Here is a 144179-nt window from a genome sequence, read left to right on the forward strand (position 1 = left end):
ATTAGTTCATATTTAAAGCTAAAGTATCAATTAGTAAAAACTGGTAATGTACTGATTCACCCCTCCCCTCTCAGTACCGGTTGGATCTAACAATTGGTATTAGAGCTCAGTTCCTCTGAAGTGAAGCTTAACAACTTGAGGATAAATATCATGGAAGAGTACCGGTATCAGAAGCATATTGATGAAACCAATGAGATAATTGCTCAACTGAAAGAGAGACTGAGAAAATATCTTGTAAAAAGGAAGGAATTAGCTCAACAACTAAATGAAAGTCAAGATATCATAGATCAACTCTCCGAATAGAGTGGATCTGAAGAAGCAGTCTCATACTTATGGAAAAGAACAAGAAGCTAACTGAAGAAGTCACACATCTCAAAAGGGAACATGAAGGCCAGGCCTTGAGAATGACTGATATACTGGAAGCCAATAGAAGTACCGATGAAGGAAAAAGGGAGGCAAAAGAAGAACTGTCAAAAGCTGAAAGAGCTAGGAGACTTGCTAAAGATGCTCTGAGAGAAAATGATGCAATCATGATTGAGAAAGATGAAGAAATCCGAGTTCTTACTCAGGAGAATGAATACATACACAAACATTTGAATGACAATGTAGAAGAAAAGGAGAAGATGATGAAAGATATTGAACAACTAAAAAGTGAGTTGAAAACCGAGAATGAGAGAAATGAGAAGCCGAGAAAGTTGAATGAAAGCTCTAAGAAGGTAGATAAACAATTGAAGGCTCAAAGAAGAACAAAGGGTACAATCGGTATTGGTTACCCTGGTTTGGGTCCTATGGAAACTGGATAATCATCTAAATCCAAACAAATGAAGGATGATAAAAGAAATCAATCAGAAGGAAGAGATATGAAGTCTTTCAAATTCTCTTGTAACCATTGTGGAAAATCGGGTCATAAGACCAATGACCGTAGGAATAAACTAGTTAATCAAAAGAAGACTTTTACTTTTGATGGTTACTGCCACAATTGTCATAAGTATGGTCATACTACTTATGAGTGTAGATCTCAATCAAGCAGCCTATCAAGTACAAAAAGATTTAATGGACATTGCTTCACTTGCAATAAGTTTGGACACAGATTAGAAGAGTGCAGGTTCAAGACAAAGGTATCAAGGCCACTGTTCAAACTAGTTAGTCCTAACAAAAGGAGTAATCAGTTGAATGCCACCTGTTCCATGTGTGGTAATTTTGGTCATGTTGCCGAAACATGCAGAATGACTATGGGTCTAGAAAAACAATCTAGGACCATGGAGGACAATTGGCATGGCATGTTTTAACTGCCATAAGATCAGCCATCTAGCCAGAGAATGCAGAAGTTGATCCTACAATTGGTCTACATACAAGAATCATTTTAGCAAGAAAATGGAGCAAAATGACCTGAAAGGAAAGAAGAGAACTAAAGAAATAAGAGATGAAATGAAAAAGACATGGATCAAGAAGGATGAAGGAAAAGAAGGACAAGGACATTCTAAAACCAAGTCATCATCCATCAGTGATGACAGTTCCACTTCCAACTAGACATATCGATGCCCAGGGGGAGCACATATGGTAAGATTACTCTTGAATCCCCTCAACAAATGTAAGGATGTGTTTATCTGCATAGTCGCGATACACAAAATTTGGTCTGAAAGTTCTTAATTGAAGTTTGTCTTGTGAGTTATTTATTTTGAGTATCGGTATCAACAATAAATAACCGGTGAAGTCAAATCGGTGTACTTTAAGTTGTGAGCTTCAAATCTGACCGTTGGATCCTAGCACCGATAAAACTCAATGGATAAATAAGGAAATGATAGCACAATTTCATTTACCTAATGACTTGTGAATTTTATTGAGCTCCCAAGTGTTCCAAGGCGATTTGAAAATTGGTAAGCTTTGTTTGTGCGAAAAATAAATTCAAGCAGAGTGATAGTGGTGTTCGACATTCCCTAAGAAAGGGTTTTCAATTGCATCTGAGAAAATATTGATTGAAGGTCATCATGGCAGCACAGTTATCGAATCCTGTGTTGGTTGAAGCTATCAAGGAACCCCAACTTGACTTCAAGCTGCACCTGATGAAAGCCAATGAAATTGACAAGACATGTGCTTTATCATCTATGCTCTCTGATATATTGTTGGTAGAAGATATTCGCTCCTACATTCATTGCAAGCTCAAAGAACTTGGAGGTAAGTTCATTCGAAATGAGTTTAATGGGTTATGTGACAATGATCAATTGAAGACAAAATTTCCATCTCTGAAGACAAAGGGTCTGACAAATGTGATTGATTTTCCTATTCAGTTTCATGATGACTGGGTTAGATATGTACTAAGCAGGGTTCGTGATCAATTGTTGCAGCTAGAGGCTAATGCACCAATCAACATTTCAAAGGAGGTGATTCGAAGAGTCACTGGGTTCAATGCTACCGATGAAGCATTAACCCTATGAACGATTTCATCAAATGAAGTCATCTGGTTAATTAAATCCCGATGTGATAGTCGAGCAATGACTATCACTCATATTAAGGATGCTGATGTAAGATTTACCTTTGTAGTTTTGGGTTATAGGGTATATCAATCAAGCTAGATGAATAATGTGTCGAGCGGTGCCATCCATGCTGGATACTGGATTATCAAAGAAGATGCAACACATGATATATGCGGGATGATTCAAAGTCACTTCTTGATGAACATGGAAAGAATAAAGAAGGATAAGAAGCAATCCTTCAAATATGTCTCTCTACTGGTATGTATATTCTTCTATGTGCTAAAATATTTTCCCGATAAGGGTAATATAGTATGGTCATAGGAGAAACCTATCATGGTTCAGATAGGTGAAATAATTAGGGATTTGGGAGATAGTTTTGGGGAAGCAATGTGGGGTTATTTCAAAGAATTCCAAACTAGAATGCACAATAGGGAAAGAATTCCAACTGGAATAGTGCAGAATTACAAGAACAACATTTGTTTTCTTGTAGATACAAATTGTTGTATTATCTAAGCAGTTGAACCCAAAAATTTTTGGGTTCCACCTATGGGATGTGAGGTGTCAACAGATCTGGTTAAAATTTATATCAATATGCTTCTATCTAAACTAGTAGATTTGAAGGCAAAGATGTTTGGAACATATGAGGAGGCAAGTTCTAAAATAAAACAAGAACTTTAGGTGCCTATCATTAAAAGAAAAGTAAAGAAAATGATTGATACCCTTGACAAGAAATATGGAGGTGAAGCATCTGGTGCCACTACCTCCACTGGTGCGAGTGAGTAAGCAGGCATCACACCTACCAAAGATGAAGAACTGACTAGTGAAAAGAAGAAAGTGATTAAAAATAAACCAAAGGGCACTGCAACAACTAAATCAGAAACATACACAAAGGAAAAGAATCCAGGTACTCCGGTATCTTCACCAAGCAAAGATAGACTAGTAGGAGTAACTTACACTAGAAAGAGAAAGAGTGATCCAAAACTTAAAGAGGATAAGAAACAAGGTGACATTGGGTCAGATGTGGAAGTAAAAAAGGTTAGAAGAAGTCAAAGGAATAAATCTCCAACAATTGATGAGATGGTGCATGGCATCAAAGAATTTGGAGGTTTGTCTGCTGTGGGAAGGAGATATTCTCTTAGTAATGATGAAGACAAGAGGAAACTTGAGGAAGCTTTGATATGGAACTTTCACACCTTTTGTAGAACTCCCAGTGAATTGTATCGCATTATTCAATCAGATTTGCTAGATAAAATTGAAGGAAGATTGAAGACTGCTCTAGCTATTGGAAAAGACCTCAAAATAAAAGCTCTCATGGAAGCGCAACATGAATTAGATTTTGATCAAGCTTCACTAGTTGTGTAAGCATGCATTCAACAAATCAAGACAAGGAACAAAACTAGAAGAGTGGCAGTAGGTGAAATTAGAGAAGTGCACGTTGAAGATGTTGCCCTTTGGAAGGAAATTATGGACCAACAAAAGAAGGTTGAAGAAGAAATTGAACAAGAAACTAAACAGGACAAAGGGGCAATTGTCCTTGATAAAGGGAAAGCTAAAGACTCCATTGAAGGATTTGATATGATCTTTGTTGAAGACATCATAGGAGATGTTGTGTCAGATATCCTCAATCTGACAACAGGTATTGAACAACCAGTTCATACTTCATTGGTAGAGGAAGCCGATAAAACTAAATTGTCAAGTCAAGATGAATTATTAGTTGAAGATATTCCTTATGAGGATATACCTCACAAAAACTTGTCAACACCAAATCCTAATCTCTCTCAAGAAGGAAATGAGGAAGAGAAGAGAATAGAGAAAATAGAGATAGAAAAGAAGACAAAGGAAGAGGAGAGAACAAAGAAAGAAAAAGAGGAAGAAAAGAAAATAGAAGAAGGAAAAGAGGAAGAAAAGAAGACATAGGAAGAGAAGAGAATAGAGGTAGGAAATGAGAAAGAAAAGAAAATAGAGGAAGGAAAAGAGGAAGGGGAAAAATTAGAGGAAGGAAATGAGGAAGAGAAGAAAGTAGAGGAAGGGAAAAAATCAGAGGAAGGAAAAGAGGAAGAGAATAAAGCAGATGAAGGAAAAGAGGAAGAGAAGATAAAAGATAACATAGTAGTGTTGGATACCCCTTCGGTAAAAAGAAAATTAGACTTAGACAAGGAAAATGTAAAGCAAAAGGTAAGAATTGTCACAACAACTAGCTTAGAAGATGAACCCTCAAAATTTGAAGAAGGAACAGAGGAAGAAGAAGAAGGTGATTCAGTTATAGATATAAAGAAAATGACCCCTAAAATTTTGATGAAAGTCTCAGAAAAACTAAGAATCCAAGCTGAAAAGGTAAAACTGAGAGAAAAGAAAAAAAGGCAAAAATCCTCACCTCAGCCAAAGAAATTCTCTCTGATCTCATCTCGGACATTACAGTTGATGATGCTGCACCCATTATTGATCAGTTGAATACTCTGGTCAAAGCAATTAGTTCAGAGGCAACTGATCTGGAGAAGGTTGCAATAAGACAATATGAAACAAAGAGAGGAGATAACCTAATGGAACATATATCAGTTGGAAAAGTTGCTCTATCAACTAGAACAAAAGATGTTAAGACCACACTACAACAAGTTGTTCAACTCCTGATGAAATCTTCAAACTTTACTGTCTTAATCAAAGATTTGGATGATAACAAAAATCATATTCAAAAGGAGATTTGGGATTTGGTAAGCTCATTTGATCCTCTTAGTAGTTCAACATCAAATTTCATTGGAAAAATCAAAATGCTCAATCATCAACTCAGAAAGTTGAAAGATGAAGAAGACAAAAGAAGTCTTAGCATGTTAGAGCTCTAGTGCTATTTAGCACCAATCATAGACTTCATGTAATTGAACATTAAAGAGGCAGACCACTTAATTCATGCACCTGACTGCAAGATAGTTGATGATATGGAGGTCTTCATTGGAGTATTACATGGCCACTTTACTACCATGAAACAAATTCAATCTTCATGGGAATCTTCTTTAAAAGTTGCTCAAGAAAACTTTAAATAATTTTTTGCTTTATTTTGAAAAATAATTTTTGATAGTCTTTTCCATTGATGGCAAAAGGGGGAATTTTGGCTTTTATGGAGTCTTGTCAGGAATAGGGGCCATGGGACCGACACAGTAGTTTGTAGAATTTGCCACCAATGCCAAAGGAGGAGTTTGTTGGCATTTTGATGCAATTTTGTATGACCAGTAAATGATATGGTTGTCATTGTTGGCAACATCATCTCCTTAGTCTTCCCCATCCTTAGGGAGTAAGCAAATCGGGAAGTGAGTAAACAGGTAGATAGTAAGTATATCGACAAGTAGCAGACTGACAAGTAGTAGACCGACAAGCAGTATGATGATCGAGTAGCGGTGAGTAGATCAGTAAGAAAGATGTCCACCGGCTAAGCAAAGAGTAAATTGGTACACAAGAAGAAATCGGCTAGACAAAGTTGTGAAGGATAGGCACAACCGAAGCAGACCAAGACTGATGCCTAATTGTGATCTTGTTAGGCTAATGTGTAGCTTCATGTATCTGATCATTTATTTGTTGTTTTAAAATGACTGCAATATAAATCTCTTATCTGGGTGGAATTTAACAAGTCCCATTGTATAAATCCCTTAACTGGGTGGACTTTAAAAGGTCCCATTGTATAAATCCCTTAACCAGGTAACATCTTAACTGATGTTCTAAGTCCTCTAACTAGGCTACCTTTAATAGGGTAAAGGCACTAATCGACCTTGATCAAAATCCCTTAACCGGGTGACACCTAACCAGTGTCTTTGTAATCTCCTAACAGGGATGACTCTTCACCGGGTGTACTCCAGAAGAGTACAAATTTTGTGAGTTCCTACTCACACCACGGTTTTCTCCCTATTGGGTTTCCATGAGATAAATCTCTATGTCTTTGTGTATCATTTCATGTATGCTTAATCTTCTGCAGTAAATGTGTACAATGGTGAATGGTTAATTAGTTCATATTTAAAGATATAGTATCAATTAGTAAAAACCAGTAATGTACTGATTCACCCCTCCCCTCTTAGTATCGGTTGGATCTAACAGATACTATAAATACTCCATACACCAGACCATAATCCCAATAAACCAATCTGCAATCACCCGAGAAGGAATATGTTGAAATCAATGAAAACAACATATCCTGGCAACAACAATGTCCAACATGATTACTATGACAAGAGACATGCTGGTTGGTAAACTTGTTGCTTTTGAGTTGAGTGAATTTGGAGAATCACATGGTAAATCTGAGACTACATTTAAATCCTTTGTATCCTAGAAGCAGAAGTATGATCTGGGAGAAAGTTCATCTAGGCTTTCTAGATATGAAAAAGAAATGAGAGAGATGGAAGAACAAGAAAGAGAGTTGGAAGAGCTTGAAGCACTTATTGCTTGGAGATTAGGTGTCCTAAAAGAATCTCAAGGTATGATAAGCATGATAAATTTGATAATAATGGTAAATATGAGAGGCATGATAAGTATGATAAGCCCTATAAGCCTAACTGGAAGTACAAATATAAGAAGAAATGTTATTATTGTTGAAATCAATGAACACTAAGAGGGGGGGGGGTGAATCAGTGTTCCGATATTTATAAATTTATTAATCTGATTCTTAATCAACCAGATGCACAAATAAGTAATTGAAATGTAGAAACACAAAGCAATCAAGCACATAACCATAACACCAATATTTTTACGTGGAAACCCAGAAAGGGAAAAACCACTATGGGATTTGAACCCACAATATTATTCTATGGCTAGTAGCAAAACAATATTACAAAAAGGGGAATGCACTTGCATTCAAGCACACTGCCTAGAGCTCACTGCTTTGTTACAAAAATAGGGCTACAACCCTAGAGGAAGGCTCATTGCCTTACAAATTGTTAGGAAATTATTACAATGAGTAATGAATTGGAAAAAATCATCTAACTCTGCCAAGTATTAGTTCCAGTTAGGCACAAAGTGATCCGCTGCACTGATTTGCTAAATTGCTTTGTTTTGTTATGCTCTACATACTAGATCAACACAACTCAAGGTACGCACATGAAACTACACTCAATCACTCTAAAATAATCACACACAACATATCCACACCGAAATGCATTAACCCAATCAATCTTATATATTCTCATTAGAAAATTTGATCTCCTACAAGTCGGCTTCACAAAATATCAAAATATGACACGCGTAGCTTCAAGTCGGCTCAGATCTTCACTAAAATATATTTTGGATCCAAGACACATGGTCACACACTTCCCATAAGTCGGTCCAATCAGCTCAAACATTTTAATAACCACCAGAATCAACTCAAGAAATCCGGTCCACACGTTACACCACTTAAAATGAAGATAACCCAAAGGATACTGAACCTACTAACATGCCAAAGAATCATCACCAGAGGATAATATTACATGATAATCTTATTCTCATGCTCAATCAACTTAACTCAAGTCACTGGAACCAAAAGAACATCACCGGAAATAAGAAATGCTCATCAAAATTATACACAAAGTATTACTAACAAACTTGCACCAAAACTTCATACCGAATGTCCCAAACTCTGTACTAGATAAGATCAACAAGCTGAGTTGCCATCATTGACAACTCCTAAGAAATATCTTGCATGAAACATCACCAATATTCACTGTAGTATCATTTGAATAACACCAAATGCCAACAATCTCTCCCTTTGCCATTGATGGCAACACTATGAAAAATGATAAGTATTCTAAAAGCTGCAAGCAATCTGACAAACTAAAATCTATACACTCAAATGGCTTCAACTAACTCCCCCTAAGAATAATAATCATTTTTCACCACCCTCTCCAACTCTCTCCCCCTTTGACATCAATGGAAAAGGGCAAGAATCTACCAAAACTTATGTACAAAAGAGTGCAATAATTTACATGAATTTGAAAATGTCTGCATATGTAACCTTCAAGGATTGAAAGTACCTATTCCATCCTCTCATAAACAATATAATACATTAATCAGAGCACTGAACATATATGCATGCACTTCAACTCCTTTGAGATCACATGTTGCCGGTTTACCTAGTGCACCAACTACATCCTCCTGAGCTCCGAGCAAGGTGTCCATCCGGGGAGTAATCAGAATTCTCAGTTCTCCCACTCTACTCACCATGTGCTCCTTTTCTTTATTTAATCCTTTTATTTTGTCAAAAAAATCCATTATTTGGGCTTCAAGGGAACTAGGAAAAAATGAATGAGGTGCAAATTAATGACCTATACTAGTTATCTTCCCTTCTAAATCTCTTATTTGCTTATCAATGTCAGTTGCAAACTTAGGGAAAAATAAACATGATTTAAATATTTTACCACCTTCACTTAATTCATCCTCTACACTCTTCACGACTGTCATCAAAACTTCTCTATCAGCTTCAGTTGCCTTCAAATAAGCCTCATCTCATTGAATTTATTCAAAAACTTTGTGTTAGTCGCTTTCTCTAATGACACAAAATCAGATTCTACCTTACTCAACATATCCTTAAGCTTACCAGATTGTGAATAATTTGAAATCTTCTTAAGGTCTAGCAATTGTTTTTCCAAAACTACAATAGCCAAGGATATCACCTCTTTCTCCTCAGATGCGGACTTGAGTAAGTCCTCACTGGCCTTGATTTGCACAAGAGTGGCCAACTTCAATGCTTGAAGAGGGGATAAAGTGCTTAGGTCTACTAGACCATGAAAAAGATCATCATCAACTGCAATTTGTTTTCCCTTATCAGGAACAGTAGCCTTGGTCATGGTTGCCAGAGCATTATTTGTTTTCTCTTCACCCTTTTCCTTCATCGGATCTTAAATCTTATCTTTTTCACCTGCTTGGCCATCATCTTTGGTCTTTTCCACTTCTCCTAACTCCTCTGCTATCATCTCTATAATAATTTCTATCTCAGGAGGATCCTGAGTAGCATCATTGGAGTTATCCATTGCTTGATTTTCAATGACATCAGCTGGAGTTACTTTTTCAACTAGATCAATTTGTACAGTTAATGGTTGATCCTATGGAAATTCTGTTTGTACAGAGATCTCTGGAGTAGAAGTATCTTTGCTTGAATGCTCTTCTGGATTCTTCGGAATAAATTGATAGCCATTTTCTTTCAAATTTTTCTCAAAATACCTTCAGTATCATTCACTACCTCATCTACTCTTCCAGTCATTATTTTATTCACTTTATGCTTGCTTCAGAAGTTTTCCTTTGCAATTCACAAAATATTAGGTATCTCCTCTCTATTTATTTTTGGACATATCCTTACTAATGTAAATTTTGGAATCCAAGAACACTGAGAGGGTGGGGGGGGGGGGGTGAATCAATGTTATACCGAAATGGATAAATTTAACCTTATTAATACAACAACTCAACAACCGGTAAACACAAAATGATATAACAATAAGCAACAATGCAACCACAAAGATGAACAACATAACACCATATATTTATATGTGGAAAACCTCAAGGAGGAAAAACCACAGTGGAATTGGAGACCCACAATATCTATCCATTGATTAGATGAATAAATATTACAATAAGGGGCTTGCACATGCAGGAAGGCACACTACCTAGAGCGCACTGCTCATAACAATTGAGCCTCATTGACTACAAAAGAGGTTAACCACCTCAAAATATTTGGACAACAATCCATAAAGAAGAATTGCCTAAGATAGCATCAAACATGCCAGATTACAGTTCCGGTTAAGCTCAATACCGAAGGTCTAAAACCTCTTACATAAACCCAACTCGATCACCTATGATTGACCAAATCTTCTGCACAAATGATTATTACATAATTCGCTCCTTCCCCATGATCTACAATGAGATCTTACAAAAATTTATACAAGCCCTGGACCTAAACAATTAGGTCGGCCGCCCAAATGATAATTCAATAGATCCATTACCTAATCCTAAAATAAAATCATAAAGCATGTTGGCCTAAGGCCAAACAAACATCATCCAACCAATAAAACATCCTAGAAGCGCATCAGAAGGATCCACCAGCACGTTTCATGAAACTAGTCCATAACCTAGATAGCACTAGAACTAAATTAGATCCACACACACCAAAGCAATGATTCCAATCAGTCGAGGCACGAACACAATCACCATCATCATCCTGAATCCCTTCTAGAAGTTGCACCAACACCACTTAGCATTACATCAAAGATCTTCAATAAAGCTCTGTTAGTGAAACCCTTACCAAACCTACAAAGAAGGTTTACTAGAACATGAGATAGCATCTGATCATCAAGTCAATACCAACTAACTAAAACATACTTCAGAAGCATATGAACCATTCATACAAACTTATTCCATCATTTAGATCATATCGATGATAATCCTCCCAATCCAATCCTTCTATTGGAAGATGATAAACAACCATAGCAACTAGTGTTGACATCAATGACAAAACATCAATGCAACATACAATCAATTCCTTCATATTGCCAATAGTAAATTCTTTCAATCTTTCATCTTCTATGCTTGCGGTGTGTCATCAGGAATTTAGGATACCATACAAGCTCTTTGGGATCATAGATGATAAATCTATAAGAGCTTTATTGAATTTATCCATATATTCTACATTTGCTTCTTCTTCTACCTGATGATCCTTATCCTCAAAATTTTCATAATATATAGAAACATTTTTCAAATTACCATCCTTAATCAATCAATTGTTGCAAGGTTAGTGGGATTTCTATCTTACCGGATTTAAGTGCTTCATCCATCTCAGAATTCTTCTTCTTGCCTGCTCTTAACTTTTCGGATGGCTCTGTTGGAGATTTAGTCTTCTTAGCAAGAGGAGCATCACTAGATGTAGGCTTCTGGACTACCCTTGCATAAGTGGTAGTCTTCTTCACTTGCCTTTGCCTCTTCATCCAAATTTGTCTCTCCATATGCTATAGTATATTTTCTTGTAGACTTCTCCTTCTTCCTTTTCTTTGCTCCACCCGTAGATATTGTTGGTTTGGGCTTAGGTGGAGGTATTGGTTTCTGTACACTGGAGGTAGGTGGCAAGGTGTTGATTTGCTTGGATTGGCTTGTGTCTTCTTGGGAGGAGCCAACTTAACTTGTGGCTTCACCACATCTTCCTCCTTAATAATTTTCTTCTCTCTAGCCTTCTACACAACTTCCCAGTTAATACCCATTTTCTCTGTAAGTTCCTCTACCTTCTTTCTCACCTTTCTCTTCCTACTGGCATCAATGAACTTTTTGTGCAAGTTTAAGTCCTTTTCCTTGAATGTTCCAAATATTTCTTTCTTTGGGTCTACCGTCTTTCTCAATAGATGTTGATCATATGCTTCAAGTGTAATAGAATCAACTTCATACACCATGGGCATGATCCAAACTATCCTCGACTCAACCGCCTCCATATGACATTGATCTTTATCAACAATAAAACACATTGTTTTCTCATACTTATCAAATATCTTCTTAGGAATTCTTTCCCAGGCTTTCATATAAGCTTGGAAGGTCTTCAAATAGCCCCATAAGGTGGATATTCTCATTTTAGCATTACCTATGCTCCACAACCCTTCCTTGATTTGCATTGCCACCAGTTTGTCATATGCCCATTGGAATTTTCCATTTATATTGGGGAACTCATTCAAGAAGTATAATACCAAACAAATAACAAGGGACCCATACTTGAAAGTGTGTTTCTTGTCCTGCTTAAGTTTCTTCAAGTTACTTATCAATTCATTCAGGAGAACTGTATATAAATCATACCTTTTATCTTCCTTAAGCATTTGATATGCCGAAAATATTATAGTACTAGAGACCGAATTCTACTTGGTTGATTCATAAACTTTGTAGCCCACCAACATTGAAACAAATCTCAAATCATGATCCAAGATATCATTGATAGTCATTGCCCTATTGTCAAATTTGGAACCGGTAGCAGCTATCACAGTGTTATTGTGTACTTCTCTTAGTCCAGGCACTTCACCAGTTGCATTTAAGCACATGATAGCTTGAATAGCTTGCTTGGTGATTTTGTGTGGTCTATCCAACCAGATGAATTCATCATGAACTTTATTGAGGACAACTAGGCCCATTCTATTTCATCAAATACGGGAAAATGAACAAACTGCGCGAAACCCTTGTCATGAATAATCTTATGTTTCAGTTTCAAATTTCCCAAACTATCTGCCAAATGCTTGTTGTAAAGGGTAAGCATGTCAAAATTGCCAAGCTCCTCAATATCAGAGTGATCCCTAATGTCTTCATTATGAAGCACTTTGTATGACACTAAGGAAAATGCCCCTTCTAGATCATCTTCAATCGATTTCAATGCATGTCTCTTGAAAATGGGCCTTGCCCTTTCAGAGATCTCAACCACTAGAGGAGTAGAAATACTAGATGTAGATGTCATAATGATCCTATGATTTTAAATTATAGCTCACGAATAGATAAATACCTTTTAATTTGCATATGGGCACAATAATTTATTGGATGATCGCTTCAAGCTTGATTTCGCCATCAAATCTCTTTCACTCAGATGCTCTGCTCTTTTCTCTTGATCACATTGTGAAGAACAAGCTTTTAGAATACCTTTTTAACCTAATTTATAGTTGTAATAAATTCTCAACCATAAAGCTTCCGGTTACATTATTTTTCATCAATGCTTTCACCGAATTACCAAACTACTACAGAATCTTCCAGATATCAACTACATGCTCGATTTGAATCTTTTGCAACCTTCCAGAATTAGTTATAAATCTCCGCAAAGGGGGTTTTAAGAATTGGCATGAAAAACTCCCCCTAAGGCTAAAAGCCCTAGGTACCAGTTGAGGTTCCATCACTGGATTTAGGTGTGGATCCATTCTACACATTCTGATCTTCTTTCTTTACCCACATCTTCTTATACTGATCTCTGATTTCATCAGCTTTTGCTTTGCCTTACTCATCAAATTTGTTCTTATTCATTGGTGCATTCTTACTTCTACAATACCTTTGCAATATGACCTTGTTTGTTACAAGCATGATAGACAACATTCCTCTACATAGACCTAAAGTTCATATTATTTTGTCTCATCCTACATTGGTTAGATATATGTCCAAACATCCCATAAGCATAACATCTCTTGTTCTAAAAACTATTCATTGCTACTCTGCACATGTTTGACTTGTGACCAAAATTGTTGTATATGATATTAGCAATTGGCACTCATCCAGTGGCTGCTAATGCTTGATTGATGGTTTAGGGTTGTCATTGATGACAACTCTTCTTGAGATTCCTATCCGGTAATCACAGATCCTTATATCCAGAAGCAGATGTCAACCGATAGCTAGTTAACAGGTATTCCAAGTTGAACATAGCACTTTTGGTCTGGAAGCTTTTCAATAATTGTGGTGGTGAAAATCGTGTAGAGGATGATTGGGTTGACATAGAGACGTCATTTTATCACCATTTTTGGTGATCTGATCAAGCCGACATATGATTGCATGTTACATTAGCAGACTGACTTGGTGAATGATCTATTTTGTCATTGCAGATATATAAGACTGGTGTAGAAGATCCTTTTGGAGTATGGTATTATTGATATGCAAGCAAGTGGTGATCAATAATCCTTTGTAGCGCAGTTTCACATGCACATTCTTGATCCGCTAGCTGACTGAGACATAAAATAGAGAAAAACAATAGAGGTGATATAATCAGAGTATTTAGCACTTGACCAGAACTCATCTAGGCATTGTAGATGCTATTTTATATTTCATTCATTGTAATCCATCTCTATAGTTGATCCTAAAGGCAAAGAGCCTTTTGGGGTTGTAGCCCTTATTGTAACTGAGTTGTAAGTTCTAGGAAGTGTGCCTGTATGCAAGTGCATTCCACATATTGTAATATTGTTTTGCTACTGGCCATAGTGGAATAATATTGTGGGTTCAAATCCCACCGTGGTTTTTCCCATTTGGGTTTCCACGTAAAAAATCTGACCTATTATGGTTTTATGGTTGGTTATTTTGTGTTTCTTCATTTCTGTTTCACACTTATACTTCTAATGGCTTAAACTTAAGTCAAAAAGTTCAAAAACTGTTAGATCACTGATTCACCCCCCCCTCTCGGTGATCCCTGATTTCAACAATTGGTATTAGAGTCTAGTTCCTTTAAGGAAGCCTAACCGCTTGAGGAAGGTCCGAGAGATTGAATTAATGGATTTTGGTTTTCAGATATAGCTTAGTGTGGCACTTGAGGATCTTAATGCAACAAGAAATGAGACCAGTTCCTTGAAGAGAAACTTAAATGTTGTTGATGACTTCATTAATGATTTGAAGGATCAAGTGAACACTTCAAGATACAAGAGGAAGGAATTAATGGACAAGCTGAAGGAGAAAGAAGATCAAATCATGGAAAATCAAGGTAAAGTTGATGAATGTGACAAACTTGCAAGAGAGAGTGTTTCCTTGAGGAATGAAATGCAATCCATTGTGATGAATTTGACTAAGGAGATTGAGGACCAAAAGAAGAATGAAGAGAATTTGACACAATCATTGAAGGACAAATCAGATGAATGCTTCAGGCTTACCTATGAGAATGATTTGTTGAAGCTTGAGTTAACACAATCAAGAAATAATGGTCAAGAACTTGAAAGATAGATTGTTTCCCTAAGAGATGAAATTGCTACTACAAATGAATATAAAGACAAATTCAATGTTACCTCAACAAGGCTTGATGAGATGCTAGAAAGTCAGAGACATGGAAAGGACATGCAAGGACTTTGGATTTGAGAAAGGTGAATCCTTTGGATCTGGACAAAGCAACACAAAAACTAATCAAAAGAAGAATAAGAATCCTCTTGTAAGACAACCTAATACTCATAAATTCAATGGTAGATGCTTTACTTGCAATAAATTTGGTCATATGGTGAATCAATGCATAAGTAGGATGAATAATGGAATGAGTAATATAAAAAATAGTCCCACCTTTACCGGTTTAGTGTTTCATATGCAATCATTTTGGTCACAAGTCAAACATGTGCATAGCAGTAGTGAATAATTTTCAAAACAAGAGATCCTATGCCTGTGGGATGTTTCAACATATTTCTAACCAATGCAGGATGAGACCAAATCAAATGAACTTCAAACTTATGCAAAATGTTGTTTGTTGTGCATGCAATAAAACCGATCACATTGCAAAATACTGTAGAAGCAAAAAGAGTGTCGTGGTAGACAAAAACAAATCAGATTGAAGAGGAAGGCAAAGGTAGAGGAGATCAGAGACAAGCATGAGAACATGTGAAAAGATGAATACAAAGCAGACAATGGATCTGCACCCGAATCCGATGTAGGATCTTCATTTGGTAACTAGGGATTTTTGCCTTAGGGGGAACTTTTCATGCAAAATTCTAAGAACCCCCTCTTTAGTGATCTGCAATCAATTTTCAGAAGGTTGCAAAAGGCTTAAATTATATATGCAGATGTTATCCGTAAGATTTAGTGAAGATTTGATGCTCTAGTAAGCGACTCCATGAAAAATCAAGGGAATCGGTTGCAACATTTATTACAATGGAGAATAAGGTTTTTGAAGGATAAAAGGACATTTGAAAGCTTTATTTTTCACAATTCGATCAAGAGATATGAGTAGATCAGAAGAGAGAAGTAATTTGATGATCTAGACAATGATTTTAGTGATCCTAAAGCGAATATCTATTCTCAGTTGTGATTTGAGGTATTTATCTATTTCAAGCTATCAATTTTTGAAAACCCTAAGTTCGAAATAGCTTCAGCATCTGGAATTTCTACCCCGCTAGTTATGGAAATCAAGGATAGGGTTCGACCCGTTTTCAAGAAACATCCTTTCAAATCTATTGAGGATGATCTTAAAGGAGCATTTTCCTTTGTACCCTATGACATTCTTCACAATGAGCACATAAGGGCATATATCCACTATGATCTTGATGAGCTTGGGATCGCTGACATGCTGACCCTATACAATGAGCATTTGACAGATAGCTTGGAGAATCTCAAGTCAAAATTTTAGCACTTGCAGGCCAAGGGTTTCTCCCGGTTCGTACACTTTCTAACGTTTGATGAAAAATAATGGATTTGGTTTGTACTTAGCAGAATTCATGATGAATTTATGTGGTTGGATAAGTCTCACAAGATTACTATGCAAGAAATCCAGGTTGTGCCTTGTTTGAGTGCATCCAGTGAAGTTCCTAGATTGAAGAAAATATAAAACAACACTATGATTGTTGTCACTGGTTATCAATTTGACAACAGATCTATGACAATCAATGACATTATGGAGCATGATGTCAAGTTTGCATCAATGGTGGTTGGATATAAAGCTTACTAGTCAAGCAGAGAAAACTCCGTCTCCGGTACAACAATATACTCTGCCTATCTGATGTTGAAGGAAGATAAGAGGTACCACTTGTGTATGGTTCTCTTGAATGAGTTGCTAAGAAATTTGAAGAAAATTAAGCAAGACAAGAAGCACACCTCTAAGTTTGGCACCCTTATTATCTGTTTGGCTCTATACTTCATGAATGAAATCCCCGGTGTTCAAGGAAAGGTCTGATGGGCCTATGACAAGCTAGTTGCTATACAAATCGAGGAAGGGATTATGGGAATCGGTGATGCCACAATGAGGATATCCACTCTATGGGGTTATTTCAAAACTTTTTAGGCCACAATGAAGAGCAGAGAAAGAATCACAAAAGAGATAATGGAGAAGTATGAGGAAAAAATTGCTTCATGGTTGATAAGGACCAATTCCTTATGGAAGTCATCGAACCGAGATCTATGTGGATCCTTTCTATGGGTTATGAAGTTTATGTTGCTAACCTAGATGCATATTCTCAACACATGTTGAGTCAACCGGTTGATAAAAAAGAAGGAAGGTTTGGAACATTAAAGGAGAAGGACCTCAAGTTGCACAAACAGTTCACAACACTTGAAAGGAAGAGAAAAGTTTCCAAGATGGCTGAGGAAGTAGTTGTTTAGATGTGATTTACCAAGGAGAAGGTGAAGCGGGCTAGAGAGAAACATGCATAGATGGAGGCTAGGGAGGAAACCAAAAAGCCTAAGGCCAAATTGGTTCCCTCTAAAGCCAAGCCAAAAGAGACCAAGTTTGCCCTTGTTTTGGTAGTACTATCTTCAAGATAGAGCTCATCTGGAAAATGAATTCTGAAGAAAAATGAGAAGCCTAAGAGAACTTATGTTGTTGTATCTCTGGTGGCCTTTGAGACCGAATCTAATGAAGAAGTAGATAAGGCTAAGAAGAAAGGAGAGTTTGTCAGAATTGTGAGGAAGCTGCAATCTAGTGAAGCACCATAGAGTAAGAAAGAAAAATTTGAACCCGCCCTTACCAGAAGACCCAAGAGGGGAAGAAAGACTAAAACTCAACTTAATAAAGATCTTGAGTCTAGTGATCAACAAGGTAATTACACATTTGTTCTTCCATTGACAACAAATCAATTAATTGATGAGATAGTTGTTGTTGGTAATTTGAAGAATATTGGAGTATATTATGAGAATCTGGATGAGACAGATTAGAGAAAGGTTGAAGAAGTTGTTGTTTTGTATTTGCATAACTTTAGCAAAACATTGATTGAGCTAGAGTATAATATCCCTAAATATTTATACAATATTATTGATGTGAGGAGACTGACTGCTAGTAAAATTGATAAGGAAATGAAAGAAAGAGAATTGATTAATGTTTGCACCTGTGTCTCCAAAGATGAAGCCAAAAGGCTCATTGAGGAAGCTAATAAGAAATAATTTAGGAGTAGAAATAGGGTGAATAGGTTGATGATTGGAAGGGTTGAAAAGGTGAGGAAGGAGGCTAAGGACATCTAGGGAAGAATCATGAAGAACAATCCTTTGTACAATGATGCATTTCCGACGTCCCATTTGGAAGTAAAGGAAGGTGTCTCTGATGACCAAAAGGATGAAACTCAGGCCAAGGAGCATTTGGAAGACCAAGGAAATGTAACCACTAACGTCGAGACTAGTATAAATCCTTCAGTGGTTAAGAGTACTGAAGTAATCCCTGAGACTTAAAAGGATGACACTGCACCAAGTGGAAACACCAGTGCATTGGATATAGGGGATGGTGTTGAGGTGAAGGAACCTGAGAAGACAAAGGTGAAGGATGTAGAGGTAGATAAAGGGAAGGGAGTTATTGATCCAACAATTAACATTCCTCTAGTCACAAGGACCCTACCCCAAATTTCTGTTAAACTTGATGGTCCTTTAGATCTTGGACAAATGTCTCCAACAAAGAAGCCGATGCTTGCAACAACTATATAAGCTCAGGCTAGTCAAGATTTGGTCAAGTCTAAAAATGAGGACAAAAAGCTTATTTTGATGACAATTGATGTTTTGCAGAAGGTGGCTCTGGGTGTGCAGCTTGGCCCTAATTCCAGCCCCTCTGGTAAATTACTTCAATTGATTAATAATGTAAATACAAATTTTGATTCTTTGGAGAAGACTACTACTAAGTGAGTTTTGGATGGATTTAAGGAGGTAAGAATGCAAACATTCTAGAAAATGGTAGAAGATGATAGAGTAAGATTGGATAAAGGTATGTAGACTATTTCAGAAGCATTATTAGAAGGTGGTATAATATATAAGTCTTGTCTAATTTTACCCAAGTTCATAGTAGACATAGACAAACAAATAAGTGTTTGCCAGGGTAAACTTGCTGGTATTTCATAGTCTCTTGATCCTAATGTATCCTTGACCAGTAGTGTAGAAGGACAAGTTTTTGCTCTAAATGATCAGATCTTGAGCCTTAATGAAGATAAGGACATAATTTTGAGGAGAGTTCGTGAACTTCATAATTTTATTGCCCTCCCAATTGGACACCATGTTGAGCAATAAGGTAGACTGTCCGGAGGCTATGGGACAACCGGTTCCATTTGAACTGAAGGATGTGGAAATTCATGCTTATGTATTCAATACATTCATCACGGTCTTGGATAACCTGAAGAGTGGGTGGGACACTCACTTAGGATTTTTGAAGAACATTTTTGCTGACATCTTCAAGTACTTGTAAAGTCTCTGGTAAATATCTTTGTATATAAGTTTTGGATAGCACCCCATCTTTGGCATTACTGTCAAAGGGGGAGAGTAAAGGTGAAAAATATATAGTAGATGAGTGTAATTACATATTTCAGAATTCTTTGTCAAAGGGGGAGCCTTAGAAACTCTTTTGATCCGGTGTACAAGTTGCAACACATCCATTTTTTCATGAGTGTTTCCATCAATGCCAAAGGGGGAGATTATTAGCAATTGACACTCATCTGGTGGTTGTTTATGCTTGATTAATGGTTCAGGGTTGTCATTGATGGCAAATCTTCTTGAGATTTCTATCTGGTAATAACAAATCATGATATCCAGAAGCGGATGTCAACCGGTAGCCAGTTAACCGGTATTCTAGGTTGAACAGAGCAGTTTTTGTCTGAAAGCTTTTCGGTGATTGCGGTGGTGAGAATCGTGTATATGATGATTGGGCCGACATGAAGACATCATTTTATCACCATTTTTGGTGATCCACATTTATCTTTGGTGATCCTGTCAAGCCAACATATGACTACACATTACATTAGCAGGCCGACTTGGTGAATGATCTATTTTGTGGTTGCGGATATATAAGACCGGTGTAAAAGATCCTTTTGGAGTATGATATGATTGATATGTGAGAGAGTGGTGATTGATAATCCTTTGTAGCTTAGTCTCACATGCACATTCTTGATCTGGAAGTTGACTGAGACAGAAAATAGAGTAGAACAGTAGAGGTGATACAATCAGAGTATTTAGCACTTAACTAGAACTCATCTAGGCATTGTAGATGCTATTTTATATTTCATTAATTGTAATCCATATCTATAGTTGATCAGTAAGGCAGTGAGCCTTCTAAGGTTATAGCCCTTATTTTAATTGAGCTGTAATCTCTAGGCAGTGTGCCTGAATGCAAGTGCATTCCACATATTGTAATATTGTTTTGCTACTATCCATAGTGGAATAATATTGTGGGTCCAAATCCCATCGTGGTTTTTCCCATTTGGGTTTCCAAATAAAAATTCTGGTGTTATGATTTTGTGGTTGGTTATTTTGTGTTTCTTCATTAAAGTTTCATGCTTATGCTTCTGGTGGTTTAAAGTTAAGTCAGAAAGTTCAAAAACTGGTAGATCATTGATTCACCCCAAGCTCTCAGTGATCCCTAATTTCAACATATGAAACATTGATTGGTAAAGGTAGGACCATTGTTCACATTATTCATCATTCCATTATTCATCCTACTTCTACATTGATTTTCCATATAACCAAATTTATTGCAATTAAAGCATCTACCATTGAATTTACAGGCATTAGCTTGTCTTACCAGAGGTTTCTTGCTCTGTTGATGATTTGATTTTGCATTGCTCTGTCCAGAATTAAAGGATTATCCTTTCTCATATCCAAGTCCTCACATGTATTTCCCATGTCTCTGACTATCCAACATCTCATCCAACTGGGCTGAACTAGCTTTGAAGTTTTCTTTGTACTCATTAGCAGTAGTCAACTCATCTCTCAGAATTATGATTTGTCTCTCAAGTTCTTTTCCATCATTCTTTGTCTTCACCAATTCAAGCTTCAACTGATCATTCTCATATGTTAATCTACAACACTCATCAGATTTGTCCTTCAAGGATTGAGTCAAGCTTTCTTCATTCTTCTTCTGGTCTTCAATCTCCTTAGTCAAATTCATCACAATAGATTGCATTTCATTCTTCAAAACTGCATTCTCTCTGGCTAACTTCTCACATTCATTAGTCTTGTCTTGTAGAATTTGATTGTCAACACTTGATTCTTCTTTTTACTTCATCTTGTCCATCAATTCCTTTCTCTTTTCCAAAGAATAGGGATAACTTTAAGAAACCACTCCCTGGGAAAAAGTGTAAAATCCCGATGAATCATACATTATTTTTTGGGGGAATATTTCATATTGATGGCGATTTTTTTTTCAAATTTGGAAAAAACATTAATTGTATTGGCGATTTTTTTTAGGGCATGAAAATTCCATAAAATCCTGGCGAATAATTCATTATTGTGTGAGGAAAATATATAATGTAGGAGGTAAATGTTTTTTTTCATTTAAAGGAAAAAATATAAAAGTGTATGGGCAAAAAGTTATACTCCAAAGGAAAAACTATTTAAGTGTATTGGCGATTTTTATATACATTTGAAAATTATTTAATTTTATTGGCTAATATTTCGTTATTTATAGAAAAATAAATATTTTATTGGTGATTTCATAAATTCATTGCCATTTTTGTTATCTATTAATAGCCGTTTTCATTATCTAATTAATGCAACAACACGTTGTGTATGAACTCTGCACGATGTATCGATAAGCATGACCTCATCAAAATGTCACATGTACCTAAAATCCATCAATGATTTAAAACCATTCGATGATCGTATATCAATGGATGAAGTTTTATTTCAGCCCAAATTTCTGAGGAGAACGTAGTTTTCCAGAAAGTCCCCAGAATGAAATTGGAGACAATAGAAACCTATCAAATCTTATCCTAATCGAGTAGTCACTAATTAGGCTAGACTATATGATTCATTAGCTAGAAGTAATAATAGACTAGAATATATGATTCATTGGACCAACAACCTACAATCTACATGTCTGAGGTCTCCCGAGTGACCACTAACGGGTCCCTACTGAATAAGAATGAACTCAATAGTGCAAACAGATAGAGATGAATTCATAATAATATTATAACACTTCAAAAATATGATCACTCACTTTTAGGTCACTAGCAGTCACCAATGCAGTCAACAACAATGGTTGTTCCTGGTTTGAAACTTTTCTATTGATTCAAATTGAGAGCCCATAACTGACCAAATTGTGTAGAGATAGATCTGAGCTTTGAATGTATTTATACCAATCCTTATTTGGCAAATTCGGTGGGAATTTTATATGGTATACAAATATTTGGTTAATTTCGCTTAACTATAACACGTCTTATATAATTTCCAAGGTGATTATGGGTCATCCAATTAATTGGCAAATGTATTAGAGTTGGCAAAAATTGGGGTGAATCGAGACACGCATCTGCAAAATGCCAGGCGAATTGGGTCCTCCTGGCGAATAAATATTTATATGGTCATTGGCGAATTATGACTATCTATTAAGGCAACCTCAGAGAGTGTAGGTGAAAAAATTGAATTTACCATGTGGAAAACATGGATTCTATTAGCGAAATCTTCACATAGATACAATTAATTACATAAAACAATGGGTGATTGGGTCATGCATTTGATGAATATTTATAAATTCTTGGCGACATGGCCACCCCCAGTCTATACAATATATTCATCATTTTCTAGGTTGCCGACGTGAAATATTCACCACTAAAGTAAAATTTTCCCAAGAAGTGTTTACTTGATCTTTTAGGGTTTCAATGAAGTCTTCGGTCGCACTTAGATTTCTTTTCAACTTACCTTTTTCCTTCATCACTGCATCAAGATCTTCAAGTGCCACAATAAGTTGTCTTTGCAAACTAGAGTCCATTGATTCAATCTTTCAGTTCTTCCTCAAGTTGTTAGGCTTCCTCAGAGGAACTAGGCTCTGATACCAATTGTTGGAATCAATGAACATTGAGAGGGGGGTGAATTGGTGTTCCAGTATTTATAAATTTATTAATCTGATTCTTAATCTACCAGATGCACAAATAAGAATCTGAAATGCAAAAATACAAAGCAATAAAGCACATAACCATAACACCAATATTTTTACGTGGAAACCTGGAAAGGGAAAAACCACGGTGGGATTTGCACCCACAATATTATTCCACTATGGTCAATAGCAAAACGATATTATAAAAAGAGGAATGCACTTGCATTTAGGCACACTGCATAGAGCTCATTGCTTAGTTACAAAAGCAGGGATACAACCCCGGAGGAAGGCTCACTTCCTTACACACTATTATGAAATGATTACAATGAGTAATGAACTAGAAAGAAAAATCTAATTATGCCAAGTATCAGTTCTGGTTAGGCACAAAGTGATCCGCTGCATTGATATGCTAAACTACTATGTTCTGCTCTACTCTGCTTACCGAATCAACACTACTCAAGGTGCGCACGTGAAACTGCACTCAATCACTCCAAAATAATCACACACAACATATCCACACCAAAATGCATTAACCCAATCAATCTTATATATACGCACTAGCAAATTTGATCTCCTACAAGTCGGCTTCACAAAATATCAAAATATGAAATGTGTAGCTTTAAGTTGGCTCAGATATTCACTAAACCATATTCTGGATCCAAGACACACAATCACATGCTTCCCATAAGTCGGTCCAATCACCTCAAATTTTCCAATAACCACCATAATCAACTCAAGGAATCCAGTCCACACGTTAGACCACTGAAAATGAAGATAACCCTATTTTATTGCACAATCGGATACTAGACCTACTAACACGCCAAAGAATCATCACCAGAGGATAATATTGCATGATAATATGATTCTCATACCAAATTAACTTAACTCAAGTCACTGGAACCAAAAGCACACCATCAGAAATAAGAAATGCTCATCAAAACTATACACAAATTAATACTGATAGACTTGCACCAAAACTTCATACCGGATGTACCAAACTCTGTACTGGATAAGATTAATAGGCTGAGTTGCCATCAATGACAACTCTTAAGAAATATCCTGCATCAAACATCACCAATCTTCACTAGAGAATCATCGAAATAGCATCAAATGCCAACAATTATGCTGCTGATGAAGGTGTGACAGATGAAGAGTCAGTGAAATCGGAAGATGAATTTGTATTTATTGCTATCAAGGAAGATGATCTTGTACCAGTGAATTATACAAGCTGGATTATTGAGGAGAAAGATTTGGCTACTAAGATTGAAGAGAAAGATAAATGGGTAGTTGACAATGGTTGTTCACATCATATGATAGGCAATAAAAGTAAATTTGTGAATACAAAGAAGTATGATGTGGTATAGTAAGATTTGGTGATGATAAAGCTTGTGCAATTCGTGGTAGAGGTTCTATCTCTTTTGATGGTAAGCATAATAGTGATGATGTCTTATATGTTGAAGGTTTGAAGCATAATATTTTGAGTGTTGGATAGATGGTTGATAAGGGATATGATTTGCAATTCAAGAATGGTAAATGCAATATTTTGAATGCCTTTGGTATAGAGATTGCATCAGGAACTAAGAATAAAGGTAATATATTTCACTTGAATTCTGGTGAGAAAAGTTATTTGATTGCTCAGATAGATGAAAGTTGGTTGTGGCATAGAAGGATGTGTCCTGTTAATTTTGACTGCATGATTAAGATAAGTTCTACTCAAGCTGTTAGATATTTACCTAAGATTGTGAAACCTTATAATCCAGTATGTAAAGAATGTCAGTTGGGAAAGCAAACAAGAATTTCATTTAAGAGTAAGCAGTATACATTTAATGGATTATTAGATCTTGTGCATACTGATTTGTGTGGTCCTACAAGAGTGAGAAGTGTGCAAGGTGACAAATATTTAATGTTGTTGATTGATGACTACTCTAGGTTGATGTGGGTTACTTTTCTAAGGGAGAAATCAGAAGCACTAGAGAAATTCAATATATTCAAAGCTAAGGTGGAGACAAAGACATGATTGAAGATGAAATATCTGAGGTCTAATAGAGGAGGACAATTCACATCTGGTGAGTTTGATTCATTTTTTCAACAACATGGAATTAGAAGACAATTATCTGCTCCTAGAACCCCTTAGCAGAATGGAGTTGTTGAAAGGAAGAACATAACTATTTTGGATGTTGCTAGGACTATGTTGATTGAAGGAGATGTTGCGAAGACCTTTTGGAGAGAAGTTGTTAGCATTGATGTATACACATTCAACATGGTGCATATAAAAGGTGATTCCGGTAAGACTCCTTATGAGTTATGGTTTGGTTATGTTCCGACAGAGATATTTTAGAGTTTTTGGAAGCAAATGTTATATTAAAAGAGATGAGGATATAGGAAAGTTTGGTGCAAGATGTGATGAAGGAATCTTTTTGAGTTATGCTACTAAGAGCAAGGCCTACCAATGTTACAAAAAAAGGTTGAAGAAGATAGTAGAAAGTGCAAATGTGAAAGTTAATGAATGTCATGGAAAGCAGATCAGAGCATGCGGATATGAGTTTGATGATCAAGATATCATTTCAAATCAAGTGCAGGCTGAGAGCCTAAAGTAGAATGATCCGGTAGAGATAGTTAATCCGGTAGAGACAGTTAATCCAGATATTGCTGCTGCCAGTGAAGAAGTTTAAGAACCCAAGAATTAGAATAATAAAAAGACATTGAGGTATGTGAGATTAAATCATTTGGAAAATCAGATTATTGGTGATAAAAATAAAGGTGTGATGACTAGGGGAAGGATTGCTGCTGAAGAAATATGCCTGATTTCCAAGATTGAACCTAAAGATGTTGCCGAAGCTTGTAAAGATGAGAATTGGATAAAAGCCATGGAAGAAGAGTTGAATCAGATTGAGAAGAATAACACATGGGAACTAGTTCTAAGGCCAAAAGACAAGAATGTGATCGGTACAAAATGGGTATCCAGAAATAAATTGAATGAAGCTGGTGAAGTGGTTAGAAACAAAGCAAGATTGGTATGCAAAGGATGATATCAAATGGAAGGAATTGATTATGAGAAGACTTTTGCTCCGGTAGCTAGAATTAAAGCTGATAGATTACTTCTTGCATGTGCTTCTTATAACAATTTCAAGGTATATCAGATGAAAGTGAAGTCCGCCTTTTTGAATGGTGATTTGGAAGAGGAAGTCTACATTGAGCAACCAGATGGATTTTCATTATCAGATGAAGGAGACATGGTATGCAGATTGAAGAAAACACTGTATGGACTTAAACAAGCCCCTAGAACCTGGTATGCTAGATTGGACAAGTATTTGACGAAGTTGGGATTTTGTAAAGGTACTTTTGATAGTAATTTATACTTTAAGGTTGAAATCTTGCACAAAGACAAACAACATGCATTATATCTGGTCAAGTCTGAGTCAAATATGATATTCTACCAACCATAAATCTATACAAGGTCTGATTAACTTTCAAAGATTCATTTTTATTAGTCAACTTGCATCCAGTCACCATAGGAGTTCCAACAGGTTTGGAGTCATCATATAAGAATCATAGATTAGTGCATGTAACCCCTGGTTTAGTGCATATGCAAAACACAGTAGTGTTTCTGAGAAACAGTCTAGTGCATTCACAAAAATAGATAGCACATAGGCCAAATACATTAGCGCATATGACAATCTAAGTAGCTCATTTATAGCGAAGGCATAAAATCAAGTTCAGACGCAAAACCAAATAAGTGACTGAGTTCAAATGATATAAAGTCTCATAACGACGCCAATTAAAAGTCCACAAGGTGCCCTTCAAACCAAAACCAAGATACAAAGTGACACAGAATAAGGACTAATAAACTAACAAAAGATTTAAGACTCCTGGCAATACACAGGACTCAACAACTAAATCAAAAACCTCAAAAGAACCTCCAATTCACTCACAACATTACACATGGTGAAGAATAAAACATAGAATGCTCGACAAAGTAAGGGATACCAAAAGTTGAAGAAAAAATCATGATTCCAATAAAGTGACATTCATGACAATGCACAACAATAAGGCCCAATGAACTTCAAAATTAAAACCATAGAAATACAATAGTTCTAGAAACACATATTTAACCACATGGTAATCCCAAATTTCCTTCCCATAGACACAAAGACAATATTTTCAAATAAAAAGGCTAAGAAGGCATAAAATTCCCAATTTGGATTTAGAATTTATGGAAAGCAAACCATTGCAGAGAGACACAACCAAATCCAAATCCTCAAACTACTAACGAAATCAATCCTCAAGAATTCCAAGCCAAAATCCGAAAAGCCAAATCAATCTCAGAAAAATGCTCATTAGCAAAAGAATTCAAAAAATTTCTACAACTAAGCAACCCCTCGAAAATCTCAAATCTCCAAATAAATACAAATTAACTAGAAACTATGCAACCAACCCAACCAATCAAAATAATCTAAAATATAATATTTCCTACCAACCATCTGGAAAATCAATACAATGATAATATAAATAATATTATCTCAATCTCCAAATCTCACAACCAATAATAAAAGAGGGTAAGTAAGATAAATAATAAATAAATAAATAAATGGGTAAAAGATAAAATAACAATAAACAATAAATTAACCCATTAACTAATAAATAAAATAGAAAGGGCTAATAAATAAATCAAAAGCCCAATAAATGTTAAACCACAAAAATAGTATAAATAATAAATAAACAATTAAATAATATTATCTCACAAGCACAACTCCCAAAAAGGCCAATCATAACAAGGGGTAAGTAAATAAATAATAACAATAAATAACCAATAATTAGATAAGCCAACAATAAATAAATAAATAATAAAAAATAATTAAATGTATCGATAAATATTACTGCTCTAGCCAATATAACTTAAACTCAATGCCATTAATATCTCCCACATTCATATAAAATATAATAAATAAATAAATAATCTTTTGTGCATAATTATAAATGCCAAATATTATGATCCACAAAATAACCTTAATAAATAATAACCCTCAATAATTAAATATCAATATCATTCATTAATTTAATTTAATATTAATAAATTATATAAACCAAATAATTAATTAATTAATATATTAATTAATAATCACAACTCCTCAAGGCAGCCCAACATAGGGTAACATGAAATACCACATGACACTAACAAAATAAACTCTAGCCAAGACACCAAAACTGGCGAGATACCAGCTAAACCTAGAGTGTAGAATAGGATCTCATGTCACCTCCGATCAACTTTCCATTGGGATTAAAGACATGCTTAGACATGTGGAACCAGGTGGATTTGATGTCTAGTACTTGCAAACTTGTAACCACCAAACGTCTATGCAACAACATTTACATTTGTATGTATCATAAATAATTAGATAGGTGAAAGAGAGTTGCGACATCAAACCTAGCTCAACAATGAGTAGTATACTATCACCCCTTTCATGACCACAGTAGTAAGACAATCATAGCAACATAACATCATCAATATGTCATTATTTTCAATATAAGCATGAAGTAAGGCTAACACATAGCATGGTAGCATCATAAGCCAATATAATCCACCATGTGTATTAATGAGTGCTCACAAATATACAAACAAGTCCAATCATTATAGTAGTCTTGAATATATCATCACCACAATGTGTCAACTATCAATATGGAATGTCTAATATGAGATAAATCATCATAAGAAGTAAACATGAACCACATGTCCTAAATAGTACAATAATCACAAAGCTCAATATAGTCCTAACTTCAATAATCAAGCTATAGCTCCGAGTCAACATAGCAATCATAGTAAATTCACTAATGTCAAAGAGAATATAAGTATAAAGAATGAAACAAGAGGCATCAAGAGAATGAACAAAACCAAAAGTATTTATCACATCCTCTCATAAAGGATGAATCAGGGAGGGACACTACAAAACATATCCATGCACTAAAGTTTCAAGTTTTCAATATACACAAAAAAAATTGAAGAAAAAAAGGTAAAATTTATTAAATAAAGTTTGGCAGCTTGTGTAACTTCAATTTCAATATTTTATCAACAACTAAATTATAGAGTTTACTTTATACAAAACTATATTCATATAATTTTTAACTATATTCATACAATTTTTAAATTTTTTTTATAAAAATTACAAACATAAAATACACAAAAGAGTATACATTTTATTAGTTTACATCATTTCAAAATTCAAAACGTTATATATTTCACTTTCTATTGATTCGATTTAAAAAGTTGAATCAACAATGGCATTTCCTTTATAAAAGTATGACACAACTTTGTACTTTTACCCATTAACTTGTTGGAGGCATCTAGGCCAACAAGTACCAGATGGCCTAAGTTTCTCTACAAAAGTAACTTTAGGGAAGAAATAGGAGATATGATAACTCTCCTAAGTAGGCTTATAGGCTCGCTTGCATCAAATGTTTTTTAAGATTGGATGTATCAATTCATTCAAATAATCAGGAAAGATAAGGATATGATCTATTGGGGAGAACAAATTAGTGATCCAATTTATGAACAACTTTCCTAGGTGATCACTACCTTTAAGTTATATATGACTTCTTATCTAGCGTATGCTATTGCATCCATAAGACACTTTCCAGGTCTCACAATAGAGGGAGACAAAAATGTTGTCCCTGATTATAGATATTACCCCCAGTTGACCTTCAAGTAGAGCTCGAATCATTTTAGAAGGGTCAATGATGCTTTCTTAGAAGCACCAATGTGCTCACTTGATCAAGGCCTTGAGAAAAGAAGAGTTTCAAAAGATACCTAGAATATAGTGAAGAAATATGGATGTCTTTTCCTACAATTTACCACCTTCACAAACATTAGGATTGGTTGTTATGAACGCGCCCCCTTCATGTTGCCAAGGTACCCTAGTGATAAGATTATCCTCATGGAGTTGAGCCGACATATTATAATTGTTCATGGTCAACAGTCTAAGGCACAAAAAGTTGGCTTCAAATTCCCTCTCTTGATTGGTCATTACATAGTGTTCACATCATACATAGACAAGAAAATGGAGACCAAGATGCAATAGGTCACCATTAAGAGATTCAAGAGGAAGGAAGATTTTGATTACCATGGCATGAAGGCAAAAATCAAGAAGAGTTATACTCATGTACATAGGATTAAGGATATCTGGGCAGAGTACAAGACTGATAAGGATGTGAGGAGATTGGATTGTAGTTGACTCACACTTGAGAAGATTGAAAATATTGACTTGGTGGATATTTTTGATACAATGGAGGATAAAGATGATGTAGTGGATACTATGTATGTGCCAGGTAAGGTTGTCAAGACCCCTCTTCTCAGGACCCAATGGTCTCAAAAGGAATCCACCTTTATCAGGGAAAGATTCCAAAGTATTCTAGCAAATACCAATATTTGGTTGCAAAAGAAAAGAATCAAATTGAAGCCCTTCAAAATAGGATCCGAAGAAGATACTGCAGGACCTCTAAGAAAGAGGTTTGAGCTTAGGACCAAGAATAGAGAAGATCCCTCTACCCCAAAGAATAAACCTAAACTCAAGTTCATAGTAGGAAAGGAGAAAAAAAAAAGCAAAGATGAAGCACCTATTCAAGCACAAGAATATTCATAATGAAGAACACTAACATGAAAAGGGCTTATAAGAATAAAATCTCTCAGAACCTCCCATAGTAACAAATCAAAAACCCACTTTGGAGGTAGCCCCAGAGGTTTTAACTCCTCTCACTACTGTGGGTGTGCAATATTCTTCCTCCACCCCTATTGTTTCCTCTAAGTTGACTTTTGTTTCTACTATGGTGTTTACACCTATTGTTTCTACCGTTCCTAGTTCTGTTCCTGTGATGCCAATCCATTCATCCACCTTAAGTGAGTTTATCTTGGATACTCCCCAAGATAATAATGCATGGAAAATGTTTTTGGTTCTGTTTCTTCTTTTCCTAGTCTCTTAGATGTTACCACCTCAATGCTTGATGTTGACTTTGACAAGTTCATGCCTGATGTCCTTCCAAGCACTTCAGCTAAGGAAGTTCCATCCTTAGTCATGACACATATAGAGCCCATTATAATTTCTACCATTCCACAACAAAATATTCCCATCCAGACTATGGTCACTACTGTAGGAACAATTTCTACTCTTCCTCCTTGGATGCAATAAAAAACTCCTAAGAAAAGGAATCAAGCCATCTATCCAGATGCCTTTGACTTTAGACATTTGGTTCCCCCAAAACTAAAGGGTGTTAAGAAAGCAAAAACGCTATCAAGGATAAGGCTAGATGAATCAAGGGACGAATATTTAGAGGTGGCAATCCCTCCTCAAGGTAAAACAATGGATAAAATTCAAGGATCAGATTATGAAACTTGAGAAGGATTGACCTTAGTAAACAAACTCATGAGAGCACCAAAAAAGATGTTCTATCATGATAGAGATAAATAAATCAAGGACAAGATCAAACTTCAAGTGGATAATCTTACCTTTGTGTTGTTCAAAATTACCCAGTCCTCACAAATGGTTGAACCAGTTGGTTCTTCCATTGATGAATAGTTGTCAAGAAGGATGAAATAACTATGATACATGGGAGATCTATTTCAACATGGGCAAATTGGATCCTATCACAAGGAACACACCTTACAGTGAGTTCTTCAGTCATGTATTTAACAACTTAGAAAGTGTGAGGTCTCAACTAGATCAAACACTTGATCTACTATCACAAGAATTACAAGTATAGGAAAATGACCTCGATGCTTGGCTCCAACTAGAGGATTTTGAGTTGGATGTTCTTGTGGATAACGAAGTCATTCATACCTGTCAGATGTACATTGAGCAATATGAAGCCCTATAATACAAAATGGATACTTTTGAATAGTTGATCAAAGATCTCCGAAAATATTTGAAAGAATTCAATGATAAAAGACTTGACATTATCAATAAAATTTATGATTTTTCGTGCAAGTTATTGGATTAGGACTAGAAGCGCCTACCCCTTGACTCTATTATCCAATAATTCGGCCTACTGGTTAATACAAAAATGGATAAGAAAGAATTTGTAGTTTCTTCTATGATGAATTAGTATATTTTCAATTGATCTTAGATAATGTAGAATCTCTTCTGAAGAAGCATAAGAAAGGGTATGTCAACATAGGAGATTCAGTCACTTCGGTTCACACTATTGCCAGCCACATTAATGGACCTGATGAACCACTAATGAAAGAAGCCCTTAACAATTTTGAACAATTTCTAAAGAAGAATTCCGATGAAGAAGAAGAAGCGTCCCTTGACACTTAGTAGTTTTTATCATGTTTTGTAGTTTGTAATTTGCTTTTTGTTTTTGACATTTTACATGTGTACTTGTACATATGTAATTTGCATGTAAAGAAAGTACAAGTCCTAAACCAAATCAGACTGTACTTTGAATAAGTCAAAATTAGCTGTAGAATTCCTAGATTTTCTCAAGGCTCTTCTCTATATAAAGGAGATATCTAATTGTAAATATTTATCTTTTGGCTAATGCATCGAAACTCAACTGAATTGTAGAGCTATCAAAGACTTTGTGCTTTAAGTGAAAATCTGAAAATTCTACCAATAAAGAAGTAGAGTTGTTTTCCAATCTTTGTCTTGGATGCACTTTATGATATGTTGAGTGTTCTTATGTCATTCTTAACTTATTATCTTTAAAGATAAAATTGTGCTATGTGAGAAGTTGTTGGATTAAAAGGCATAAAGAGAATATTTTAGACTTTGTGTTGTAGTATTTTATTGTGAATCATTTATCTATGATTGATAACAAGGTGTAAACTTTTTGCTACATTAAGTTAATTATTTAGAGTAGAGAATATTATGATATATGTGAAAGACTTTGAGCTATCCAAATATTACAATTTAGTTTAAAAAATTAGTAAGAGGGATCATATAATACTTTGGGGTTGCAAAGCTTTCTTGGTTAGTATAGATTCATTGCTACATCTTTAAGTTAATCTTTTGTTTGGCTGAAAGTTATATCGGTTATTATTGCTTAAGTTAGTATCTTGCAATTCATGTTTTGTTGTTAAGGAAGGAAATCCAATATGAAGAAAGAGGGTTAGTTGAACACTTATTCTGAAAAAAGAGAATTAAGTGATTGTAACACCCTTGAAAATAGTGTTGAAGATAGAAGTTAAATAGGTACTATTTATTAGATTGCAATAAGAAGACAACCTCCCCTTTGCGAGGAGAGATTCAATCTCATCACATTGTGGTTGAAAAACACATTTTGTAATTGTTATCTATTGAAATGCACCCTTATCAAGCTATGAAACTTAACATCTCAGAGATACATGGGGACATTCCAAGGTTGTGGATCACCTATATTTGGAATGAACCTCCGGATGAGGCTGACTTCCTAGTTAGCTATCACCTAATCTAACAATTGAAACTTTTGAGGAAAAGAGTAAGAGAGAAACATAAAACAAAACCTACTCCTAAATGTGATGCACCAATATTAAGAAGATTACAAAAATAGAAAATGAAACACTTGATTCCAAATGACTGAAACTAGGCTTGCACAACTTATTACAACATGTTTCTACATAAATATTTCACAAGGAGGCTAAAACACATGCACTTAAAAAGGACGTTCACAATTTAAGAGCCATATGCATTTTAAAAATAGCTAGCAACCTACACAAACAAATTATTTGCAGAAAATGCAAAAGAATGAGACAAAGCTATAAGGAGATAACTATTACCTCACAGGTAGCTTGATGAATTACTTTATAATGTACAATACCACAAGAATAAGTAGGCAAAATGTTTCAAAAAACTGATACCCAAGGCTTCTTTGTATTCATATATCAAAAGAGTTACAACAATATACTCAGAAATTCTGTTTAGGACTCAAAAAGTCACTAAGTACAAGACTGCATAAGAATAACTAACTAAAAAATGAGTTACAATTAGGAATATATCCCTTTATGTCTCCCTCCCAAGATCTATGATAATAGGGATCTACAACAGACTGGGGTCAGATGAACTAATAAACCCCAAAGACTTCTAAGCAACAAGATTTCTTCCAAAAGAGTCCAAAAGTGATGAAAAAGTCAACCTTGACCTAGTCTAGCATCACGACTCCTCAAAATTACATTGACTCTCTCAAACTGGTTCCTAAATATCGTCCACATGCTTTCAAACAACTTCAACCACCCTTAAATCCTTGGCACACATGCCCTATATGCTTGGAATCTCTCATTGATTGAGTCTTCATCATCATTTGACTTAAACACTTGGCAAAAAACTTCTAGCCACCTCTATTTGCATTGAATGATAACAAAATAACTTAAAGATTTATAATTACATCTTTAAAGTCATTTGTTTCACAATGGATCTATGCAAATAAATCTCCACTCATCGCATGGATAACACGTACAAGTGTTGAAGCATGACTCAAAAGCATGATGTGTCACTTATGTATCAAAGGCATATATCGAAGTTATCTCCTAGGAAAACATAACTCCATCAAAGGTCACAGGTATATTTGTTTTATTTGTATTTCCATTAAAATACCATCAAATTCTAAAAATGCAGCACATTTTAGGGTTAAGAGAACAAAACAAATGCAAAAAAGATGAAACATATTTTATTTCTCATGAAGCTTCTCGAAGAAGCTTGCTCTGCCAAGGTTTTGAAACCCTAGGTAAACACTATGCACACAGCTGCCATGAGGTTTCTGAGAGATCGAGGGAGATTTTGGTAGACCTTTGAGCATAATATTTGATATATCTTCTCTGCTGCTGTGAGGGCTCCACCATGAGGGTTTTTTGAAAATTTTGAGGATTCTTTGAGAATTTCCTTACATAAATCAGGAACGCCAAAAGGCATTCACTTGTCATGACATCGCTTCCACTTAGTATTACTTGTGATTTGAGCTTTATCTCTATTTGTTGTCATAACTTTTATCTTCTGAAGAGAGGTCTTTGCTTTGATGCCTGTTTATTTTGAGGGTTTTTTGGGAAACATCAATTGTAATAGTGAAAATATTGTTGAATGAAATGCTACTCATTCATTTATGATATGCTACTCATTCATCTATGCTATGCTCTTTATTTTAATATTGTGCATGCTCTTTCCATTTTTCTGAGTTCAACAGTGAGAAGCTTGTTGGAATTCACGCCTACAATGATTTTTCATATCCTTATATTTTGTTTCCTTTTGGTGTGAAAGCTTGTTGAAGGTCACTATTTCACTACTTCATGAAACCTCAACTACTCTATATGTTGTTGCTATGGATATATTGCTTTTATGTATGACATTCATGCATATGACAGTGAGCATGATGCTATTGTTTTTGAACCATTATTCATAAAACACTACCAATGCTCCATCTTCACCTTAAGTGCCTTGTCACACTATTCTTAGCAATTATGAATGACTAACTCAATTGTTCTTTTTTTGGATTTGACTTCTTATGACTGAAAAATGTTGCTTGAAATGTCACAAGACTCACTGTCCTTGACTGGAGTCTTGGAGCTACTGAGGGTATATGTTTGTATTTCCTTGTCAAAATGACTATAAAAAGTCTTTTGTTGCTTTTAGAAACATTGTACTTCAGTTATTTGGTACTAGGTTATCTAATAAAAACATACCATTATGTGTTGATGAAGATTGCCTTTAATCCATTGACTACTCATAATCACATGCATTTGTATTATGATTAATGTCGTGGACTTGTAAACCCTCAAATGTTGATCAGTTCTCTTTCACTGAAGAATAGATGACTATTACAACTGCACATTTCTACTCTTGAACTTAGACTTGAATACTCTGTATTTCGCATTGTTGTATCTACCCCGAGAACCTATAACATGCTCTAGTTGCCAACCAACAAAGACATTGTCATTATTTTTGTAAATTTGCACCATGATATTGCAATTAGGCATTGTTTAGAAGTCTTTCATTTTGCGTATAAAAATTTCTCCCTGTATCCTAACAGTTGTGACTGGCTTTTGTGTTTGTGATTTGAACCTTGGGCTTTGATTATGATAGTGGACTCTTGTAGCTGCATCAAACTTTTCATTTGACCAAGACACCCTTTTTGCTCTATATTTGATGATTTTCACGCTTGAGAGACATACACACACATTTATATAACATATAGAGCTTTGACTGTGCACATATTTGTGGCTGAATTTTCATTGTCTTTTATCCAAGAATGACTTCAATGTGACTGTCTTTCAGAGTTCCTGACTTTAAACTAAAAGGTTTCATGATAACGACATCATGTGTTAGGTCCCGGAGACAATTGAGAGGGGGGGGGGTGAATTTGTTGTCCAATAAATTCAACCAAAATTAACTTAATCAAAACTTAATGCTTAATACTTGTAAACCAAACTTTATGCCGGTAGACAGTCTTAACAATTAATTGCAATACCGGTAAAGATTAATGCATGAAACAGAAAGACAATAATATCCACAACACATAACACAAATGTTTGTACGTGGAAACCTTGTAAGGGGAAAAACCATGGTGGGAAGCCTTACCCACAATCAAACGATACTACCGCAGATAATATGTGTTTACAATATGGATTCTGCACATGCAAAAAAGCCAGCTGCCTAGAGCTCACTGCTCAATCACAAAATGAGAGTCACACTGACTACAATTGGATGGTTAAATCCAATGATAATGTACTGCATAAAATAGCATCTTCATATACTGGATTCAGTACCGGTGTAGTTCTGATTGCCTTCACAAAATCCTTCCTTTAACCTTCAAATGATGTCTGCGTGCATAGCTCTGCTTATCTTCACAAAAACCTTATTGCAATCCTTTTCGCATTCACAATCCCATCTATATTCGATCTTACAAATAAGATCTTACATATATACCATACCCTAAGAATAATTCAGCTTACTAAAAGATATTACAATAAAATCAATATCCGATGCATGATGTCGGCTGAATGCATTTACAATAATAATAAATCATCTCCATAATATGCTGTGCTGATCTGGAATAGATTTGACTGCCGGTGCTTATCCTGGACCTATTTGCTAGTAACAACAAATATGCAAACCCGAATAAACAGTTAATCAAGCCGCGAAAACCAAGTGATCGAATAATGTCTTCGACATAACCAAGTAGTTTCCAAGTCATTCCATGTGCTGGTGAACAATATAATCTACTGGCGAACCAAATACTAGTGACTTGCATAAGTCTCTGTCTTGCCGGTGAACATAACCAAAGTCTCCAAGTGCTGATAAGTGTTTGAAAAGTGTTGACATCAATGAAAAAACCATATCAACATATCCAAAATACCAACAATCTCCCCCTTTGGCATTGATGGCAACACAAGATGGAAAAACAATCAAAGTGCCAAAAACCAAAAACCAACAATCTCCCAAAGAGATCATTAATCTAGAAATAAAAAATACATAATATCTCTCCCCAAAGGATAAAGTCTCTCCCCCTAAGAATAATATGTGTTATCCATGTGTTTTTCCATATCAATCTCTCCCCCATTGACATCAAATGCCAAAGCAATACAAAACCAAATACAATTAGTTCAAAGAAAATACCAACTCATTCAATATACCAATTACTCCTCCTAAGAAGTAGCTCTCCTCATCAAAGCCAGAATAAAATATTTCTCTGTTAATTCTGCTGGTTGATGACAAACATCAACTCTCTAAGTTTCTATTGGTGGGGATAGGACTCCAAGTTGCTCTCTGAGATACTCAAATGTTTCCTTAGGCAAAGGCTTTGTAAAAATATCTGCAATCTGCTTTTTAGTATTCACATAAACCAATTTCACTTCTTTTGCTTCAACATTCTCTTTTAGAAAGTTCAGTTTGATATAAATATGTTTAGTTTTAGAGTGAAGTACCGGGTTCTTTTATATATCAATTGTTGTTGTATTGTCACAGTAAATAGTTATAGGTTCTTTGCAATTTACCTTTATGTCCTTCAACATTTGTTTGATCCATAATACCTGTGTACAGTTGGTTGCTGCTGCAACATTTTCTGATTCTGTTGTTGATAGTCTTATACAACTTTGTTTCTTGCTCAACCATGAAATTAGTTTGCTGCCAAGAAAAAATGCTCCGTCGGTGGTGCTTTTTCTGTCATCCACATTTCCTGCCCAATTAGCATCTGTGTATGCACATAAGTCAAAATTTTCATCTCTAGGATACCATAAACCAAGATTTGTAGTGCCTTGTAGGTACTAGAAAATCCTTTTCACTGCTGATTCATGATTTTCTTTAGGATTACTCTGAAATCTTGAAACAATACATACTACATTCATAATATCAGGTCTTGTTTGTGTCAAATACAGTAAACCTCATATCATAGATTTGTATCTAGTCAGATTAACAGGTGTAGATTCATCCTTCAAAGATAATTTATCATTTGTAGTCATAGGTGTGCTTATCGGTTTACAATTTTCCATGCCAAATTTCTTTAGTAATTCCTTCAAGTACTTAGATTGACATAGGAATATATCTTTATCAGTCCGTGAGATCTGCAATCCTAAGAAGAATTTTATCTCTCTAATCATAGACATTTCAAATTCTTGCTGCATTTTGTTAGAAAAGTCTTTACACTAACCATCTTCTCCTCCAAAGATTATATCATCAACAAAAACTTCAATAACCGAGATATCATCATTAGTCACTTTGTAGTATAGATTGTTGTTAGCATTACTTTTTGTGTAACCAAGCTTCAAAAGATATTTGTCCAATCTTGCATACCAAGCTCTAGGAGCTTGTTTCAATCCATATAAAGCTTTCCTTAACCTGCAAACCATGTCTTTGTTATCTGTCAAATAAAATCCATCAAGTTGCTCAATATAAACTTCTTCTTCAAGATCTCCATTCAAAAATGCACATTTAACATCCATTTGATATACTTTATATTCTTGTGTGCTGCAAAAGCCAATAAAAGTCCTATTGCCTCAATTCTAGCTATTGGTGCAAAGGTGTCATTGTAATCAATTCCTTCTTTCTGTGAATATCCCTTACACACCAATCTTGCTTTGTTTCTGATTACCATGCCATCTTCATTAAGTTTATTTCTAAAAACCCATTTAGTTCCAATTACATTTTTGTCTTTAGGCCGGGGAGCTAATGACCAAGTGTTATTCCTTTCAATTTGTTCCAATTCATCTTCCATTTCTTTAATCCAATATTTATCTTCGTATGCCTCATTAATTGATGTAGGTTCAATTTGAGAAATAAGACATACCTCCTCATTTGCCAATCTTCCCATAGTCATTACTCCTTGAAATTTGTTTCCAATTATATGATCTTCAGAATGATTCAATCTTACATATCGGGGTGTTTTTACTTGCTGATGTTCTTTAGTGACTGTTGAATCTCTAGATGATGCCAGTGTCACTGGATCATCATTATGCATCGGTGTATTCATAATAGGTTCATTTGTGATTATCTCTATTGTCGGTTCAAAGTCTGTGTACCTTGAATTTCCTCTAAACTGTTCATCAATTTTCACATTTGCACTCTCAACAATTTTCTGCACTCTTGTTAAAACATCTATATGCCTTTCTCTTAGATGAATAACCAAGAAATATTACTTCATCACTTCTAGGATCAAATTTTCCAATATACTCATCTCTTCTAATATAACATTTACTTCCAAATATTCTGAAATATTTAAGAGTAGGAGTATTACCAAACCATAGTTCATGTGGGATCTTACCAATTTCTCCTCTGATGTGAACTCTGTTGAATGTATAAACAACTGTATTGATCGCTTCTCTCCAGTATATATGAGGTAGATTTGCTGCTAATATCATACTTTTGGCTGCATCCAAGATAGTTATGTTTTTCCTTTCCACAACTCCATTCTGCTGGGGTGTCCGGGGTGCTGACAACTGTCTTCTAATCCCATTCACTTCATAGAATGCATTAAATTCCTTAGATGTGAACTCACCTCCTTGATCTAATCTCAAACATTTGATTTTCTTGCCGGTTTCATTTTCTACCATCACCTTGAATAGTTTGAATTTCCCAAATGCTTCAGATTTTTCTTTGAGAAAAGTAACCCAACACATTCTAGAATAGTCATTAATGATTAGCATAAAATATCTATATCCTTGTATACTTCTAGTTCTTGCTGGACCACATAAATCGGTATGAATTAAATCAAGAACATTGTTGGACTTCTCTGGAATACTTTTGAAAGATGCTCTAACTTGCTTTCCAAATTGACATTCCTTACATACCGGATTGTGAGGTTTAACAATCTTAGGTAAATCTCTAACTGCCTTGGTAGTACTGATTTTCACAATGCAATCAAAATTTACATGACAAAGTCTTTTATGCCATAGCCAACTTTCATCAATATGTGCAATCAAACATGCTTTCTCATTGTTGTTCAAATGAAAGATATTACCCCTAGTCTAATTATCGATTGCAATTTCCAAACCAGTTTTGTTTAAGATTTTGTATTTACCATTCTTGAATTCTAATTGAAATCCTTTCTCAACTAATTGACCAACACTCAAAAGATTATGCTTCAAACCTTAAACATAGTAAACATTATCAGTATTGTGCTTACCATCAAAATATATCGTGCCTTTTCCTTTGATCAAACAAGCTTTATCATCTCCAAATCTTACTAGACCTCCATTGTAATCCTAAAAGGTTAAGAATTTACTCTTATCACCAGTCATATGATGTGAACATCTTGAATCAATAATCCATTCATCCTTATCTTCAACTTTAGCTGCCAGGGCCTGCTCTACTAGTTGAAAAGTAGGTGCTGGTTGATCTTCTGTTATAGCAACAAAAGCCCATCCATTGTCTGCCAGATCCTCATCAGAATCATCAGTAACTCCTTCATCAGCATAATAACAAGATTTGTCTCCATTCTTCTTAAATTTGTATTTCTGATAGTCAGGTTTAGGCTTATATGTTCTTTTAGCTTCTTCTCTTAATCCTGCATGTCTATCAGGACATCTAGATGCCATATGACCAATCTTATTACAGTTAAAACATTTAAAGGGTGGTTTAACTTCATACTTACTTCCAATTGGACCTTTAGGCATTTTCCTTGCAAATAGTGCTTCAAGTTCTTCAAGTTCTTCATTTTCTCTCCTGCTTTCTTCAAGTTCTCTTGCATAGAAGGCTTTCCAATCAGATTTATCATGTGATGATGATGCCTTAAAAGCTAGATATGTCTTGATAGTAGTAATAGGACCAAATTCCTCAAGCTCAAAAGCTGAAAGTTTTCCAACCAAAGTGTCTCTAGATACCGATGCATTAGGCATTGTTCTTAATTCATTTATAGCAGTAACTTTCATTTTATATGCCGGTGGCAGAGTTCTTAAAACTTTAGAAACAATCTCATCTTCACTTAGGGTTCCTCCACAAGATTGTATACCTAGAACAATTTTATTTACTCTTTCCATAAAAGCATAAATTCTTTCATCTTCTTCCATTTTCAGACTTTCATACCTGACCCAGAAGCATTCAAGTTTTGCAATTTTGACTGTGGAATCTCCTTCATTCAATGTTTCCAGTTTGTCCCAAATGGCTTTAGCAGTAGATCTATCTAACAATCCCATGACTTGCTGATCTAACAATGCGCTCAAAAGTGCTTCTGTTGCTTTGCAATCATTTTCCTCATCTTTTCCCAAGGTTGGTGGATTAGGCTGACCGGGAGTAGGAGCATTATAACCATTCTTTGTAACCTCCCTTATATCCTTTCCAATGCAATTCAAGTGTGTCTCCATCCTGATCTTCCATATGCCATAGTTAGTTTCATCAAGTTTCGGATTGTCCTTCCTGAAATAGTTAGAAGACATTGGATCTCCTCAAGCTGTTAAACTTTTGTAAAAAGAGGACTAGGCTCTGATACCAATTGTTAGGTCTCAGAGACAACTGAGAGGGGGGGTGAATTAGTTGTCCAATAAATTCAACCAAAATTAACTTAACCAAAACTTAATGCTTAATACTGGTAAACCAAACTTTATGCCGGGAGATAGTCTTAACAGTTAATTGCAATGCTGGTAAAGATTAATGCATGAAACAGAAAGACAATAATATCCACAACACATAACACAAATGTTTGTACGTGGAAACCTTGTAAGGGGAAAAACCACGGTGGGAAGCCTTACCCACAATCAAACGATACTACCGCAGATAATATGTGTTTACAATATGGATTCTGCACATGCAGAAAAGCCAGCTGCCTAGAGCTCACTGCTCAATCACAAAATGAGAGTCACACTGACTACAATTGGATGGTTAAATCCAATGATAATGTACTACATAAAATATCATCTTCATATGCTAGATTCAGTACCGGTGTAGTTCTGATTGCCTTCGCAAAATCTTTCCTTTAACCTTCAAATGATGTCTGCGTGTATAGCTCTGCTTATCTTCGCAAAAACCTTATTGCAATCCTTTTCACATTCACAATCCCATCTATATTTGATCTTACAAATAAGATCTTACATATATACCATACCCTAAGAATAGGTCGTCTTACTAAAAGATATTACAATAAAATCAATTACAAACAAATCAATATCTGATGCATGATGTCGGCTCAATGCATTTACAATAATAATAAATCATCTCCATAACATGCTGTGCTGATCTGGAATAGATTTGACTGCTGATGCTTATCTTGGACCTATTTGCCGGTAATAGCAAATATGCAAACCCGAATAAACAGTTAATCAAGTCACCAAAACCAAGTGATCGAATAATGTCTTCGACATAACCAAGTAATTTCCAAGTCATTGCAAGTGCCGATGAACAGTATAATCTGTCGGTGAACCAAATACCAGTGACTTGCATAAGTCTCTATCTTGCTGGTGAACATAACCAAAGTCTCCAAGTGTTGATAAGTGTTTGACAAGTGTTGACATCAATGAAAAAACCATATCAACATATCCAAAATACCAACATCATGTCCCTTTAAATAATTTTATTTATCTATTTTCATGCTCACATCACACACTGATTCCACATTTCAAATCATCTGTACCTACACTCTTTCTTGTCACTATAACCACAAACATGTAATATGCATAGTGTTTTATAACTTAAGATCTTGACGATGATTGACTTTGGAATCATACTAAAAGGTATCAGAACACAAAGTCATGTCCCTTTAATAGTTTCATTCTTATTTCTATAGCATGAAAACTTTGAGACTCTTTAAGTCCAGAGTTTCTATTGAATAAATCTTTTGGTGACAAATACAAAGATCAACACCAGCATTTTTTCATCTGATTATTCATTCAATAGGACTCTGGGCTTAAATGTCTTTAGGGGAAGATGCAGCAACTGTACATTTCACTTGTATGCTGGGCTCAACCCTTGTGGGAGCCACATTTTATCCCACATGCATATACTGATCATGATCATTTGCATCTGCACATGACACAAATATGTTAGCAATAAAATGCCCCCCCCCCCCACCCCCCTTTTAGTTATGATGATCTTGAGTTTGGTTTTGATACTGATGCATCTAGGAGCTAGCATATGTATGCATGTGTAGGATGTAATCATTCATTGCTTAGAAAAATTGTTCTAATTCATTGTTCTCACCTATGCAGGAAACCAAAAGACACCAACACCTAGAAGCAAGAAGCAGATCAAGAAGCAAAGCAGAGCAACCAAGAGCAAAAACAAACCAACAGTACCAGTCATTTAGGCAATGACTGGTCACCTCTTATACATGCTTCCTTTCTTTTACATTCACTCATTTATGCATTATTTAACTTCTATTTGTATCATATGAGAAAAGTTAGTCTCACGGCTTTTTGTGTGAGACACATGTATTTATCACATTCAATAAAGATTACATTTTTTTTTTTAAAAGATTTGAACAATCTTTATGTTTCATTTTCTGAGTTTGATTGCAATGTTGTTATGCTTTCTGTAATCTGGTAGAATTGTCTCATTTGAATGACTAAAAGCTACCTAGGAGTTTGAATAAAATGCACCATGAAAGCTTTAAAACTTAGATGGCTCTACTTGATTGAGCCTGTAGGTAAAAATCTGGTAACACTAATCATCCAAAATTTTCAACCAACACATTAAAGTATATATAATAAAACACTTTTGGATGACAAAAATCAATAGAACTCTTTATCCAAAAAGTCTAAATTAAATGATCTAAAGCATTTATAAATTTAACTCATCCTAACACTATAAATTCAATTTCTATATACACATCCTTTCTTGAATATTTTCTCCAAATCTCTTTTTGAGTGACATTCCCTAGTCATGTACATCTAGTACCTTGTACCACTATATCCTATAATTTGAAAATCAATTGTCTCCTCTTAACACTATTTTCTATGATCATGTTTAAATTCATCACATCCAAAGTTGCATCAAATATAATATGAACAAGATATGTCATTACCCAACAACAATAATCATTATCCTATCCTTAGATACCTTCAATCATCAAAGCATAATGTATAAGAATCACCCAAACATTAACCCAAATTTAGTCCACAATACTCATCTACACTTAAGCCTTTCCAATTTCTTGTCAAGTTCCCCCAATTGTTCAATATTCACTTGAGTTGAAGAGTCATCCTCATTATGAAAGTTATGATGGGAATGAATCTCCACAATGTTACGTATGTCTTGTGTAGGAATAGAGGATTCACCCAAGTTCCAATGGGATATGTTTGTCAACTCAAGTTCAATTTTCCAATATTATTTTAGATCATACTAAGGCTATGGTCCCATAGAATGGGCCTTCCTAAATTTTTTCAAGAGATTCTCTTTAAAAAAGTTAGGATCATTTCACAAGCAAGTGGTCTTATACATTTATAATAATGAGCAAGCTTAAAATTTTAAATTTATAAATGTTAAGAAGTTGGTGATTTCATAGTTTTATTAGCAATAACTAGTGCTAAATAAATAGCTGAATAATAATTAATATTAAAAATTGGAAATGTATGACATATAACAAAAAAAAAATCTTCTTTACATTAATGAAGAAAATTTCTAAATCTATCCTAAAACACCCACTAGAAATTGAGAACTAAAAACAAGAGGCTCCAATTTTAAAAAACAAGATTCTAATATATCTTATAATAGATTCCTTTTCATATCATAAAATTTTCCACCCAATAAAATAGATCCTAAAATGCCTTCATAAAACCGCATTATAATACCCCATGGTTTTGATATAAAATCTAAATATAATAACAATCCAAGGAAATCAAGGATGGTTTATTGGATTTTTCATCCTTGAAATTGCCATCTAATCTTAAAACCATTTGGGAAATCATACTCGTTTAAATCAGATCTGTTTACCTGAAAATCTGGGTCATCTTATTCTAATGATACATTTGATTATAATGAAAGGCCTACCGTGTCAAACAAAGTCAAAAATTGCTGAATAACTCAATATGGGGCCAAGATTTTTTTGAATTACCTGTGTCTTGTTCATATTGTGCTTCTTCCAAATTACTCTGACTTCTTCACTCAATAGGACTCCATTTTTTTTGTTTGCAACGTAGAAAATTAAGAGGTTCCCATGGAACTAAGTTTTATCATTGTTTTAATCACTGCATTGCTATACTTCTACTAGACTGTTGTCTGGAGCAGGCCAAATTATTGCCAGCCTGCATCCAATATATAAAAATATCATATATACATAAAAAATATCAAACAATATCATCTCATTTAATATTTGAAATATCATTTATAGAAGCAGTAGCTGCATAATACTATGATTTGAGAGAACTGTGTCTCAGAAAAGATCTGATTTACCAATGAATTACAAGAAGACATTGACAAAATCGATTCCATAATTTGAGAGTTATTTAACACAGAGAACAACTCTCTATAATGGGTTTTGTTTTAAAAAAAATTCTCAGAATACAAAATAGAAGTGGGACAAACTTGGGTATAATCAACACAGAAGAATATACACCAGAAGACTACTAACAAATTTGAAATAGTGTCTATGTGGGCCAAATTGGCCGACATAAACTAAAGTCCTCTCGGAGCCTCCGTCTTAAAAACAGAAACCACCTTCGTTACTGCCCCCAAATTTTAAATGAGTTGCCATGCAACAACCACAACTTGCATGCAAAACTGACAACTTATAGTATAAAAAGAGAGAGTCTTCAGCCTTAGTTTCAAAAAAAAGAGTTCAGCAGTTCTTCTTATAAAGAGCAAGAGACTCTATAGTGTTTGTATGAGGTGCACCTTAGATAACCTCCTTGAATCTTTTAAAAGTTGGTTTGTGGTGAACTCAAACATACAAAAAGTTGTTTTTGAGTTGTAGGTTTTGAAACATTTCATTTGATTTTTGAGCTGCCACCATGGCCGGTCTTATCGTCACAAGTAACAATATTTGTAAATGCTCTCTCAGGGGTGAGGGCTTGATTCCTGCTGCTGTTCAGAAACCAGATAAAACTGTCCTAAAGTTGAGCTTCTCTAAAATAGAGGCATCTAGGCCAAAAATAGCTGTGAATGCATCCAAGACAGACAACGGTGCAGTCAGAGTCTCAACTTTGGAGACCATAACTGTGAATAATAGTCCTGTAAAAGAGAAGGAGAAGGGAAGCTTAATACCTGTTACTAAGCAGATGGTGGATCCTTTCAGACAAGGGAGGCTCATTGAAAATGGAGTGGCTTATAGGCAGACAGTAGTCGTTCGGTCATATGAAGTTGGGCCTGATAAGACCACTACTATAGAAACCTTCCTCAATCTTTTTCAGGTAAAAATGGATTGTTGTAGAAGAAAGCTATTGTATGAGAGTAATTGCATGTGGGTTGAGCTAATACTTTGGGTTACAATCAGAAGAAACATGGATGCATTTGAATCGTTGCTATAAAAACTTATATTTATTCAGACTATATCTTGTAGTGAAGAGCTAATTAGTATACATATTGTTTGTGTGCAGGAAACTGCTTTGAACCATGTCTGGATGTCTGGGCTGTTGGGTGATGGAATGGGCGCCACCCATGGCATGATTAGCAATGATCTCATTTGGGTTGTCTCTCGAATGCAAGTTCAAATAGAGAGCTATCCTATGTGGTGTGTAATAAATTCTTAAAGCTATTATTTCTACTACTGTTTTCTTTCTTTTGAGAATTTTTGGTCTGGTGATATATTCTTAATACAAACAATCTGTCATCACACGAACCCAACTGAAGTTTGGAGCAGCAAGTCATTTCGTATGAGCACCAAAACATTAATGTGAAGGTTAAACTTGCCAGCACAATAGATCAACAAAAATATGATGACTTAGAGATTAAGGATCAAGGATTAGAACTTTGATGATTATAACTACAATACCACGATTTCACCATCACACCATGTCATCAACGATTTCCTTTTCTTTCATTTTAATGATAGATTGTGATTGTAATTAGAAATGTTGATTTAACTATAATTATTTGTAAAAGTAATTATATTTATTAGTAATGAAAATCTTACGTTTACCATTAATCCTTTGTGTTTAACTGTGATGTCAAGGAATCTGATGAACACGATGATAAAAATTGCAGGGGTGAGATAGCTGAAATTGATACATGGGTGGGAGCATCTGGGAAAAACGGGATGAGAAGAGACTGGCTTATCAGGAGTAATAGCACTGGTCAAATATTTGCTCGGGGCACAAGGTAAATGTTAATTTTGATACAGATTTAACTGTATACTTTGTGCATAACGATACATAGAACGAAGATTTCAAATTAGTCAAGGAAAAGCAGAAGAAAATGAACACAGCGATTATATCGAGAGTTATCTCAATTAGAAAAAGTATTGGCAAATTGGATTGCTTTTCTTTGAAAACAATGCTTAAATGACTGAATTTGTTGTGACGTGGGACAGCACTTGGGTGATGATGAATAAGCTGACAAGACGCCTATCGAAGATGCCAGATGTGGTGAGAGGCGAAGTTGAACCATGGTTTTTGACGAGAAGGGCCATTTCTGACGAATCAAACGAGAAAATTGCCAAGCTGGATGACAATAATGCAGATTATATTCGTTCTGATCTGAGGCCTCGAAGGAGTGATCTTGACATGAATCAGCACGTCAATAACGTCAAATACGTTGGCTGGATGCTCGAGGTATTTTAACTCAAATTATCTTAAAATACCCACCCAATGATTAACCAAGTGCATAGACCTTGATGTTTCAGTTTTTTTTCTTCATTTTTAAAAGATTTTTTTATGGATCTAGCTGGCCAAGTTTTGATTGTAAATCTTCTTAAATATATGTTTTTGAAATATTGTTTGATTAATATGATATATTAAATATTTTTAATTATTATTTGATAATTTAAATTTTTAGCTAGTATAAAATTTTTATCATTCATGTAGTATTTAATAGATTGTTTGTAAAATCAATTGTGTATGTTTTTGTATGGACAATTCTGATCACACCCAGTGATCTATCAGTAAGATTCCAAAACATATCTAGTTGATTCGAAAAGCAATCTTTTGAAAATTTAGATTCTTAATATCGGAAAGCTTGCTTCTAGAATCAATTGTGTATGTTTTTTATCAACAATTTAGATGACACTCAATGATCCATTGTAGAAAGAGATAAGTGATAAAAATGTCTATACAAAAACATATTGATTCCAAAAACAATCTTTCAAAAATTGAGATCCTTGTTTAAACTTTTCTTATTGTAAATCAGACACATTAATATATTTTTTAATATTCTATGATTAATATGATATATTAAATGTTTTGATCTTTAGTTGGCATAAGTTTTTCACAATTTATGTAGCATTCAAAGGATTGTTTCTAGAATCAATCGTGTATCGATGTTTCTGATCAGACTCAATGATCCATCACAGAATGATTCTAAAACATTGATACAAGAACATATACAATTTGATTTGAGAAGTAACCTTCCAGAATCAAATGTGTATATTTTTGTATTGACATTTTAGATCACACTCAATAATCCATCATAAGAAAAAGAAAGCAATTCAAAATATCCATAATTGATTGTCAAACAATCTTTTGATTATTTAAACCTTGTTATACTAAATCAGATTATGTGATTGGATGTAATAAGTTGTTCCACAGTTTTCTCTTAGGAAAGTAGGAAATGTCTGTAAAAAATTGTTACTTTTTGGTTCCAAAATGTCTATGTAGCAACTTGTTACGTGGGTTTTTCCCCAAACGTTCCAAAATTGTTAAGAGAGTTTTCTGTAATGGACTCTACTACCAAGGTACTAAGTTATTTTTCTTTTTGTTTTGACAGACGGTTCCAGAATGTGTACAGGAGGGAAATGAGTTAGCAGGCATAACATTAGAATACAGAAGAGAATGTGGGCGGGCAGATATTGTGCAGTCATTGTGCCAGCATGTTGTTCATGAGAGGGAAAGCATTGAATCTCCCACCTTTCCATACTTGCCAAGCAATGATAACAAAGATAATTCTCCTCTGATGAGCTTGGCATCTGGTCTTTTGGGTGTTGAGCCATTTCAAGAGTTTACTCATCTTCTTCGATTGCAGGGAGGAGAAGGGCGTGATGCCAATGCAGAGATTGTGAGGGCCTCTACACAGTGGAGGCGCAAATCACACCACCATAGTAGTTAATAAAAATCCTGCAAAACCATTTCATGTATAGGTCTCTCTAGAATCTACACTCCACGTCTCTACATCAAGATGAAGCCCTAAGTATCATCAAATTATATATGCTTGTAATTAAGCTTTTGCAATGGACAAATTGCCCTTGTTTACAGCTTAACTCAATAGTTATATATTTATGTCAAATCACCTCTAACGTATTGAAAGTAATTGTAATCAATAAGGCGTTCTTTTCTGAAATTCTTTTCAGAAATTGCTAGAAACTCACTGAAAAGATTGGGTACATGAGTTGTAGAAACTATCAATTTTCTCAGAGCGGATAAGCGGAACTTGCCCTTATGTACAAATTGGGAATGTTTGTAATAGCAGTGGAATGTATATCAAATCTACGCTTTCTCTGTATTTCAGCTCGCTTCATCTTTAGCAAGATAAAAGATTTCAATTTTTTCTAGTGAGAGTCAACTATTTATACATACTGCTTCTCTTCCTGGATTTCAAGAGCCTTTCAAACTTGTGGGAGACAAGTGCATTTTTCACTTGTTTTACATTCACTTTGGTTTTGCTTCTAGAGATGGTTTCATCTCTAATGTATGATTTATTTTCACATGTAAGTTTTGAGTAAACTTTTTAACGGAATTAATGATGTTATGCGACACGTCTTCTGGTATCACATAAGTTGAGGGGAGACTGAAACTCATGACTTCATGTCTATCACATAAAGCTTCCCAAATCAGACCCCAACCCCCTATTTTAATATGTAAGTTAATAAGATAAAAATAAAAATCATTTGTTCTTTAACTTTTATTCAATCATATATACTTCATCTTCTATTTATTTTCATGTAATAAACACAATTACATATGTGATTCTATACCCAAGATAAAATTGCTAGTACAATAGGTTTGCCTAAGTTCAAAATTTATTTCTTGCATATTTTAAACTTGTTTATTAAAAAAATAGATTGTTTCTTATTGGCTTGCACACCAAAACATTTAAATTGAGGTCTAGGTTATCATTTTTAAAGACTAGTGTTGCACATAGGATGAGTAATTATTTAATCAAGATAAGTAAATTGCGAGTTGTCCATCATAATGCATGAATATATATTATATAAATATTTAATCTTAGGCATGTTACATTATTATCTTAATCATGTGAAAATAATAATAGTGATCTAACTTTTAAGCACGAGCAAATGTATAACAATAAGCCTTGAAAAATAGACTCTTAAAGGTGTTCCTTAACACTATATTGTGTATTAGTGTATCAAGTGAAAATGAACTATATTTTTCATGGTTTTGTCGTTACCTAATAGGCCTTGAAAAATAGACTCTTAAAGGTGTTCCTTAACACTACATTGTGTATTAGTGTATCAAGTAAAAATGAACTATATTTTTTATGGTTTTGTCGTTACCTAATAGGCCTTGAAAAATAGACTCTTAAAGGTGTTCCTTAACACTACATTGTGTATTAGTGTTGATGCTCTGCAAAAAGGATTAGAAAACCTGTTTGATGGAAACACACACAAGAGCACAAGAAACAAACGTTAGTGTTAGCAACAAAAGATTATCCTAAATAGGCATATCAAGAGAGATATTAAGCATGAAATAGAAAGCATATAAACATAGAATGAAATAGCTAATCAAGATGCTCATAGTTGCTCCTCCCTTGTTCCTCTCCTCTCCAAGTCCCAAATGAGTGTAGCTCTCAGCTTTTAGCACTAGCCATGGATGCCATATGGAGATTCAAGATAGTTGAATATGATAAGCAAATACTATGCTAGAGTAGATAGTGATGCTATGAAAAAGCTCTATGCTAATGCCAGTATAACAACAATACTCTAAAATGCTTCTCTTTGCTTGAGGAGAAGGGTTCTATTTATAGAAGAAATGGGGAAATGAAGGGTTAAGATTGAATGGTTTAATCAAGGGCCAAGTTTGAAAGTTGGGGATCCATGTGCACAATTGGCACCAATAAAATGGTGACAAGTGTCAACATAGGATTGGGTTGAGAGAAGAGGTTGGAGGCATTAAAGGCCTGAGAAGACCTCATGGTTATCTAGAAGGTAAGGGTCAAGTCTAAATTAAGATTACCCACTGGATTAGGAGTTAATGCAAGGATAAACCTTTGTGCAAATGTTTAAGAGATAATCATGGTCAAAGCATTAATGGCCTGATGAGACCTTTGGGTTGGGTAGAGGTTGAGTCAAAACAAATGTTTTAACCATGTGGGAGGGTTGAATTAACCATTAATGGTTATTGGAGACTTTGGGGATTAAGTGGTTGAAGGTTGAAAGCTTTCAAAGGTTATCCAAGACTTTGAGGGTTAATTTGTTGAACACACAAAGCATTAATTGCTTTTCAAAGACTTTGGAGTCTTTGAGAAGTGACTCCAATTTGCTTAGGAATGTGACAATATTTAGGGGATGGATTAGGCTAATTAGGAAGGGTTTAGAAGAATCTAGAAGGGGTTTAGGCATACAAGTGGATTTTGTAGGAAAATGCAAGTGGGAGAAATTTTGGTATTTTCAATTAAAATAAAATCATTTATTTCAATTAAATGGTGTAATTTGCATTTGGATAAATATTTAAATAAATATTAATTTATTTAAATGAGAAAAATGAAGATAAAGCATTAAAATGCTTGAAGACTTTGAGGGAAACCATTAAAGGCTTGAAGACTTTAAGGAAAACCATTAAAGTCTTAAGAAGATTATAGAAGGAAGCCATCAAGTTTGAAGACTTTAAAGCCATCAAGTTTGAATACTTTAAGGGAAACCATTAAAGGTTTCAAGTGGGTGAGGATAAATAGGATTTTAAATAAATAATTTATTTAAAATAGTTGTGCAACTTGCTTTTGTAGGAAAATACAAGTGGGTGGAGGATAAAGGTGATTTAAATAAATTATTTATTTAAAATAATTGTGCAACTTGCTTTTGTAGGAAAATACAAGTGGGTGGAGGATAAAGGTGATTTAAATAAATTATTTATTTAAAATAATTGTGCAACTTGCATTTGTAGGAAAATGCAAGTGGGTGGAGGATAAAGGTGATTTAAATAAATGATTTATTTATTTATAATTGTGCAACTTGCATTTGTAGAAAAATGCAAGTGGGTGGAGGATAAAGGTGATTTAAATAAATGATTTATTTATTTAATTAATGGTCTGAATTTGGTTAAGTGAATTAAATCAAATAAATTGAATAATTTATTTAATTAATAGGAGAAGAGGGTTAAGATGAATTAATTAAATATATTAATTTAATTAATTATTAATTGATGGTTAAATAATCAAATAAATATTAAATATTCATTTAATTAAGTGGACAGATTTATGTGACTACATTTGCCCCTCTTTGAGACGGTGCGGTTTATCGCGTCGTTTCAAAGAAAGAAAAATAGGTGTGAAGAAATGCCCCATAAAATGTAAATTTAATGGGTGGTATGCCCCCTCGAGAGATGGGCCGAATTTTTTTTGAAAAATCGGGCGATCTCTCGAAAAAGAATGAAAAGTGGAGGGGAGGTAGAATAGAAGAAATTAGAACTAATGATGAAAGAATGGGAGAAAATGGAGTGAATATGAAGAAACAACAAGCCAGCGAGTACCCTGAGGTCATGCAAGAGATACATAGTAGATGTAGTGTGGGGTTTTGATTGATGCTATACAATTGATCAAAATTGGTTGGACAATCTGGTGCAATCGGTTGAATTGCCCCGGTCAAGTCAAAGCGTGACAGTTGATGTCAGTTGGTCGCTTGGACATGATAAAGTCTGAGTAAGTGAATCAAAGTGACCTGATGGTGACTTAGACAATTGATGTAATTGCCCGATGAAGTCAAGGTATATGAAGCAAAATACTCGTTGAGACGTAGACAATTGATGTAATTGTCCGTTGGATTGTGTTTGATTGGTTGATCAATTGATAGTGTGTGCATGTGATGGATGGTTGTGGGGAATCATGGCAGCCCCGTTGAGACTATGGCCATTATGATAAATGCCTGATGTAGTCTAGGATTACCATGATCGATTACCTGTTGAGACCTGAAGATACTTGATCAGAGTATCTGTTGATAGTCTAGGTGTGTGGGAGTCGATGTATCTGTGTAGACAGAGCAACTTGCTGGATTGTGTGGATGAATGAGGATGGGAAGCGATGAAGGGATTAGGATGATGTTGATGATCAAGATAGGGAGGGTGAGGGGGGATTTGATGTTAGATAGAAGATATGGAGGACTAGGATCGAGTCCTATGGAAGAAGATGAGTAAAATAGAGTATGCATTATTATGACTACGTATGCATGATATGCAGCTATTATGAATGTATGGATGGATGGAATGCAACGGAATGCAATATATACAAATGAGATGGAATGATGATCCATGGTGCATTATTTTTCATCATTGAGCTTTAAAATGTTGTAAGAAAATACAAGCAACTTGACATAAAGATTCAAGATGACCAGAGTATTTCTTACATGGATTTTGATATAGCAAGTTAATACAAGCAACTTGATATAATGGATCAAGTTGACCTGAGTATTGCTTGCGGAACAGACAAGGATTATCTCCTTTCGTGCATGACTTGGATCGTCCTCCTTGATCTTAGGCTGATCATATCCTGAGACAAGTGCATACCGTACTAAGAAATAAAACCTTTATCCAGTTTGGATGAGGTAGGAGGAACCAAAGAAAGAGAATTGTACCTGCAAACAAACAATATATACATAAAGAATAAAGAATATGGATCCTTGGTAATGGTTCATGCTCATATGGTCGAGGTATACGCTGTAGTCAGCAAGCCGTAGTGATCTATGACTGCATTTTGCATAAGATCACGTAGCTTGGTGAACTTCCCACGTAGACACCATTAGTACATGTCCCAGAACTTCATCGGAAATAATGCGCAAACGATACAAAACAATGCTGAAAGATCCTGATATAGATAAACAAATGAATTACTCACGAATCAACCAAGCATTTGATAGCTTAACAGAATTTTCTTGTCAAAGAAAACATCATCTTGTCTTTGTTTTGGTAAGGAAGGATGCATCCTTGTTTTAAAGACAGTTTTGGATTGTTGATGTGGATTGTGTGGTTGTTTGGTAAATGGTCATTGTGTGAGTAGTTTGTCAATGTTTATTTTGGTATCTGCATGGATGGGTATGTACAAGGTGTTGCCATGTTTTTGTGTGATTTTTCAATGGTTTTGTCGATATTTTTGGATTTTGAATTGTTTTGAATGTTTTTGGTATTTTTGCGAGATATTTTTGAATGTTTTTGGATTTTGCGAGACATTTTTGAATGTTTTTGTATTTTGCGAGACATTTTTGAATGTTTTTGCCAATGAATCACCAGTAATGTAGAATCCACTTCCATCATCTAGATTGTAAGGGCATTGCCCCCAAGTTGGACATGATTTATGAAAAAGCGGGATGCTAGACGCATGAAGTACTTTCTTGGATTACAGATAAAATAACAAGCCATGGTTAGATGGATGGATGTGTGTATGTATGAATGTGATCGCAATGAGCCTGAAAGATACTGGAGCCATTGCCTTTACGAGTGGCGCCTGTTTGCCAGGTTTTCGCCATCGTACTTACCCAAGGTGCCACTGGAGTGGTTGTTCACCGTTTGGATGCATGATTTTTCTTTACTTTTTTTTTGTTTTGAATGGTTTTGTATTTTCTTTAGGACATTTTCTGAATGTTTTTGATATTTTCTGATATGTATACCTTAGGTATAAAACCGTTTGAGGTGCATGCTATTGATTGGATCTGCGAGCGGTTCTCCTTCTGAAGTAGCCAACTGATATGCCCCGGACCCGAATACAGCAGTGACAACATATGGGCCCAGCCAGTTTGATTCAAACTTGCCTTGATGTTCTCTATTTGGTTGGTTGCGAGGATTTTCTCGAAGAACAAGATCACCTACCTCAAATGTACGAGATCTAACTCGGTGATTGTAACTTCTACTCATGCGCTGCTGATAGGCTTTGAGGTGATTGTATGCAGCTTGTCGCTTCTCATCAAGTAACTCCAAGTCCTGAAGGCGTGAGACTCTGTATGCGTCATCATCAATGAGATTGTGCAAGGAAACCCTTAATGATGGTATCTCGACCTCAATAGGCAAGATAGCTTCTGCACCATAGACCAATGAATAAGGAGTTGCACCTGTAGGGGTTCGAATGCTAGTTCGATATGCCCATAGCGCTGGATTCAATTGAACATGCCAATCACGACCGGCATCATTGACTGTCTTCTTTAGGATCCTCAATATGTTTTTATTGGATGCTTCGGCCTGACCATTGCCTTGTGGGTAATAGGGAGTGGAAAAGCGGTGTTGGATATAAAATTTCTCACAAAGCTCACGGACATCCTGATTTTTGAAAGGAAGACCGTTATCTGTGACAATGGACATGGGCACACCATACCGGCAGATGATGTAATTGAGGATGAATGAGGCGATCTGCTTGCCGGTGACTTGGGTAAGTGGAACAGCTTCGATCCACTTGGTGAAATATTCGGTGGCGGTAATAATGAATTTATGGCCATTGGATGAAGATGGATGGATTTTACCCACAAGATCAAGACCCCATTGACAAAAAGGCCATGGTGTTGTGATTGGTTGCAGTTCTTGAGCTGGTGCATGTATTAGGTCGCCATGAACTTGACATTTTTTGCACTTCCTAACAAAGTAGTAGGAATCCTTTTCCATAGATGGCCAATAGTATCCAGCTCGCATGATCTTCTTGGCTAGTGATGGACCACTTGAGTGAGTCCCGCAAATTCCTTCATGTACCTCTTCCAAAGCCTTTGTTATCTCACCTTGTTCTAGACATCGAAGGAGAGTACCATCAAGACTGCGTCGGTATAGGGTTTCGGCAATAATGGTATATCGAGCAGTTTGGCGAATGAAGGTTTTACGTTGGTTATTTGATTGGTTGGGAGGAAGGGTGTGATCGCGGAGATAGGTGTAGAACTCACCGTACCATGGGGATTCAGAACCAACAAGGCAACATATCATTTCAGATTCGGGGATATCATAAGCGGGGATCCAAAGTTGTTCTACCAAGAACTCGTAGCGTGTTGAATTCTGTGGAAGATCTAGTAGAGATGCGATGGTAGCCATGGCGTCAGCAGCTCGATTCTGATCTCTTGGTATCTGCTCAAAAGTGATAGTAGTAAATGATGTTTTTAGATTGTCCACCATTTGCTTGTATGGCATGAGTTTATCATCTTTGGTCTGATATTCATTAGTTGCTTGTCGAATGACCAGTTGTGAGTCGCCATATACTTGTAGTTCTTGTAATTTCCATTGTACGGCTAACCTGAGTCCTGTGATCAAGGCCTCATACTCTGCTATGTTGTTTGTGCATGGAAATGTGAGCCTGTAAGACTTCGGGATGCTATCACCTTGAGGTGTGATAAACAGAATGCCTGCCCCCGAGCCGTGCCTAGTGTATGAACCATCAAAATATAGTTTCCATGGTTGTGCTTCTGTGATCATGAATATCTCTTCATCTGGAAAATTGGAAATGAGAGGATGATCGCCTATGAGTGGTGCATCGGCCAATTGATCTGCAATGACCTGACCTTTGATAGCTTTACGGTCCACATACTCGATGTCGAATTCACTTAGAATCATTACCCATTTAGCTAAGCGACCTGTCAATGCTGCTTTGTTAAGTAAATACTTGAGTGGATCAATCTTTGCAATGAGTTGCACCTTGTGTGTTAACAGATAGTGCCTCAGTTTAGTGGCTGCCAAGATTACTGCTAGGCAAGCTCGCTCAATAGGTGTGTAATTGAGTTCATAGCCCACAAGTGTGCGAGAGATGTAGTAAATAGCACACTCTTTTCCTTCTGCATTATGTTGTGCCAGTAGTACACCCAATGCTGTACTTGTTGCTGAGATATAGAGCAATAATGGTCTACTTGGATCTGGTGGCATCAGTAATGGTGGATTCATGAGATAGTCTTTAAGCGCCTGAAATGCTTGCTGGCATCTGTCATCCCACTGAAAGCGGATGTTCTTGTGTAGCAGGTGTGTGAATGGGTGACACTTATCAGCCAATTGTGCAATGAATCTGCGGATAGATTGAAGCCGTCCTTGTAGTGTTCTTAGCTGACTGATATTCTTTGGAGGTGGCATGTCCATTATTGCCTTAACCTTTGCTGGATCGACCTCAATACCTTTGCTTGAGACAATGTATCCTAGAAGCTTCCCGGAGGTCACGCCGAAGACACATTTCTTTGGGTTGAGTCGAACATGGTACTGTTCCAGTCTATCAAAGATTTTATCTAAGATGTGAAGATGTCCTTCTCTAGTAAGTGATTTTGCTAGTAAATCATCCACATAATCTTCCATCATAGTATGCATCATGTCATGGAAGATGGTGGTCATTGCTCTTTGATAGGTCGCTCCTGCATTCTTTAGACCAAAAGGCATTACATTCCAGCAGTATGTGCCCCATGGACATGTGAAGGCTGTCTTATGTTGGTCCTCTGGTGCGATCTTTATTTGATTGTATCCCGAAAAGCCATCCATGAGTGAAAGCATGGCATGTCCTGCTGTCAAATCTACTATGATGTCGATATTTGGTAGAGGGAAGTCATCCTTAGGACATGCCTTATTCAGATCTCTGAAGTCTGTACAAATGCGGATGCCCCCTTTTGGTTTGCCAACTGGCACAATATTGGAGATCCATTCCGCATAATCAATTGGTCTAATGAAACCAACATCCAGGAGTTTCTTGAGTTCTGTTTTGACTAGCACGACAATTTGAGGATGCATCTTACGAAGCTTTTGCTTGATAGGTTTGGCTCCTTTTGCTACTGTGAGATGATGCATGACTAAATCAGGATCAAGCCCAGACATGTCTGCATATGACCATGCAAAGTTGATCTGACGCTGTTGGAAGAACTCTATAAATTGAGGTTGTTCCTCTGGAGTGAGAAGAGATGCCAGATGTATGATATGAGGGTTTTCAGGAGTCCCCACATTGTATTCTTTAGTCTCCTCAATGAGAATCGTTGATCGTTCTTGTTGTGTATTAGCAGGGAGAATGTCAAACCCTTCATCCTCAGGCGCCTTAGAGAGGTTTTCACCGTTGGATACGCTCTTTCTTTTTACTTTTGTTGGATCAAACAGTGCCACAGTGTGGTTTTCACTGGAAGATCCATGTTTTAATGTTATATTTTTGCAGCTGAAGGGTTTGGCATCCGCCCCGAAGTATGCTGCGCTATTAAGTTCAATGGCGAATCCAGCTTTGTGATCCCCGCTTGGTAGATTATCCCTTAATTCCAAAAATTCAATGATAGCCTCATCGTTTTGGAAGAGGTCAAGACATGGGGGATTTGGTTGATTCCATTCGATGAGTTCAGGGTGGATAATGGGCATTACGTCATCAATTAGGTTAAGTGCGGGAGATGTATCAGTGAGGGTTAAGACAGTGTGGTGAAGGTCGTTGATGGTACTCTCCCTGTCAGAATCAGGCGTAGGATGAGATGTAGGGTCTGTGGAAGATGTTTCCAGCTCAGGTACCCAAGTGGTCTTTATCTGTGCTTCTCCGTAAACAGGAATGTCTTTGCGTGGCGGAGGTGGTGATGTGTCTTCCTCATCTGAAGTGTTAAGTTGCACTGAATCGAATTCCCACTCATGTGAGTCGGTCTCTGAATCACTTTCCAGCATCTGATTGCTATACCATACTGGGATGTCTTTGGAGTTAAATACTGCAGGCGTGATTGGTTTATGTACTTTTGTGGTGATCAATGCTGCAGGAACCGTGATGGGGTTTAAAGGATTTGTTACTGGAAGTATTGGTAATGGTGACTCAGTGGCTTCTGCTAGAACTACTGGCGCCATAGATGTTGCTGCGGGTTCTGATACAGTTGCTGCTGCTATTGGTGTTATTGACGGGATTACTGGTTCGATTGGTGGTATGTTTGGCACTGGTGATGGTTGCGGTGGGGTTGTGAGCCTCGATGGGGCAATGGCAATATTGCTTGATGGTGCTTTGATTATGAAAGGTGTCCTCTTTACAGTAGGTGGGCAAAATGGTTTGCTAGGTTTTCCTTTAAATCTGAGTTTAGGAAGGATCTCTTTTTCAAAGCCTAGGCCTGTATTACCTTTGGGCTTGAATTCTGGTAGTAGAGGTTCGTGTCGTCCTTGTTTGCAGTATCCCAAAGCACTCTGACCATCATATCCCATTCTTTGCATAATGAGGAGGCCTTTGCCATATTGTTCCGTAGGAAGTGTAACTTGCGGTTTGTCAGTGGTGATGGGATCTTTATAGATCCAGTCCGCCAGGTCCTCATCTTGTGTCTCTTCCTCTTGACTCTTTCCAAGGATGAAAGGCATTAAGGCACATGCTGGCGTGATTAGTGGTTGCTGGAGCAACTGCTGTGGTTTACCATGTGTTCTAGGAGAAGTGGGCATTTGTCCCACACAAAAGAGCTGACTCAAGTTATATTCTCCAGGACCTTCCTCTGCTACTTTCATCTTTAGCTTTTCTTGCTTGGGCATAGGGGTGTTTGAACTGGCAAGAGAGGCGGGATTTATATATGATGTGGAGGAAATGGCTTCTCTATTATTAGGAATGGTAATCTCTGGTTGATGGCTGATATTATGGCAAAATGCAAAGGGATTTGCATCTCCCAGGATTGTGATCTCGACCCCGTTATGTGGGAACTTGATACATTGATGGTAGGTAGATGGAACAGCTTGCATGGCATGTATCCAAGGTCTCCCTAATAATAGATTATATGGCAGAGGAAGGTCCAGAACCTGACAAATGATATGCTTTACCACAGGGCCCACTCGGATTGGTAGTACCACAGCTCCTTTGGATGAACGCTCTGCATCATCATAGGCTTTGATGGTGATCTTCTTACGAGGATCCACTGATTCTATTGCATATCCCAATGCTATGACCAACTGAAGTGTGCAAATGTTTAGGCCTGCTCCATTATCGATCAAGACTCGCTTGATCCTGTGTTGGTTGACAAAGCCTTCAATGTGGAGTGAGGCGTTATGAGGTTGTTGGAAAGAAGAGTTGTCGCTTTCAGAAAAAGTGAGACAAGGTGATGACTTTAGATTTCCAACCATGGCTTGAAATTGGTCTGTATTCAAGTTTGCAGGGACTGACGCCTCTTGGAGTGCTTGATCCAAGATTGTTTTATGAGATGGCGATAGGCGTAACAGCTCTAAAATGGATATAAGCGCAGGCGTTTTGTCTAATTGTTCCACAAGATTGTACTGCTTCGGGACAGAGGTGGTGCCCTGTGGAGCTGCCTTTATGGTAACTTTGCCGCGACGCGTAACAACATTGCAATTTGAGGTGGGATTTTTGAAGGTGATAGTTGCAATTTGTTCACTGGCATCATACAGGTGATTGACAGTGTAATTATACGCAGCTTGCGTATAATCAGTGGTATCAGGACCTCGTCTGGACGTGGAAGGACCCCTTTGATCTTGTGATGGAAGTGGATTTTTGAATATCAGGTGATCATTATTGGTCGTTTTTGGGTCATGTCCTTCAATTCCAATTTCTCGTTGCCTTGACCGTGATCGAGTTTGAGCCATTTTGTTTGCAAGTTTGTGTTGAAGTTGATTGAAGATGATGATGAGTTGTTTGATGAAGGATTGATGATTTTAGTGGATTGGTGGTATGTAGATCTCTAGCACTTTAAGGTAGATGCAACCGAAATTCCTTCTTTGAATTGCTTGTTTGTTTTGATAAGATTTGATGTGATAAGGTGTAGAGAAATCTGAGATGTGTTACAGATTTAACTACCTAGTAATGAGAGGATTCACTCATGAACTAGTTTTAACCTGCGTAGACGTGTCTCTTAGGATGAGCTTATCCTAGATGTAGAAACACTCTAAAAGTGATGCGATGTGTTTTTGATTTCAAGCAATATCTAAAAAGGAATCTTGGGACAAGAACCTCTTAATGTTTTGAGAGTTGGGATGGATTGATGATGAAGTGATGATGTATGAGTGGGATGATGGATGAAAATGTTTTCAACTTTCAATAAAAACTTTGTGTCACAAATGGGACAAACTCTTCTTCTTCCCTTTCAGACGTTGGTGGCACTTCTCGAGCTGTGTTGTAGGTGATACAGATGTTTGGGAAGAAATTGGGATTAATCTTTCCTCCTTGATTTTTGTGATAACTCAGAGCTCTATATTGCATAAAAGCTCTGTGGTTCAATGATTCTGAATCAAACTCGTTTGTTTTACCTTGAAGGTATAGACGCATGCGATGTAGAAAGACTCTATGGGAGACAAAGATTTGTCGATTGATATAGAAGAATTTCCTCCTTTTGATTAAAGCCTTTGAGCTTAGTGGTCTCCTTTTCAAGGTGATACTCTGATGACACTTCTTCTTTCGCAAGATGTGAAGAATGGTCATAAATTTTTGACTCTTTGTTTGTTTGCACTTTGTTTTTGGTATTTTTGGTTGTGTTGACAGATGTTGGATGAATACTTTGTTTTTGGGATTGATTTTCTGATTTTTCTTTGACAAGAAAACAAAGCAAGCACACAAACACAAGATTGTAGCCTCAAAGGCACAAATGAGTATGGGTCTAGATCAACCCAATTCTTGGACTTGTTTTTGACCCTTCCTTTAGATGTATTTTAAGGTGTATTTCCAAAGCCTGAAGTCGGCTCAATTTGCTCTAGGTCTGTAAAACGAACACACTTCAAACACTCTTTATCCCTATGGTCAAATGGCCAGTTGTGATAAATTTAGCCCACATCTTGATATTTCTTCGACTTTGGTACTACATACCTTATGAATCCCGCCGTGGCAGGTAAGGATGTGATATACTAAGTCTTGCACGAGCATAACAAATAGATGATCCCTATGATGGGGGAGTCACCACTTTTATCAAGCCACAAGTGACTTTTCAAAAAGCTATGTTTCTACTCAAGGAAATATGTATGGTGAGTATCTTGGGAGCAAAACCATCTATGCTCTTGCACTAAATTATACCTCAAATATCCTCAATCAATAGAACAGGTGGGCTACTACTTAAAGGTGTTTAGTCATGTTCGATGGCTTTGGACATATGTTCATTCTGCAGTGACTCACTTAAGAGCCTTGTAACTGGTGGTGGGGCCCATTTGTCCTTTCGGCCAGTTACACTGTAGGAACAGCTATACCCAAGGCTACAGCTTTCGCTCTCACCTGATTTCTATAGCGGCTCGAAGGATTTACCGCTCGAGGTCGTTCCCAAGAGTATCGATCCCTTGGCAGGCCTCTCTTAAAAAGATAAAATGTGAGTGTTACTAACACTTTTCTCTTGCACCTAGGACCACGAAAGCCAAGGGAGAGGATAGTGTGTGTTAGAAGTAGGACCACTCGACCAACTCTTTGCACAAGTGTGCCAAGCACGAAAAACACTTGTTCTTTTTAATCTATCATTGCAATGTGATCTAACTATTTGGAGATGTTGCTCCAACAATCATGGTGTTCTTTTTAATTTTCAAAGGCAATTGTTTGAGTAAACTAGAATTTGAAAATCCTGGTCAACTTAATGAAAAACACGTTTGCATGAAGTAAAATTGCTTTGAAAATGAGACAAGTTGATTGTGAATTTTATTTGCACCAAAAATGGAAGTGTGGATTGTGAGTTTTATCTTGATGCAAGAAATAAAATTTGCCTTATTGATTTTAAGCACCAAAACGAAGTTTGTTTTCTAACTTGCAAAAAAAATAAAGTTGTTTTTGTATAAGTTTGTGGTTCTTTTTACCTTTGAACAATGAAATTCTTTTTAATAGCCCCAAACAAATGTGTGATTCTTTTTCAAAAGCCCAAATTTGAAATGTGAAGTTAATTTTAAACCAAAATAAAAAGTGAATTCATTTTTAAAACCAACTTCAAAAACAAGCTAGTAAAAAAATATAAATCTACTCTTTAATCTAATTTAAATCTGCACAAAAGAGAAAAATAGTTAGTAAAATCCGCCTATTTGGTGGGCTTCTACAAGCCTAAATTTTTTATTTTTTTTTGGTTTTTTATTTATTTTTGGTTACAAAGTGATTTGTACAACGTTTTGTTACAATAGCGCTAGTCTGCGTTTGAACAGAGGCACTATTTAACACAAACGTATTAAAAGAAAGGGAAAGACAGAGAAGGGAAAAGCACTGAAACAGAGGGAATAGCGCCAAAATAATGCCAAACGCACCAAAACAGTGTCAAAATCGCAACCTGTGTGACATTTTCAACATTCAAACATGTTATTGGTTAAAAAAAAATAAAAAATGATCTTTTTGGTGTTTGGATTCACGTCGGGTTCACCAAATGATGCTCTGCAAAAAGGATTAGAAAACCTGTTTGATGGAAACACACACAAGAGCACAAGAAACAAACGTTAGTGTTAGCAACAAAAGATTATCCTAAACAGGCATATCAAGAGAGATATTAAGCATGAAATAGAAAGCATATAAACATAGAATGAAATAGCTAATCAAGATGCTCATAGTTGCTCCTCCCTTGTTCCTCTCCTCTCCAAGTCCCAAATGAGTGTAGCTCTCAGCTTTTAGCACTAGCCATGGATGCCATATGGAGATTCAAGATAGTTGAATATGATAAGCAAATACTATGCTAGAGTAGATAGTGATGCTATGAAAAAGCTCTATGCTAATGCCAGTATAACAACAATACTCTAAAATGCTTCTCTTTGCTTGAGGAGAAGGGTTCTATTTATAGAAGAAATGGGGAAATGAAGGGTTAAGATTGAATGGTTTAATCAAGGGCCAAGTTTGAAAGTTGGGGATCCATGTGCACAATTGGCACCAATAAAATGGTGACAAGTGTCAACATAGGATTGGGTTGAGAGAAGAGGTTGGAGGCATTAAAGGCCTGAGAAGACCTCATGGTTATCTAGAAGGTAAGGGTCAAGTCTAAATTAAGATTACCCACTGGATTAGGAGTTAATGCAAGGATAAACCTTTGTGCAAATGTTTAAGAGATAATCATGGTCAAAGCATTAATGGCCTGATGAGACCTTTGGGTTGGGTAGAGGTTGAGTCAAAACAAATGTTTTAACCATGTGGGAGGGTTGAATTAACCATTAATGGTTATTGGAGACTTTGGGGATTAAGTGGTTGAAGGTTGAAAGCTTTCAAAGGTTATCCAAGACTTTGAGGGTTAATTTGTTGAACACACAAAGCATTAATTGCTTTTCAAAGACTTTGGAGTCTTTGAGAAGTGACTCCAATTTGCTTAGGAATGTGACAATATTTAGGGGATGGATTAGGCTAATTAGGAAGGGTTTAGAAGAATCTAGAAGGGGTTTAGGCATACAAGTGGATTTTGTAGGAAAATGCAAGTGGGAGAAATTTTGGTATTTTCAATTAAAATAAAATCATTTATTTCAATTAAATGGTGTAATTTGCATTTGGATAAATATTTAAATAAATATTAATTTATTTAAATGAGAAAAATGAAGATAAAGCATTAAAATGCTTGAAGACTTTGAGGGAAACCATTAAAGGCTTGAAGACTTTAAGGAAAACCATTAAAGTCTTAAGAAGATTATAGAAGGAAGCCATCAAGTTTGAAGACTTTAAAGCCATCAAGTTTGAATACTTTAAGGGAAACCATTAAAGGTTTCAAGTGGGTGAGGATAAATAGGATTTTAAATAAATAATTTATTTAAAATAGTTGTGCAACTTGCTTTTGTAGGAAAATACAAGTGGGTGGAGGATAAAGGTGATTTAAATAAATTATTTATTTAAAATAATTGTGCAACTTGCTTTTGTAGGAAAATACAAGTGGGTGGAGGATAAAGGTGATTTAAATAAATTATTTATTTAAAATAATTGTGCAACTTGCATTTGTAGGAAAATGCAAGTGGGTGGAGGATAAAGGTGATTTAAATAAATGATTTATTTATTTATAATTGTGCAACTTGCATTTGTAGGAAAATGCAAGTGGGTGGAGGATAAAGGTGATTTAAATAAATGATTTATTTATTTAAATGTGAGAGGTGGGATTTTGGGGGATTTAAATAAATATTAATTTATTTAAATGTGAGAGAAAATTTAATTAAATAAATATGATTTATTTATTTAATTAATGGTCTGAATTTGGTTAAGTGAATTAAATCAAATAAATTGAATAATTTATTTAATTAATAGGAGAAGAGGGTTAAGATGAATTAATTAAATATATTAATTTAATTAATTATTAATTGATGGTTAAATAATCAAATAAATATTAAATATTCATTTAATTAAGTGGACAGATTTATGTGACTACAAGTGTATCAAGTGAAAATGAACTATATTTTTCATGGTTTTGTCGTTACCTAATAGGTATTAGTGTTAGGTAAAGTTTTATTTATAAAAAAGTATCACAGATTATAGCTACGTTGTGTAACAAGGTAAATTTATTCCTACATTTTAGAGAACATAAATCTATTTTTTTGGCATATTTGGTGAATGGTAGAGCTATTATAAGCTCACGATTATATCTAGAATAGTCAAATTAGTTTCTAGACTAGAATTTATTAGTTTGTGTGTATTTGACAGGTGGAAACTTAATAATAGGAATGGAAGTTTGTTATATTTTTGTAAAAGATTTTTTTCAAAGCATCTTAGGTAATTTTTATAATGTCATTGCACAAAAGAAGTCTAAGAAATAAATTTGACTATCTTTCTCATAAAAATGTTTGTTATTTGCAACTCATTGCCTACACACAAATCAAAATTTGGTTCATGGTACCATCTTTTTAAAATTCAAGATTCTATTTTGTTGGTTGTTTGGATAAGAAATAAAATTTGAACTGTACAAAACACATTTGATTATGTTTTACGAAATGAATCATGAATGAAGATCAAAGTACCTTTTAAGTTATATCTTTTGCACTATGAAGCTCAAAACACCTTTAAATAATAGAATCTCTTAACTCAAACCATACTTTATTTCATATCATGTTTAGGTCTATAAATGAAATCCTATGTACTCCAATAATCCCTCTATACAAGGAGATCAAAATTGATAATTATATTTCATGCAACTTTCTTGAGTACATAATCACAATCCTAGATAAAAAGGCAATCAATAAAGTTGCACAAATTTTCATATTATAAGTACCTTTGCACTAATTATATCATGCCTTTCCAAAAATATTATGCAATCTTTGAATAAGAAGTAAATTTATGACTTTTTTTTTTTGGTTTTTCGTGGACTGAAAAAGATGTCAATTCCATATTTTTTTATTTTATATTTTAAGATTAGAAAGCATATCTTTATTTAAGAAAGTTAAATTAGCTTGAACTAGTTATTGGTTTGCATATTTTTGACAAGTGGAAGCTTAATAATAGGAATGGAAGTTTGTTATATTTTTGTGAAAGATTTTTTCTGAACTATCTTGGGTAATTTTTATAATAAAGAAGTCTAAGAAATGAATTTTGACTATCTTCCCCAGAAACAAATTGCTCATTTTCTTATTTGCAACTCATTGCCTATACAAAAATTGATATTTGGTCCATGGTATATCATCTTTTGTAAAAGTTAAGGTTATATTTTTTGTTGGTTGTTTGCATAAGATAAATAAAATTTGAACTTAATAAGACACATTTAATTATGTTCTAAAAAATGAATCATGAATGAAGATCAAAATAACCTTGAGTTTACATCTTTTACACCATTAAGCTAAAAATACCTTTAAATCATAGAATCTCTTACACTAAGTAATCATCTCTCAACTAACATAGGCATCTTCGAGCCAAACCATACTTATTTATTTCACGTGTGATGCAACTTTCCTAAGTACTGGTATGCCTAGCATATCTGTCTCCCCATTAGTCTCCTTGAGTCGAAATGTGGACCCCCCCTTTTTTTGGTTTTACCTCGGAACTCCAGAACCCCAGAGTCCTGAGGTCGTTTTTGTTGTTGACCTCGGAACCCCGGAGTCCCGGAGTCCCAAGGTCGTTTTTGTTGTTGACCTCGGAACCCTAGATTCTCGGAGTCCCGAGGTCATCTTTGTTGCTTGCTCCGGAACCCCAGACCCTCAGAGTTCCAGGGTACGGTGTTCTTTTCCTTTTGTCAAGCTCAGAACCTCGAGACCTCAGAGTCTTGAGGTTGTGTTTAACGCTTTCGTACGGACAAGTTCGGGGGGTTATAAATAGAGATAATGGACTTTGAAAGTTCATTTGTGCATCCGCAGTTCCTCCTCTCGAGCTCCAAGTCATGAAATTTCGGACCTCCAAGTTTCCTTTGGCGTTTTAGGGCACTTCGATTCACCAGGTTGGTGAATTTTCTCACCCTTGTTGTGTTTTCTTAGGTACTTTTCCTTTTCTTTCCTTTTGTTTTCTTTTCTTTCGTGTTCATTTGCGTGCCCTAGTTTTGACCTCGGAACCCCGGATCCCTGGAGTTCCAGGTGGTTTCATTTCCACACCCTCGAACCTCGGATCCCCAGAGTTTCGGGCATTTTCATTTCCACACCTCGGAACCCCGGATCCCCAGACTTCTGGGCATTTTCATTTCCACACACCAGAACTCTGGATCCTTGGAGTTCCGAGTGTTTTCATTTCCACACACCAGAACCCTAGATCCTTGAAGTTCCGGGCGTTTTCATTTACACACCCCGGAACCCTAGATTCCCGAAGTTCCGGGTGGTTCCCATTTTCAACCTCAGAACCCCGGATCCCCGAATTTCCGGGTGCCTTGTCTTCCCACCACCTCGGAACCCCAGATCCTTGGAGTTCCAGATCACCCCATTCTATAACTCAAGAACCCCAGAGTTCTGGGAGGTTTTGTATAGACCTAACCTCGGAACCTCGGATCTCCAAAGTTCCGAGCCTTCTCCTCTTATGCCTAACCCTAGACCCCGAAGTCTCGAAGGAAATTAAAGTTTATGCTTAATTTTGGAGACTGAAGATTTGTGTTTGGCTTGCAGGTTCGAGTGGTTAGATGGACTCATCCGCCAACAAAAGAGGTGACAAAATTGATAGACTCCCAACTACCATGAAGTACCATTACCAGGGATAGGTCCATGTCTCAAAGCTTGAGGATCAAATCAGATGGGTTACAGACATCGAAATCGGCCATATAGAAATAGAAGATATAAGAACTCAATTGGATAAACTTAGCCTAGAGGCCCTCCACCGAAGAATCAAGAGATCTGGCCTAGTAGAGGCCACTGTATTCCCACAATCATTGCAGGCACCAGAGTTAATAATGGTCATTGCCCCATTTTTCAATCCAGAGACTAGAAAGTGCATAGATGCATAGGAAAAAATAGTTATAGACTTATCCCCAGATATGCTGGGGTTCGTCTTTGGTATCCCCACTAGGGAAGAAGTGTTTCTGCTAACCGAAGAAGAGGCCTTAAAGGCATGGAATGACAAAATAACAGCCAGTAAGAGGCACATGAATGCTAATTGGCTAGAGGAAGAAAGAAAGACAGGGCTTAAGGCAACATAGATCCTAAGGGAAGATTTCAAAGAACCCCAAAAGGATGTGATCATTATGCTCAGCAAGGCCTTTGGCAAGCCAGACTGCAAGCACTTCCATCCATGGATGTTCCAGTTCATGAGCACTATCTTGATAGGGAAACAATACTTTGACTAGCCATAGATCCTCTCTGATAATATTTGTAAGCAGATGAAAGAGGTGCAACACACACAAAAATTCTTCTTCACATCATATGTCATCTGGGTAGCTGCCAGAGCCAAAAAATTCTCAGGCCTACAGGTGGAAGGACAATTGGGAGAGAAGGAAGGGTAGAAGAAGATATGGGAGTATTATTCCCAACTCACTCTAGCCAATGCAAAGCTACATTTCAAGAGAGTTAATGATGCCTTTGTTTTCCCAATAATCATCAAATTGACAAGGGATGCAGGATATCGGATTAGCCCAAAGGCTATGGCTATTATCTGGGAGTGGGCATGTTGGTTCATCCAAAACCCACACTCCACTTATATCAAGGTTAGTGGATTCATAGGGAACCCAATGTTGTTGCCTCGTTATTGCAATGATAGGGTGATTGAGCTAGAATATGTAAGGCAACTTGTAGGCCTTGAATCACTATTGTCATCAAAGCTTAAAACATGAATTGATTTCTCAATGTCTATTGGATACGTTGCTTGTTCCAAGATACAAGTGGCAAAGTTGGTGGAACAAGAGCTTCAAGATTTAAATTTGAAGGAATACGATCATGCTAGGGAGTTTTATGATCCCTACGGGAAACTCAAACAAGATATGCCTAAGGCATATGAGGGGCACAAGCCTAGCTTGGAAGACTTCTGGGCCAACTTACAAGATAGCTTCGAGGTCAGGGAAAAGAACTATAATAGGTTATCTATCCCACAGGTAAGATATTTTGGTATTGAGACTAACCTCCCAAAGGACCCAAGGGATGATGGAGAGTTATTTGATCCAATCTATAGAGAATCAGGGATAGATAAGAGGCCTTTCTCCCCAGTAAAATGGTCTGCAATTGAAGATACAAATATGGAGCAGGTCTCTCAGGCGGTCATCAATAGAACTAAACAATGGTTAAGCTAGAGGGTAAGGCCCATCGTATAAAAAACAAAACAGAAGGAATCCACCTCAGGGGTACCTCAGTCAAGAGGCCATAAGGAATATGCTTGAAAGACAAGGTCAGCATCAAGGCATAATACCTCTACTGACCCAAATGAGGAGGACAAGCCTCAAGAGAGCACTGATGACTTATTGAAGAAACTCCAGGAAAAGATGAGGGAGCCTGAACTATTGAAGAAGGCTGCAGACCTAGGGGTGACCGATGGGCTAGGTGCGGTACCACTCACCAAAGTTCTCCCACCAAGGATGGCCATAGGCCACACTGCAGGAGAGGGTACCCAGGAACAAGAAGAGAATGTAGAAGCCACTAAGAAGATACCCACTCAACAACCTTCTACAGGTACAACAAGTGCTCTAGGCACCACTGCTCCTGCACCACTGTTAGTCAATATATCTACAACGCAGCCCAGAGTGCAAGGCTTCACATCCACTACTGAAGGGGTAAAAGTTAGAAATGCTGAGTCTGACTCCGATCAAGAAGAAGAGGATCTTGAGCAACAACGACTGCTAGAAGGCGAAGGGGGTGAAGCAGAAGACATATTGAATGAAATGTTGATCCTAACCCCCCAAGATCAAGAGGACCTTCTAAAGGATATAACAGTCAGGCAAGAAAAGATGGAGCTAGGTGATGAATAAATGACATTCAATGAAGAGGTCAGTGGCAGGCTAGGGGAATTACACAAACAACAATCTCTCCAAGCGAACCTAGCCCGCAAGATTTTCCTTGCTCCAAGACCTGGGGCAAATGAGAGCCGAAGTAGGAGATGAAGCAAAGGAGCAGGTAGAGGTTCATGTCATAACTGTGGATATTGTATCACATCAAGGTGATAAAGATGAAGATATACCACAATGGCTGGAATTCACCTTTGGGAAGAAAAAGAGAAAAAAAGAACTCCCAGAGGTCACTCTACAACAAGTAATCACTAAGGAACCTCCAATGGTTAAAAAGATGAAAACCATCCATCATTTATCAAAGACAGATTCCAGTGAGGTGATTGCAGACGTGGCAGTACTACATGAAGTCGAAGGATAGGTTTCTCCCAAATATCAAATATCCCAGGTAAATTTGGGTAAGCAAACCAAGTGGGGAGAGCTGGATACCTTGGAGCTAGCCACAAGTGTTGTCAAAGGGCGCGTTGAAAAGGAGCACACCTCAAATATGGAGCTTAAGGCGCAACTTGGGAAATATAAACAACTCCTGATAGAAATGTGTAAACCTCTAGACTCTTGTAGAATGAATGACCTACCTTCAACCTCATCACTGCTAGAGGGAGAGGTAAAGGCACTACTAGAGGTGAGACGAGTGGCTGTTGCTGCCAAATCTTGGACCCAAGTAAATGTGGCCAAGATTAGATTGTTTCTGCATAATACAATGGAAATATATCGTAAGGTGGTACAGGCAGGTGGAGCTTTGGCAACCTGCTCCACACAATGGGAGTGTAAGGAGAGCATTTTCAATAAATAGCTCTGAGTTTTGAAAAGGATACTACGACTGGGAGAAGAGGTGGTAGCAGAAGAGGATCTCTTAGGAGGGGATAGCTATGAAAATTTACAGTCCTATGTATACATTTTGGAGCTGAAGATAGAGATGTATCAACAGTATATTAAGGATATGACTAACATTCGGGACCCTCTCGTCACAGAAATTTTGTTATATGAGAATTTTGTGACAAATATACTGGGACCTTTTGGCCTCATAATAGCTGATATCGGAATAATGGATTAGCAGCAAGTTTTGAATCAATGGGATGTGTATGAGGTACAAAACCTAGGACTTGCTGCCCAGTTCGATGTCACCCTTATGGATAGATACACATAGCTGATTACTCAGTGTCAAGAGGTGGCGGATACGGTGAAAGAGTTAGAGGAGCAAGGAGCACATGCAGATGAGGTTTTGAAGAAATATAAATTTAGAATTAAGCATGTAGCCAATCCTCTAGTCCAAGCAGTTGCATGTATAATTAAAAATTATAAGGCTTTTTCCAAGAAATAAAAGATAAGCATACAATTGCTAAAGATAGAAAAGCTGCTGCTCCTACTCTAGTTCCAGTTTTGAGAGAAGTTTTGCATGATTACGAAAATGTGGCTCACCAAGTAGGGCCTTCGTAGTGCTCATGCAATTCCCATTTTGTAGTTAAGTGGAGTATCAAGGAAGAAACTTGCAAGTTAACTGTGACTCCTAGGATCAGTTCTTAATTTAGAGTAAAGTTATTTCCTAGATAGTAGGTAGAAAACTTCTATAAATTGAGAAGTTAGATTCATTTGTAGAGGTCCCAAATTGATGATTTGTGGCCTACTTAGAGATTTTAGAGTATTTTGCAGATTATTAAGAAGTTTGAGTTATTTTTGTTATACATTCATGGAGATTAATATGAAAAGCAGCTTGTAGATTGCCTGATCTACGTTTATATTCTACCAAATTATTCTGTGTAATCTGGTAACGTCTATTATTTTGAGTTAGCAATGTGGTTTAATCTTTTTGTCTATCATTTTATGAATCATATTGCGCACGTCAGTGGTGTATGAGAATTACTGTGATAGGCCATATTATTGATGATTTTATTTCCACATATTTGTGAAATTGATGATTTTATAGGTTTTTTGGAGGTCTGTTGTTGAATGTTAACTTGGATAATATTTGATAATTGCTTGGATTGCAGGGAACTAATTGAATAGTTCATTAAGTTGTCATTATATTGATCTTTATTGTTATTTTCTTGTTTCCCTTACGCTCCACATTTTATTTCCCCAGAGAATCTTAAATCATAAAATACAAAAAAAAGGAAGTGCAATTATTTGTAACCGGCGAGATTTAGTTCTAACCAGCAAGCCCCTTTACAGGTATAACCCCATCAACCATTGGGCTATCCATCACGGTTGAGACCTAGCTACAGAGACCTTGGGGTAGTGAGTTCTTCCAAACTCGTTACTTTTTAGGAGAGGTGGTGAGTGTTTTCTTAAACTACCTGATTGTTGGTGGGTGTGTCAAAACACACGTCAACAGAAACTGGTGCTAGGAGGGCCAAGACTAATCCCCTCATAGGTGAACCGCATATGGTACTTCCAGGAGATGGATTGATACCCTTTACCCAACCTAACCTCAAAAATGAGTAAGATGACATTCTTACTCAACTATATGACTTTGGTTGGGACAGTACGAGAAATTACAACCATTGGTTACAAGTATGACAAGTCTTAGACAAGGAGAGACAAAAGGCTATACATATAGAAGTAGAGGGACAAAGACAACTCAAACCCCAGGTGAACCCACAAGAAAATCCATAACCACCTCCTCAACTAAAAAATTGAGGTACTAAGCTGGATCGTATATCATCTTTTTCTCCCGAGAGATTCCACCGAGTCCTTAGGAGTGGTTCTTCACCATCTGACTTAGTTGAATTAGGGCCTGCCACTAGGAGGAAGAAGAAAAAAGCTAAGAAACAACTCTCAACATCCTCACCAGTGCAGTCATCCATACCTAGCATAAGAGATCAACTGATCCCTAGTCCTCAGCCTATCACTGCACCTTTTGTGACTCAACCTCCACCATCACTACCTTTGATGGCCTACTTCAACCAAGACACCACACTGCTAAGAACCATACCAGGGGGTATACATGACCTACCTAGAAACCCAAACAAATTTTGCAGCAAATTTTACTATTTAGGGGGTCGAACTGCTGATGAACATAATGAAGCATTCAAAGATGCGGTTGTTCGTAATCATATTGAACACCAAGATGTAGTATGTAGACTCTTCCCATATTCACTTGGGGAGAATGAATATAATTGGTACTTAACCTTACCTGCAAACTCCATCACAAGTTGGGATCTCTTGGAGAAGGCCTTCATTGATCAATTTTGAGTGTACGTAGACCTCGAGACACTATACCATTAGTTTTCTTCTCTTAAGAAATTGCCAAATGAGCCATTAACAACTTTTAATACCAGCTTCCAAAGGGAATTCAAGAGGCTGCAAGCCCCTTACCAGGTAGCGCCTAACGTAGCCATCGACTCAAATCTAAGAGCTATTGACCCTTGGACTACTATGTTTATTAAGAAGAGTGTTCCTCAATATCAAAGGGAAACCTTGGCAAAAGTCTTCACATTAGCAATTAGTATGAATTATGAGTTGAATCAAACCCCGGGAGGAATTGGATATAATCTACCCACAAGGGTAAATCAAGAAAACTACAATCAACTCCCAGGTGTACCCTCGTCTCTACCTATAGGTTCCGCAACAATGAACCCCGTGCCAATCTATGCACCCCAACCTTAGGCAAACCAACAGTTCGCTGCTCAAGCGTCGACTTGGTAAAATGGTACCAATACCACCCCCACTCAAACACAATACGCTGGTCAACCGCAAGTAGGAAATCAACAATTTGACAATATGAATTCAGCGAACCAACTTCTAACTATGACACCTGAGAATCAATGATCCCATATATCCGCTGAAGTAGAAGCCCTAAAGAAAATGATCTCACAAGTTACTTCAGACTTGAGCCAGTTAAACATGAATCCTCCAAGAGGGTATAATCAATCCCAACCATATAATAATCAGTGGAACTACAATAACCAGAACCAAAATCAAAGGTACAATAACAAACCTTATAATAAGTAGTGGAATACGGGTCTGAATAATGATAGAGTGAACCATAATCACCCGGATGCACAGGATAACCCAAACCACACACAAAGTGTTAGCCTTGCTGATATGAATCTACTAACAAATTGGTGTAGGTTGCATGACACAGCTGCCCATTCTGAGGTTAATTGTGCTCAATTTGAGAAAATCATAAGAATTGCTCAAGCTGACTCTCAGCCCAAAGATTGTTCCAATGATGAACTTGATAAAGTTAATACCACCATGCTGGTTGATACTTTCCTGTGTAAAGAGTTTTAGGCTGAAGATGATGGTGAACCATGCATATACGATGCTCATGCCTTTCAGACCAGGAACAATTACAATCTTAGGAGTCAAGGCAAGGCTCCATTAACAGAGCCACCTCCCCCAATGGGCGGGTTTGTACCTCCGGACGCTAATGCAAAAAAAATTCCTCATCCTCCTCAAGCTTTCCAAGGAACATGCCCTAGACAAGCTCAGGGGCAAGATTACATTCTGAAAGGATCATTCAATGTTACTAAGGAGATGGAAAGGACTTCCACTACTATTTCCTTAATGGAAGTATTGAGATATTGCCCCGAACAGAAGAGGGCTCTCCTTAGAAAGTTGGAAATGTTAAAATCTCAGGGAAATGAGGTTAAGATGGAAAACTTTAATGAAGTCAATGCTAACGTCAGTAGTGATGTAATAGAAAATCCACCATTTTTACTGAGTTTGAAGATATGTGGGAAGAATTTACATAATTGTTTGGTAGACTTGGGAGCTTCAGGAAACGTTATGCCCTATTCTATATGCCAGCAACTTGGACTTCAACCAGTACGTACAAATAGTAAGGTAGTACAATTAGACAAAATATAGGTGTGTGTAGGAAAAGCGGGTCAATGGAACTTAAAATGTGAAAAATGAAGCTCAAAGGGACTTATCCACACACCCACAGGACTTCTTGGTGCAAGCTATGGAGTCATGAAGGATGACTCAACTTCCCAAGGTTGGTTCCATGGTTCTCTATCTCACAAGGTCCCTCAAACCAATGTCTTTGCTCTCAAATCACTGAGCAAAGTGGTTTAGGGATGACAAATGCAAGAATGAGGGATTCTTTGGTTGATTTTAACATGAGAGTGCATCCTATCTATGCATGATTCTATAAAAGCAACAAACTAGATTATACGATGACAAGAGTAGTATAAATTCTATCCTAACATGCTATATTAGTTGTATGATGTAAGCTAATGATAAAGGAATTATTCTAAGATGTTTATTAGATTAATTTCTATTGCAAAGAGAGAGTAGATGTGCTAAAATTGAGCATAAGTATGATACTAAAAGATTTCATGGATCCTTAAAATGGAGGAGGGAGAGCTCTATTTATAGTGAAAATAGGGCAATGGATGGCCAGGATTGAAAGATTTTATCAAAGGTCAAGATTGAAAGTTTATCAATCCATGTTTGCAATTTGCACCAATGAAATGGTGACAATTGTCAACATAAGACTAGTTGAGAGGGGAGGGTGGAAATATTAAAAGCTTGAGAAGACCTCATGGTTACCCTAGGTGGTAAGGGTTAAGGTTACCCTAGGTGGTAAGGGTTAAGGTTAAGGTTACCCAAAGGATAAACTCTTGTGCAAGGGTTAAAGGGATAACTATGGTCAAAGCAATGAATGCTTGATGAGACCCTTGGGTTAGATGAGGGTTAAGTTAGTCAAAAAGTCTCTAACCATGCAAGAGGGTTGAGTCAACCATTAATGGTTTGGAAGACTTTCAAAGTTAAGTTGTTGAAGCCTTTAATGGTTTTCAAAGACTTTGAGGGTTTGAGAAGTGACTTCCCCTTGCTTAGGGATGTGACAATATTTAGGAGATGGGTTAGGCTAATTTAGAAGTGATTAGAAGAATCTAGAAGGGGGTTAGGAAGAAGGTTAGGATGCAAGTGGGAGATGTAGGATTTTGCAAGTGGATGAGGAATAAAAGGATTTAATTAAAATAAAATGTTTTATTTCAATTTGGTTGCAATTTGGGAAATTGAATAAATTAGATTAATTCAATTTGGGGTAAACTATTAATTAAATATAAATTTATTTAAAAGTAGAGAGAAGGGGTTTAATTGATTTATTCAATTTAAAGGACATAAGTGAATTTAACTAAGTAAATTGAATACTTTACTTAATAAAAAATAGAAGAATGTAGGTAATTTAATTAAATTAAATTTAACTAAATAGAGGAATGGACATAAAATATTCATTTAGGAATATGGTCATTTTTATACGTCTACATTTTGCCCCTCTTTGAAGTGACATGTGTGCACATGTTAATTCAAAGAAAATGATGTGTCGTCAATATTTGATTATGATCAGTGTGATGTTGTTTTAAGATTTTCATGTCGTGCTCCAGATTTGATAAGTGATGCCCTAGATTTGATAAATGATGTTTGATAATGCCCCCTCGGGAGATGAATCAAAATTTGGAAAATTTGATTTAATTTGATAATTTTGTTTCCATTTTAAAATTTTGTCAATGTGGAATGTGAAAAGTTGATTCATCTCCCGATAAAAAATGTTTGTTAGGGTTAGACAGAGACCACGAGCAAGATACATGCCCCATCTCCAAACCCTCATTTCAATTCACCCTATAAAAGGGGAAAAGTGCATTGTTTTGTCTCATTTGTGCTTGTTGACCTTGGAGAGAGAGACTTTTGGAGAGAAAGACAAAATGCCAGTTCCCTTCTCTTCTCATTGATTCGAGCGCGTTCAGAGGTATCGGAGGCCTACCGCGTATGGACCACTGGTAAGTCAACCTTTTTGACCCCTTTTTGATTTTTGATTTTGTCATTTTTGATGATATTTTTAATTTTGTCATGCAGATTTTACGTTTTAGCACGTCGGGGTTGTTGCATAGCGCATACAATAAATTTCATAGCGTGTAGGGTTTGTCAAGTTAGGTAGCATCCAAAAGATATAGGGTAGCACATAGGTCAACTAGATTAGCGCATAACAGTAGTTTAGCGCATTAGGTGCACAAGGTAGGGCATGGGGTAAAACGGGTAGCACATCAGATAGACCTAGTGCATAGGGGGATGAGGAGGTCGCATGGGTAGGGCTAGATAGCGCGTAGATGTACCCTAGTGCATAGGGTTAGATAGGTAGCGCAAAAGCGAGATAGAGTAGCGCATGGGGTTTTTTTAGCGCATAGGGTAGATTGGATGGTGCATGAAGAATATAGGCTAGCGCATGAGTATATTTTAGTGCATAGACAAGTTTTCTTAGTGCATAGGGAAAATTTTTATGGTAGAGTGTGATTTTTTGGATGAAGAAAATTGGTAGGTTGAGGTTAGTTTTGTCAGGATAGGTGCCAATTATCCGTTTGTGTGTTTGCTATCATAAGTTGTCCAATATGAGTTCAAACATAACTTGAATGGATTTGCGATGTTTCAAGTTATTTATAGATTTGATGTGGATTTAGATATGATGCGAAACTTGATTTAGATTTGTTCAAAGTTTTCAAGTTTTTTGGATATGAATGTGTTGGATATGAATTGCGGAGCTTGAGTTGTGTTACAAGCTGATATGGAACTTGAGTTGTGTTACAAGTTGATATGATTTGAAAACTTGAGTTGTATTACAAGTTGATGTGATTTGAAAACTTGAGTTGTATTTCAAGTTGATATGATTTGATGGATTGATATGACGTGAAACTTGATTTAGATTTGTTCAAAGTTTTCAAGTGTTGGATATGAATGTGATTTTGATATCTATGTTTTGATGAGGAAATTGATATTGGACATGTTTTGCTTTTTGATAGGAGCGTCTTGGAGTGGTGTAGTCGCGTGAGCATTTTTCTAGACCATGGGCATTGATACCATGATTGACATAGGCTGACAGAGACATTATTGATAGGTGTGGCCTGACCTCCTTATTAGATATGCCTTGGTTCATTGTGAACTGGGGGTTATTGACAACGCTGGCTGAGAGGTGGCACAATGACACAAACACCTTTCATTTAGCTACAGGTGAGATTACAATGATGCCAAAGGATTGTTATCGGATTCTTCGGATTCCTATGGTAGGTTCATTGTTACCCTATGAGCAGTCAGAGGAGGGTGGGACAAAGGCATTGCGCCAGATCTTTCAGGATGACATAGTGTGTGGATATGAGATCCCTTGGCAGGAGTTCTTGGATTTGGATTACGTTGCTCTTCCATCAATACTGGCAGGTTTCATAGGTGGGTTCTTATGTCCTGACCGGAGGTCGAAGGGACTGTCCGTAGGATGGGGATTGGTTATGGAGGAGATGGTGACACAGGGTCACCAATTTGCATGGGGTCGGCTATGCTAGCCCACTTATATAGGGATTTGCATGAGGTGGTATATTTGGGGTATGGTAGTTTATCAATGGGAGTGACATTGTTACAGGTATGGTGTTGGGAGCATATTCCCACAACCAGGCCACTGGTGGACAGAGATAGGCCTGTCGGGTGTGCGTATGCATACGAAAATTGAGGGATAGTTGTCTAGCGTAAGCTGGGAAAGCTAGAGCACTGAAGGAGGGTTCTAGATGATATTGATACGGTCGTCTGGTGACCATATACAGGTTGTGAGGTATGGGCAGAGGATGGGATGGAGATGCCTTATGTCTTCATGACCTGATATCTGATAGGGTGGACACCCTTTGTTATTAAGAGATTTGTAGTCACTCGAGTTTTGTGATAGTATGGACGATAGCAGGGGATACCATAGGGGACCTACTTATATGCTCGACGAAGGCATGATATACTGGATTGGGAACCCACTCTTGATAGTGCGACGATGGTAGAGGATTTCATTCAGCTAGTTGGCCAGATATGGGACTACGCCCCTGAGATATTAGATGCAAGCATGATGGAGGAGTTTGCCAGATTATTTGCAGTTCGTGCAATGGCCAGGATATCAGATCCAGCGGAGATGTGTCCCACTTTTGATGATGATGAGGAGGAGAGAGGTGGTGACGAAGGATTTGATGATGGGGGAGATGATGGAGGAGAGGGCCGAGGTCGATGAGGGAGAGGAGATCAGGGAAGGATAGGAGACAGAGGTAGAGGTGGAGGGGATAGAGGGATTTGGGTGGAGAGAGTGGTACGGCGGGCAGTGATGGATAGAGGGAGATGAAGCTTGGCGATTATGGACGGGGGTGAGGAGAGAGTAGGGGAGGTGATAGCAGTAATGGGAGGGGCTGATGAGTTTAGATGACCGACTCAGAGGAGGAGGACTAATGTGTTACCCCCACCAGTACCAAGGTCAGGGGGAAGGATGGGGAGTACTTCTTCCCAGGTGCTCCTTCAAATTCGGATCCCAACTCATTGGGAGGATGCGCAAATTAGGGCCCTATAGCTGTCAGTACAACAGTTGTAGGCACAACTATTGACACAACATCGACACATCACACAGCTAACCATAGAGCGGGATAGAGCTTTAGAGCGGTTGGGTCGAGTCGAGGCTCGAGCAGAGGTTTTGGAGAGAGCGACGACAGGTGGCCCGATGAGAGACACCCTAAGAGAGTTGGCTTCGAGAGTCAGGGAAGCAGAGTACTATAGGAGACACTATAAGGACGCGGTGCCTAGGGAGCGTCGAGTTCCGAGCTATACAACCTTGAGATTGAGCCGATCCTAAGAGATGGGGTCGAGGACGGAGAGCAGGGGCATGACAGGGCCTATTTGGCAGGATCACCTGGAGATCCAGGTGCTGGAACATCTGCTGCGAGACCATCGCCATATGGAGATAGTCATACCTGAGAGACGTTGTCTGTATTGTATTTTGATTATTTTGTTGTGTTGGGCACATACATGACATATTTTGTACATTTGATCATTTTTGATATATATATATATGACACCATTTTCTTTGATCCGCATGTGACATGTTATGGATGATGCAATGCTTATGCAATTTTATATATGATGAATATGATGTGAGATGTATCTTGAAAATGAGATGCATGATATGCAACTAATTATAAAATGATATGCAACTAATTGTAAAATGATATGCAGCTAATTCATAATGATATGCAACTAATTATTTTGAGCATCCTTATTCTGCATTGGTCATCCCTGTATAGCCACATGTTGTTTTGCTTTCTTTGTAGTGTCATCATTGAGCATGGATTTGTTTGGGATATGTTGAAAATTTATACAAGCATAATGGTATAATTGAACCATAATGACTTGAGAAAAATGTACATGATTTTTGATTTTGCAAGATGGCATAAGTGTCAAGGTATAATTGAACCAGGACGACCCGAATGTTGCTTGCAGAAAAATAGACAAGATTAAACCATTTGTATGTGCAAAGTGGAATCATGTCTTCAGTGATGTGCTATGAATCACATCTTGAGACAAGTCTTTGTACAGTACAAGTGATCTCCTCACAGACAAAAGACTAAAAAGATATTGGAGTCCCTATTACTTTCTCCATCTCGATGCATCATTTGAGAAAATGTAGAGGACCCAATAGTTCAAAAGGAGTTCAAATACAAAAATAGTCAAAACTTTATGCAAGATGCAAACATTTGTTACTTCAAAAAATCATCCATCATGTGTTGTGAATTCGTTAAATGTATCCATGTTTGATTCTCCTCATGTTTTGTTGAATTTTGGTTTTGATATGATTTACCTAGTCTGCTGTAATGCGGGATATGTTGATAGGATAGGATGTAGATCGATGTTGCCCTGAGCTAAATGTATTGCCCAATGTGGAAATGTACAGTGAATACCAAGCCATGGCGGGATATGATGGAATGATTTGTGATAAACAAGGACAGTGACTATGCTAAGTATGTCCCGGATAACGCTTAGTTTGATAAAGGTGTTTGTCAATGGCCAATAGTACTTGGATGCATGGATACAAAAGTTTGATAAGAATAGAGGGAGGAGCTGTTTTCTCACAATAGCGCTTGTTTGATAGGTTTTCACCATTTATTTTTATTGTATCTTTTTCTTTGCTTTTTTAAATTTTTAAATTTTTGTGTATTTTTTCTTTTTTTGTACATTTAGATTGCTCAAGTGAAGTATTTCTTCAAATGGATGCTGTTGGTGGGTTCATTGAGCACATCTCCTTCTGAGGTAGTTAGTTGATAGGCGCCTGATCCATAGGCTGAGGTAATGACATAGGGACCTAACCAGTTAGGTTCAAACTTCCCTTTCTTTTTCTGATTCTGTTGATTTATAGGATTTTGTTTGAGTACTAGATCACCTATTTTGAAGTTTCTAGGGATGACCTTGTGGTTGTAGCTTCTGCACATACATTGTTGATATGCTTTGAGATGAGTGTAGGCACGTTGGCATCTTTCATCTAGAAGTTCAAGTTCTTGTAGTCGTTAACTCGATATTCTTCATCTGGGATTAAGCCTTTCAAAGAGACTCTGAGAGATGGAATTTCTACCTCCAGGGGTAAAATTGCTTCTGATACATACACCAATGAATATGGCTTAGCTCCTGTCGGTGTGCAGATGCTAGTTCTATATGCCCAAAGTGTTGGATTGAGTTGTACATGCCAATCTTTGGCTGCATCATTGACTATCTTCTTTAAAAATTTTAATATCATTTTGTTGGATGCTTCTACCTGACCATTTCCCTGTGGGTAGTATGGTGTAGAGAAACGATGTTGTATTTTGAATTTTTCACATAGTTATCGAACATCTTAGTTTTTGAAAGGTCGTCCATTAACTGTGATGATGGAATTTGAAATTCCATATCTGCAGATCAGATAATTAAGGATAAAAGAGGCAATTTGTTTCCCAATCACTATGGTCATGGGGACTGCTTCAATCCACATGGTAAAGTACTCTGTTGCAGTGATAATGAACTTGTGCCCATTTGAAGATGAGGGATGAATTTTGTCGACCAGGTCTAGTCCCTACTGACAAAAGGGCTAGGATGTTGTGAATGGCTGCAGTTCCTGTGTTGGTGCATGTGTAAGATTGCCATGGATCTGACATTTAGGACACTTTTTTGCAAAGTGATAAGAATCTTTTTCCATTGTTGGCTAGTAATATCCCATTCTTAGAAGCTTTTTAGCAAGATTAGTACCACTGGAATGTGTGCCACAGATACCTTCATGAAGCTCATGTAAAGTGGAGTCAGATTCGTTACGATCAAGGCAACGAAGAAGAGTACCATCTAGACCTCGATGGTACAAAGTATCAGTAGTAAGGGTATAACAGGCAGCTTGTCGGATAAAGTTACATTTTTGGTTTCGGGATAAGTCAATGGGTAGGATATTGGTCTTAAGATACTCATATATCATTCCATATAAGGGGGAGTCTAAACCAATTAAGGCATAGATGACCTGGGATGCAAAATTGTCATAGGCTAGGGAAAATAGTTGCTCTACTAGGAATTCATAACGATACTGTTGCTTTGGAATTTGTAGGAGTGAAGCGATAGTAGCCATTGCATCGACTGCTCTATTGTCCAACCTTGGTATTTGTGTGAAGTTGATGTGTACAAAGTACTATTTGAAGTCATCCACCATTCTTTTGTAGCGTAACAACTTGTCATCTTTCATCTGATAGTCATCATTGATTTGATTGATAACCAGTTGCGAATCTTCGTAGACCTTTAGTTCTGTGATTTTCCATTCCACAATTATCTTGATTCCTATGACCAGTTCTTCATACTCAGCAACGTTATTTGTGCATGGAAACATGAGTTTGGAGGATCTTGGTATGGTGTGTCCTTCGGGAGTGATAAATAGAATGCTAGCACCTGAGCCATGTTGTGTGTAGGATCCATCAAAATATAAGGTCCATTGTTTGGTGGAGATAGTAAGAACGTCTCTGTCTAGAAATTTGATCTCCATAGTTTGTTTTCTAGGCAGTGGTGCTTCTGCTAGTTGATCTGCAATTGCTTGTCCTTTAATAGCTCTTTGTTCTGTGTAGTGGATATCACATTCACTGAGGATCATGACCCACTTAGCCAATCTGCCTATAAGAGCTGCTTTACTGAGTAAGTATTTGAGAGGATCAATTTTTGCAACTAGCTTAATTGTGTGAGCTAGCATGTAATGTCAGAATTTTTGAGAGGCAAATACCACTGTTAGACAAGCCTTTTCAATGAATGTATAGTTTAATTCATATCCGTTCAATGTCCTGTTGATGTAGTATATAGCTCGTTCCTTGCCTTATTGATCATCTTGTGCTAACAATGCCCCCAATGATATATCTGTTGTTGAAATGTAGAGAATGAGTGGCTTTCCTGCTATTGGTGGTACTAGAACTGGTGGGTTCATTAGATACTGCTTGATTTGATAAAAGGATTTTGCACATTTGGCTTCCCATCTGAATGGTACATTTTTATGTGGCAAATGATTAAATGGGAGACTCTTATCTGCTAGTTGAGAGATGAATCACCTGATTGATTGGAGTCGTCCTTGTATAGATCTGAGCTGGCTGATGTTCTTTGGTGGTGGCATTTCCATAATGGCTTGTACCTTTGCTGGATCCACTTCAATACCTTTTGCTAAAACTATGTATCCTAGTAACTTTCTTGATGTAACCTCGAAGACACACTTCTTAGGGTTGAGTCGGACTTGGAATTTTTCCAATCTATCGAAAATCTTTTCTAAGATGCTTAGATGTTCTGCTCTGGTGAAGGATTTAGCTAGTAAATCATCCACACAGTCTTCCATGAAGGTATGCATCATATCATGAAAGATTGTTGTCATTGCTCGGGTATAAGTTGCTCCTGCATTCTTTAAGCCAAAAGGCATGAAATTCCAACAGTACGTTCCCCATGGACAGGTGAATGTTGTTTTATCTTGATCCTCTGGAGTGATCTTGATTTTGTTATATCCTGAAAAACTGTCCATTAGTGATAACATTGCATGGCCTACTGTGAGGTCTACAATTATGTCAATACTTGGTAAAGGAAAGTCATCCTTTGGACAGGCGTTGTTGACATCTCTAAAATCTGTGTATATTCTGATACTGCCATCTAGTTTTGAAACTGGTACAATGTTGGAAATCCATTCTGCATAGTCGATGGGTCGAATAAATCCGACATCTAATAGTTTCTTTAGTTCAGCTTTGACCATGAGTGCCACATGTGGATTCATCTTTCGTAGTTTTTTCTTAATCAGTTTAGCTCCTGGAGCCATAGACAAGTGATGCATGATTAATTGTGGATCAATCCTAGGAATATCTGCATATGCCCAAGCAAAGTTGATTTGCTTTTCTTTAAAAAATTTGATAAATTCTGACCTTTCTGCATTTGCCAGAGATTCTGCAAGGTGTATATTTTTGGCTGCCTCTGTAGTACCAATGTTGATTGATTGAGTGGGCACAATCAATATAGGTGATCGCTCATGATAATGCTTAGGAAGAGTGTCAAGTCTCCCATCTTTAGGCACCTTAAAAAGGTTTTCACCCTCAGATGCATCCTTTATTTTTACTTTTTTGTGATCTAGAGCTGCCATTGACTAGTTTTCATCATCAGATCCTTTATTTGGTTTATTTTTGTGACTGAGAGACTTGGCACTCCCCTGATTGCAGACATCGTTACTTTGTTCACTGGTTGAGTCTGTTTCTAGGTTGACGGTACATAAGTAATGGATAATGGATTCATCATTTGGGAAAATTGGTATATCATGAATTTCAGGTTTGTCCCATTCTATGAGGTCCGAAAAAACAAGTGGTAAGGAATCGTTTGGTGGATCAAGTTCTGCTGCTGTAAGTGTCAGGATAGAGGTTTCATTATGATTTGTTTGGGTGTTAAAGAAGTCCAGGATTTCGTCGAGGTCTTCGATGGTATCATCTTCTGTATAGACTTGTTCATAATGTTGCTGCTTGCTTTCCTTAGCATCACAGATATTCTGTGGTCCAAATTCAAGTATTCTAATTTCTATGCTATGTTCTTCTTGAAAAAGGGATATAGAACTAGTATTTTCAGTGGTATCTTTAGTAGAATTTGAGCAACTACCCCATTCATATTCATTAGAATCAGTTTCAGAGGTATCATCCCAGATCTTTTCAGTGCTATGAATAGGTATGTTGAATGGTGAAAATAGATCTTTGATAATTGATACTATTCTGCTGCTTTTCTTTGATTCTGCATTAGATCCTGCTTCTATTCTTTGCATCTATTCGCAGACTGTTTCTTCTCAGGGAGGAATGATGTTGCCCTCAAGTGATTCTCCTTTGTTGGATATTTGTTCTTGAATATGATTGACTTCTGTAGATGTTGTCTTCTTGTGAATGATGGACTCCCCTTGATGTTGCTTCCTTTCGTGATGTTCACGTTCTTTACGGATTGTCTCTGCTGACTCAAATAGTGCTTCTTGCCAAGATTCTTCTTTGTACTTCTTCTTTGCTTTTCATTGAGGTTTTTGATATTTGCGTGGTATCTTCTTTGGTAGTAGAGTGAATTCAAAGCCCAATCCTTTTTTGTCTTTACTAAATTGTGAAGGAGGATCCAATGGTTTTGTGACACCTTCCTGACGCTTACCAATAGGTCCTTTGCCATTGTATCCCATTTGCTATATGATTAAGTAGCCTTTTCCATATAGGTGTGTGGGTATATCTATTTCCACAGTAGCTGCTCTGTCTTCTTCCTCATCTTTGTATAGCCAACTAAGGATATCCTTTTCATCGGATTCATGTGCTAAAGTGTCGAGTTGAATGAATGTGCCATCAAACTTGGTGATGGGCTGAGTTGCTTGATGTGTTGATGCTGTAGGTAATCCATTAGATCTAGGTGATGTGGGTAAGTTAGTCAAACACATGGGTTCCAAAGAGTATTCCCCCATGCCTTGTTCTTTGATTTTCATTTGTTGCTTGAAATTTCTAGGTAGTGATTTAGACTTCTCTTGTTGAAGATCTAGTGCTAAGGAATTCTGTTTCTCTCTATTATGTGGAACCAAACTATCCTGGGCTACCCTCATTGCATTACAATGTTGAAATGGATTGTGATCAGCAGATATAGAAACCTCCTACCCATTATAGGGGAATTTGACACACTGGTGATATGTAGAAGGCATTGCTTGCATTTCATGTATCCAGGGTCAACCTAATAAGATATTGTATGTGAGGTCTATGTCTAAGACCTGGCACATAGTATCTCTTTGTATCGATCCGACTTGGATCAGCAACACCATTGTTCATTTAGAGGATCTTTCTTCATCATCATATGCCTTTATAGTAATCTTTTTGCATGGATCAATAGATTGCTCTGAGAAGCCTAATGCACATATAAGTTTTAAGGTACATATATTAAGTCTAGCTCCTCCATCTATTAATACTCATTTTACTCAGTGTTTATAGACTATGACTTCAATATGAAGAGCAGTATTATGTGGATGATTCAACGAGATATTATCATGCTTAGAAAAACTAAGATTATGCCCTATCATATGAGCGACCATGGCTTGGAATTTTTCAGCATCCAGATCTTGAGGTACATTCATTTCTCATAGCGCTTGTTCTAATATGTCTTTGTGTTTTGGCAAAAGTTTCAGCAACTCTAGTATAGATATTTGAGCAGGAGTTTTTCACAGTTGGCTGACTAAATCATATTGAATTTTGGATACGGTGTTTGATGTTGACGTATGTCCCTTTAAGACATATTTTTGAGCTTTGATTGTTACGTTGATAGATTCATGATCACGTTGATCTCGGATTGTGATGACATTGACTTGATTGTCCTTAGCTGATATACGATTGATAGTGTTATTGTAGATGTGATTGATATGAGCTCCACATGTATCATTCAAGGTTGAAGCTGCATCCTTGTTGTAATTTGGAAGAGGATTCTTAAAGGCTCTATGGTCACCATTTGTCTTGAGACCATCCACCGTTAAATCACCTCTATCAATCATGTCCTGAACAACGTTTTTCAGTCTCATGCAATCATTTCTTTGATGACCTTTGTTGCGATGAAAATCACAAAAGTGCGAGTCATTCCACCAAGGTGGTTTGATTTGTGGTTCATAGTTGCCGATTGCTCATAAAGAGATAATTTTGTTTGCCAGGAGTTCTCTGAATGTTGACTCCAGTGATTGTCCCAGTGGTGTGTAGACACGTTTTTGAAAATTGTTGGTGTTACTTTGTGAATTGTTATTAGGTCCTTGATTTGCATGATTGTTTTGAGTATTGTTGGTGTTGTTGGTACTGGGTTGACCTTGATTGGTATTTGGTATGCAAGTGTTAGTGTCTGGGTTATCACCTTTGGGATTTTTTGTAGCTTGAGGATTTCTTGATAATGCGAGCACGGGTTGCTTGGATTTTGGATCATGTGATTCATTGCCTCCTTCGTTTCCATTGTTTTTGTTTCTGGTCCAAAATCTGGATTTGTCTAAGTTGTTGTTGTTCTGATTGTTGTAGTTTGATTAACTTGTTCCTTCTTTGAAGAATTTTAGTGTTCCCTTCTTGACACATGCTTCTTCTACTTGAATGTCATTCTCAATTAATTTAGTGAAAGAGGGTATGCATTGGAGTTTGAGCCTATAACTCATATCACCATTCAAGTTGTCGATGAAGATTGCCATTTTCTCTTTTTCAGGGATATCTCGAGGATATCGTGAAACCATACACCACCAATGTTGAAGGAATACCATGAATGTTTCATTGTTTTTCTATTTGGTGTTACAGACATCTAGCATGGTGATAGCATGTTGAATGTTATAGGAATATTGAGTTATGAATTTGTTGACTATCTCATCAAGTGATCTAACAAGAGGTGTGATTTTGGATAACCATTCCATTGTTTGTCCTCCCAAGATTCTTGGGAATAACCTCATCAAATAGGTGTCATCGTGAGCAAATTCAAGACTCATGGTGCAGAATTCTCGAACATGATCACAGGGATCGCTTTTCCCATCGTACTTATCAAATTTGGGAACGTCTAAGTTTGGAGGAAAAGGTACCATGTTCAATCTTCTGTCAAATGGATAAGAACAAATTTCATTTAATGAATACCGTATTGTTGTCCCTTGTTGTATGTCTTGCATTTGTCTTTGTAACATTTGCATTTGTTGAGTAAGAGCAATCAAAGGCACATTATTTTGCTGAGGGAAGATTTCTTCCCTTGCATTAATCCTAGGTTGAAATGGTAAATGGAAAGACCGTTTTGCTCGGGGATGTGTTGCTCAGGGATGTTTTGTCCTTGTGTATTTTGTTTCGATATTTTTTGTTTAGGAATATCTTGCTCTGGGTCACGTGCTTCTCCTTCTCGTTGCCGTTCTTGATATTCGTAATGTTGAGATTTTGTTCTAAACATGTCTGTGTCAAAGTCTTCAGGAAGTTTAACCGCTTTGCTTGTAAGCATGAGTAGGTATTTTTCCTTGTCATTTTCCATGAGTCTTTCCACAAGTTTTTGAAATGAAGCACTTTCTTGACATTCTTGAAGAAGTTCCTCACAAATTTTGGCATCCTCTAGATTCAGATGCTCGAAAGGATTTGATAATTTTTGATTCATGCTGGATTTTGATTGCATTTTGCTTTGTTTGTTTTGTTGAGAGCGAGTAACAACAGGCATCTAGTAGAAGCTTTCTGTGATAAAGGGGATAAAATCCTCTTCGATGTGTTGCTTAGGGGTTGGTGGCTCAAATCGGGGTATGTTGTAAGTGATGCACACATTGGGAAAGAATGCAGGATTGATCTTTCCTCCATGATTGATTTGTTGACTGAATGCAGATTTTTGGCAGAATGCTCTAGTCTTCAAAGGTTCTTTGTCAAATTTGTTGGATATGTTTTGAATATAGAGTCGTACATGACGAAGAAATGTTCGATGAGATTTGAAGAGTTGGCGATTGATGTATAAAAATTTATTTCTTTTGCCAAATTTTGAAGGACTTGGTTGATGTTTCTTTAACTTAGTGTTACGATAAATATTCTTTCTTCTTAGAATATGAGGATTAGTCATGCACAAGCGATCAATAGTTCTTATTGAGTTGGTTTGGATTCAGTTTATCTTGTTTTGGAAACTCAAGTTTTACTTTATCCAAGTGAAGGTTTAGATGCCCTCTCACGACAATTGTGTCAAATGATATGGAAAAAGTCTCCCGATATGGAAACTTGATTTGACAACTTGAAGTTTTAAAACAAGTGTGTTTGGGATAAAATCCATGTGATAAAAAAAAGGACCTATTTGCTACGTGTGATGATGTCTCTTGATTTTGATAGGATAGATATGTTTATCATGCGACCAGTTTTAGATGTTTGGACAACTTTTGTTTGATACGAAATTTGCTTTTAGAAATAGCTTCTTAGGTCTGTTCTTGATATTTTGATCTGATGAAGTTTAAGTTGATGAAAAGAGGTTGTTAAAAATGTTTTCAAAATTTTCAAAATTTACCTCTGTTTTGCCCCTTGTTTTTCTGGTCTTGACCATGCGCTAAAGCAGAGACCCCATGCGCTACAAAAGTTTCTCAAAGCGCTAAGGAAAAGACTCCATGCGCTATACTGCCTCGGTCTACGTGCTAACTGTGTTTGATAATAAATTTTGTTTTAGATCTGATTTCAAAATATCATGCACTAATATGAGCTATTGATGCACTATTGTCTATACGCCACGTGCTAAATCTTAATTTTGACGCGCTAAGCTGATGATTCTATGCGCTACACTATTTTCAGAATGTGCTAACTGCTGCTTGTTTTTAAATTTTGGTGAAGCACTACTGTGAATACTTTACGCGCTAATGATAAGATGTGATGCACTAAGTTATGTTTGATACGCGTTAAGATGTTGCTCTTATGCACTAAACTGCCCTGACTTGATTGTTTTCTACATTTTTTGTATTTTTCCTTAAGCTTTTAATGCTGATGGATGATTTTTTGAAGGAACAAATGAAGACACAGTACCAAATATATAACCATTTTTGCCTAATATAAATAGTACGTGTATGTTCTGCGAGGATGTGTTCAAATCCTCAATGTTTCAACAGGTTTGGTTACAAAGAATACACTCCAAAAAGACTCTTTATTCAAGGGTCATAAGTAATACCATAGCCCCCTAGTCTCTATACTCCGTCAACTCAAACAACCATGTCACCCCCTAGAGGGCACCCATTTTTTTGCCTTTTGCCAGAAATTAACTCAAAGTGAATTGCCTCACAATTGAGTAGTTATCTTGGGGGATATATGGTGAGTAATCTTGGGGGTGGATTCTTCCCCACCCTTACACTATGATATTACAAATGTCTGGTTACTAACTCGGCTCAAGGTTTCTAATGCTAAAGTTCATAATCAAGCTTCTTGTTCGGTCGTCAGTGATAAAATCCCTCAGGAGGCTTCCCAACTTTTAGAACAAAGACTTTATGTATCTCAAGGATACTAGGGGAAGGCTAATCGCTACGCGCAACCATTGAAAAGGACTTTCGTCACTTTCCACATTTGATTATAGTGGGTCGGAACACTTGGCATCAAAGTCGTTTCCCACTTAGGTCATTCCCTTCACACTGACCATGAATGGCTTTAAGAGTTTTTCAACCCCTCGGGAAGGCAAGCCTGCTAAAAGATGTAAATGCAGTATGACTGAAAGCATAAGAGTAGGCTGGCTTTTTTTCACCCAGTTAAGGGGAGAGCATATACCTTCTACTTTTGAGATAAGGCAAACAAGGTTCTTTTTATCTTTCAAGTCAATGATTTTCTAAGATCTATATGGAGATTGTTGCTCCATGAAAACATGGTGTTCTTTTTATTTCCTTAAAAACGATGATTTTCTAATCTAGGAAAATAATTTGGTCAACAAAGCAACATTTTGATCTTGGTGGTCAACAAAAGAAACTGATAAAAGGGGAAGGACTTCCCTCTTTGATTTTAAACAAAAATTTAAAGTGAGGTTCCTTTTTCTTGCAAAATGTAAAATTGATCCTTTTAAGCACCAAAGGATGGTGAGATTCTTTTTAGCCCTTGCTTGCAAAAATAAAGATTGTTTTGTTCCTTTTAGAACCCAAATTGAGAAATTTTCTCCTATAAAAGCAAGAAAAGATTGTTGTTGTGGTTCATTTTACAGCCCAAAGTAAGGTGAGTTCAATTTTATCCAACAAGAATTAAAATGACTCTAAATTTTAACTAACTTAACTAAGTTAGCAAAAATCTAAAACTATTTGTAATTCTATAAATAAAATCTAGCTCTACCTGCAAGAAATTGTTAGAGTCCTACAAAAATTCCAATCAAATAGTTAGAAAAATCTAGATTTTAATGGACTTCTACAAGTCTAAATTTAATTTCGGTTACAATTTTCTTTTTGTTTTCCATCTGTGATGTGCTACAGAATAGATTGTTAGTGCTACAGGATGACTGTGATGCACTATCTGACAGATCTGATGCGCGGCTTTGTTTTTCGGATGTGCTGCTCTATTTTCTGGATGCGCTGCTCTAGTTTTCTTCTACGTCGAGACCTACAGGAAAAGTTAGTAAAGGCGATGCGCTAATCTAAGAACTTCATGCGCTAGAGTATAAACCCAACACACTAAACAATGTACGGTATGCACTATAATGTTAGCGAGATGCGCTAAATAATATTCTCCACGTGCTAATTCTTGTTTCTCGCATACCTGCAAAAGCATATATTTTTGAAAACCGATTTCATTAATGGGGTCAGGCCCCACGGCGGGCGCTAGAAATGTGTGCGAGAAAAGCGGGTCAATGAAACTCAAAGGAACTTATCCACACACCCACAGGACTTCTTAGTGCAAGCTATGGAGTCATGAAGGATGACTCAACTTCCCAAGGTTGGTTCCATGGTTCTCTATCTCACAAGGTCCCTCAAACCAATGTCTTTTCTCTCAGATCACTGAGCAAAGTGGTTTAGGGATGACAAATGCAAGAATGAGGGATTCTTTGGTTGATTTTAACATGAGAATGCATCCCATCTATGCATGATTCTATAAATGCAACAAACTAGATTATACAATGACAAGATTAGTATAAATTCTATCCTAACATGCTATATTAGTTGTATGATGTAAGCTAATGATAAAGGAATTATTCTAAGATGTTTATTAGATTAATTTCTATTGCAAAGAGAGAGTAGATGTGCTAAAATTGAGCATAAGTATGATACTAAAAGATTTCATGGATCCTTAAAATGGAGGAGGGAGAGCTCTATTTATAGTGAAAATAGGGCAATGGATGGCCAGGATTGAAAGATTTTATCAAAGGTCAAGATTGAAATTTTATCAATCCATGTTTGCAATTTGCACCAATGAAATGGTGACAATTGTCAACATAAGACTAGTTGAGAGGGGAGGGTGGAAATATTAAATGCTTGAGAAGACCTCATGGTTACCCTAGGTGGTAAGGGTTAAGGTTAAGTTAGGATTTTTCAATGGATAAAGCTTTTACCCAAAGGATAAACTCTTGTGCAAGGGTTAAAGGGATAACTTGGTCAAAGCAATGAATGCTTGATGAGACCCTTGGGTTAGATGAGGGTTAAGTTAGTCAAAAAGTCTCTAACCATGCAAGAGGGATGAGTTAACCATTAATGGTTTGGAAGACTTTCAAAGTTAAGTTGTTGAAGCCTTTAATGGTTTTCAAAGACTTTGAGGGTTTGAGAAGTGACTTCCCCTTGCTTAGGGATGTGACAATATTTAGGAGATGGGTTAGGCTAATTTAGAAGTGATTAGAAGAATCTAGAAGGGGGTTAGGAAGAAGGTTAGGATGCAAGTGGGAGATGTAGGATTTTGCAAGTGGATGAGGAATAAAAGGATTTAATTAAAATAAAATATTTTATTTCAATTTGGTTGCAATTTGGTAAATTAAATAAATTAGATTTATTCAATTTGGGGTAAACTATTAATTAAATATAAATTTAATTAAAAGTAGAGAGAAGGGGTTTAATTGATTTATTCAATTTAAATGACATAAGTGAATTTAACTAAGTAAATTGAATAATTTACTTAATAAAAATAGAATAATGTAGGTAATTTAATTAAATTAAATTTAACTAAATAGAGGAATGAACATAAAATATTCATTTAGGAATATGGTCATTTTTATACATCTACAATAGGTTAACGTCATTGGAGAATTGAAAGATGTATACATCCAGTTAGGCGCCGATCCTCAAATATCTCGCTATATTGACATTCGAGTGGTGAATATTCCAGAAGTATATGGGATGCTCCTCAGCAGGGATTGGTCCAAGACATTGGGAGGATATTTCTCAACCTATTTTACGTACTTATGGCTTCCATGGAAGGGGGTGAGCAACCAAATCTGAAATGATAGTGAGCCTAAATTGAAGAAATTAGTCACAGATTATGGTGCTCTCAACGAAGTGGCATTTGCTGAAGTAAGCCCAAGAGTTTACAGGGTCAATGAGATTCTTACTTTCTCTGCACCAGCCCCTCTTCAACTATTTCAAGCCGACAAGATCGCATATAGAAGATGGGTCAAAGAGTTCACTACAACAATACAACAAGGAATGTGCTTATTGGGAAACACTATGAAGATACAAGAGTTGCTGCTTCCGAAGTGATGTCGGATACACCATGAGGAGCACCCAAAAGTTTCATGTATCCCATGTCAAAATGATATTACGAAGTTGATGAGTTTGGTTCCATACGAAGAAGATGACCATACCACCAATATGGAGGAAGTTCAAGGTTTAAATTGTGAAAAATTAGAGCCCTAGACAGTTGACCCTTTGGACAAGACTACTCTACCTAAAGAATACAACTAGGAGATTCTTGCAGTCGAGATTGTTAAAAATGAGGAGGAAGATATTCCGTAGAAGCTTAAGAAGGAAGACACACAATCTAAACTTCAACCGCAATCGGAACAGGTTGTTCTGAATACTACTAAAGTGTTTATACAACCAGAAATTGAACAACCTCAATTATCACAAGGTCTCGAGCTTGAGAAGCAACAATCCTCTTCAAGCACTAACCTCATCATTGACTCTAAGGTGAAGAATATAAAGAGACCAAAAGATGAAATATGGTTTTTAAAGTTTGATGGGTCAAGATCCAAGCAAGGCAGTAGAGCAGGCATAGAGTTAACCAACCCAAAAGGGAAAACCCTTTTAGCTTCTTATAGACTTCAATTCCCTTGTACTAATAACATGATGGAGTATGAAGCCTTAATTAGAGGATTACTTTTTGCTCATAAGAAAGGGGCAAAGTGCTTGAAGGTGCAAGGAGATTTTGAGTTAGTGGTTAAATAAGTGTGAAGCCAATATGCGTGTCACAACAAAAGGTTAGCAGTGTATCAGAATAGAGTGTGGGATCTGATTGAAGATTTTGAGGCTTTTGATATTCAATTGGTGCCTAGGAAAGTAAATATAATACCTAATGCATTGGCCATAGCTACCAGTACACTAGAACTAGTAAGCCAATCCCCTTTAAAGAAGTTCTCGGTGGAATTAATCTCTGCATCTACTGTACCTGACAATATCAAACATTTCCAAGTCTTCTAGGATGATGCCCACATATTAGCCTTTCTCGCTAATCCAGAGGCTTTTGAAGATCAAATTATTGATGAGGAAGACAAATCAGATGATCTTAACAACGAAGGTGATGTGGATATTTTGGATTTACCCACTAATGTTATTCCTAAAGGGATGGTCACCCTGGAGAGACTCTTTGATTTAGACCCTAGAGTAAAAGAGAGATTAAAAACAGATTCAGATGCCGAAAAATATGAGCCCCATAATATTGGTCCGGAAGGACATGAGAGAATTGTCTATATTGGGAAGATTTGCACTCAAAATGAAAGAGAAAAATGGATACAGATCTTGAAAGAGTTCATCTATGTAATAGCATGGGGGTATGAAGATTTAATAACATTTGATACAACGATAATCACCCATGTGATTCCCCTAAAACCTAACATAAAGCCGTTCCGGCAAAAGCAACGTCCAGTCAATGCACTAATAGAACCTTTGATCTTCAAGGAAGTGTAAAAGTTACTTTCCGCTAAGATAATTTTTCCGGTATGACATTATACTTGGGTTGCTAATTTGGTACTAGTGCGGAAAAAGAATGGAGAAATACGAATTTGCGTAGACTTTCACAATCTCAACAAAGCCTCCAAGAAAGATAATTACCCACTCCCTTATTTGGATGAAGTACTACAAATAGTGAATGGTTTGCAAATGATGTCGTTTCTAGATGGTTATTCAGGATATAACCAAGTATTGGTAAATTATGAAGATCGTATGAAGATGACATTTACAATGAAGTGGGGAACGTATGGTATAAAAGAATGCCATTCAGATTGATTAATGCTGGGGCAACCTTCCAGTGAGCCATGGATACATCCTTCAAAGAACTGATTGGAAAATGCATTATTATTTATATGGATGATTTGACGATATTCTCCAAAGTCAGAGAAGACCACCCAGACCACCTCATAAAGGTATTGGAGAGATGTCGGAGATATGGGATTTCCCTTAACCCCAAGAAATGTGTGTTCAAAGTGGTTGAAGGAAAGTTACTTGGCCACTTAATCTCCGAGAGGAGGATATCTATAGACCCAGATCGGGTAGAAGCATTATTAAAGTTACAAATGCCCGACAATAAAAAAGAGATGAGATCTTTCTTTGGGAAGATCAATTTCGTTAGAAATTTCATTATGAGGTTTGTAGAAATAGTCAAGCCCTTGAATGAAATAATGAAGAAGGATGCTAAGGTCGAATGGACAACTGAAGCAAAAGAGGCTTTCGCCCAAATCAAGAAACCCATCGCCAAAGCTCCTGTACTAACTAGCCCTGATTAAACATTGTCATTTTACATATACTCTTTTGCTTCGCTACACTCAAGAGTAGTTGTTTTGACATAGAGGCAAGCAGGAGATGAGAAGCCTATTGCATTTATGAGCTCTCCTTTCAAAAGTGATGAGGTTAGATATTCTGCTCTTGAAAAATAGGCCTTTGCATTAGTAAGAGTAGTCAAGAAGTTTAGGCATTACATCCTGAGGAGTAAAATTTATGCGATCATTCCTGACCAAGCAGTGAAGTCACTACTCATGCAGTCTGAACTGGGAGAACGATGAGGGAAATGGATGGCAATATTGCAAGAATTTGACTTAGAGATGCATCCAATGAAGTTGGTTTGAGGCCAAGGATTGTCTCAAGCCATGGAAACCGACATCCCTCAAAACTAGTGCTGACAATATACATTGAAGTCATTCACTCAGAACCCTTGGTACATGGATTTGGTATTTGTATTGTTGAATAATAGGTGTCCTAAGGGATTGACAACCATGCAAAGATGAGCATTAAGGCTCAAGAGTGCTAATTATATGATCAAGGATTTGACACTCTATAGAAAAAATTATGAGGGTATCTACCTTCGATGCCTTGATCATAAAGAAGCCCATAGTATGATTGAGGAATTTCATGGGAAATATGGTACCGGTCATGGGTCAGCAGATGCCACTGCACATCAAATCTTGAAGGCTGGATATTATTGGGCTAGCATATTTAAGGATACTCATGAACATGTTCGATATTACCATACGTGCCAAACTATAGCCTCCAGAGAAAGAAATCCCACTATGCCTCTCCAACCAGTGCTTGAGGTAAGACCTTTTGCTCAATGGGCATTGGATTTTGTAGGTGTTATTAACCCTAACTCATCTGCAGGACATAACTTTATTCTTACAGCAACAGATTATTGTACCCAGAGGACAGAAGCCATTACATGCTGAAATGCTACTACTGAGGTAGTCCTAAAATTTATTGAAGAGCATATTGTCACCAGGTTTGGTATGTCGTTTGCTCTGGTATGTGATAATGGTCCTGCTTTTACTTCTGCATAGTTGATGCAATGGTCATACCAATATAAAGTGATATTGAAATTTTCATCCAACTATTACCCGCAAGGTAATGGGGTAGCTGAATCCACAAATAAGAACATCCTAAATGTCATCAAGAAGCTACTCGAGAAAAACCCCAAGGATTGGCATAATCAACTGAGATATGCCTTATGGGTTGATCGAACCAGAGTAAAAGCCGCCTTTGGAACTTCTCCATATTACCTTGTCTATGGCCAGACTCCTGTTTTCCCAATTAACTTGCAAATACCGGTCCTCCAATTAATGAAAGAACTTAACATTGAGGATCAGGTAGAGGTTCGCCTCTTAAACTTATTAAGACTCGATGAAAAAAGGATTAATACGCTACAACACTTTGCCAAGCATCAAGTCATTGTTAAGAGATGGTTTGATAAAAGGGCTAAGGTAAAAGCTTTTCAGATCTCTGACCTAGTCATGTTATGGGACAAGGCCAAGGAAAAGAAAGGTGATCATCACAAGTTTGAAAGGTTGTGGCTCGGTCCTTACCAAATCGCTGAAATTCTAGGTGAGAACACTTTTAGGTTGAGCTCATTGACTGGAGAACTGGTACTATTGCCTATCAATGGTCAGTTCCTCAAGCACTACTTCAATTAAATCCTCAATAAAGCTTAACCTGTTGTACATAGTAGCTAGTTGTTTCCTTTTTGGTTATGCTTCGTGTTCTTTGGGCCTTGTTGTGTGTTTTCCCTTTAGTTTTTGTTTTCGTTGCTTGTTTGTTCTTTTGTTTAGTCGGGGTATACATGTTTTGTTCTTAAAGATTCTAAAAGGAAGTAGGTATCCTTTGTATAACATCTTGCTAGATTCTGAGAGACTTCAACTCTTTTCTATTTATGATTTCATTGTCATTTGGTTAAGTTTGAAACTTTTGTCTGTACTTGTTCAAAGTGGTATATAATCATTTAAATATGATGCGAGTTTTGACATTCAATTTGGAAAAAGCTAGCTTGATAAACTTAGCACTAACGTCACATTAAGATACATCAGAAAGGTTTTGTGAGATAATAGATAAACTAGTTGTCAAGTGAAAAATCCAAAGTCAAGGCATTTCATGTTATCCACTGTGGCTCCCAACCCAGTTATCAAACTTCAATGTTGAAAAGTTGCTAAAAGATTATTGAAGAAAAAAGTCATTCCCTATATCCTACAATGTTTTTGAAAAAAAAAAGAAAAAGAAAGAAAGAGAGAAATCATCCTCTTAGGCAACTCAAATGGGTGTTTCAAGTAACCTCCACTGGGGCTATGGACGCCTGGCTAGCAGTGGAGCACTATTTGGCAAAAGCCAGAGGTATCTCTATCAGGGCTATAGATGCTCGACTGGTAGCAGAGCTATGCCCAAGATAACCTTGCACAAAACACGGTTAATGATTTCACCTATGTAGCTTGCCCCTAGTTTCCTTTGGCTATCTACATTATTGAAATGATGGAGTAACAAATCATACACACACACTTCAGAGTTAATCATGTCTATTTCTCATCTTGGTTGTTTGTTCATCACTTCACTCATCTTTTACTCTTATACATCCTTTTGAATGATAATAGCCTTAAGTGTCGGGTTAACTAGAGATTCTAAAATTCTAAATTGCCTATAGTCATTTTTCCCAGACAGTCACCATTTGTTATGCCTAGCATATATGTTTCCCCATTAGTCTCCTTGAGTCAAAATGTGGACCCCCCCTTTTTTTGGTTTTACCTCAGAACTCCAGAACCCCGGAGTCTCGAGGTCGTTTTTGTTGTTGACCTCGAAACCCCGGAGTCTTGGAGTCCTGAGGGCATTTTTGTTGTTGACCTCAGAGCCTCGGAGTCCTAGAGTCCCAAGGTCATTTTTGTTGTTGACCTCGGAACCCCAGACTCCCAGAGTCTTGAGGTCATCTTTGCTGCCTGCTCTAAAACCTCGGACCCTCGGAGTTTCGTGGTATGGCGTTCTTTTCCTTTTGTCGAGCTCAGAACCTCGGGACCTTAGAGTCCCGAGGTTGTTTTTAATGCCTTCATATAGACGAGTTCAGGGGGTTATAAATAGAGATAATGGACTTTGAAAGTTCATTTGTGCATCCACAGTTCCTCCTCTCAAGCTCCAAGTTGCAAACTTCAGGACCTCCGAGCTTCCTTTGGCATTTTAGGGCACTTTGATTCACCAGGTTAGTGAATTTTCTTACCCTTGTTGTGTTTTCTTAATTAGTTTTCCTTTTCTTTCCTTTTATTTTCTTTTCTTTTGCATTCGTTTGCATGCCCTAGTTTTGACCCTGGAACCCCAGATCCCCGGAGTTTCGGGTGGTTTCATTTCCACAACCCAGAACCCCGGATCCTTGGGGTTCCGAGCGTTTTCATTTCCACACCTCAGAACCCTGGATTCGTGGAGTTTCGGGTGGTTCCCATTTTCAACCCCGGATCCCTAGAGTTCTGGGTGCCTTGCCTTCCCACCACCTTGGAACCCTGGATCCCCATAGTTCTAGATCACCCCATTCCATAAGCCTGAAACCCTGGAGTTCCAAAAGGTTTTGTATAGACCTAACCTCGAAACCCCAGATCTCTGGAGTTCCAAACCTTCTCCTCTGGTGCCTAACCTGGGACCCCGGGACCCTGAAGTCCTGAAGCAAATTAAAGTTTATGCTTAATTTTGGAGACTGAAGATTTGTGTTTGGCTTGTAGGTTCAAGTGGTTAGATCGACTCATCCGCCAGCAAAAGAAGCAAGGAAATTGATAGACTCCCAACTACCATGAAGTACCATTACCAGGGACAGTTCCATATCTCAAAGATTGAGGATCAAATCAGATGGGTTATAGACACCAAAATCGGTCATATAGAAATAGAAGATATAAGAACTCAATTGAATAAACTTGGCCTGGAGGCCATCCACTGAAGAATCAAGAGATCTGGCCTAGTAGAGGCCACTGTATTCCCACAATCATTGCAGGCACCAGAGTTAATAATGGCCATTGCCCCATTTTTCAATCCAGAGACTAGAAAGTGCACAGACACATAGAGAAAAATAGTTATAGACATATCACCAGATATGCTGGGGTTCGTCTTTGGTATCCCGACTAGGGAAGAAGTGTTTTTGCTAACCAAAGAAGAGGCCTTAAAGGCATGGAATGACAAAATATCAGCTAGTAAGAGGCACATGAATACCAATTGGCTAGAGGAAGAAAGAAAGAAAGGGCTTAAGGCAACACAAATCCCAAGGGCAGATTTCAAAGAACCCCAAAAGGACGTGATCATTATGCTCAATAGGGCCTTTGGCAAGCCAGACTGCAAGCACTTCCATCCATGGATGTTCCAGTTCATGAGCACTATCTTGATAGGGAAACAATACTTTGACTGGCCACAGATCCTCTCTGATAATATTTGTAAGCAGATGAAAGAGGTGCAACACACACAAAAATTCTTCTTCACATCATATGTCATCTGGGTAGCTGCCAGAGCCAGAAAATTCCCAGGCCTACAGGTGGAAGGACAATTGGGAGAGAAGGAAGGGTAGAAGAAGATATGGGAGTATTATTCCCAACTCACTCTAGCCAATGCTAAGCTACATTTCAAGAGAGTTAATGATGCCTTTGTTTTCCCAATAATCATCAAATTGATAGGGGATGCAGGATATCGGATTAGCCCAAAGGCTATGGCTATCATCCAGGAGTGGACATGTTGGTTCATCCAAAACCCATGCTCCACTTACATCAAGGTTAGTGGATTCACAAGGAACCCAATGCTGCTGCCTGGTTATTGCAATGATAGGGTGATTCTGCTAGAATATGTAAGGAAACTTGTAGGCCTCCAATCACTGCTATCATCAAAGCATAAAATAGGAATTGATTTCTTGGTGTCTATTAGATACTTTGCTTGTTCCAAGATACAAGTGGCAAAGTTCGTGGAACAAGAGCTTCAAGATTTAAATTTGAAGGAATACAATCATGCTAGGGAGTTTTATGATCCCTACGGGAAACTCAAACAAGCTATGCCTAAGGCATATGAGGGGCACAGGCCTAGCTTGGAAGACTTCTTGGCCAACTTACAAGATAGCTTCGAGGTCAGGGAAAAGAACAATAATAGGTTATCTGTCCCACAGGTAAGAGATTTTGGTATTGAGACTAACCTACCAAAGGACCTGAGGGATGATGGAGAGTTATTTGATCTAGTCTATAGAGAATCAGGGATAGATAAGAGACCCCTCTCCCCAGTAAAATGCTCTGCAACTGAAGATACAAATATGGAGAAGGTCTCTCAGGTGGTCATCAATAGAACTAAACAATGGTTAAGCTAGAGGGTAAGGCCCAGCGGATCAAAAACAAAATAGAAGGAATCCACCTCAGGGGTACCTCAGTGAAGAGGCCATAAGGAATATGCTCGAAAGACAAGGTCAGCCTCAATGCAAAATACCTCCACTGACCCAGGTGAGGAAGACAAGCCTCAAGAGAGAATTAAGGACTTATTGAAGAAACTCCAGGAAAAGATGAGGGAGTCTGAACTATTGAAGAAGGATACAGACCTAGGGGTGACCGATGGGCTGGGCGCAGTACCACTCGCTAAAGTTCTCCCACCAAGGATGACTATAGGCCACACTGCAGGAGAGGGTACCCAGATACAAGAAGAAAATGTAGAAGCCACTGATAAGATACCCATTCAGCTACCTTCTACAGGTACAACAAGTGCTCCAGGCACCATTTCTCCTGCACCACCATTAGTCAATATATCTACAAGGCAGCTCGGAGTGCATGGCTTCACATCCACTATTGAAGGGGTAAAAGTTAGAAACATTGAGTCTGTCTCCGATCAAGAAGAAGAGGATCTTGAGAAACAACGACCGCTAGAAAGCGAAGGGGGTGAAGCATAAGACATATTGAATGAAAGGTTGATCCTAACCCCCCAAGATCAAGAGGACCTTCTAAAGGATATAGCAGTCGGGCGAGCAGAGACGGAGCCAGGTGATGAAGAAATGACATTCAATGAAGAGGTCAGTGGTAGGCTAGGGGAATTACACAAACAACAAGCTCTCCAAGTGAACCTAGCCTACCAGATTTCCTCACTCCAAGACCCGAGGCAAATGGGAGCCGAAGTAGGAGATGAAGCAGAGGAGCAAGTAGAGATTCATGTCATAACTATGGATATTGTATCACATCAAGGTGATAAAGATGAAGATATACCACAATGGCTGGAATTCAACTTTGAGAAGAAAAAGAGAAAAGCAGAACTCCCAGAGGTCACTCTACAACAAGTAATCACTAAGGAACCTCCAAAGGTTAAAAAGTTGAAAACCATCCATCATTTATCAAAGACAGATTCTGGTGAGGTGATTGTAAATGTGGCAGTACCACATGAAGTCGAAGGATAGATTTCTCCCAAATATCAAATATCCCAGGTAAATTTGGGTATGAAAACCAAGTGGGGAGAGCTGGATACCTTGGATCTAGCCACAAGTGTTGTCAGAGGGTGCGTGGAAAAGGAGCACACCTCAAATATGGAGCTTAAGGCACAACTTGGGCAATATAAACAACTCCTGATATAAATGTGTAAACCTCTAGACTCTTGCAGAACAAATGACTTACCTTCAACCTCATCACTGCTAGAGGGAGAGGTAAAGGCACTACTAGAGGTGAGACGAGTGGTTGTTGTCGCCAAATCTTGGACCCAGGTAAATGTGACCAAGATTAGATTGTTTCTGTAGAGTACAATGGAAATATACTGTAAGGCGGTACAGGCAGGTGGAGCTTTGGCAACCTGCTCCACACAATGGGAGCGTAAGGAGAGCACTTTCAATAAACAGCTCTAAGTTTTGAAAAGGATACTCTAGCTCGGAGAAGAGGTGGTAGTAGAAGAGGATCTCTTAGGAGGGGATAGCTATGAAAATTTACAGTCCTATGTATACACTTTGGAGCTGAAGATAGAGATGTATCAACAGTATATCAAGGATATAACTAACATTCGGGATCCTCTCCTTAGGGAAATTTTGTCATATGAGAATTTTGTGACAAATATACTGGGACCTTTTGGCCTCAGAATAGCTGATACTAGAATAATGGATCAGTAGCAAGTTTTGAATCAGTGGGATGCATATGAGGCACAAAACCTAGGACCTGCAGCCTAGTTCGATGTCGCCCTTATGGATAGATACACACAACTGATTACTCAGTGTCAAGAGGCAGCAAATATGGTGAAAGAGTTAGAGAAGCACATGCGGATGATGTTTTGAAGAAATATAAATTTAGAATTAAGCATGTAGCCAATCCTATAGTTCAAGCAGTTGCATGTAGAATTGAAAATTATAAGGCTTTTTCCAAGAAATAAAAGATAAGCATACAATTGCTAAAGATAGAAAAGCTGCTGCTCCTACTCAAGTTCCAATTTTGAGAGAAATTTTGCGTGATTACGAAAACATGGCTCACCAAGCAGGGTCTTCGTAGTGCTCATGCAATCCCCATTTTGTAGTTAAGTGGAGTATCAAGGTAGAAACTTGCAAGTTAATTGCGACTCCTAGGATCAGTTCTTAATTTAGAGTAAAGTTATTTCCTAGATAGTAGGGTGGAAAACTTCTATAAATTGAGAAGTTAGATTCATTTGTAGAGGTCCCAAATTGATGATTTGTGGCCTACTTAGAGATTTTAGAGTATTTTGCAGATTATTAAGAAGTTTGAGTTATTTTTGTTATACATTCATGGAGATTAATATGAAAAGCAGCTTGTAGATTGCCTGATCTACGTTTATATTCTACCAAATTATTCTGTGTAATCTGGTAACGTCTATTGTTTTGAGTTAGCAACATGGTTTAATCTTTTTGTCTATCATTTTATGAATCATATTGCGCACGTCAGTGGTGTATGAGAATTACTATGATAGGCCATATTGTTGAAGATTTTATTTCCATAGATTTGTGAAATTGATGATTTTGTAGGTTTTCTGGAGGTCTGTTGTTGAATGCTAACTTGGATAATATTTGATAGTTGCTTGGATTGCAGGGAACTAATTGAATAGTTCATTAAGTTGTCATTATATTGATATTTATCGTTATTTTCTTGTTTCCCTTACGCTTCACATTTTATTTCCCCAAAGAATCTTAAATCATAAAATACAAAAAGAAAAAAAGTGCAATTGTTAGTGTGTATGGTGAAAATGGATAACAATAACAACAATATTGAAAGGCTAAATGAATCCAACCACTAAACCCTAGCCTAACAATGAACAAAGATCCACCATAACATATGAAGATTACCTAAGACAATGCAAATAACTCAAAAATCACAAAGATTATACCATCACATGTCCAATAGGGTTTTGATCTCCATTCTTCCTATCTCCATTGATCTTGCTTGATATATATTTGCTCTCAGATTTTTGTATGCACAAGAGCTCAACAAAGAACGGAATGTGGTTGCAAGTAGGATCATAGTTTAGCCAAGTGATCATTAGCATGAGTGATTAGAGTGATTAGGGTTTGACAATGAAGAAAGTATCTCCTTAAATAGAAGACACAATATGAAATGGAGGGTTAAGATTGAGAGGTGTAAAAAGAGAGGTCGGCTAGGATTAGAGGGTAGGTAAAAGAAATACCAAAATAATGAAAGAGGTAGGTAGTGTAGGAATTAAGAGATGAATGACATGTGTCATGTGTAGAAAAAGATAATGAATTAATTAAATAAATAAAGATTTATTTAATTAATAGAAGAAATAGGACAATTAAATAAATAAAAATATTTATTTAATTTAGGAAAGGGTAATTTAAATAAATAAATATATTTATTTAAATGAGAAATAAGGCTAGAAGAGGATAAATGAATTAATTAAATAAATAAAAATTTATTTAATTAATAGAAGAATTAGGCTTAGATAATTAAATAAATAAAATATTTATTTAATTAAACATGACAATTTTAGGTGTCTACATTTTGCCCCTCTTTGAGACAATGCAGCTTGTCGCATTGTTTCAAAGAAGATAAGATGAACTGATACAAAGTTGCCCCAGTATGGGAATAATATGCCCCCTCGAGAGATTGGATGAAAATGTCTGAAAAGACAATCTCTCGATAAGAAAGAAAGGCTAGAATGGATTGACCAAAGAAAGTGACAAAGTCATAGGATGAAGAATACTGACTCGGGAAATGAAGGCGAGGGCTAGGATAGTCTATAAGATAGAACACGGGCAAAAGACATCCTCATTGTCATCCACACTCTTATGAGATCATAGTGCAGAGTGAGAAAAGAGCAGCAGCAGTCAGCAGCGATGGCTTTCGTACATAGATTCGATCGCATTCGCCGATTTCAGAGGCCAGCAGAGGCAGGAGAGCCGGTAAGTACCACCAAACCTCCTCGTACTTTCATGCATTTCAATTTTTGTCATTAATGCTCAGTAGGTAGCAATAAATGCGCTAGGAATAGGGTACCCAAAAAAATGCAAAAATGCGCAACCGCGTCTGCGTCGGTGCCAGGCGCGTCTGTGTGTAATAGGCGCGTCTATGTCGGTTCCAGGCACGTATGCATCTGGGATTGCGTTTGCGTTGAATGCGGGCGTGTTTGTGAATTTTAGAGGCGATTATGTCCTGTAGGGGCGTTTAGGTTCTAGAGTCGCGTTTGTGCAAGATGTAGGTACGTTTGTATCTAGAAAGCGCGTTTGTGTTGCAGAAGCGCGTTTGTGAAGTATAGAAGCGCGTTTATGAGTTAGAAACGCGTTTATGTGTCAAAATGCATGGTTTTGGTCTTCTAGGTCAAATCGGCAGTTCTGTGATGAACATACGCTGTCGATTGGATAAGCTGCTGAGAGGATACACTCAAACAGGTCCTCTAGGAAGACTAGGATAGATCAAGGCACTTTGTGATGAACAGGGAGCACCAAGATAGAGTACTTTGTGATGAACAGGGAGTACCCAAAGGATGAGGAGCACTTTGTGATGAACAGGGAGTGCGAAATGTGAGTAACACTTTGTGATGAACAGGGAATGTCACACACGTAGTACTTTGTGATGAACAGGGAGTACTACTAGGATAGATAGCAACACTTTGTGATGAACAGTGAGTGTCACTAGGATAGATAACCATATGCATTTAGATAGCAAGTAGCATTTTGTGATAAACAGTGAATGCCACGATAACTGACATGATTGATTGTGTGACTGCAGGAGTATTTGCCTATGTTAGAGTCACGGGAGAGATTCCCGTCTACACAGAGATTGCGACCAGAGTTGTCGTTTGAGGACAGAGCAGCTATTGAGGAGATGGGCCTCAGACATGTACTGTATGTGCCTGAGTTTTGGGCAAACATGGGTTTGCTGACTGCGCCGGCAGAGAGATGGCACTCCGAGACTTGCACGTTTCACTTGCCGATGGGGGAGATGACAGTGACCCTCGAGGATGTCTATAAGATACTACACATACCGATCGATGGAGAACTGATCCCATACGATCGAGATGGAGACAGGGAGGCACTGAGACGGGTATTTTAGGACCCTGGATTGGAGATGAGAGCAGGGTATGTGGCATGGGATACCATGACCGCGACAGGTTTAGCGTTGCCAGCTGTGATTGGAGGAGCCATCAGTGGGTTCTTGTGTCCAGACAGGGCTACACGGGGATTGGCAGTGGGCTGGGGAGGAGCACTGGAGATACTGGTGACTGAGCACACCAAATATGCATGGGGTCCATGCGTCCTGGCACATCTATATTATGAGCTGCATCAGTTCGTCTACCATGGATCAGTTGGCTTGGGTTGCGGAGTGACACTGCTACAGGTGTGGGCATATGAGTACCTGCCGATGACACGGCCGATCCACTTCAGGGGCAGAGGGCATGGATGGAGCTTCGTTCACCTTTATGATATGATCACCTCACAGCCTCGGATTGGTAGGTTAGAGCACTAGAGGCGTGTGATAGATGACATCGATGTAGTCATCTGGAGGCCGTACCTGGGGTACGAGGAGTGGGAGGATGATGCCATGGAGCTGCCATATACATTCAGGAGCAGATATTTGATTGGGCGGATGCCCTACATTTTGGAGAGGCAGCTAGTAGACAGGGTTGGCAGGCAGTTCGACAGGATACAGAGGATGCCATGAGGCTTGGGTATGTATGCCCGTACAATCAAGGATCAGGCACAGTTCGGGCCATTGTTATCGTATGATCAGGCTGTGACACAGCTGACAAAGATGATGCCATTACCCTGGGATATGTGGCCGGAGGTTGAGGATGCAGGCATGGATGCAGAGTACTCCGCGTATTGGGTAGAGCATCCGTTTCCACGGTTGACAGATCCAGGAGAGCTGCTAGAGGGAGAGGTTGGAGGGGATGATGATGATGATGGTGGAGGGGATGGAGGCCAAGGCCGACGGAGGCGGAGGGGAGTAGTGGGGGAGAGGAGAGTGGCATCTCGGAGGTAGGGAGGACAGGAGGGACCAGCCCAGGTGGTGGTGAGGGGTCGCGGTGGATTGCCCCTGCAGGTACCAGTAGCACAAGGACAGAGGCAGGGACAGGTGCAGAGATAGGTGCCAGTACAGGTACAGGGATAGAGACAGGGACAGGTACAGGTACAGGTACCTAGGTAGGCACAGAGACAGGCATCTGTTTAGGCACTAAGATAGGTAGAGGGGTAGGTACAGGCACAGGCACCCGCAGAGGGAGAGCCACAGGCAGAGGCTGAGGGTGGGGATCCTGAGGAAGATGAGCTGCTAGAGCTGAGGGAGATTTGCCAGGGCCAGGCAGACGAGATCCAGGAGTTGGAGCGGGAGAGGGATCGCCTCAGGATCAGGCTCTGGGATACAGAGCGAGAGAGGGATCAGGCCATCCAACGATATACTGAGGCTGAGACAGCTCTGAGGGCAGGGAGGCAGGCGGCAGAGGACGCAGGGGCAGGCTATGCATATGTGTTGCGAGCTGGAGAGGAGATTGGTTACTGGAGGGACCTCTACTATGGTGCAGTGCCAGTGGATCAGCGGGCGAGGAGCTTCCATAGACCATCGCAGACAACGACGGCTACGGGAGGGATTCGGAGGAGGCAGGCATCTAGTGGTGGGGTCATGGGTCCTCCACCACCACCAGACAGGCAGGGTGATCCTGGAACGGGTCCTTCCACAGCTCAGCATCCGTCGAGGCCAGGCGGCTCCGAGGGAGGGAGTTCATCATAGCCATAGAGGGCTCCCCTTTGTATCAGTATATATACCATTTTCGTATTGTAGACACCTGTGGGTGATTTTGTGGCCACATGATTCTTTTGACATCATTGTATCATGACACATTTGATTATATATGAGATGAGTCACCATTTTTGCGGCAGCTATATGCATGTGTACCTCATGATGAGATGTATGTTTTATGATATGGATGCTTATATGATAGGATGCAATGCAATATATTTTTGTTCTTTTATGTTGTATATGTGATGCATGAGGCAAATGTGAATGTATGTAATGCAAATGAATATGATAATGCAAATGATTATTTACATGATGAAAATGTAAGATGTGCTAACATGTATTGTATGCAGGATGTGATGCAATTGTGATATCTATATGCATGTATAAAATGCTTATATATGGTGATGCAGGTGTAACTATATGAAATGCAAATGTTTTTGGTGTGTCATTATACTCAGTCATGTGATAGCGGGCTACGCAGACTCGAGAAGGACAATGGAAGTCAATCAAGAAAGGGGGATGGAAGACAGAAGATATGAACATGAAAGAGCTTCTTGTGCGTTATCATCATTGAGCTTTATTATGGCAAGTAGGTTATGACAATCGAGGCATTTGTTCGACCCAAAAAGTCATTGTACCTGTTTGCATGGAGATAAGACAGTCACAAACAAGGAATGCCCCAGTTCATACTAGACTCACAATGTCCTCATATCCTCGGACAAGTCATAGCATTACTAAAAGACAATCCACAGATAGCAAACAAAATAGGTGACGATACCCCATCCTCGCCTTTCTAGTCAAAGACATCCTGGAGATAGAATCTCTAGTCAGAGACATCCTGGAAAAGCTAAAAGACATGTCACCAAAAAGATGAAATCAAAAGAAAATCAAGACTCGACACCAACATCCACTGTAGTCCTCAAGTTTAGTGTCTCTTGTCACTTGTATAAGTCATGCCTGATTGTGGTCACAATGTTCATTTTCACAAAAAAGGATAAATTAACACCGAACCATATGTTGTCTGAGTCTGTTGAAAGATTTGATTTTGTTGAAGCCCATTGTTGCTGCTGTGTCTCATCTGAAACTGACTGAATCCATGAAACTGATACTTTATTGTGGAGAAGACGAAACTTTATTGCGGATCTGCGATGCAAATGTTGCTTTATTGCGGATTGTGCGCGGATAGACTGAAGAAAGCTGAAAGAAACTGTACTCTTCAAAACATGTCATGTTCTCAGTTCCACACCCATCACTAGACGTAGGATTGGCCGTAGTCACAGATAGAATCTGATTTTATTATGGATGGAAAGGAAGTGAAAAGGGAAGGTTATGGGTGGCTAACCAATCTTAGGTAGATCAATAACAAGCCATGATGGGAATGGGTAAGCTTATTGTGAGTGAATAGGTTGTGAGTGTGTGCAAAGTGAAGGATGAAAGAGAATCCTGAAGGAGGGAGGAGCAAAGTCTCTATGCATGGCACTGGTGACCCAGTTTTCACCATGGTACTTGCCCAGGGCGCCACCGAAGTGGTTTTCACCGTTGGACGAAATTATTTTTCTTTATTTTTTTGATTTTTCAGTTTTTTTGTGTCACAAGGCGCCTGTTTGCCAGGTTTTCACCAAGTAACGAAATTTTTGTTTTATAATTTTTTTTGTATTTTTGAAATTTTTTTGATTTTTTTGTATTTTTGAATTAGGATGCTCCAGAAAATTATGTGTAGAACCTGCGAAGATGCATGCTGTTGATAGGATCCTCCAAGGGTTCACCTTCTGTAGTTGAGAGCTGATATGCCCCAGATCCATATACCGCTGTGATGATGTAAGGACCAAGCCAGTTTGGTTCGAACTTGCCCTTCTTATCTCTGTCTTGCTGATTCTTGGGGTTCTCTCTGAGGACTAAGTCACCTACCTCAAATGTTCGAATCTTCACCTTGTGATTGTAGCTGCGACTCATTCTTTGTTGATAAGCCTTGAGATGATTAAAAGCAGTTTGTCTTCGTTCCTCCAGCAGTTCTAGTTCTTGCAAGCGAGAGACCCTGTAATTTTCATCGTTGATTATGTTTCTCAAAGAGACCCGTAAAGAAGGTAACTCGACCTCGATAGGCAAGATGGCTTCAGCGCCGTAGACAAGTGAGTAGGGTGTAGCTCCTGTAGGTGTACGGACACTTGTACGATAGGCCCAAAGTGCAGGATTAAGTTGGATGTGCCAGTTACGGCCAGCGTCATCAACTGTCTTTTTGAGAATTTTAAGAATTGTTTTGTTAGACGCCTCAGCTTGGCCATTACCTTGGGGGTAATATGGTGTAGAGAAACGATGGGAGATATGGAAGTGGTCACAGAGTTCACGAACATCCTGATTTTTGAATGGACGCCCGTTATCAGTAATAATGGAAGTGGGAATACCATATCGGCAAATGATGTAATTTAGGATGAAGGTTGCGATTTGTTTCCCTGTAACTTGTGTGAGAGGCATGGATTCAATCCACTTTGTGAAATACTCTGTAGTTGTGATAATGAATTTATGACCATTAGAAGAAGGAGGGTGAATCTTGCCTATGAGATCGAGTCCCCACTGACAAAAGGGCCAAGGAGATGCAAGTGGTTGTAGTTCTTGTGCTGGTGCATGTATGAGGTCTCCATGAATTTGACACTGCTTACACTTCTTGACAAACTGATATGAGTCTTTTTTCATAGTGGGCCAGTAATATCCAGTCCTGATGAGTTTCTTGGTCAAGGTAGGACCACTAGTATGTGGACCACATATCCCTTCATGCACTTCTCGTAACGCAATCTGAGCTTCGTCACTTTCTAAACATCTAAGAAGGGTGCCATCTAGACCTTGTCAGTATAGGATATCAGCTAGAATGACGTATCGAGAAGATTGGCGAATGAAAGTGCGGCGTTGGTTGTTTGATAGATCAGGAGGTAGGATATTGTCGCGAAGGTATGTGAATATGAAACCATATAACTGGGATTCAGGACCAACAACGCATATCATTTCAGTAGGAGTGATCTCGTATGAGGGAACCAGCAGGTTGTCTACCAGGAACTCATAGCAGGTTTCATTTTGCGGTAGATCAATTAGTGAAGCAATTGTAGCCATGGCATCTGCAGCACGATTCTGTTCTCTTGGTATCTGCTCAAAATCTATCTTTATGAAGCGCTGTTTCAAATCATCTACCAGTTGTTTGTAAGGCATTAGTTTTTCGTCTTTTGTTTGGTAATCATCAGTTGCTTGACGGATGACCAGTTGAGAATCCCCAAAAACACGAAGTTCTTGGATCTTCCACTGAACTGCAATTCTTAACCCAGTTGTTAATGCCTTATATTCCGCTATATTGTTAGTGCAGGGAAATGATAAGCGGTATGATTTTGGTATAGAATCACCCTAGGGAGTTATAAAGAGAATACCAGCTCCTGCTCCATGCTGTGTGTATGAGCCATCAAAGTATAGTTGCCATGGCTTTGCATGTGATATTGTTAAAATTGCTTCATCTGGAAATTCTGACTGTAGAGGAACATCATCTATCATGGGGGCATCTGCTAATTGATCTGCAATGGCCTGTCCTTTGATTGCTTTTCTGTCCACGTAATCGATGTCGAATTCACTCAGAATCATTACCCACTTGGCTAGCCACCCAGTAAGTGTAGCTTTGTTGAGAAGATATTTTAGTGGATCAATTCTGGCAATCAACTTAGTTTGGTGAGTGAGCATATAATGTCGTAATTTTTGTGAAGCAAAGACCACAGCGAGACATGCATGGTCGATTGGTGTGTAGTTTAGCTCATATCCCACCAATGTGCGACTGATATAGTATACTGCTTTTTCCTTGCCATCAGCAACTTGTTGTGCTAGGAGTGCCCCCAGTGCCGTTGGAGTAGCTGATATGTAGAGTAGCAAAGGCTGATCTAGAATTGGTGGCATCAAAACTGGCAGATTCAAAAGATAGTCTTTGAGCGTCTGAAAAGCTTGTTGACAGTTCTCGTCCCATTTGAACTTGATGTTTTTATGTAGCAGGTGCTGGAAAGGATTACACTTATCTGCAAGTTGTGCTATGAATCTTCGTATGGACTGGAGTCTCCCTTGTAAGGACCGGAGTTGACTGATATTCCTGGATGGCGGCATGTCCAAGATAGCCTTGACTTTTACTGGATCGGCCTCGATTCCTCTTTTAGACACAATGAATCCTAGGAGCTTCCCGGAGGTTACTCCAAAGACACATTTCTTTGGGTTTAATCTTACCTTGTATTTTTCCAACCGATCAAAGACGACTGAAAGTATGTCCAAGTGTGTATCTTTGTCTATTGATTTTCCCAAGAGATCGTCAACATAATCTTCCACGGTTATGTGCATGAGATCATGAAAGATAGTGGTCATTGCTCTTTGATATGTAGCACCCGCATTTTTCAACCCAAAGGGCATGACATTCCAACAGAAAGTTCCCCATGGACAAGTAAATGATGTTTTATGTTGATCTTCGGGTGTAATCCTGATTTGATTATATCCAGAAAATCCATCCATCAAAGATAATATTTCGTGACCTGCTGTGAGATCAACGATCAAGTCAATGTTTGGTAATGGGAAATCGTCCTTTGGACAAGCTTTGTTGATGTCTCTGAAGTCTGTACATATTCGGATGCTGCGATCTGGTTTGCTGACAGGTACTAAATTGGAGATCCATTCGGGATAATCAATTGGGCGTATGAATCCGACATCCAATAATTTCTCCAGCTCTGCTTTGACTAGTAATGCCACTTGTGGGTGCATTTTCCTTAATTTCTATTTTACTGGCTTTGCCCTCGGTTTGATTGTCAAATGATGCATTACCAAATCTGGATCCAGTCCAGGCATATCAGCGTATGACCATGCAAAGTTAATTTGTTGTTCCTTGAAGAAGCTTATGAATTTTGCCCTCTCAGACTCTGTTAATGATTGAGCCAAGAATATGTTGTGTGGAACCTCTTCTGTACCAATGTTTGTCTTTATAGTCTCCTCTACCAACATGGATGATTTTTCCTCATATGATGCTGGGAGAATGTCGAGCCTTCCATCTTCGGGTGCCTCAGAGAGGTTTTCGCCCTCAGATACGTCCTTTCTTTTTACTTTTTTGGAGTCAGATAGCGCCACAGTGTGGTTTTCGCCATAAGACCCTTGTTTTGTTTTTATTTTCACATTTTTGCAACTGGAAGGTCCGACACCCTCACCAAAATATGCCATGTTGTTGAGCTCTATGGTGTATTCTGCCTTATGGTCCCCAGGGGGAAGATCATCTCGTATGCCAAGATAGTCGATAATAGCTTCGTCATTTTGAAATGTATCGAATTGTGCTGGTCCTTCATGATCCCAGTCAATGAGTTGGGGGTGAACAAGGGGAAGGTCTTTAATGTTTTCAGAATTTGCAGGGCTAATAGTGAAGATGTGGTTATATTCAGGTATGTCGAGGCAATCGTTGAGGTCATCGATGGCACTCTCCTCATCAGTTTTGATCGCGAGTGAATCCAAATTATGATCACTAGTAGCGCCTTTCGGGACATGTGTCCTCATCCTATGTGATTTCGACCTAGAACCTTGAAACGAAGACTGTGCGGGATCCTTATGGGTTGGTTCTTGACCCACTTTGAACCTTTTGTAAAATTCCTCCTCTTCTGTGGGTTCATCTGGCTCCCTAAATGTCTCGGTGAGCTCATAGTCACTGGAGGATTTGTCTGAACCCCATTCCCATTCGTTGGAATCTGTGGAATAGTAATCCTCTTGTTGAATTTCGGCAACTTTGATTTGTGAGGTCCTTTCTGTCCTTTTATTGTGTCTCTTAGAAGTCAAAAAACCAAGTCCCTTTGAGCGTTCCCATCTTACAGTTAATTCAGGTTGTAAGGGCTCCATGACGCCTTCTTTGCGTAACCCGAGAGGGCTTTTTCCATCATACCCGAATCTTTGTAGAATTTTGAAGCCTTTGCCATAATTCTCACAGGGTATAATAATCTGATCTTGTGTGTCCTCTTCAACATCTTTATAGATCATTTTGTATAAATTTTCCTCTTCTAGTTCACCCCATCTTTGAAAGGTAGTAGGATCCCATTTGAGTATCATGATGGATATTTGTTTGTTAGGATGTGGCCTCCCATATTCTTTTGGAGAACTCATGACTTGTCATAAATACATTGTCTAATTCAAAGTGTATTCTCCCATGCCTTTGTCCTGAAATTTGCCTCTAAGTTCACCTTGTTTTGAGGTCGAAGGTTTCAATGACTCAGGATCAATGTATGCCGAAGAAGGAGTAGCCTCACGATTACTGGGAATGATGGTCTCAGTATGTGATCTCAAGTTATTGCAATATATGAATGGATTTGGATCACCGTTGACCGTTACCTCGACTCCATTATGAGGAAACTTAATGCATTGATGATATGTTGATGGGACTGCCCTCATTTCATGAATCCAAGGACGTCCTAGCAATATGTTATATGTGAGATCTAGATCTAGGACTTGACAAACCACATCCTTTGTGACTGGCCCAATTCTTAGCGGTAAGGTGACTGTGCCCTTGGACGAGCGCTCTTCATCATCATAGGCCTTGATGGTGATTTGATTTGTAGAATTCACAGCCTTGTCAGAATATCCCAATTGTTTAATGGTGCTCAAGGTACAAATATTTAGACCTGCTCCTCCATCTATCAGGACTTGCTTTATTCAATGTTTGTGTATGAAGGCTTCAATATGTAATGGTGCATTATGTGGCTGGCTTACGGAGGTGTCATCAGCTTCTGTGAATGTGAGGGAGTGTGGAACGAATAGGTATCCCACCATGGCTTGAAACTGGTCCACGTTCAGATCAGTAGGGACGGCAGTGTCTCTCAAGATTTTGTCAAGGATAGCTTTATGAGCGGGGGATATGCGTAGAAGCTCAAGAATGGAGATGAGCGCGGGTGTCTTCCCTAACTGTTCTACAAGGTCGTACTCAGGCTTAGTTGATGAAAGATTGGTATTCTTAGTAGAGGAACCTGGCAACGTAATCTTACCTCGACGGGTTGTAACATGACATTCGGAGGTAGATTCGGACGAAGATCCAACACCTCTTAGGACAATCTTAGGTCGCTGAGGAGGATTCTCAAGATTTTTGTTCTTGATAGTAATAGTAGAGATATGATTGTCCATTGAGATGTGATTGATAGTAGAATCATAATTGTAAGGTGCTCTAGTATAATTGGCTTGATCATCTGTGACTTTGCCTTTTCCTTTGTCATGTTTTGGGAATGGTTCCTTAAACATCTCATGCTCTTGATTAGATGAATGTCCCTCAATCTCAATATCACCTCTATCAATGAGATCTTGCACAATGTTTTTCAATCGATGGCAATTACCTATTTTATGACCCTTGCTCTTATGAAATTCACAATACTCATCATCATTCCACCAATTTGGTTTGACCTTTGGTTCATATGGAGGAAAATCTGGAACTGTAATCACTTTGTTTGCCACAAGCTTTTTGAATACTGATTCAAGTGGTTCTCCCAATGGAGTGTACTTCCTTCGTGGTTTAGAAGTTGTTTGAGTGTTCACTTGATTGTTGGTAGAACTTGATCCAGAAAAGATAAACTTTGGTCTCACTGTATTGGCATCAACAACACCATCATTAACTGTGTTCTTGTTCTTGTTCCAAAATTTTGGTTTGTCCTTTCCTTTAAAGTCCTCTTTGTTTTCTTTGAAAATCTTAATGACTCCTTGCTCAATTAAAACCTTTTCTGTTGCTAGGCCCTTTTCAATAACATCCTTGAATGTAGACAAACAAGCTTTTCTGAGGTCATAGCCAATAGCCTTGTTAACATTTTGTGTGAACATTTCTACCATTTGTTTTTGAGGGATTTCACAAGAGCATCTGCTAGCTAGATTTCTCCATCTCTATAAAAATGTTGCGAAAGATTCTCCTTCCTTTTGTTTAGTATTGCACAAGGTAGTAACTGAGACATCTGTTTCTATGTTGTAAGAGAAATGCTGAATAAATGCTTCTGCTAAGTTGCCCCATGACTTAATACCAGGAGGTAATTGAGAAAACCATTCCATAGCTTGATCGCCTAAGCTCTGTGGGAACAACCTCATCAAGTATGTTTCCTCTACCGCTACCTCAATGCAGGCTGTGAAAAATTGTCTTATGTGTGCCTTGGGGTCTCCTCTCCCTCTATACTTGTCAAATTTTGGCGTCACAAAGTGTGCAGGAAACGGAGGCATTGGAATGCTCTTATCAAAGGGATAAGGACATATATCTCTCATAGTGTATGTTGGTTTTGATGTACTCATGTCCTCCATTTTCTTTTGTAAATCTCTTATTTGTTGCTCCAAATTATTCTTGGGAGGAGATTGATTTCTTGTAGCATACCCCATGTTTGAGACACCCATTTGAGGAGGAACTTGTTGCATGTATGGATGATACTGATCGTAGACATGTCCATATGGAGGTCTATATTTCTGTGGCATATATGGAGCACTTGGCATAACTTCATGTTGAGGGACCCCATATCTATTTTGTGCGTATATACCATATTAAATAGGCATTTCATTTTCCATTGTGTTGCCCCCAATTTTGACATGAGGTCTCCTTGTGTCAAAATTTTGAGGATGTCTTTGAGTATCCACTTGTTTTGATTGATCCATACCTTGAGCATGTGATTGAGCATATCTATCCACATAAGGCTTCCATGATGGTCTTCGAAGGTAAGTATCATATGTTTGAGCTTGTGTGTGTGGAATTTCTGGTTTTTGAAGCAAAACTGATGGTGACTCAGGCATCATATTCGGTCCTCTATTTCCTCCACTATTCGGTCTCCTTTGATCCATGTTGGATTGATTTTGTTGTGAGGGTCAACTTTCCATAAGTTGAGACATGTCAAAGTCATGCGATATTTTAGCTCCACTTTGTGCCATCATGTGTAAGAAGTACTGTCGATCTCTCCTCATTATCTCTTCAACCAATCTATTGAAATGAGGATTCATTATGGATTCTTCTATGTCTGCTGATAGTATTGAAAGGCTGTCCACATTATCATTGTGTGTAGCATTGTTGTTTGTAATGTTTGTGTTTTCCACATTTGGATTGTTTCTATAAACATCCATGTCTAGTAATGTAGTGTGCTCAGGATTATAAAATAAATCATTATCATACTCATAAGAACTCATGTTTGTGGATTCTTGAGCTTCTTTAGCTATTCTCCTAGATTTTTGAAGGCGGGTTTCAACCATGAACTAGGTGTTTGACCAATATGTGAGAGACTAGATGAAAAATATGGCAAGAGTATGGAAGATCAAGAGTTGTATGGAGTGTAAATGAATCTTGAGGTGTACTTGCAATGTCCAAAGTGTAAGACCAAGTATGTAAGTAGTAGAGTAGGTGTGACTTCCAAAGAGAGGATCATTTCTCTTGATGAGGTAAGCTGACCTTGACTCTAAGTAAGACCAAATGAGACCCAAAGGTAAGAAACCTTGATGAGGGACCACTTAGCAAAGTGTAGTTGTATGTAGTGTGTTGAGAAAGTATAGTGAGGACAAGCAAGTGACCTTTTTGACCCAAGTTTAGACAAGTATGAATGTAAAATGAGATGTGAAGCAATGATGGACTGTATGAGACCTTAGAATAGGTTGAATGCTAGATGAAACCTGAAGAGACAACCTAGGAAGCTCAAGTATGCTGAAACCGATTTCCTTTGTTTGCTGGACTGTCAAAAGTTTTCAATTCCTGACACAGACGCCTCTGTATACTTCACAGACGCGATTCCCAGACACAAATGCCTCTCTGTTTGACACAGACGCTGATAAAAACACAGACGCTATTCTGCCCTTCACAGACGCTCTTATATGACTCAGACGCAGTAAAAATAGACACAGACGCATTTTTGTAACCTTCGTGCAATTTTTCCAATCTGTGGAGTTGTTTTGTTGTGACCAAATCCGACTGTTTGATTGTTTTTCGTGACAAGAGGACACAATGTTGATGACTCAATGTTTGCAAATTGTTTAGACTCCAAAAGTGTGTTGTTTGATGTAAAAAGTTTTGCATACACTTGAAGACACAAAAGACACAATGTTTTGTTGTTTGGTCTTGAATGTTTGAGTGTTTAGCATAAGACAAGCACAAATCTTAAGGTTGGCCAAGACAATAGTTGTTGATCCCACATAGGGTTTTACCCCCGAGGCTACGCTATTCAGAGCGGATACTTAGATGCTTGACCTCACTGGCTCCACCCTCGGCACTCACTTTTCGGGTCAACCAAGCATCAGTCCCCATGAAAACTCCCCATGGCGAACTTTGTATCTCTACTAAGAACCGTATGTGTGTGGGCCGCTACCAGAGGTCTGACCTCCTGCCTCAACAACTAGAAGGATTTGGGCTTCTAAAACAAAAAGGTGCTAGTAAGGGCATCCGCTCGTGTGGCCATACATGTGGTACTTTCAGCTCTGTAAATACAGAAGGCTCCCAGCCAGTAGGGGTTACGCCCTACAAATGATCAAATAAATTTGATCAAACGGGTTTATGGGGAGACATAGTGTCGGTATGAACTAATCAGCACACGTTATTCATAGTTTTCACCATGAATACATTTGATTATAGTGGCTTGGAAGAAGATGGCTTTTCTTTTGCTACCACTTGGGTCGTTCTCTTCTCACTAGTAGTCCTAATGACCACACGGGAACACAGGCCCTCTAAAGATTAAACAAAAAGAGCCTATTGCTCAAGACACAAAAGACAATGATTCAATTTTAGTGCACCAATGGAAGTGTTTGCTAATCTATGAAAACAAGGCACACAACAAAATTACAAAACCCTAGCCAAGGCCCTGCAACAAAATTGTTAGTAGTTTGGGTTGTTTCAAATGATCACCCCTTCCTGCAAGCACACAAGTTAGGTAAATTTTAGCAAACCCTAAAGACTTTGTGAAAAAGGGGCCTTCAACAAAAACGTTTTTGCCTCCAAAGCAAGCTGCACAAACTTGGTTAGTCAGATCTGCAAGGGTTACTGCAAAAATAACTAGATCTGAAACCCTAAGCGCGAAATCCAAAAAATTGAATCAAAGAAAAATTTGAACATTTCAGAATAGAAAACACAGACGCAGTTATACCAGACACAAACGTGTCTGTATTACACAGACGCGGTTCTGTGATGCATAGACGCGCTCAGAGAATGCAGACATTTTTCTCGAACACAGACGCGATCAGATCTGACACAGACACGTAAAGATAAGAGACCCCTCTCCCCAGTAAAATTCTCTGCAATTGAAGATACAAATATGGAGAAGGTCTCTCAGGTGGTCATCAATAGAACTAAACAATGGTTAAGCTAGATGGTAAGGCCCAGTGGATCAAAAACAAAATAGAAGGAATCCACCTTAGGGGTACCTTAGTGAAGAGGCCATAAGGAATATGCTTGAAAGACAAGGTCAGCCTCAATGCAAAATACCTCCACTGACCCAGGTGAGGAAGACAAGCCTCAAGAGAGAATTGAGGACTTATTGAAGAAACTCTAGGAAAAGATGAGGGAGTCTGAACTATTGAAGAAGGCTACAGACCTAGGGGTGACCGATGGGCTGGGCGCAGTACCACTCGCTAAAGTTCTCCCACCAAGGATGACTATAGGCCACACTGCAGGAGAGGGTACCCAGATACAAGAAGAAAATGTAGAAGCCACTGATAAGATACCCATTCAGCTACCTTCTACAGGTACAACAAGTGCTCCAGGCACCATTTCTCCTGCACCACCATTAGTCAATATATCTACAAGGCAGCTCGGAGTGCATGGCTTCACATCCACTATTGAAGGGGTAAAAGTTAGAAACGTTGAGTCTATCTCCGATCAAGAGGAAGAGGATCTTGAGAAACAACGACTGCTAGAAGGTGAAGGGGGTGAAGCATAAGACATATTGAATGAAAGGTTGATCCTAACCCCCCAAGATCAAGAGGACCTTCTAAAGGATATAGCAGTCGGGCAAGCAGAGACGGAGCCAGGTGATGAAGAAATGACATTCAATGAAGAGGTCAGTGGTAGGCTAGGGGAATTACACAAACAACAAGCTCTCCAAGTGAACCTAGCCTACCAGATTTCCTCACTCCAAGACCCGAGGCAAATGGGAGCCGAAGTAGGAGATGAAGCAGAGGAGCAAGCAGAGATTCATGTCATAACTATGGATATTGTATCACATCAAGGTGATAAAGATGAAGATATACCACAATGGCTGGAATTCAACTTTGAGAAGAAAAAGAGAAAAGCAGAACTCCCAGAGGTCACTCTACACCAAGTAATCACTAAGGAACCTCCAAAGGTTAAAAAGTTGAAAACCATCCATCATTTATCAAAGACAGATTCCGGTGAGGTGATTACAAATGTGGCAGTACCACATGAAGTCGAAGGATAGATTTCTCCCAAATATCAAATATCCCAGGTAAATTTGGGTATGAAAACCAAGTGGGGAGAGCTGGATACCTTGGATCTAGCCACAAGTGTTGTTAGAGGGCGCGTGGAAAAGGAGCACACCTCAAATATGGAGCTTAAGGCACAACTTGGGCAATATAAACAACTCCTGATAGAAATGTGTAAACTTCTAGACTCTTGCAGAACAAATGACTTACCTTCAACCTCATCACTGCTAGAGGGAGAGGTAAAGGCACTACTAGAGGTGAGACGAGTGGTTGCTGCCGCCAAATCTTGGACCCAGGTAAATGTGACCAAGATTAGATTGTTTCTGTAGAGTACAATGGAAATATACTGTAAGGCGGTACAGGCAGGTGGAGCTTTGGCAACCTGCTCCACACAATGGGAGCGTAAGGAGAGCACTTTCAATAAATAGCTATGAGTTTTGAAAAGGATACTCTAGCTCAGAGAAGAGGTGGTAGTAGAAGAGGATCTCTTAGGAGGGGATAGCTATGAAAATTTACAGTCCTATGTATACACTTTGGAGCTGAAGATAGAGATGTATCAACAGTATATCAAGGATATAACTAACATTCGGGACCCTCTCCTTAGGGAAATTTTGTCATATGAGAATTTTGTGACAAATATACTGGGACCTTTTGGCCTCAGAATAGCTGATACTGGAATAATGGATCAGTAGCAAGTTTTGAATCAGTGGGATGCATATGAGGCACAAAACCTAGGACCTGCAGCCTAGTTCGATGTCGCCCTTATGGATAGATACACACAACTGATTACTCAGTGTCAAGAGGCAACGAATATGGTGAAAGAGTTAGAGGAGCACATGCGGATGATGTTTTGAAGAAATATAAATTTAGAATTAAGCATGTAGCCAATCCTATAGTCCAAGCAGTTGCATGTAGAATTGAAAATTATAAGGCTTTTTCCAAGAAATAAAAGATAAGCATACAATTGCTAAAGATAGAAAAGCTGCTGCTCCTACTCAAGTTCCAATTTTGAGAGAAATTCTGCATGATTACGAAAACATGGCTCACCAAGCAGGGTCTTCGTAGTGCTCATGCAATCCCCATTTTGTAGTTAAGTGGAGTATCAAGGTAGAAACTTGCAAGTTAATTGCGACTCCTAGGATCAGTTCTTAATTTAGAGTAAAGTTATTTCCTAGATAGTAGGGTGGAAAACTTCTATAAATTGAGAAGTTAGATTCATTTGTAGAGGTCCCAAATTGATGATTTGTGGCCTACTTAGAGATTTTAGAGTATTTTGCAGATTATTAAGAAGTTTGAGTTATTTTTGTTATACATTCATGGAGATTAATATGAAAAGCAGCTTGTAGATTGCCTGATCTACGTTTATATTCTACCAAATTATTCTGTGTAATCTAGTAACGTCTATTGTTTTGAGTTAGCAACATGGTTTAATCTTTTTGTCTATCATTTTATGAATCATATTGCGCACGTCAGTGGTGTATGAGAATTACTATGATAGGCCATATTGTTGAAGATTTTATTTCCATAGATTTGTCAAATTGATGATTTTGTAGGTTTTCTGGAGGTCTGTTGTTGAATGCTAACTTGGATAATATTTGATAATTGCTTGGATTGCAGGGAACTAATTGAATAGTTCATTAAGTTGTCATTATATTGATATTTATCGTTATTTTCTTGTTTCCCTTACGCTTCACATTTTATTTCCCCAAAGAATCTTAAATCATAAAATACAAAAAGAAAAAAAGTGCAATTGTTAGTGTGTATGGTGAAAATGGATAACAATAACAACAATATTGAAAGGCTAAATGAATCCAACCACTAAACCCTAGCCTAACAATGAACAAAGATCCACCATAACATATGAAGATTACCTAAGACAATGCAAATAACTCAAAAATCACAAAGATTATACCATCACATGTCCAATAGGGTTTTGATCTCCATTCTTCCTATCTCCATTGATCTTGCTTGATATATATTTGCTCTCAGATTTTTGTATGCACAAGAGCTCAACAAAGAACGGAATGTGGTTGCAAGTAGGATCGTAGTGTAGCCAAGTGATCATTAGCATGAGTGATTAGAGTGATTAGGGTTTGACAATGAAGAAAGTATCTCCTTAAATAGAAGACACAATATGAAATGGAGGGTTAAGATTGAGAGGTGTAAAAAGAGAGGTCGGCTAGGATTAGAGGGTAGGTAAAAGAAATACCAAAATAATGAAAGAGGTAGGTAGTGTAGGAATTAAGAGATGAATGACATGTGTCATGTGTAGAAAAAGATAATGAATTAATTAAATAAATAAAGATTTATTTAATTAATAGAAGAAATAGGACAATTAAATAAATAAAAATATTTATTTAATTTAGGAAAGGGTAATTTAAATAAATAAATAAATTTATTTAAATGAGAAATAAGGCTAGAAGAGGATAAATGAATTAATTAAATAAATAAAAATTTATTTAATTAATAGAAGAATTAGGCTTAGATAATTAAATAAATAAAATATTTATTTAATTAAACATGACAATTTTAGGTGTCTACAGTTAGTAAGCAGCGAGATTTAGTTCTAACCAGCACGCCCCTTTACAGGTATAATCCCATGAACCATTGGGCTATCGATCACCGTCGAGACCCAACTACAGAGACCTTGGGGTAGTGAGTTCTTCCAAACTCATTACTTTTCAGGAGAGGTGGTGAGTGTTTGCATAAACTACCTGACTGTTGGTGGGTGTGTCAAAACACATGTCAACAAGTACATAATCACAATCATAGATAAATTAAAAGGCAATCACTAAAGTTGCACAAATTTCCATGTTATAACTACCCTTGCACTAATTACATCATCATTTAAGAAAGACAATGTACAAAATTTTATAATATAAAATACTTAAATTTGCACAATTTTTTTCTTATGACTATATAAACATGACATAGGAAAGTTTCATGACATATATATGCACATAACATACACATAGGAATGTATGGCATGCCTTTCCAAAAATATTATGTAATCTTTGAATGAGAAGTAAATTTATGATGATTTCTTTTTGTGTGTTTTGGGAGAGTGAAAATGATAATTTAATTTGTCCTTGTATTCTATGCTTCGAGATTAGAAAGTATATCTCTATTTAAGAAAGTCAAATTAGCTTAGGCTAGTTATTGGTTTGTGTATATATGATAGGTGGAAGCTTAATAATAGGATTGAAGCTTTGCTATAATTTTGTTAAAGATTTTTTTCATAGCATCTTAGGTAATTTTTATTATACCAATGCACTCAAGAAGTCTAAGAAATAAATTTTGACTATCTTTCTCACAAAAAATTACTCCTTTTTGGATAAGTGCACCAATATGTAGACCAAAAATATGCCACTTTACTTTTTGACCCTCATTAATGCATTTGACGCTTGCCAAATGGCTCAAAATGATCAAGCCTTAGGATTGGGCAAGCACCAAATGAAATATGATTTTTTTTTAATGTTATTTCCAAATAATGTTAATGCCAAATTGTCTACTAGGGGTGGAATCCATAAGTGCGGGGTTCTATGGTGTCCATCAATACAAAGTCTTTGTCCACATAGAAGAGTATAATATCAATATACTTCTATACAATAGAGTGGGAGAGTCAGTGTCTATCTTGCATTTTCTTTTGTAAACTCTTAAAATACACCACAAGCTTGGATCCATGCATGAGGTAACATAATCTAATATTTGAGCATCTACTGGATTGTCTTGTCTCCTCTTCTAATCACCAAATTGAGGTAATTGTCTAAGAAAACAAAAGGTTAGTCATATTATCACAGTGTCATACCAAAATGGGTTAATTGTTTCTTTGTCCAGGTTTGTGAAGCATACTTTGCAAGCAATCAACTTAGTAGCATAGAGACTCCCTTTGTCAATTATGATACTAATGCTCAAGCTCTGTGTATCGAATCTTGCATCAACCTCTGTATTCTTTGTACCCTTCTTAGGGGGTAGGGCTCCTTCCCCCATCAACCCAGTGGTTTCTTGAATGACCTCCTTAGTTACCCAATGAGGCTTATCCAAGTATAGAAAGTCATCATGTAGTTGTCTTACAAACAACAAGACCCACTCATGTTCTTGGGTGAAGTTTGGGAAATCTTTGAATACATTGAGCTTTTTCTCTGCAACCTATGCATACTCTGGTTTGTAGTCATTGTTTCTCTTCAATAGCTCTCTCCTTGGAGTGTCTCAAAGTTGGTATAATTAATTTCCTCCAATGGTGCACGTATATACCTCTAGATATCTTCTATGTAAATCACATCTATAGGAATCTTTGAGAAAACTTTGGTCGATTATTTTTGTAGGGTCTTCATATAAAATTTGGATAATATAGGGTGAGGTTTGGCAGAGACAACTATTAGGGTAGGAGTAACAGATGAAGCCATGGTGAGTGGGTAAGCTAGAATGAGAAACTTGGGCGTTAGGGTTTGTATTTTTGAGCTTAAGAGATTAAGACACAAGCAGATTTGATTTTATACAAAATTTATAAGCTAGAGGAGAGCAAGTGAAGTGTTTAGAGTAGTCATAGAGTGCTTGTATAATTATTGTTGGTTTTCACATTAAGCATTGCAGTTGTCTCTTTTTTTTGTTGTTGTATTTTTCCTATTAGTTATTATAGCTAGTCTTTTCCTACCATTATCATCTACTATGTTTTAGCATTTAATGTACACTATTGTTACAGTATGTTTGAAATAAATGATATATTCTTTATTTACCTATATCATGTCAAACCTTTCTAGGGTTTCATGCCATAATGATATGTAATGTTCCTTGTTTTTTTCTTTGACTAGTTTTGACTTTCTTATGGTGTCTAATGTATGTTTGAAGGTATATATTAGTAGCCATATAGAATTGTCATGGTTTGTTATGGTGGTGCTTAGTCAGTTACTTTTGATTTTGCATATATTTTGCTCTAGTTTGATCTGTGTGGTGATTTTGATCTATTGTGTAGAAGAATACACTACAAAAATCATATACTCTTCAAGATATAATCTTAGGTTCATTATGCATCCATGCCTCCAACACTTCATCATAGTTTGTGCTCCTCGTTTCGCTGTCAAGTTCTAGTTCCCCTTTAATGTTTAGCTTTTCTTCTTCTTGTCCATCTAGAAAACTGGAGATAGTATATAGATTCTTTACATCCTCTCTAGTTTGTTCTTGTATAATCTCTTCAATATAAGATGTTTCTTCTAGGTCAGCCAAGGGAATCCTAGGAATTCTAGTTTCATTAACAAAAGATATTTCTTCTTTTTAGAAATCAACAATCCCATTTGCATTTACCATGACATTTACAAACCATCTAATCCCAAGTAAAACTCTAAATGTATTGAAAGGTTCTTTCATCTGGACCACTTCAAATTCAACACATTATTTAATTCTTTTTATATTTACCCTCACATTCTTCCAGATACTTACCCTCACATTCTTCCAAATACCCAGTGTATCCATTTTAGATCCATCTACTAGACATATGTTCATGGCAATTTTCACTAACTTATATTTTCCCAATTTCTCCCATGTGGTAGATATAATGTTCAAGTTTGCTCCTAAATCCATAATTACATATTTCACTTTGTGGTCATTAAGTTGAACATTAATAAGTAATGGGCCATTCTTCCAATTATGCTCTTCTAAAAGATGATTTACTTGACACTTCTTGTTCCAATACTTCCCTAATTGTTTCAATTTGACAACTAAATCATTATTTCTCATTACTGTTATTAATTCCTTTAACATCTAAACATCTTATTTATTAAAACAAGCTACTTCCTCCTATAATTGTTGTTTGATTATTTTCTTTTCTTCTTCTACCACCTTATCATGTTGTCTTTTATTTGATTGAAACAAGGCAGGTTCTTCTTCTTCCTCTTCTCCCTCTTCCTTTGGGATATAGTAATCTTCATAGCCCTCTTCTACCAGTGATTTCTTTTTGCCTTTTCTAGTATCTATACCCTGTCTAGTTTCAATATTTTCTTTCTTCTTATTTATAAATGTTGTCACCAAGATTGCACCTATGATGCATAAGCTGAAAGCTCAACAATATTGTAAAACATTGGAAAAATTCCAGGCTTGTGGTTTTCCTATGGTGGAAATCGACCTCCAGAGTGAGTTGGTTCTCTAGTAAAACCTCCTAGAAAAAACTAATCTTTGTTGAGAAAAGGGGGAGAAAGCTTGTTGGAAATAAAATTATATTGCTCATGGGAGGTGATGCACCAATAATGATTTTAATACTTGTTGTCCTAAAAGAGTTATCAGCTTCAAAAGACCTAAGATTTCATTCACAACCTAACTAAGACCATGAAATTCATAAGTGCTTCTTATGAAGGTTTGAAAGGTTTTCAATGTTGTCTGAAGAAAAATGTATTTTTTACAACATTCAATTGATTGAAAAACCAAATAACATAGTACAAAACCTGAATTTAATATGGAATTTTCTTGTTTCAACAAAATATCAATGGGACAAAATAAAGGATTTGAAATAAACCACAATATTTGATCAAATCATCTATATGACAATGAATGAGATAAGAATTTGCTAAGAAAGAATCTTTATCTTTATTGAATTCTGAGTAAATAACTTACAACTACAATGCTTGAATCTGAAAAAAATAGCATATGAGCTACAGTCTCTTGTTGTGTGTATGCAAGGAAGAAAGAACTAACTTAGAAAGATAGACTTATAGAAAAGGAAGCATCTTTTAACTGAGAGTTGCAACTGATTGTGCCTCTATTGATCTTGGCTTGAACTGTTGATGCTAACTTGGTCTTCCTCCTTGATTCTATCTCCCACTTTTCATGGTGAAGTCCTTTTGGTCAAATTTGGGAGGAAAGCATGCATAAAAGCATCTCTCACTGTTGGAAACTGAGTGATAACTGCTAAAAAGGGGATCTTGACTCATGTATGAACCGTGAGGGAGTCCAAACTGACCTTGAACTACTAGAAACTACTTCAAAACTCCTCAGCTTCAGGGTCTTAACTGATGTGTGCATTGAAATCTCCACCACCAATCCTTTAACTAGCCTTTGAATTGATGATGAACTTAGGACTCCATCTTCAATCCCTATCTTTTTTGTTTGAATTTGAATGTTCTGACAAATTTATTGCATAAAGAAAATGAGGGTCGGATTTAGGCCTGTTCATACCATATCAACTTCTTAGAAAACTCAAAATTGAGATACCTTTACCACAAATTGTTATGTGATCTCATATCCAACCCTAAAACATACATAACTTGTGTTTGGAAAGCTGATTTGGGACTACATCCACCAAAAAAGTCTATAACTTCTCATCATTGACTGTGTTCTTGCTCCATTTTTACTACTTTGTTACTGACCTTGTTGTTTTGATATCTTAGTTGATTGATGATGATAGGGTTTAGTCTTTGATGGCTTCTTCCATGAGTAGAAACCTTTCTATTGTCACTGTGATTGTATAGGCCTTGAAGACTATGAACTCTAAACAATTCTCTTCTTTGTGATGACTATGATTTACTCTTTTTCCACTATTATTAGACTAATTCACTATCTTTTCATCTTATCTCTATGTACTCATTGTCCATTGTACCCACTGTCATTGTTTTATGACAATATTGAAGACCTGTGATCTTGCTAAATTTGACAGTGATCAACCTGACCTCTAATACCATGCTCTGAGCTATATCTTGGTGCTCTACTCTTTATCAGCTACAATTCTATCTTCTTGGTTATTATTAGCTACAAACACAGTCATTTTGCACCTTTATTTCTTTGTGTTGGATAGCAACCTTGAGGGTTTCATCTTCATTATTATTCCCTAGCACTATGAACGTGATCATCATTTTTGTTATTATCTTCTTTATATTTTGTCTTCAAAGTTTTCCTATTATGTCACAAACCCTTATTTTGATATTTGATTAGGTTGGCTTTGTCATCATTACTAATTATGATGACTATGTATGCTCCATTGATGATTTTCCTTGACAGAACTCAATTGAATTCAAATTAGATCCTTTCATATTGCTATATGAGGGGATGTGACTCTATTATTAACAATATCTTCATTTTTCAATGAAACTCCTAAATACTATTACAGTTGCCAATCCTTCTTCTTACTATCTTGTAAAACCTCCTATGGTACTCACTATGCTTATTAGGTATGACAATCACCATGTCATTAATATTAGAAATGTTGCACTAAATCTCTTCTTTTGGGACTTCTTTAATGTGTTCTCCTTTGTCTTTCATTTTTCTGTGCTTGAATAACTATTGGGATTGTTCTATTAGAAGGAATTTGACTATATTCATGTGTAGACCATTTTCCTCTTATAAACATTGCCTAGCTCACATATTACTATCTTTTAGCTCTGTAGTGATGTTGAAATATGCTCTAATACTTTGCAATCACTACTCTTTTCTTCATGTGGACTGAAACTTGATTGTGGAAATCTTATTCACTGCCCTAAATTGCTATGATTTCAAACCCATCGGTGCATTGGATTTCTCTAGATTATCTTTGTTTACATGCTCAGTGACTGGATACACTGCCTTACTGTCTTGCTAGTAGACTGAGGTTTGATTGGCTTCATTTATAAGTCTACACTAAACAATTCATCATTGACTACCTCTCAACTTTGTCTCTTGCTACAACTTATCTCATCTCATGGCTATTGATGATGACTATGATTTGGACTGAGCTATGTATTCATAGCTGCCTTAGGGCTTCTTATTGCTCATTGTAATACATTATTATATTTTTCTCTTAGCGATGTGACTGTGTTTCTTTATTTTCCCTGCAATCAATATTGTATCACCATTGTCATTCTTGGCTCACTATTCTTTGTAATGCTTCAAGGCTTTGGTGATGATATACTATCCTTTGATGTTTTGACAGAGATTTGTGTTGTGATTGTTCATGATCTCTATTCTTCTTGCCTAAACCCTTTTCTTTGTGATTTTGTCTTAGGTTAAGCATTCATTGCTTTGGTTACTGTCACAAAATTGGCCATAGACAAACCCTTCAATCAATCATTTGATGAATCTTGCTCTTCATTGTTGATCTTTGTGGTCTTGCAAAGTAGATACCCTAGTCTTTCTATGACAAGACTTTCTTTATCTTTGGTATGGATTACTATTATAAATCTATAATTAGTGTTTGTATTCCTACCTACTGCTTTTGACAATGAACTTGCTAATGAACACCAACATGATATCAACATGTATAACAAAATAAGAACCTCTACCCATGAACATTGTTGTCTATCCTTGGAATGACTGCTGTTAAGGTTTCTCTTCATTAGGGTTGATTTGATGACTATGATAGAGTTCATTATAACTATTTTGCCATATTGTGATTGTTATAATTCTCCCTATATGATATCCATGTTGTGACTATGGCATCCTAGACATTAAAAGACTACTTCCAATGAGCTTTTGGTGTAGTGTCCCTCCTCAGTTTATCTTTTGATCTATGCATCGATAAGACTTATTTAGACATATTGATGATACTTTGATGATTGCTTATGAATTTATTATATCGTAGATGCTATTTTATGATGTTTTAGATTCCGATTGTGACTCTATTTATATTCAAATACTCATTATGATGCTAGACATTTTTTGGACATATGATACTCTGATGACTTAGGTGGATATATGCTATTTTGATGGTTTATGTGGATGATGGTACTATCATTATTGATCATGTGATTTGATGAGTATAGGTGTTGATGGTTCTTATATGGATTTTACATGCCTTACTATATTGATGGATTATATTGATCATGCACTTGATGATGTTTTAGATGTAATAACCCTATTTCAGGGTTACCTATGATGAGTTGATCTTATGGTGTATTTGGTTTTTGTATGACTGTCTTCGTGATAGGGACAATGTCACATCACTCATTGTGAGTGGGAAGTGCCATTGTGATTCTTTATCACTTACTTGTTATTATATATATGTATATGTTGTATTGTTGCTTTGTGGATGCAAGAATTTGCAGGTACCGGACATCGACTCCACCTGGCTCCACAAGTTTGAGCGTGTCTTTAAATCCCAATGGCATGCGGTTCAGAGTTGGCACAAATTCCCCTCACATACTCTAGGTCTAAGTTGTTCATTGTGAGTTGTTAGCGTCTTGGCGTAATTGACCATGTAAGTTAGTAAGCTTGGCCTTATTGGTGATGTGAGTATGTTTATTGATTTATTTATTTGTGTGAGATGATGTGATTATTAATGTTGAGACTAAATAATTGATTATCGATGTGATATTAAATATTTAATAATGCTTAGTTTAATTATTTGATTAATAGCGATTTGATTATTTGATTATTTAATGCTTAATTTAATTTATTGGATTATTGGCCTTTTTAGTATTTAATTATTTGATATTTAATGTTTATTTATTTAATGCTGATTTATGATTTATTTAATATTTATTGTTTAATTTATATTTGTGGTTTATTTATTTATGTTTATTTAATCGTTGATAGCTTACTTTATTTGTCAAAGTTTTTGATATTTTATTTGGTCATTTAATTGTTTATGGAGCTTTGATATATTTATTTGTTAACTTCCCCTTTGTATTATTTAATTAAATATTTCTAGCCTATGGTATATTCATTTGATAAAGTTGATTTTTTATTTGCATTGGGTGTATAAATACCTTAGCTTATAATAATATTATTATGTCCCACTTGTATATTGTCGATATGTTTTATATTAATCCCACCTACCACTTATTCTCATTGGTTGGATTTGAAATGGGAAATAAAATTATAACCTAAGAGGGGTAGGTAAAATATATTCCAAAATGGAATATTTTGATTGGCTAGAATTGTGGCTAGGGTTTTGAGTTTTATGGTCTTTTATTTTCAAGCCTATGAGTGTTGTCGAGTTACTTTCTCTTGGCTTCCTCTACAATTTTCATTCTTGGCTTTTGGATTTTGGGATTTTGGCTTCTGGAGTTTGTTGGAGTGTGTGTGGGCTCTCCTTCAACTTGCTTCCATCACACAAGGTGCAGGTTGGAACTTCCTTTTTCTCTGCATTTAATTTTTGGTTTAATATCTGTATGCTCTATGTCTACATATTGTTTTGGGAGCTTGGGATTGAAATGTATTTCCTATTACATAGTTTGATATAATTTATTCAATGGATATCTGGGGAAAGACTTGTATTATTCAACATTCTATACAGTTTGGGTTTTGAAATTTGTATTTGTGGATGGCTATTGTCGTGAATGCATGGTTTGCACCTTTTCTTCTATGTATTTCCTATTGCATGGTATTTTTGAACGTTGCTTTTGAGTTTATTATCTTCTAGGATTATTTTGTGTAGGCTATATGAGTTGTATTCGTTGTTTTTGTGTGTTTTGGGTGAAATTTTGGTCCTTTGGTTGAGTAACATTTTTGGAAAGATCTCTTTCTTTGTCTTATGTTATTTCGATTCATTTATGCCTTTTTAAAGGTATTTTCTAGGCATCTTCGGTATAGTTGGTTTCAGGATTTATATCTACTTGTGCAAATTTTAACTTGGATTCGTAACTTAGACTCTTTTCTATAATTTCCGTCTCTGTGACAAATGTGCCACAGAACTACGTGTATGTGCTACAGGATTGGACATATGCGCCACAGAATTGGGTATAGCACCAATCTGCACTTTCTTCATGTTTATCAAGTTTGGTCAACAATATAGTACTTTTTTGGGTTTGACTTTGTACCAAAGGCAATTTGTGTTGGTCTTTTGATGTTTTTCAATATTGTTATTGATCTGAATTAGGAATTTTATGTGATTTTTGCATCTTGGTAAGTTGATGTGCCTTACCTATGAGTTTTTTTTAGGTTTCTCCTTTCATGTTGACAAGCCATGATTGTGAGGATTGTTCTATTGCTTTTGGACCAGCAAGTTGATGTAGCTTGCTACTATCTATTATTTCATGTTGATATAGTTTTGTTTTCCTTATTAAGGTTTGATGTTTATTTCGGGTATGAGGCTCAAGGTTGCTTACTTGCTATTATGGCTTTTTGGATTTTCACGTTTTATGTGGATGTTTATGGTTGCATATTGATGTCTATGGTTTCAGATTTGCATATGATTTAGGGCCTCTCGTTATTTCTATTTTTTGTTTTTGGAACATGTTAGGGGGAGTGGGCTTCCATGTGATGACCGAGATCATGAGAGATAGGTGGTGAGTTGATAAGCCTCCTGTCAAGATCGCCAGGGCACATTGGAAGTTTTCCTATTATTAAATAAGTGATAACATTGATAATAACTTAAATGGGTTAGGTAATTAGGACTCACCTAAACAAGATAATTAATTAATTGAGCCCCATGTCTTGATCCTAGGGAGGATTTTTTAGGATAAGCTTGGGAAGACCATTGCAGTGGTAAGTCGAATCTCCCTTGATTCTCTCATGGGTAGAGATGGCTCCACATGTCTATCGGGCTTATGTTATGCTTTGAAGAGTTGGGCTAGCAGTATTATGGGGAGGATAGCATGTGATGACACTCCACTCCTACATGTGTCCCTACTTGAGATGTATTGATGCCCTGTTGTTTTGCACGCCTCTGGGAGTTTCTACTTGTGTTTGCTTGTGATTGGTTCTTGCTTGGGATTCCTTGTATTGTTAGTCTCTTTGGTTTTAAGTGTCAGCCTAGATGTAGAGTGTGTTTTGGGACCTTGTGTCATCTCCTAGCATGGGGGGTGGTTCCTTTGGTTCCACATGGTTGGGTGGTTGGTCTTTTTTAACCATTGGGGTAAACCTATCTTTGGATTCTTCTTGCGTGGATGTGGATACTTCTCCAATATAGCTTATGGATGATTATTGCACCAAGAATGTAAATGATGTCATGGTGTATGTAACAAAATTGTCTTGTAATGGTTGTAATGAAATTATGTAATAAGAGAACCTTTCTCATGGAAAAGACTATGTTGTTCTAATAACAGTGTTAACACAGGATGCAGCATAAGATGTTAATGATAAAACTTTGAGTTGTATTATTATGCATTTATAGTTAAATGAAATGGATGTATGAGATGAAGATACGTGTTATGGATTGGAATTTGATGGTGCAATTGGTATTCATGATGAGTCATGTTAAAAAGAAATTATGAAAATGTACTGATAATGGTGTTAGCTTAGGAATGATGTTATTGGTTAATGCATTAAGTAGGAGAAAATATATGCCCTTAGTAAGCTGATGGTATGTATGTATATTGGTAGAAGATATATTAGGACATGTTTATGATTTGTGATTGAAAAGATTAGGACTTATTGTAATGTACCTGGTAGCTTGTGATCTAATGATGGATTGAAATATTTTAATGCTTGGGTTGTAAATGGATGTTTCATATGAATGTGTTGTATGAATGTCCTTAATGGAAGATTCTTATTAATGAATACCACTAGTACATGGAAGTAGACAATTGAATGGATGATTATCTTAAAGGAAAAGAATTAGATTGTGTTAGTTGATGTGGACTGATTATATCTCTAATTGGATGATGAATGAGAGCATATCCTATTATATCTTAAGTTTGTATTGAATTAAATTCATGTAGCTAATAGACTTGCAATGAGTTGTTATTTGAATGGAATAGATTATGCATTGCTTCATTAATATAGTTTAGAGAGAACCTATGATTTTTAAATGAGTTAAGGATTATAATGTTTAAGAAGTTCAAGTGTATGAATGTTCCCTAACGTAGGGATTGTGGTAGCTAAACGACATCATGTATGGCTAGTGGCATTATCTACTTATGGTTGAGTTGGAAAGTCAAAGCATGTATAGTATATAAAATAAGTAATTAAGGAATACCTTATGATTGTTGCATTATGCACTTGGGAATCATAATAAGGAAATGAACATGCTAGGAACATATAATCATATATAGTTATGAGAATGTTAAATGTAAATGGAACTAATGTTAATGCATAGGTAAAGGTTAATCTTGGTTTATGAATGATGATCATAATAGTTGAAGGTTGGTTAAGGTTAGTATGAACATTTGGACTTGGTTGGTAAAATGAACCTAAGTAAAATGGGAAATAATTCTACATGGAAAGGTAGAATCTTATATTGAATGAATGATTAAGTAAGTTGCATATCACAAGTAATAGGAGTTAATAAGTTGCACTTATGCTTGATTAACTATTAAGGTTATTAGGTGTTATTCTGAAGAAGAGTAAAATTTTATTGCTTACATAGGTAGAATAAGTAATGGCATTGAGATACCCTAAGGAGGTAGTTGTAATGATTTATTATATCCCACTTGTGCAACTAATTAATAGTTTAAGTGAAATATTTTATATTCATAATGCTTAAATATTGATCTATGCTCACTGCATTTCTTAAGTGATGTTATGTGTTGTATTGATAGATAAACAACAACAACAACAAAAAATAATTAGTGTGTAGTTAGCTGTATTTATCTAGGGTATTTTGGCGGGCATTACATTTGGACTGTTGTGAATCTATCCTCATTGTTGTTATGGGATTTTCCCTCTGTCATACTATCCTAACTATCATATATGGCTGCAAAAAGGCCTTTAATGCTAAAGATTATCATTCTTATCTTTATGACCTGTGAATACTTTAGGATTGTTCTTTTTCTTCAAACCTTAACTGCATTCATGGATTGTCAAGCAATGGATTGTCACTATTGTCTTAACCTCCTTGATTGCTTACTGTGACAATGATTTTAACTATATATGATCCTCATTTGTTTCTCTATTCATTGTCCATTGATGGTTCATGGGTTCTATTTATTGTTCAAGTAATAGACTATGATTATCTTGGAAGCTCTAACACCCAACCTCTTCTCTAACCTTTCACAATGCTCAATGGTGAACCTATACTGTAAATGGAGACTCTAGGGCTACTCACTATTGTTTGTACACTAATGACTGCACTTTCATTGTTATAGGTTGTTCCTTTCAAATACAACACTAGAATGTGGTATTGGAAACTTTAATAGCAATACTCTATGCAGATTACATAGTGATCTAAGATTTTCTCTTCAATCCATAAATTCAAATATGCCTATGACAAAAGAATAAAGTGAAAAAAAGCACAATTATCCTTCCTAGGTGAGAGTCATGCAGTTATCTTGAGAGCATAGAGAAAAAATGATGCCTTTCTTTGTAAAATGTGGGTTCAAAACCCTACCTCTATGCAAATTTTTGTGATAACTTGATGTTAAACCGTCTTTTGAAACTTTCATGCGTCTTTGACATATACAACTTGTGCATGCATGCAAACTGCCACATAGTTGTCTCTTTCCTTTTCTTGGCCACCACATAAGACGTTGTTAACTGAAGCTTGAGAGAAGGACGTGGAAATTAGGTCTCATTCCTTTCTTTGAAAGGCTTTTAACTTTATTTCATGAGTCCAACCACGGGTTAACTCAAAGAAGAATTAAAAAAAATGAATTCTTTTATTTTAAAAGCCTTTACCTCTCATTTATTTTATACTTCATGCCTCATGGAGGTTTTCATTTCTTTCTTTAAAATTATATTTTCCCTCCAATGCATGCATAACATGGATATCTTCTTTTTCACTTTTAACTCGTGACAAGCTTCTTTATAATAATGCCTTTTTTTACTACTAAAGAAGGAATTTTAAATATCCACCATTTCATTAAATCAAAGATATTTTGATTTAATATTTTATCCTTTTGTTACTTGAAATTCATGAGACACACGTTAAGAAATCACAAGGCTATTTTTCTGATGTTTACCTGAAGATGAAAAATAGGTAACAACAAACATTTCTTTTTCTTCTCTATTACTAGTTCTTCTCTGGAATTATCTTCTTGTGAGGGGTTTGAGGTACATACATCCATCCTATGGAATATTTTGATTCCTTGAGGTGGTACTCTTTGGATTACTCTGGCTCTCCTTGGGGTTCATCACTCTGAGAAGTTTTCTCTACATCTCTATAAAAATATTTAGTCTTTTCACAATTGAACATAGTGTGATCTTCCACAAAAAGTGTATTTAAGAATTTTTTCAACCCAATATTTAGAGGCATAATATCCTATATTTCCATAGTTGAAGCATGTAGCATCATTTCTTCTCCTATTTCCTTAGCCTCTACTTCAACCTCCTCTATAATTGGAATCTCTATTTTCATCCTCATATTCTTGGTTACCTTATGATGTACAAATGTTATGGTTATCCTGACATGTAAGGATTCGGTAACCTACATCATCTCTTTTCTCCTAACTATAATTATGATTCAAACAAAATCTATTTCATTCATTCCAAACTAGAGGTTTGTGTTTAGGCTAGTGCTCAGTGAGGTGTAAGTCCCAATATTGACAATAAGTGTGCAATAAATTATATTTTTCTTGAGTGCTCTAGTGGTAACAAGTGTCTTTTGTTCTTTGACCTTAGGTCAATCATTTCAGGTATCTCCTTCCCTATTCCATTATGTGCACCAAATACTTTGGGGTTTAGATGACCTCATTTCTTGTTGTATAACTAACCTCTTTACTTGTTCTTATAAAATCTCTAACAACTCTATGTTTTTGTCCTTCTACCATTTCCTCCATGTTTGGGCCTCTATTTGATAGGCCATCTAGATCAAATATGTGTATTTCTATAAATATCTACCATCCAAGCGAGTTCTTATATCCTAGTCCAATCCAAAGACAAACCATTCTATTTTGTGCTTCTCCACTAGAGGCTCTTATATTTTTCTACATACTTTCTTGAATCTTCTATCATACTCCTTAATAAATGATGATCCTTGAGTTAAGCTCCTCATTCTTGTGGCACTCTTTATGGGGACTTTTGGTGTCCCGAAATTTAATAGGAATTTTGTCTTTAGTTGGTCCCATGTAGCCGAATCTTTTGGATAATTCTTTACATACCATTCTAGTTCTTCATCGCTCACTGATCCGACAAAGTCCAATAATCTTTCTTTATCAACAAATTTACCAATCTTCTCCTAGGTAGATTCAAGGATGAAACAATGTTGTTCAACATCAGTGGTATCCACTTCAAATATAGGGATCTTAATTCTTGTGTCCATGGTGCTAGGGTTTATTCGAGGGTTGCTTGAAAATTGTAAGTTAACTATCGAGTTCTTTACTGATTTCTCCTTTGGTAATTTATTTATATCCTAGGATTACTATTCTGAGGCTTATTCTCTCTACCCTTATCCCTCCCTAACTTGATGTCAAAATAGTCTTCACCTAGTATTTCTCTCTAACGTACCTATTCCTCACTATTCTCTTGTGTTTGTTTCTACTCCTTCCTCTTGATTTTCTTTTGTCTTCTCTTTGTGATTTGGTGTCCTTTATATCTCAACTCTCCTACTCTTATTCCTAGCTAGGGATGGGTCCTGGTCCAAGGGTAGTCTCATTTCAATATCTCTCTTCATTATTTGATTTGTAAAAGACATCTCATCTAGTCGCACCTCTTCATTAATCTCATGATTATTTTCTTCCTCCTCTCTATTATCTTCTCTTAGTTTTCTCACACTTAACTAGTTTCTCTGAATATTCATCAGTCTAGAATGGGGTTCTTTCTAAATTCTGTAAGAGCACCTAGAACCTGTCATCTAACTATACTTTGACATTACTAAAGTCCTTTGAGGATTGTATCAGGGTAGGAGCAATATTGCTACTACTTGAACCTATCAACAACCTCCTTTTATCATATCCTTCAATTGATGATCGAATCTTGGATGCCATGCCTTGTAGTTTATCAAAGTGTATGTTCACATCCTCGGGGTATCTGTTGGCAACAACAATGAAGGAAAACTGAGAGGGGGAGTGAATCATTTTTCACCAGATTAGCAAAATCAATCACAAATATAAATCTGATAAACTATAGAAACAAAAAAGATAAGCAAATTGATAGCACAACATAGAACGCCAAGATTTTGATGTGGAAAACCCAATTAAGGGAAAAACCACGGTGGAAACCTACCCACAATAAGATGATACTCTATAGTAGTATGTGTAAACAGTACAGTGGGGAATGCATAAGCATTTAGGCACACTCCCTACAGCTTAAGGTACAATAACTCAGACTATAACCCTTAGAAAAGGTTCACTACCTTACAAGGAAGTCTCATTGAGTTACAAAATGGTTGGACAACAATCCAAAATCAAATGAACTATAATAAGAGCATCTGCTAGTGCGTGATGACAGTTTCGATTAAGTACATTTGTATGCTCTACAACACCAATCTCTGCTCAATACACCACACTGAAAGATGAATTCCTTGTTCACACATATATCACTCTCTGATAATGCAGACACAACCTTGATACCTAAATTACATGACTATACCACCTATTTATACAATTCATCAATCTTGACAACAAGGTCGTCTCAAACCTCAACTTATTATTATAAAATTACATCACACTATACAAAGATCAACAACCGGACCAATATAATGATATACATGATATCACATAGTCCTAAATCAAATATCCAAATACTCATCACCATCAATAATCATGCCAAGATCAACTGCAACATGCTACACCACCAGGAAAATCGCATAACATGAAGAATGTCACCGGTTTAGCAAAAACACCAAAAAATCACACAACGATCAATAAGGATCATCAAAACAAGTAGGAAACAATTAGGAAACACCAAAAAGAATAATAGAATCATTAGTAATAGTTGTACCAACACCACTAATCAAATCTTCATCAATCAATATCTAAACATCAAAAACACTCAAACAACAACAACTGTCATGAAGAAAAGATAACTTGTGGAGTACAGAATCATGAACCATTTGAAATGAAGATATAAAAGACCATCCTAAACAATCTCCCAAAAAATCAACTCAAGATCTGATCACACCATAATATACCAGAGGAAATATTGAACTCTACAAAGCACTGATCAGAAAAACAAACTGCAAACTGGGTCATATGATATGATCAATTAAGCTTTTCAAATCACCAAAACTAATAAAAAAGAATATATTGATATAGGAAATAATCCCTAGAAATAATCCATACACCAAACCATGATCCCAATAAACCAATCTACAATCACTGGAGCAAGAATATGTTGACATCAATGACAACAACATATCCTAGCAGCAGCAATCAATAATCTCCCCCTTTGGCATTGATGGCAACATATGAATGTGAAAAACAAACAATGCAAGAAAAGAAAACATCTCCAAAAAACACCCCCTAAGATCAAACAGATAAAATGGTTTTTCACATGCTTCTCTCCCCCTTTGACAACAATGCCAAAGATGCTCAAAATAGAGAACCAAACTTATTCTCCCCCATAAACACACTGACTACTCCAGCAGAGTAGCACCAACTCATCAATTTGAATAGAAGGATAAGACTGTGAGTTCCACCAAATTGATGCAACTCAATGCATCTAGTTCTCATCAGGAGGGGTAGATACTAACTTGTGTCTCAAGTAGACAAATGTATCTACAGGAAAAGGCTTAGTAAAAATATTAGTAATCTATTCCTTTGCAGATACATATTCCAACTTTACTTCCTCTTCACTATTTTTTCTCTCTCAAGAAATGATACTTGATTGATACATGTTTAGTCTTTGAATGTTGCACCAAATTCTTTGACATATTAATAGCACTAAAATTATCACAATATATGACAATAGACTCATCATAGATAACTCTAATATCCTTCAACATTTTCTTCATCCAAACTACCTAAGTGCAATTACTAGAAGTAGTAATGTACTCAGTAGTAGATAAGGACACTAAATCTTGTTTCTTACTCACCCATGAAACCAATTTCTTACCCAAAAAGAAAGCACCACCGGAGGTACTCTTTTGGTCATCAACATCACCAGCCTAATCAACATCAGTGTAAGCACATAACATGAAATCATAATTCCTCGGATACCACAAACCATAATCCACAGTTCCTTTCAAGTATTTGAATATCCTCTTTATAGCAGTGACATGACTCTCTTTAAGATCAACTTGATATCTAGCAGCCATGCACACAACATGCATAATGTCTGGTCTAGTATGAGTTAGATATAGCAGTCCACCAACCATAGATCTGTACAAAGACTGATTAGCTTTCAGAGATTCAGCATTTTTAGACAATTTGCAGCCAGTCACCATAGGAGTTCCAACCAGTTTGGAGTCATCTAACCCAAACTTCTTCAACAATTCCTTCACATATTTTGTTTGAGATATAAAAATACCTTTTCTAGTCTATGAAATCTTCAAACCTAAGAAAAATTTCATCTCTCCTATCATGGACATCTCAAATTCTTTCTGCATATCACCGACAAACTTCATGCTCAAGTTATCATCTCCTCCAAAGATAATATCATCAACAAAAACTTCAACAATTAAGATGTTATCATTCTCAATCTTTAAATATAGATTACTATCAACAATACCTTTATTAAATCCCAATTTCAGCAAATACTTATCCAATCTAGAATACCAGGCCCTAGGGGCTTGTTTCAATCCATAAAGAGATTTCTTTAGTTTGCATAGCATGTCTCCATCATCTGATAATAAAAATCCATTAGGTTGCTCAATGTAGACTTCTTCCTCAAGATCACCATTCAGAAAAGTTGATGTGACATCCATATGATATACCTTGAAATCTTTATAGGCAGCATATGTAAGCAATAGTCTAACAACTTCAAGTCTAGCTACTGGAGCAAAAGTCTCCTCATAATCAAATCCTTTTTTTTGTGAATATCCTTTGCATACTAATCTTTCTTTGTTTTTGACAACTTCATTGGCTTTTGTTCCTAAATACCCATTTAGTACCAATCACATTCTTATCTTTAGGTCTAGGCACAATCTCTCATGTGTCATTCTTTTCAATTTGATCTAATTCTTCTTCCATACCTCTTAACCAACTTTCATCTTTGCAAGCTTCAACAACATCTTTAGGTTCAATTTTGGAAATCAAACATACCTCTTCAGCAACTAGTCTTCTTCTAGTCATCGCACCTTTATTCTTACCACTAATAATCTTATTTTTAGAGTGATTCAATCTTACATGCATTGGTGTCTTCTGATTATTCTAATTTTTAGGTTCTTGTACCTCTCCACCAACAGCTACAATATCTAGATTAACAGTCTCTACCGAATCATTCTGTTTCAATTCTTCAGTTTGAATAGGTGTTAGAACAATATGTTGACCATCATCATATCCACATGCTCTGATTTCATTTCCCTAGTTGTCATCAACCTTCACATTTGCACTTTCCACTATCTTTCTCAGTCTCTTATTGTAGCACTGGTAGGCTTTTTTTATTTGTTGAACATCCCAAGAAAATTCCTTCATCACTTCTTGCATCAAGCTTTCCTATATCCTCATCTCTCTTGGTATAACACTTTCTACCAAAAATTCTGAAATATCTCACAATAGGAACATGACCAAACCATAGCTCAAAAGGATTCTTACAGGTATCACCTTTTATATGAACTTGTTTGAATGTGTAAACAACAATGCTAACAGCTTCTCTCCAATACATCTTCGAAACATTCCCTTCAATCAGCATAGTCCTTGCAGCATCCAAGACAATCATGTTCTTCCTTTCAACAACTCCATTTTGTTGTGGGGTTCTAGGATCAGATAATTGTCTTCTAATCCCATGCTTCTCATAAAATGAATCAAAATCACCAGAACAAAATTCTCCTCCTCTGTCAGATCTCAAACATTTCACCTTCAATCCTATCTCAGTCTCAATGTTTGCTTTGAATATCTTGAATTTATCTAATGCTTCTGATTTCTCCTTCAAAAAGATAACCCACATCATCCTGGAATAATCATCAATTAGCAACATAAAATATTTGTCACCCTGCACACTTATAACATTTGTAGGTCCATAGAGGTCAATATGCACAAGATCTAGCAATCCATCAAATGTATATTGCTTATTCTTGAAAGAAATTCTTGTTTGCTTTGCCATTTGACATTCCTTACATACTGGATTAGAAGGCTTAATAATTTTAGGCAAATCTCTAACAGCTTGAGTAGAACTGATCTTAATCATTGAATCAAAATTGACATGACACATTCTCCTATGCCACGACCAACCTTCATCAATCTGAGCAATCAAACAACTTTTCTCACTAGCATTTAAATGTGTAGCATCATAAAATTGTGACCCTTACAATTTTCAACCACATTTGGGTCTTTGCATTAGTAGACGAATCCCTAAGCCTAGTCGGAGACTCAAAACATGCTCATGCCATCAATAGCTTGCATTTTTCATCATTTTGCACTGTGTTTTGTTGCAACCTATCCTCTTATGATAGGGGTATGACATCCTTGTCCTAGCCCTATTTTGGGCCCCTTTTGGTCCCCCCTTGCATTGAGCTTGTCAATTGTTGAGCGGGAAATTTTTCCTATGTCATCCTAAGATGGGAAATTATCTACACACCCCTAATTAGAAAGTATATAATGATCACTTCCCCTCCTATTTGCATAAGCGAAAAGAAGCAAAGTTGACCATAAGCAAAAAATAACCAATAAGTGAAATCAAGTGTAAGCATTCAAGCATTAGAACATTCAAGCAGTCATTCAAGCATTGAGCATTTCAAGTCTCCTTTCAAGGCTAGGTGTTGCATTCAAGATAAGGATTCAACCATTGAAGAGGAGGTTTCTATCAGCATTTAAGACATCCTATTTCACATATCCATTCAAGAAAATTCATCTACAAAGGTATCAACCTTTCAATTACATCCCTTCCTTGAGGTAGATTTACTTCAGATATTTCCTTTCATTTACTTGCAGTATTTTTCAACCACTTGGTTATTTCCAAAACTGGGTTTGATCGAAGGCAAACCCCCAATCCCAACAACATTTCCCTCTCTTTTATGTGTGTAGGTTGCATGTGCGCGACTGTAATAGCAGGTTTAGGCTTTATTTTTAGAGATGGAAAAACCCTTTTTGGTGCATGGATTTTTCGAAGGACCGCGCATAACTTACGCATGGTCCCTGCAACTTTTGCTCATATTTGCAGAGAAACTTCGTCTTGACATTCTACTGCTAATTCTAGGTGCACAACTT

General features: G+C 37.1%; 1 protein-coding gene across 1 annotated transcript; it reads left to right on the forward strand.

Moving 5' to 3' along the window:
- The first annotated feature begins 46468 nt into the window (after nt 1-46468).
- LOC131050984 (palmitoyl-acyl carrier protein thioesterase, chloroplastic-like) lies at nt 46469-49715 on the forward strand. The gene is made up of 5 exons (XM_057985307.2): nt 46469-46867; nt 47054-47187; nt 47661-47774; nt 47986-48226; nt 49377-49715. Exons 1-5 carry the CDS (start codon nt 46469-46471, stop codon nt 49713-49715), a joined length of 1227 nt encoding a protein of 408 aa, XP_057841290.2.
- The last annotated feature ends 94464 nt before the right edge of the window (nt 49716-144179 follow it).

Source organism: Cryptomeria japonica, chromosome 6 (assembly GCF_030272615.1).
Source record: "Cryptomeria japonica chromosome 6, Sugi_1.0, whole genome shotgun sequence".
NCBI lineage: Eukaryota > Viridiplantae > Streptophyta > Pinopsida > Cupressales > Cupressaceae > Cryptomeria > Cryptomeria japonica.

Coding starts and splice junctions, on each gene's coding strand:
- LOC131050984 (XM_057985307.2), top strand. CDS start 46,469: ATGGCCGGTCTTATCGTCACAAGTAACAATATTTGTAAATGCTCTCTC. Junction 47,188..47,660: donor ATAGAGAGCTATCCTATGTG/GTGTGTAATAAA, acceptor TAAAAATTGCAG/GGGTGAGATAGCTGAAATTG. Junction 48,227..49,376: donor ACGTTGGCTGGATGCTCGAG/GTATTTTAACTC, acceptor TTGTTTTGACAG/ACGGTTCCAGAATGTGTACA.